Below are 144,179 nucleotides of genomic sequence, written 5' to 3' on the forward strand. Positions count from 1 at the left end.
GGTTGTTGCACTTCACAGAATCACAGAATCACAGAATTGACTGGGTTGGAAAAGACCTCAGAGATCATCGAGTCCAACCCTTGGTCCAACTCTAGTCTGTTTACTAGATCATGGCACTAAGTGCAATGTCCAACCTCACTTTAAAAACCTCCAGGGACGGCGAGTCCACCACCTCCCTGGACAGGCCGTTCCAGTGCCTGACCACTCTCTCTGTAAAGAATTTCTTTCTAATATCCAGCCTAAATTTCCCCTGGCAGAGTTTAAGCCCATGCTCCCTTGTCCTATTGCTGACTGCCTGGGAGAAGAGACCAATCCCCACCTGGCTATAACTTCCCTTCAGATAGTTATAGAGAGTGATCAGGTCACCTCTGAGACTCCTCTTCTCCTGACTAAACAACCCCAGCTCCCTCAGCCTCCTTGTGTTCAAGTCCCTTCACCAGTCGTGTTGCTCTTCTCTGGACCCGCTCCAGCACTTCAATGTCTTTCCTGAACTGAGGGGCCCAGAACTGAACACAGTACTCCAGGTGTGGACTCACCAATGCAGAGTACAGGGGAAGGATCACTTCCCTTGTCCTGCTGACCATGCTATTTTTGATACAGGACAGGATACCATTGGCCTTCTTGGCCACCTGGGCACACTGATGGCTCATGTTGAGCTTCCTGTCAATTAGTACCCCCAGGTCCCTTTCTGCCTGACTGCTCTCCAGCCACTCTGCGCCCAGCCTGTAGTGCTGCAGGGGGTTGTTGTGGCCAAAGTGCAGGACCCGGCACTTGGCCTTGTTGAACTTCATCCCATTAGTTGAACTTCATCCCACTGTTCCAAGTTGCACACACGCGGCAACACTGCTCCGCTTCATAGATCTGGGCTCTTGCTCTAGTTCATTACAGCTGAGATCCAGCTTGTTCCAACATCATCGCTCAGCTCGGGTCATTTTTCTGGGCAGGCGGCCAGACCAGGTGGGATACCTCGTTTGTGTCTCAGGAACAGGATCCGCAGACCCGAACAAGGCACTCTGCTTCCTCACCAGCACAACTCCCAAGCCGAGGTCCCCACACAACGCACCACCTATAGAAGGCTCCCGAATACGGGGCGAGCAGGCAGCCGGCTGCCTCAGGGATGGCCGGACCCTCACCCCCTTGGCGACACCTAGGGGCTCCGGCTGGAGGCTGCGCCTCACACAACTCAACAGCAGACCCGCGGTCCCTCCGGGGACAGCAGCCGCCCCCTCACCGCTCCCTGGTACCGGCTGACACACAACGCAGCCACGGACGAGCCCGCCACCGAGCCCGCCCCCGCTGCGCGCAGGCAGTGCGCATGCGCGCCACCGCCTGAGCCAGCCCCTCTCTGCGCCGGCGCAGTCAGCCTCCACCTGCATCCCGGAAGGGCTCCTAGCTCCCACAGTCCCTTGCGCCGCCCTTTCCGGCCTGTGCCCGGGCAGGGTGAGTGGCGGCCCCGGGACCCGGTTTGCCGAATCCGCTTCCATCCGCCCCGCAGACCCCGCGGCGGGGGTTGTCCTTGGCCTGGCTCGGTGCGGGGGGCGGCCCGGCGTGGGGGGCACCGGGTGGTTTCTCCCGGCGGGCCCGCATTCGGCGGGGCTGGGGCCTGTCTCTGCCCCCTTGGGCCTGCCTTGGGCCGGGCAGGGCGCAGGTCTGAGGAGGCCTGCGAGGCAGTTGTGGGGGGGTTATGGCCCGTACTGGGGTTTGGCGAGGGAGGAGGAAGCCGTAGGCTGCAGTCAGGCCCTGGAAGGAGCCTCTCTGGCACCGTGGTCTCCAGTCCAGGATGGGCTGAGCTGCCCTCCTGAGTCGCCTTGGAGAAGGCAGGGGTTTGGACATATAGAAGCAGGATGGTGTGACTTTAGGGGTGCTTGGGGCTGGCCAGGAGCCCACTCATCTCGGGAAGTGTCCGAAGAGTCTCAGATGCGTTTCACGTTCCCATCAGGGAGATGGGAGTAAAGCATTCGTGATGCTGAAAAGTTGCTGCTTAAAATCTGTAACTGGTGCGGCCCCAGGGGATCAAGTTAACTTAAACAAGCTGCTGAATGTGGCAGTTGTGTGGCCTGTAAGGAGCTGGGGACAGGGGAGGGAAGGTGTGAGGGAAGTTGGGTCTGCGTTTGATGCATGCACGGATGCTTTTCAGCGTTGCTCAGATGGCTCCTGCAAAGAAAGGTGGCGAGAAGAAGAAGGGGCGCTCCGCCATCAATGAGGTGGTAACGAGGGAATATACCATCAACATTCACAAGCGGATCCATGGCGTGTAAGTTCTAAAAAGAATTTGCCTCGTGTAAAGCAGCATTTGGGAGTGGGTTTGGTCAGTTTCAAGCTGCAGAGACAACAGTCCTTACCAACATTAGCAACAAGCTTAGTTTCTTTAATCGGTGAATGTTCCTGGCCATAATTTGAAATTAGGTCTGTTTACCTCTGTGCACAGATAACCATTCTTTCCCAAGCAAAATTTAAAGTTTAGCTCACTTCAGTAAATTTTAGAAAATAAGTGTCGTCGTAATAAAATGATTGGCTCAAGCTTATCACTAAATCGTGTGAGGTGTAGATTGGGGTATGGCCTGAGTTTAACAATAGTGTTTGTGTGTGCATCAGAGTAACTTTTTACCTGACAAAATGTTGAACCTCATACAACTGTGTAGTAGTAAAGTGCTTGAGAGGACTTGTTGAGAAACTGTTTCTCTCTTGGTTTCCTTCTGTATGTGTATGATGGCAGTCATGTGACCGAGAACTGTATCCAAATCAAAACGATTGGTGACATTGCTAAGTTAACTTAGGAGAGAAATGAGACAGTGGACTATTATGGGTGAGGATGGGAGGCAGTGGTACTTTTAAAAGAAAATGAGGTGTTCTGACCTCACCTGTTGAGTGTTTATGGCAGTTCAGTCTACTCTTGATGACAGTCATGATATCTTTTTTTTCTCTTGGGGTTATCTTCTCTTCTCTTTAGGCCATAAGTGCTACATATGAAATAGTATTTGTTTAGTGCTTGTTACTCACCCACTCCCAGTTTCTAGTACTAAATATGAACAGTAAGGTGCAAATAATACTAAATACAACCCACTGTGGGATGTTTGACCCTGCTGATACTATAGTCACATGTCATACCATGGGTATAATATCTGCATCAAAGCACTCATGGTGCAGCTCTAACTTACAGTGTAAAAGCCCAGTCATGGAGATTCTGTCCATAATAGGCATGAGAAATGCTTTACTTGCAAAAAAACAGTTATGGTGGTCCAGTCATGATGACATTAAAAAAGTAACCATCAAATACCGTTTAGCAGGAGCTATTATTCAGAATAGCATCAGTTCTGTTCTGCTGTTTATTTCAATACATTGTTGCAGTGCTTTTCGCATAGGCCTTTCATTTAGAGCGTCTGTGAAGGCTCTGATCTCTGCAGTAGTACTAGAAGTCTTCATGTTGACATGCTAGAAATAAGACTTAAGATCCAGGACTTCTTGCAGTTGCAAAATTTTTCTGAACTTTTTTTACATAGCTGTATGTGGTTTCTATTAGGCATAGACATTAAGAATAGCAGCTGCCTACCGGGGTAGAGGTCTGGTCATAACTGTGATGCAGCTGCTGAACTGCTGTTGAACACAGTCCTTTTGATTGTGTGTTTAGAGAATGTCAGTGGTTGAGTGCTGCAACAAGTGTCCAATGCTGACAGTTTCCTGAAGCTAAAGAGATTGCTCTTGTGTTTGTCTTAGGGGCTTCAAGAAACGAGCACCACGTGCTCTCAAGGAAATCCGCAAGTTTGCGATGAAAGAAATGGGTACTCCTGACGTTCGCATTGACACCAGATTGAACAAAGCAGTCTGGGCTAAAGGAATAAGGTAGGTTTCTGCAACTTCTCTTACTGGGTGAGGAAGAACCTTTTAACTGTTGTATGTGGAGGTGCAGGACTTGGAGGGGTAGAAGAAATTTGTATCCTTCCTGCAGTATTGGCATGTTCTTTGCAAATGCTTCCTTTCTTACAATATGCACACCGAGTTGATTTTTCTGTCACCTCTGTGTTCTGGTCAGCTCTCTCAGTGTACTTGTAGCAAAGCTTCAGTAAACTCTGGAATTGAAAGAACTTAGTTCTACCTCTACTAAGAATAAAGTAAAGGAAAGAAGGAATGCAGGTTTAGCAAGGTGGATTGGGGTATTGTAATACTATAATACCCTAGTCCATATTGTAGCAGACCGGTTTTAGGAACATGGCTTTTTTGGTACTGCTTACAGTCCCAGGCTAAGTACTTGGGTTTTGTGTAATGTATCTAAACAGGATGATGTTTTGAAGCATGCTGAATTGATAAATGCTACACAAAGAAATAATGAGGTGTGTTTTAAATAGGGGCATTAATCTTGTCTTGAAAGTACAAGTAGTTTGGAGGCCAAAAAGTGACAACTTCTGTTAAAATGCTGGTACAGAGGCAGCTGATTTGACTTTTGGCAGGTGTGACTGTGGTACAAAAACACTTCTGTGAGAAGTGGGACCTCTTAGAACCATGAAATCATAGAATAGTTTGGTTTGGAAGGGACCTTCAAAGCTCATCTAGTCCAACCCCCTGCAGTGATCAGGGACATCTTAAACTAGATCAGGTTGCTCAGAGCCCTGTCCAGCTTGGCCTGGAATGTCTCCAGGGATAGGGCATCTACCACCTCTCTGGGCAACGTGGGCTAGTGTTTCACCGCCCTCATTGTAAAAAAATTCTTCTTCATGTCTGGCCTGAATCTCCCCTCCTTTAGTTTAGAACCATCACCCCTTGTCCTATTAAAACAGGCCCTTCTGAAAAGTCTGACCGCATCTTTCTTATAGACCCCTTTTAAGTACTGAAAGGCCACTTGAAGGTCTCCCCAGAGCCTCCTCTTCCCCAGGCTGAACAACCGCAGCTCTCTCAGCCTGTCCTCACAGCAGAGCTGTTCCAACCCTCTGAACATCTTAGTGGCCTCCGCTGGCCCCTCTCCAACAGGTCCATGTCTTTCCTGTGCTGAGGGCTCCAGAGCTGGACACAGGACTCCAGGTGGGGTCTCACCAGAGCAGAGTAGAGGGGCAGAATCACTTCCCTCGACCTCCTGGACACGCTCCTTTTGATGCAGCCCAGGATACAATTTGGCCTTCTGGTCAGGAAGCACAAATTACCGGGTCATGTCCAGATTTTCATCCCCCAGTAGCCCCAAGTCCTTCTTCACAGGGCTCCTCTCAGTCCCTTCATCCCCCAGCCTCTATTGATAACAGGGATTGCCCCAGCCTAAGTGCAGGACCTTGCACTTGGCCTGTTGAACCTCATGAGGTTCACATGGGCCCACTTCTCAGGCTTGTCCAGGTCCCTCTGCATGGCACCCTGTCCCTCTGGTGTGTCAACTGCACCACTCAGCTTGGTGTCATCTGCACACATGCTGAGGTTGCACTTGATGCCAGCCCACTCTTAAACCATAATAAAAGGTTAACTCTTATGAGATATATACTGTGAGTAGTAACACTAGATATACATGAACCCTTGTTTTAAACCATGTCTGCTAGGAATTTGATCCCTGACTGGCCTATGATGCATTTACAGTCCTTTACTTGGAGTTGTGTGCCAACCTTTCCTTCAAAAACAGAGTGGGAAGATGGGACTAATTTACTGCATCTTCTAGGCAGGGGTTCTCTGTCCTTCTTGTTGAGCTGTTCTAGTTCATAGACAATGAAGAAGTAGCAATTGAGCCAGGTGACAGCATAACTTCAGAGCTTAGCAGTGCGGCTGCTAATCAAGACTTCCTTACATTAGCTGGTAGAAGCACGTTCTGTGGAGCAGGGAGTCATCACATCTTTCCAGCATGAGGTTAACTGCAGTTTTCACTAGTTAAATAGAGTAGATAATGGATGCAGAGTGAAACGTTTTCCTTTGGAAAGATCAGGAGAGGCTAAAATCACTGTGTTGACTAGCGTGATAGTGATATAAGTAGTGAAAAATGCTTCTGACTTGTTTTAAGAAGTGAGTAAATTGAAGCAAGTTCCTGTGTCTTAATAACTGCATCCATGTGATTTAGTAAGGATGCTCTGAGAATGTACAGCAAGGAGGATGTTCCTTCTTATATCCTCTGAAACAAAGTCCTCTGAACAGGAATTTCCCAAAATATGGAGTTCATTTCATGTGAGAGGTTACTTAAAAAAGGTGTGGAAAGATAATTTTTTGCCTTCCCTCAGCAGCATATTTTGGGCAGCATTAGGAGAGGATGCTACGTTGTGACTTGCATCTAAATATCTAAGCATCTAAGCAATTTTGTTGTGGTTCCATGGGTTTTATGAGGAAGAAATGTTCATTAATTGTATATCCATAAACAAGATCTTTGATCAGGTCTAATGCTCACTAGAATTTCCATGTGACTTCTGGCATACAGATGGGCTGGTACTCTGACTCTTGACAGGGGCTTCAGGCTTCCAGAACAGATTGTTGGTTGGTTTTTTATTCACTATTTTCTATTCAAGTAAGAAATGCTTGTTAGTAACAGCTGCTTGCGATCATATTTGCATTGTGCTTCATTATCATCTTCATAGTATATTTCATGAATCAGTCGTGGACTGATGATGCACTTCTGATTTCACGCTCCCACTGGATTATGGATTCACCTTGTTCAAGGCTCAGTTAAATCTTGCCTCCTCTCTTTTAACAAAACAAAAGTCTTCCCTAAGGCAAACAATACAACCTCTAAGGTACAGGATTTTGCTTTTTATGATGGTGAGATAGAAACAGAATTGACTCACCCTGTCTTTGCACAAATAGGCAAAGCTTAAGAATTGGGCTGGGGGCGGGGGGGGAGAGAAGTAACCATATAGCAGACAACTTTTATTTTGTATGAATTAACAGGTTTCAGTACATATTTTATAGAAAATTAATCTGTCTTCTTCCTTTCAGGAACGTTCCTTACCGTATCCGTGTGCGTTTGTCCAGAAAACGCAATGAGGATGAAGATTCACCAAACAAGCTATACACACTGGTTACCTATGTACCAGTCACAACCTTCAAAGGTAAAGTTGCATGCTGTCTCTCTTCCTCCATGCCATGTTTTTCTGAACAAATAGTGTAAGTGGGATGGCTCCTCCTGCAATGCAAAATTCAGATTAAAAACTTGCTGCCAGTGTCGAACTACTGACTTAAACTAGCTCTGCTGTAGAAAGCAGGCTGTTAGCTTCCCTGATCAGCATTATGAAGCAAATACATAGTTCAGTGAAATAGTCCTGTAATTTTTGAGAAAATGAAAAACACTGGCTCTAGTTGTTACGGCACTCTAAGGTTTATGTTTTCATATATAAAGTATGTTCTCTGATGTAAGAAGCTTAAGCAGGTTGAGCCTTTTTTGCTTGTCATCTGATAAGTATCTCATTTGCAGAATTGATTTAACATGAAGTTTTTAACATTTGGTGAAATACTTGCCTATATAGTTTGCTTTTCCAGAAGTAGATCAGCAAACTAGCTTTGAAACTGTAGGTGTATTTTTTTGTGAATGTACATGTACTGCATATACATAAAGGGAATTGTCTTAGTAATTGGTGGTGATACAATTTCTTGTTTTGCAGGTCTACAGACAGTCAATGTGGATGAAAATTAAACTGATTTTCATCACAATAAAAAGATAAAAAGAAATTTTACTCCTAAATTTTTTTTATTGTCCAGTCTCTGAAAGCTCTCATACGTGAAGTGTTGAGTTGAACAGGTGACAAACTCCTGAAGTACCTTGCTTTCTTTGGGTTTGTACATAATGGTGTAGTTTTCTTAATGAAAGATACTGTGGATTTCTGTTTGATGCTAATGGAATAAGAGGCAATGCAAATGTTCCTACGTGGGTGGTAAAGTCCTAGTGTTCTTGTTTTGTTCCTATTGGAATAAAGAGCCACTACAAAGGTGTTTTAAGTTAAGGCCAAGTTTGTTTTAGAAAAAACAAAACAAGCCACCCCAACCCCCCCAGAAAAACACCACCAAAAGCCACGTACTCCCCTGTTAGATCAACACTTCCTGTATGTAATCTCTTGTAGATCAACTCCTTGTATTTGGTCCCCTGCTGATGTCTCCGGCAGGATGAGTAGGCTCCTCTGAAACAAGTCTGTGCACTACACTGGAACATGGCTTTCTGACCAGTGAATTCATTTTGAGCTTACTAGCTCAGGGAATTTGTTTAATGAAGTAGGGACTAAAGGCACTTACCTTCCATAAATCAATAAATACTGCCAATGCAAGTCTAGTACAAAAGGGGTTTATTGAAAAGTGCATGATTTCACAGACCAACATCAGAAGCACAGTCCATGTACACTTAACATTTCAGCAAGACATACAAATAGGAATACAATCAAATATATTAAAATAAGTTTCAATTGCCAGCATTGAAACAGTTTTCAGTATTAGTGCAAAAAAGGCAACCCAAACAAACTGCGGACAGTAGCTGAGAAGTGTTTTTCCCCTGTTTAAAAAAAAGGACAACTGGAGCCAGCTTCTGCTCTCCCACTGCGGAAGAGGACTTCAGTGTCTTCATGTCATAGACAGATGTTTCCTTTTGCATTCAAAACAATAACATAACTAATAAATCAGTGGCACAAAAGAAACCTACACACCCTTTAGCTTTTAAAGCTCTTCAACTGAAAAACCACAGACCAATGATTTTTTTTTATCAGAAGTCCACTGCTAACTGAAAGCCTTTTACAGTATGTGCTTTGGCATAATTTCAGTGCATTTCATTTTTGACAGGTTTGCTACCACTGTGTGTTCAGTTTTGTCTGTTCACCCCGGGACTGGCAGCTTATTCCATTTGTTTTGAGGCTGTATTGATTTAGTTTTGCATTCTCAAGTTTTGGCTTCAGTTCTAAGGGTTTTTCAAAGAAGTTAACTAACGACTGCTCAGTCAAGAGGGATGCTAAAATATGTTCAAAAGAGACAGTCCAGTCCCCTTCAGTCACAGGTGAAGGTTGAGAGTCTTTGTGAGGGGTCTTCACAGTGTCAGTAAAAACAGCGTCCTGGTCTGGAGCAGAGGCCTCGGGCTGCAAGTCCTCAGTGAACTCGTCCGATCCGCTCCCCAGGCTGATGCTTCTTTGTCCTACTTCTCCAATCTGAAGTAACAGCGTGGTCACAGTGGCAATAGCTTGATACAAATCGTTCTCCTCCGGATCTTCATGAAACATGCTGTACAAGGTTTTGCAGAACTGGATGAACTCCCTCTGTAAAGGATGAAAACCCAAAAGTTACTGAATAGCCACACTGTGGGTAACTGTGGGAGTCAGGCAAGGGCACAGTACTGCAAAGGAAGGCAGAATGCACTGTACAGACTTGCTCTTTTGTAACTTCTGCCTGCTTTAAAAAATAAAAGAAAAAAGCTAGTGAAAGGATTTAAACCTCCAGTGATGCGAGGAGACCTTGGTGCTGAAAATCGGAAAGGGAACAGAGCACAAAAACATTTTGCTGTCTTGAAGGTGATCAGGGCCTCCCACATGACCAAAGTGCGATACAAAGCAAGGGAAACAATCTGTTACTGGGGGGAAACTGGTGGCTGTTTTACAGAACAAATTGCAACCTAAGTAGCCATCCACAGACCTACACGCAACTCCCCTTCTGCCATTTCTCCCCATCTTTCTCCAGCTCTTCTAATAATAAAATGTGGACATCATCCATGCCCAGCCCCTTCCTCTCCTTCCTTCCTTCCTTCACTCACCCATCACAGATGATTATCAGGCTACAGAGGATGTCTTCATATCCAGTTATGAAATTTGTGAGCCCTCAAGTTTCATACAGTCCTAGGATGGCTAACTCAGGAAATTCAATTAAGTGATGCCATTGTGAGAGATTAAGTGGTCCTGCTGAACTAAAAGGTTGGTACGTGGCACCCGTTTAAAACTTCACTTAGCAACATCAGCACAGAAGGAATTCTGGGTGTAGTCCCCATCTTTCTATGCATGTCTGTACATTCGTTTTACTAATATGGGACCTTTTTCCCTCCAGTAGATTTCCTTATGCCAACAATATGCACAAGGCTCTACTGGCATTAGGGAGGAGATGGGAAGATTACAGGAGCCTTCAACTGTCTTACTCCATGCAGTTCTGCTCAGCATTTAGCTACGATGGTGCAAGTCCCCATTGGTGAAATTATCGGTTGGGTGGAGGGGAGGTCAGGGAAGAGCAGACAGCAAAATGCATTAGCTGGAATTCTTTGGGCTTAGCAGGAAGGCTTTTTCCAGCCTGCTAGAGCCTGTTTTCCAGCCTGCTATGCTGCAGGTGAAGGTAGGTCTGACATTCTTGCTATTCACCAGGCAGCCTGAAGTGAGCAAGAAGGGTGGCTGAGAGTTTTTAAACATGATGCTTGCTCCCTGGGTCAGAGCAGCCCAATACTGCACATCTAAAGGCCCAAATCTAAGCTCAGGCTGAAATTACACATTCTCAGAAAGAGCTAAACTGTTGTATTCAGTCCTTTTATTTTTTTAGTAGTCTCCACTTCTTTAAAAACAGACTACAGCCCCTACTATACATACCTGGCTCATTTTTGGCAATTCTTTTTCAGGTTTAGTATCCTTTTCTTTGGCTAGATCCTTCAGCATCTGCTTCAACTGCTTCTGGTAATCTACTGCATCACCTTTTGTGGAGCAGACACAGAAAGGAGAATTCGTTTTCAAGTCGCTAGAGAAAATTAACATTTCGAAATAAACCCCGGAGAGTGGAGATAATGGAGTTATCTCATATGCACATGCATTAGAGAACCATTTTGGACATACCATTTGCTTTTCCAATGACTAGTGGTCTTGAAGTTGACAGCAAAGGATTCTTTAATGGTGACTGGCTATCTCGTTCATTTTCTGTGAGAGCTAGCCAAAAAAGGCAAAAAATGTGATGATTAATCCTTCCAACGCTGCATAATTACTTATGTATGCTTTTAAAATGTACATATTTGAAGAAAGCAAAATAATTGGGCAAAGATGTTTTTAAGCAGTACTTCATTAAATTGTACTGTAAAATTATGTTAATGTAAGTAAGCCTGGTACTGCAGCAAGAGAATCAGAAGTTTGCCAAGAATGGCACATTTAATTAAAAACTTTGCACAGGGAAACTACCACAGAATTTTGTCACCTAATCAAAACTGGATCCAGATGTGATAAGGAGATTTCTAATGTACACGGAGTGAAAACCAGCCAAAATTGTTATTTCAGTTCATGTTTTGCCTAGAAGTGACAGTATAATTGGCTGCAAAAGCCCCCTGAATGCAGCAGATGTGAGCCTTGACCTTGTATATCTACGAATTTCACCCAAAAAGGTTTTGACTGGACTAATTTTTAAACTGAGTTGAGCTTAATTACAAATGCAAATCCTATATGCTCCAAGCTGAAAGAAGCAAGACAGGATTCTTCATTAAGCAGCCTTTTCCCAAAAGCTTTAAGCAAGACATTTTTGGAAAAAAATGAGTTATTCATTCCCTTTCAGATTTCTTACCCGGTGGGATATGAAGCTTATATAGTAACTTTATCTTTTCATTCATTTCTCCATTATACATAACATCTGCAAGGAAAAAAAAAAAAATTAAGGAGGAAGTGGATCAGAGCATTTACTTCCACAGTTTAAAATAAATCAGGCATCTCTGTGCACAAAAGATAATTGTTTGCATAGACAATACATGAAAACATATGGCTGGTATATTACATAAAAATATTTTAAGTTGTGCCTGTCAATAAGGAACAGCAGGTGAGAGCCATCTGGTTTGGTCTTTGTTCTGGTAAAACAGAGTGGGAGTGGGACCCTATGGAGCATCAGCATTGTTTAAAAATACCAAGGAGAATGGCAGAGAAGCTGGCAAAGGCTGTTCGCTGCCACAGGTTAACAGGAATGTGGGAAGGGAGAGAGAGAAAACCATCATATTCTTAATCTTTCTCCCCTTCTGCCTTTACTGCTGTTCTGTAGAATAAGCCCAAAAGCAATAACTACTTCACATGTAATAGAATTCATATTTTCAACAGAAATTCTAAACTTCCAAATACACTGAAATACCTTTTTTCTATCCCTCTAATAATCAAAATCATGTAACAACATAATACAGGCTGGCTTGCTTCACAGCAAAAAATTCTGACAGCTTAAGTGGCAAAAAATACGTATTTAGTGATTTTTACTGAAGCTCTGAATGTTGAATAGGATTTTTTAACTTGGGGTCAGGCTACAGTTGAGATGTGACACTTCCTTCATCAGCCAGATTTTGGGATGGGCAGCCTCATCTCATAAGAACAGCTGGTGGCCTCAAGACCGAGCCTAGCACAGCTCTCAGTTCCTGCTGGCCATATGTGTTTTTTGTTCTGCGTGTTGTCAACACAGACGGCAAGCAGCGGTAGGTTGTGTGAGATTAAGTCTTCAAGAAGGAGGTACAAGAAAGTACACTGAGATTTCAGAGTATACTGAGAGCAACAATCCTGTAGAACAGATTTCCTAGCCTTTCATGTGAACCCAAGTATCATTTTGACTCATAAGATATTTTCAGCAAAATTACTATTGTCCGAGAAATCAAATACTTTAATACAATATTGAATCATATCCTTAGGCTGCCTTTTAAATCTAATCGACTTCAAGTGATTTGAACACAAAAAATTAGTAAAAGGTCACCAGTTAGGCTAATTCCAAGCCCAAGAAAACCATCTGCCCGCATCCTCCCCTGCCAGCTGTATGGCATTTCAACATCCGTGTCTCACCCACGTGCTACCCCCCACCTCTGCCGATACCTAAGCAGCTGGCGAGCCCCTTGAATTCAATCAGCCGGTCCATGTTCTCATCCAGGAGCCGGAAGGTCCTTTGGGCGAGGACGTCAGTGTGGTCCCCGCAGGTCCAGGGCGAGACCAGCCTGTACAGGTTGGCGAACTGCTGGGCGTCGATGCGGTACTGCTCGGCGTACGGCCTGCTGGGGTCATGCCGCTCGACAACCGGACTCGGCATTTCCCAGTAACACCTTATTAAATGTTCCCTCTACAAGAAATCAGAGAGGGGAGACAGGGGTTTGTGGTGTCCAGTATCAGAGAATCATAGAATAGTGTGGGTAGGAAAGGACCTTCAAAGGCCATCTCGTCCAAAATCCTGCAATGAGCAGGGACATCTTCAACTAGATGAGGTTGCTCAGAGCCCCATCCAGCCTGGCCTGGAATGTCTCCAGGGATGGGGCATCTCCCACCTCTCTGGGCAACCTGGGCCAGTGTTTCACCACCCTCAGTGTAAAAAATTTCTTCCTCATGTCTGGCCTGAATCTCCCCTCCTTTAGTTTAAAACCATCACCCCTTGTCTTGTCATAACAGGGAGACTGGGCAGATTCCTGGAAGAAATTCACTGCAGGCTACCGAAACTCTTGTAGCCACATCTGGCCCAGGATGTCTCTAACCAGCCAAAGGTACAGAGGGTAGGAGAAAATCCAGGGTAAGCATTATACAGGCTTGACCTGCTCATTTATTCTCTCTCAGACCTCTCCATTTGGATACCATAACTACTAGTCTTCCCTAAGGGACAGGCTGATGCAAAACAAAAAGTCTTAACAAAACAAGCTGTCCCTGGGGAGCAAGGGAGCTAACAAAAAATGAACCACCATCACCAAGAAATTAAATGAGGAAAGGGGAGGAGTGCAAGCCAGTCACAGCTCAAAAACAGAGCAGCAAGGAGCAGGAGGGATGCACTGCAGAGCAAGCACCAGCAGCATCGTCTTACAACCACTAATGGAGGGAGGATACAGCTGCTCTTGGCCACAAATGTACATAACAGTAAGAACATACCACAGTCATATTCTCAGTAGCTACTATTTACAGCTATGAACAATACGCAAAAGAAATGGTCCATTAAGGGCGATAATTACATGCTTGGACCTCTAAATCAAGCATAGTTATCTAAGCTTAGATGTCCCTGTCTCCAAATAACTTTCATACTAGCTCTTCCAAATATCAGCTTGACAGAAAGGAACTGAGGTAGAAACTGCTTTTAGTTGGAAAACAAACAAAAACTATTAGAAAATTAGGAACAAATAGCAAGGGCACAAGTTTGTGGGGATTTTTTTCCCCCATGGAAAAGAGAGTCTGCCTTTAAAGAGCAGTAAGAGAGCAGAACTTTTAAGTCCTGCAGAGCTCCCAGTGAGCAGAGCTACATGTTATTAAATTTATTGTGCATGTGAAAATTACCAGAACCTGATTTCTCATGGACCATTTCCAAGCAGCAAGAAAGGAAACTCTTAAGCAATTCTCCTTTGATGGATCAGTATGCTACTGTTCCTCTTTAACAACCGGGCAGACACAGAAAGGACACCATGACAAGACCCCAACTGAACAGTACTGCCCAGGCACAAAACATGAGGTCCGAGGCGGCTCTGCAAAGCAACAGCTGGAATTTACACCCACGCTCCTCAAACAGGTGCATCCCCTACTTTTCAGAGAGACCAACCTTGAACAAGTCATACAGTTCCTCTAAATCTTCAGGAAGAATCGAAACATCTGGGATGACAACTCGGAGCTTGAAAAGAAAGAAAATCACGTTAGCGACAAACTTTTCTCCTGCCATCACTGCCACGGGCAGGTCCATGAGCCCCACAGGGACTGTGTTTATATGGCAGTATCACAAAATCTTTGTAGTTTTTCCCCTTCTTTAGGCTCACTGGTTGTACAGATTTGTGAAAAGAGAATTCCCTCAAGGGTTATTAGAAACAAAGACGGGAAGTCCCTAAGCTACAGGTCACAGGAGGCCAGGGAAGCATCGCGTCGTGCTCAGTCTCTTCTTACACTCTTCCCCGGGCATCTGCCCAGGGCCATGGTCCAAGACAAGGTGCTGGGCTGGACGGTCCTGCAGTTGTTCTTAACGTTAAAGCAACTCCAGAAAATGATGCACGTGGCCACAGAAGAAAAACCAAACCCATCACAAAGAGCTTTTTCCAGAGTCAGTAATGATTCTTCCTTTTTTGAAGATCTGGTGATGCCTTTTAAAAAAACAAAAGCCAGCTGCTGCCTGACAATGCTGGGGGAGAGAGGAGATGTTAAACTGCTTCAGTCGAAATAATATTCTACTCATGGTGAAACAGCGCCCTACTCACCACATTTTGCTTGGTTGTGTCTTCGTGGCTCTGCAGGACACGGATTCGGTGTTTGTAGCGCATGTGCTCTATCTGCGCCACAGAGTGGTCTCCAAACTTCTGCAAGGGAGGAACAGAAGTTTATTATTTTTATAGTATTTGGTGATATTTGTATTTCTCGTTTACTGGAAATACAACCTTTAAAGTGGTGTGAGTCCCTGAAGAAAAAGCATACCCAGTCTCTAATTGATCTGTTGGTGCAGGTTTATACTACACCTAGTATTGTGCATTTGAGCAGTTATTCAAAGAATCTGTGAAGATGTGTATTAGCTTTCAAAACATCCATGTTGAATTTAATCTTTTTCAAAATTCCAACTTAACTGATCATCAGGCACTGAGCAATATTTTACCTCATAGGAGTCATGAATCAGGTTAGCTATTTCAGTCACTGGAGAGGCGTCCTGGTCGTCACTGAAGAACGCATGGTGATTACCAATAGGTGGCAGAGGGCTTTCCTCATTTTTGACATGCTCCAAAAACCTGAAGGGAAGAAACAAAAGCAACACAGGTTACACTGCACTGTGCTCTTCTCAATATAAATAAGCAAACAAGTCTTATGGCTCAGACTTAGAAATAAATTGTTTTTCAGGCTGCTAGGTTCTTCAAAAATGCCTTCATGATTACTCATCCAAGGAACAGCAAGCCAGCCAAATGACTAAACGCTGCCCAAGGAAGAAAACTTCTGTCTCCTTGAAGTCTGGAGCAGGAAGCCCGTCACTCTAGGGAAGGCACAAAGAGCAGCAGTAAATATTGCACGTTGACGCAGTGCATGCATGTCTCGGCACGGCCAGGAAATTTCACAGGACGTCTACTCGTCCCATGTACGAAGCCCATTGTTTAAGGCAGACACCGCAAAAGCAGCAAAGGTAACACGGAGGGTCCCGCTGGTGCCTGCAGCGTCCCATCGATGTCACAGCGGCACCCAAATTTCTTTTGTTTTAGGGCAGAACGGTCTGTGACGGCAGCAGCGCTCCTGGGTGGCCGTACCTGCTCAGGATCATCAGGGCCTGCCCATCATCTTTGCTGTTGCACAGATCCACAGCGTTGGCTTCCAGGATGGCCAAGCCCAGCTGGAAAATGGCTTTGATCCCATCATAGAAGAAGCAGTCCACAACATTGACAGCGCTTTCCAGGGGCATGATGCTAAGGAAAAGGGTAAGGAACCATGAAAGGGAGATGGAAGCTAAGGTTGTCAGATCCTTCATATGTTCAGCCAGCTCTGGAAGTTGCTCTTTTATTAGCTCTTCGAACACCGACTGGTCTACCTGAGCACCTGAAAGGCATAAAGAAACAGTATTAGCCAGGACTGACACAGGCAAATATATTCTTTAAAGCTAATGAATGCTATCAATCAACTATTAACCACAGGATTGTTTTAAAATTTCAATTGGCAAGATATGCACACACCTACAATGAAAAATTCCATTATCTTCCTGCTCTGATTTCAGCCCCAAACCTTATGTCCATAATCCTCACAACTTTCTGCAAAAAGACCGTGTTGATTCTCCTAAGTGCCTTCAGGGTGCAATGAAACAGTAATAGCAGCAGCTGTTGTTTTCATCTAAAAGAACACATAATAATTAATGCTAGCAAAAGCAATCTTAAAGCCTTTTACTGTTTGACTTGGGATCTATGCAATGAAAATAAGACAGTACTATTTCCCTCCTGTGTATGCACTCAAGCAAGTGGGCAGTAGAGCTTTCGTTCTAAGAAAATAGAAGATAAAAATCCAGATGTGGCTGCACACACTAAGCAGGAAGAAAAATATTTACACAAAAATCTCTGTGCATATATAAATATATACTTACACGCACATGTATACGTATTTTAAGAACAAAAGATTTCTGCAATGCCCAGATATAAGCTTTCCTAACTGTCCCAACCAGTCTTTCCAAAAAGAGCAGATTTGGGCTCTGTTTCAGCTACCAGCTCCGTCCTGCTTTGTCAGCAGCTATTGTAGAATCAAGTTTCATATCACTGAAGTGGTCTATGTCTACAAACCAGACCTGCCACATCAGGGGCTCTAACAAAAGTCACCAGAAGTTAAAAATGTTCCTGAATACAAAATGCAGTTAGCTTTTCAATTATTTTCTCTTTCCTTTCAAGTTATTTCATTTCGTTGTCATAGTATCGTATTCTGCTAATATTAGGAGACAAGTTTAATTGCTGTGAAGTTCCTGAGACATATTCCTTAGCACTCAAAACTTCTGTTGTCCAAAAGCAGAAAAAAAACTGGACAACTTGTGGCAGAGAGCCAGCATCTTTTGGCTTTGCATCCAAATCGTTAAAAAACACCCAGCCCTGACATTTCTCTGTCTTAGAACTTTTCACATCAAGCCACAAAGAGTATCTGCTGGTGGCTGAACAAACATTACAGCGCCACAAATCAAAAATAAATGCTCGGGGACATATAAAGAACTTCAGAGAAACACATCAAGCGTGGTGCTTTGCTTTGAAGAAACAGCCTTCTCACGTCAGATGGTCATAAATAAAAACGGTAAAGAAAGCAGAGGAGAAAACAGACTGGGGTTACTCAACAGAGGGCAGGTTCTTGTTTGTTTGTTTAACAAGCTTAATACAAACAATTTACTAGCCATAGTTAACATAGACTAAAAAAACAGAGCCGGGTTTAGGGGTATTTGAAGGAAGCCGGAGACAGACAGGCAGACACATATGAAAAGATCGTTCCAGGCTCTGAGGCGGCACGGGAGAGACTACCAAAAGCAGAGGTTTAAAAGAAATGGGTGATGCCACCCAGATCTTTTGCAGCAGATCATATTATAATTAACTGTTGACACTGTAGTCAAGTCAAAAAGTCAAGCAGTCAAGCGTGTGTATTCAAAGTGACTATTATGCCCACCTTATCCATAGGCTCCTAGAAACCATGATATCTGAGCCACTGAACCTCTAATGTATTATAGCATGAAACCACAAAGAGGTAGGAAAATACCAGAGTATCCATTTAAATAATGATGACCCAAGACAGAAAGTAAATTACACCTCCAAGACTGAAAATGCAAATCAGAAAAATGAAGAGAGGTTTTTGCTGTTTGAAGAATTATAATCATAGAATCATTTTGGTTGAAAAAGACCTTTAAGACCATCAAGTCCAACCGTTAACCTAACACTGCCAAATCCACTACTAAACCATGTCCCTAATAACGTCATCTATGTATCTTTTAAACACCTCCACGGATGGTGACTCAACCACTTCCCTGGGCAGCCGGTTCCAATGCCTGATAGCCCTTTCCGGGAAGAATTTTTTTCCTAATATCCAACCTAAACCTCCCCTGGTATAACTTGAGGCCATTTCCCCTTGTCCTGTCACTTGTTAATTGGGAGAGGAGACCAACACCCTCCAAATGATGACAGTCTATCAGATAAAGTGGGGTGAGATGGCCTGTCTGTTTATGGAGAGGATGGAAAAGTCACAGTAATGTGAGAATAGGATACACAAGACCCTTGTCAACACTCTTGACCCAAGTATGGCTTGTTTCTATCTCGCAGCTATCTGCTTATAATTTCCTCAATGCATTGCAGAAGGGAGAAGGATGCAGAGGAGAAGGAGGAGAGACCGAGTGCCAGCGCTGCCTGCAGGCTTTTCCCATTTGCGAGCAGTGAAATGATGTAAAAGCTTGTTAAAAGGCAGAGTGGTCACAGCTGGCAAGGCTGGTGGAGGGACGTGGTCATGTGGTAAAAGTAAAAAGGTCAAGTAGGACTTAATTGCCTAAGTTTTGAAAGCAAAAATTTTAAATAATTTTTTTAAATGTTCTGAATATCATAAAGGAAAGGCCCAAGAGAAGATGGAGCTAAGAAGGCCTGGAACACCCAAGGTCATTAATTCAGTAGCTGTTTTGACTGTAGAGCTTACTGGCTGACACCGAAGAGGAAAAGCACAGTGACGGGTACCAAGGTCAGAGATCATCAAAGTTACAGGGAGATCAAAACCTGGACAGCAGTGTTGGCAGTGTGGACAAAGAGGAAGAGTTGGGTGTTGGAAGCATTATGCAGGAAGAAACAATACAAAGTTTAGACAAGACAAGACCTGGTTGCGAATAAAAAAAGGAGGTCAGCTGGAACGTGAAGCCAAGAACACTAACTCAACCAACAGGAACCAGAGAAGGGGCAGGGTGGACAAGATCAGCAGCACCAATTTGGCCACAAAAAGGTCTGGGGTAAAAAACAAAGCCGCAGAAGTAACTGCTCAGTGAAGCATCCATGCTGCAAAACTACAGTGCTGCCATTTGACTATGGGGAGTAAGGGCACTTCTGAGCTGAAGCCCCTGGCTCTCTGCACAGCTGTGAGCCAGGGCAGTACCCCTCATGGTACTACTTGCCCGCGGTACTGCTCCCCTGGGTACAAAGGACAGGAAAACAGAGAGACAGGACAACCAAGACTACCAGCACTTAATATAGGCTGTAGCCATGGCGGGTGACAGGCAAGAAAGAAACCCAAATGTATAACTCAAGACAGTGACATGGCTGTCTATGTGGGACCATTTAAGTTTACTTGGGTGTGAAGAATGCTGCTTAAGGGCAATAATCCACTAAGCACCAAAGTTATCAGTCACTCAAAGCAGGCCCCTAGGCTGATGATATCTGGAAATGCACAAGGACACATAAAGCTGTGTTTCTTTTTTAATCAAGGAAGGAGACAGAAAAATGTGGAGTAAGTCATTGAGACGGTAGCTTAAAGTCACGTTTGGAGACAAGAACCAAAGTTCTGACAAGTGAGACAGTTACAGCGCCCAATCCATTACCTGAAAATACCAACAGCATTAAAAGTACCACAAAACATCCTAAGCATCCAGCTAACTTCAGAAGAAATCTGCTTTAATTTAGCCTACCTGCTAGTTCAGTGACAAGACAGTAACTGTGCAGCAGCACAGTGTCAGGAGGGAGGTGTGACAACCCCACCCTCCAAGCAAAAGACTGTGAATCTCCTCTGACATCTCCTCTGGCTCCCCAGGCAGCACAAGAAGAGCCCACACCATTTCTGCCTCCCAGAACCACTACCACCAGGGACCTCCTCCTGTCCCCACCTCCTCACAAGTGTCCCTGATCCCTCCTTTTGGTACAGTGATGGTGTAACAGCAGACACTATAGCTAAAGAGCAAGGTTAGCGTTAAAGAGGGAAAAGCTATCAAATATTTCTGTGAGAGGAACTAAAGTGACTGCAAAGAAAAAACACTCTTTCTTGTATGCATACCTGCAATTACTGCGCCAAGCAGCTCAGCCCCTTCCTTTCAGCACCTCAGCCCCTGTGCATTAGGCAGGTTTTTGCACAACAGACTTAAAAATAGTTGCATTGCAAAGAACAGGAGACATAGCACATTCAGTACAAGGGACTGGCTTATTTCTTAATGTTGCATCTCACATTCAGAGGGTTTTGTATCAGCCCTCATTACAAAGGGCCAGTTTAGACTCAAGCCCATATTGCTCCAGGCAATGCAGACATGTCATATCAGGAATAGCTACCATAGCAGATCTTTCCTAGGTCCATCTCAAATAGCTCAGGTCTCTAATAATGAACACTCCTAACCAAGACACACAAGCTCTTCTATTTTTACCTAACAGGCAAAAGTGTCACCGCCTTCTGACCAACAGGAAGAAAAAAATGTAAAAGCTGAGCATATATTTATAGTTCTTGCACTTTGAACCCTTCAAACCTGTTACAACGGGACAAGGAGTGATGGTTTTAAACTAAAGGAGGGGAGATTCAGGCCAGATATGAGGAAGAAATTTTTTACAATGGGGATGGTGAAACGCTGGCCCAGGTTGCCCAGAGAGGTGGGAGATGCCCCATCCCTGGAGAGATTCCAGGTCAGGCTGGACGAGGCTCTGAGCAACCTGATCTAGTTGGAGATGTCCCTGCTCATTGCAGGGGGTTGGACTAGATGACCTTTGAAGGTCCCTTCCAACCCAAACTATTCTATGATTCTATGAAAACAAAACCAACTCCAGCTGGAACATGAGCAGCCACCACTGCTATCCCTGCACATCGCCGAAATTGACGGACCACCTCGCCCGTGAGGAGCGACCTGAGAGCACCTTACTCACCCCAGTGTCATCTGGCTGCCCCTTCCCAGTTAGCAAGAAGAGGAGCACAAGCTCACCTATCACGCGGTGGTTGAAGTAATCCGGCAGCATTCGCTCACACACGGCGACCAGCAGCCAAAAGGCTTCTTCCTCTTTGGCATACAAGAGCAACACCGAGGTCAAAATATTCATAGACTTACAAGGGCAAAGAAGAAAATGGCATTTTTTAGTGACTGCAAATCCTACTGACAAAAGCTAAATTATGTCTCTTTTTAAAGAAAGTAGCCTAACATGATGTAAACAACTAAAAAAAAAAATAGCAAGAGTAACAGACGGTGAATGCGTAATTGCAACCCAAAGACATAACAAGATTTTCCAGCTTATGTATACTGCTTTTCCTAAGAGCAATAGGAAACAACAGAGAAAAGCATAGTACTGGATCTGCCCAGGTACAAAGTAGGTAACTGATAATGCAAGATGTTCTGGGGCTGCATTCCCCCTCTCCCTGTATTTGTATTTCAAAAGAAGACAAGGGATCTGGAACCAGTATGACGTTAATCAGAATTCAGGGAGCTGCACAGAAGGTAAAGTTTAGCTGGCCAGCTGGGTAAAGTACTTCATAATTTGTCATCAGTTTTGGCAGAAAGGAGAACTCTCGTTCATTAAAGCTCTGTCCCAGTGCTCTACGTGAACCTCATCTGTGCAGGCCAGTTTACTTCACATCATCTCCAAGTATTGGGTAAGAAACGTACTTTCACACAGAGCATCAGAAACATTTTTTCCCCTCTTTAGATGCAATCTGTAACATGCTGAGGGAAGACTTTTGTTAAGCCAGAGTACCAGCCTATGTACTTCTTTCCAGAGTAAGTTACATTTAATATCTAAAATTATGTATTTTTCTTAAGTAAAAAGACATTATTTATCGAAACCACCATTAAAAACACTCCTAAGAGAATGATAAAACTGAGAGAGCCAAAAGAGGTGAAAAAAACTGCTGGGAGTTTCCCACCTGGCAGTATCCTATTTTGGGGTTCCTGTGGGCATACGCCGTGAGCACCCTTCTCAGGGCAGCGATCCCCGTCTCGCTCTGGAAAGCGGGGTGTTCGGGCAGCGAGCGGTGGAGGTCACGCTCGATCTCCTCTGTCACCATACAGGACTTGCCCATTGACGCCTCCACCAAGTGCACGTAGTAACCGGGATGCGAGGTGAGATCCGTCACGGCGTCTAAACACAGCGGGAAGAGAGAAAGATGAATCACAGCATCATGGAATAGTTTGGCTTGGAAGGGACCTTCAAAGGTTATCTAGTCCAACCCCTGGCAATAAGCAGGGACATCATCAACTAGACCAGGTTGCTCAGTGGATTAGGATGATGCTAAACTTAAATGTTGTGGGTATTACTACTGGAAAGGATGTAAGCAAGATGGTTTTCCCCAAGGTCTCTGAATTTGGTGAAATCTCCAGACCTAGAAGAAATAAAGTCCTGGCAGAGTAAGTGTCTTGAAAACAAATACCAGCGAAGCGTATGTGATGCAGCACCATTCAAAACACCTTAATACTGACACTGAGCAGAAAACTTCCCTAGGAGAAAGTAGTACTGGAAGAAACGTACTCAGCATTGCTCATGCCCTCCAAGGAGGGTAAACTCCACGTGAAGGAACAGTTTTACAAATGTTTGAACATGTCATATACTGGATTAAGGACTAAACTTGAGATCGTATTGTAGGCACATTCTGGCTCTGCCAGATCTGTGGATGAAATGAGTTGTTTTTTCCATCTCCAGTTTCTATTACCCCTGCCAACATTCAACAAGAAGTAGCAGCAGGACTGCTGACTTTAAGATGTCATTATTTTGCAGTAATTTGATTTGTCTAGGGTTAAATCTAATTGCTGCTTGAAGACAAACATTATTTTATGAAAATATGACATTAATTTAAAATTACACAGATGAAGCAGATGTTATTTCGATTCTTTTGCATGTCATTGTCATATTAGCCAGAGACAAAATTTTTACAGATCTACCTAGGTAATTTTTTGCACTTATTAGTTCAGTAGCTGATCATCTCTCTTCTATAAGAACTATCGTAAGCTCCACATAAATGACATTTAATTGTCTTCTTGCCTAAATGTTTTGCCATGTTCACAATCAGATGATGCCTACAGTCAATGTTTCTAAGTGTGCCCACCTGAGAAGAGCAGCCAGAGTTTGCCTCTTAAGGATTCAGGGATTCCCATAGCAACAAGTTTTCTGATCTTCTCTGTGCGAAACATGCACACGGTTCTGCCATATTCTACAAAATGGTCATCCCATAGACTCTCTTTGATTTGCTCTCTAGACTGGGAACAAGAAGATATCTTTTAAAAGAATGAATCATGTACATCTGAGAAATGGTAAAGAGAAACACTTTACATATTAGAAATTCTGCAAGGTATATCCATTACCAATGGATATGGAAAGTCTGCTCTAAGGACTACGGATTTCCTCATTTTGCACATACAATTAACCACACAGGGAAGAGCAGAACTGATCAGACAGGGAGAAAAATTACAAATACTGATGAGAAAGAAATGGAGGGGAAGGGACAAGAAAAAATCCAAGCCAAGAGAAATTATACTACCCCATATATAACTCCTGTAGCCAATACAGAGTTCATTTTACTAAAAATGAGGATCTGTTTGAATGTCACCCCCGTTTTTTTTAAGAGAAAAAAAACCTTCTTACAACTTTTCCCAAATTTGACATACCTTTCCAAAATCAAGGCCTACTGTTGCTGACTGATGGAAATCTGACCTTAGTCCTTCTGCATTGAGCAAATAACTGTTTTCCTTTCTGCATTCACTTCTCTCCTTGCTTTGTGAAGCCTCTGTTCCCGGACACGCAGGCTCACCGTCCCTCAGCACACATGTGAGTCCAAAGGCAGGAGTGTTCTGTAACACAGAATCCAAGCAGTAATGACTGAGAAGAGGCCAAGAACTACATCCTCAGCTGTCTTAAAGAGACAGAGCTGGGTCAGCCTTTGTCTTTTCCATCAAAATGTTTCACACTTTTGAGGGGGAAAGGCTTTACACAAGACTTTATTCAAATTATCATTCGCTGGTATGTCAGAAAAAGGGTTGTTACTTTACAACATAAGTTGTTAGTAAATTCTTAGTGTCCCTGATGACAAACTACCAAACAATCTTCCACTTTGGTTAGGATTTGATAAACAAAATTATAGAGAATAATTTAGGTTGAAGGGGACCATCCTTTTCAATCCCCTGCTCAAAGCAGGCCCCCTCAGACCAGGTTGCTGGGGGCTGAGTCTAGCTGAGTAGCTCCAAGGAAGGGAAGTCCGCAGCCAATGGACCAATATATTGACACAGTGAATTCAAAATAAAGAAAAACCCTGAAGTTCGGTACCTGGTTCTTATTTTGCAAGTTGTTACAGTGCACTGGGTTGCTGGAGTTTACTTGTTTTAGCCTCTGGAGCAGGTTCTCCACCAAAGTATCTCGGTCCTTCAGCTCAATGAACTGAAAGGCTGTCTTGCTCCTTATGCTAACGATGATGGGATTGGGGAGAAGGCTTGTGTCCTCCATCTTCTCTATACTGATTACCTTTTCCAGAAACATCACAGAAAACATATTATGCACCACGTCCACAGAAACATCTTCAAATATTCTACATGTACCAAAATGTAAAAACATGACATTCATCTACACACATGCTTTAAACATGGTTATTCATATCGACTTTCCTTGATCAGACACATCCCGTTGCCCAAAGTTTATGGTCTCTTTAGAAGCTCAAACCAGGCACCAAAAAGTATCTCAGCTGCCTTGGTTTTTTTTTAATGACTTTGCCACCCACTTCAGGTGAGTAGACTGAGAGGAAAGATAAGAGATTAATGATAAAAACAAGATTTAGAAAAGGATTAATTTGATCAAATTCTGCAGAATGGAGGAGGAAATTTACTTTCACACTCCTGAGGAGAGGGGAAAACAGTTGTGTTGTTGTTTCTGATTTAGTATATAACACCGTTCCCTTATTGTTTTCTATTTCTGTAACAGTGGAAGGTAAGTTTCTACAGTTAGGATAGTTCAATGTTACTCTTAGTCAAGGATAAAAGGAAAGCTATAATTAAAAGATCATAATAGCCTTGTATCCACAGCAGATCAGGCAGGTGTTTGCTGACAGCTTCCTTCTCCTCATCTACTCCCACCACCTTCCCATGCATCCTGCATTCCATTTAAATAAGCCTCTGATTTCATGGAAATATGGCAGCTTGTCACTGCCTCCAGAATGTCCCTTTTTTCTCTCTGCCCAACAAGTTCGCAAAGTCTCCACAGGTTTGCTAGAGTTCATCTGTGGAGGGAGAGCTTCAACACTTCTAAGTGTTGACCCTGGCCAGGGATGCTTTTATAGTGCTAGAAGGGTCCAAGCTGAAGTCTCCATCAACATCAAGCTGGACGTCTGCGTTTGTGCAGCTGAGAGGGGGACACTGACCGAGTCTTGGACCGAGCAGACTCTGCCTTTGTAGTGCTCTGTCCCACTGAATTACCTGTCCATACTTCGCTCTGAGGATCAAGCTGAGTTACCCATAAGTATTTTTAGGAGCTTATGCCCTAATGAGTCCCAGAATGAGCTCCACGACAATTCTGTAGGCACGACATACACAAGCATCCTACTCGTTTTCATCAAACGATAGTCTGCAGATAAGTCAACAGTGGATGCTTACGGCACAGAAAGGCAGATAAGAGACCTGAAATGAAACAAACAACTCTACCTCTCTAAGTGGGATGATAACATTGCAGCAGCCATTCTCTTTGCTGGCAAAACAGATATAGCTGTCTGAAGTATACATCCTTCCCACCGTGTGACAGCGACTAAACGGCGTCCAGAGAGAACAGTCTACAACTTCATGCAGCTTCTCCTTCCTGGGCAATCTGAAGAAGGCCCGAAAGAATTCATTCTGCGCTCTGGCTTCAAGATCCCTTAAGAGAAAGCAGTGAGATCAAATCACAAGATCCCAAAAGGACATCGAGTGCAAGGTTCATTTTCTTGTTAGCCTCACCAAGAGTGAGGGATACAGAATAAAAGCACCGTGCACAGCAATCTTTGCTGCCTATGTGAACACATTGATTAAAGACTGGCTTTGAAATACAATAAAGAATCACTAGCAACACTTGCTTGTTTAATAATAAGGTCAAAAGCAACTACTGCAGGAACTAGGAAAGGAAAGGATATTAATTTAAATCAACCGGTTTGTTGTGGGTTTTTTTAATTATTATTTAGCCATGTGTTTTCTGTGGCTGCTATACAACTTTCCAGCCTGAAAGAGTTACAGTTTTCAATGCCCAGGAGATAACTAAATCTTTCATCTGATGAACATACACCGAGCAATGGGAGATTAGCTTTATGTTCCTTGTTTCCCTTCCCAGCAGCATTACCAACATCACCTCAGGGATTTGCACCTGCAACCAAAAGTAAGCATTTGCTCAGTGAGCACGTCTGAAGTGGTCAGTAATAGAAGAGTTAATGATGGTGGCATTTACATCATCACGTCCTTGACTTGCAGAGGTATTAGCCTCTGAGAGCCCTCAGAACAGTGGCAAAATGCGGAACAGTCTCAGGTCACCTACAGACTCGGTTGGGAATAACAGCACCAGATACATTCAGTTTAGACTTGGCTTCCTTCCAGTCACCCATCCACATTTATGTGGAGAGAAAAAGTTTACATAAATGAAGCTTTCACTACTGAGCTACTGTTATACAGACTTTGGGGATTTTTTTTATACTTAGCTTTGGGGATTTTTTTTTTCTCCTCCTTTTTAATGAAGAGGTCTGCAGCAATTTCAAGAGCTATGCAATTACATTATAAACAGGCCACGGCTATTAGCTCATCACCAGCAGTTCCAGAAACATTAGGGCTTAAATTCCATCATTTTCTTTACTATAAGTAAATTTTTCCAAACATGATTCACCTTAGGGAAAAAAAAATGGCTTGACTTTGTTCCATTGAAAGAATTTAATGCGTGGGCCGAAGCATAACAGGGAGTGGTACCTTGGTGCTCCAAGTCCCCTCTTCGCTTCTTCCCTCACCCTCCTCTTCCGCAGACACCCTCCCCCAGCCCTGCTGTTCATAAATAAGTTGAGACAGATGAAGCTGCTGCTTCAGTAAGTAAATCAATTGGGGGGAGGGGGGTTATTTCAGTTTCATTTGTAGAGAAAACTAAAGCCATGTGAAACAGGGAGGAAGACAATCGAGAACAAACCGAGACCTGAGAAGGGACGATCTGTAATTGCGACCAACAGAAAAGACAAAACGCACTCGACCAGCGTTGGGCTGCTGTTTCCTTCTCAAGCATTATCTTCCTTAATAAGATTATCCAGGGAAAACAGACAAATTGTCTCCTGTTTTGTTGCTTTTTGGTTTGGTTTTGTTTTGTTTTTCACAAAGAACAAAGAGAAACCCTCTTTGTGAAGGAAGGCAAAAAGGTTGCTCCCGAGTTAAAATTCCACAGAGAGAGCAACTCTGATAAGTGCCCGCAGAGATCTGCTATTGTGACAAAGCTGGATCAGGATATGCCTTCCTAGTTAACTCAGCACTAAAATATTTTCCATTTCTGCACAGCACAGATGAATGCTGCTGATAGCATCTGCAGTCGGGTCTCGGTAGAGCTGTGCTCTCCTGCTATTGTGCTGAGAAGGGAAGACCCTCGCCGGATCTACTCAGCTGTTACAATTTCTATACCTTTACACGAAAAGAGGCATCATATAGAACAGTGGGACCTCTGCTGAGGCACAGATTGTCTGTTATTTAAGAGCTGACTGTTTCTAATGCTCCAAAATCTGCGGTTTTTGGGATTTTGCGCCATCTCTTTGGCCTGCAGGCTCCAGGTGTGGGGCCTATTCAGACAAGAAGCCACACGTTTTTAAGCCGAAGAACGACATTTCCCGTATCTGAAAACTACGTAAATCCACCGAGCACTGCGTCCAGCCCCCTCACTCCATTCCAGAGAAAGGCTGACAACCCCAACATCCCTGTCTCCTGTGACTCATGAGTCACACAGGGCCACCATGGAGACCCCCCCACAGCCAGGGCTGCCCTGGGGACCCGTCCCAAAACAGGGGCCAGACTCCTGGTGGGAGAGATCCCGGAAAGAAATATGGTAGCACAGGGATGAAATGCTGTCAGCACCTACCACTGTGGGCTCAAACAAGAGGTTTTATTAGAAAGTGGCACACTGTGAAAATATTTCCTGTCAGGGAAGCAAATGCTAGGGCTTAAAGCAATTGCTTCCCTTCATAAATACAGCCAAACAAAATTAGAGCTCGTTAAAAAAACCCCAAACCCTGTAACTCAAAAAAAAAAACCAAACCACAAACAAAATTAGCTCCTAAAACAAGACAGACAACTGTTTAAACATGATACAACAAAGATGGAGTGACTGGCCCACACTGCCAGGACTCACAGCTTCCATTTTGAGTTTCACAAAACCTCCACTGCCAAACAGAAATGCAAACTTTCTACCTGCGGCCCAATGTGTTTGAAATTTTCTCGTCTAACTTAACAATTTCCACGGTGGTTTGGTTTTTAAGCAAATGCAGCGTACTGAGCTCTACCTAAGAAAAAGAAGGAATTGTATCGTTATGTAAAAACAATGTTTACTGAGTATTCACACGTGCATCGGAAAGAATAAAAGGCGAGAAGATGCAGTTGCCTTGTTCCTTACTTTTCAGAAAACTCAGCAATTCTTTCCAAGCGCAGTTCCCGACTTGCATGTTTCGGGATCCTGGACCGCCTCCAACTCCAGCACTTCAAAGTGAATGGCAAGTCTCAACTGCGATAACTCCTTGTGCGTGACCCCTACGTTACCTTCCAAGAATTTTAAATTAAAGGAAATAACACACAAAACTAACAGAATGCCTAAAAGAATCAGGACACTAAAATGTGTGTCCTCGCCGTCAAATGTTTTTCTCTGCTTTAAAACTAACAGAACTTGGCAAAATTTTAGCTCTGCTGAGTCACTTGCTGCCTAACACCTAAACAGTTGACCTGCTGCTTCTAGAGATGGATTAAAAGGCTCTTCTGGCTCTTCAGAGTCCACAGTTATAGATTTTGGAAATAACACATCCAACAATATATATCTTGCTTATTGGAAGAACTGCTGAATTTGCATGGCAAGAAAGGCTTCTCGTAAGCAAGCTAGAAGTTATCTGAGAAGAGCCAACAAAAACCTGTCCAGACACATGTAAACTGAACATCGTTCCCTTACGCAGCAGGAACACTGGACTTGTAGATGGAGAAGATGCAATGGATATTTTTAGACAGACTTCATGCAAGTCTTGATATTGCCTGGAACTAATAAAACCGGATCAAAGGGAAAAACTGTTGTACCGAGGCAGCTGAAAATGGGTACGCCAAAAAGCAGCTCTCAAAGGCTCCTCGGTAAAGTGGAAGGCTGTATTGAGAGGTCCTCCTTGGGGGTATGTCCTGGACTAGCTTCTGTTCAACCTCTTCATCAGCCACCTACATGATGGATCAGAGATTGTCGTTATTAAACCCTACAAGGGATCACAAGCCAAACATCAGCCAAGAGCTTCAGGCTCCCAGGAGAAAGAGGAGCACCACGCCGGGCTGCAGAAGCTGCACCAAGATGGAGCACAGCAGTGTTGGAGCTGCCGCAGAGATCGTCATATTGTTCCTGACGTGGTCAGCACCAGCAAAGAATCAAGCGTGATCCTGTAACTCACCACCCCAGGCCTACATGTCCAGAGAAGATCAGCCAGAAGGGTTAAAAACAGGGCTGATAAGAAAAACTTGGCTGAACTAGAGCAGTGGAGGAGAGGAGACGCATACAAGCCTCCAAATACACAAATAGTTGCTCTAGAGAAAGAACATCTGATCTCTTCAATAGGACTGGGCAGGACAAGAAGTAACAGACTTAAGAAACAGCACATAAGATTCAAATTAGACTTCAGAAAGACTTTTCAATGACAGGTCAGTGAAGTACCGGTATGGATCCTGATATTTCCATTACTGGAAACTCTTAAAACATGTTAGGCAATCATCTGTCATGAATGACTATAAATAGAGATAATCCCAAACCCTGCCTTTCACCAAGCAGATGAAATAAAAGAAGGTTCTTTCTAGTCACATCCTCCTTGTAGCTGCAGGTTTATGGCATTCTTGGATTCCCTCTCTGAAGGAATGAATGTGGGCTGAAACGGCATTTACGATTCAAGATACTTCAAACCGTTTCTTTTCAGCTTAGATCAGCATTTAAAACTTTCTTTATCTTCGTATGAAGCAAAACCACCCTCATTGGCAAGTCACAGTTAGAAACAAAGAAAATAAACCAAGGTGGTTAGAGCCTGCAGAAACACATCATACGTTTGAAACTTTACTGACACCGGCGCTAAAGCTTTTAAATTGTGGGTTCTGCTCTGGCCAATTTCCTCATTACGTTTGAGGAATGCAATGGATGTTCTTGCATCCTGAAAGAGATGGAAATAAGAAGCACAAGAGACCTATACCAGAGATTTTAGCTACCTTCTTCTTAAAAATGAAAAACAGCTGCCCTACATTCCAGCACAGTTGTATGGCACATGAAAATATCTGCAAGAAATGGCATTTGCAGTCAGCAAACACCTCAGCTTTCCTCTGCTCTTTATGGCAATTAACTTAATTGCCGTTAGTTCCTTCATAATCCACAGTTCCAAGCCTTATCCTCTCATTAAGCAGCACAGAAACTTGTACCTTAACTTGTTTGACTCTGGCCATAACACAATTTGTGTCACAGACTGAGGGACTAATCCTGCAGCCTCTCTGAGTCCCATCCCCCCATTGCTCAGCAGAATGACCCCCTAAGAGCCTCAGCAACAGCACCAAAGGTTTCTGGTTTTCAGAATGGAGAATATACAGATCATTATGACATTAAGAATGCTTTTTTTTTTTCTTTTTAATAAAGATACTGAGATGAGCTTCTTGCAAAAGAAAGCCTAACAAACAAAAACAATGTGCAGCAACTTAATTCATTTGATACAGCTGGAATAGTTTTAATGATGTATGGATTGTTGCTTTCATTTTGACGCACTACGTTTTGCCTCCAAATCATGCACAGGAATTAGCAAAGACAATTATTAACTAAAAAATGTTGAGAGAAAAATAGTTGTTCTTATAGTACTACAAAGGCTTCAGGAAAAAAAGCAGGAACAAAAACTTCACACACCAAAAAATCTCAGCCCCCAAAACATGTTAGCATTAAAAACCAGTTTATCCACTATTTAAACTACAGTCTTGCTTAATCATGTTACATCAAAGTGGTTGCTGAAGTGTGACAAAGGGCACCAGAAACAGCAACTTATCCAACCACTACTTAATTTGTGAAAAGGAAATTGGATTTGGGCATCTTCCATGTTTCCATGTTTTCCTTTCTGCCATCTCAAGTTCAAGCACATTAGTATCAGCACAAGGTAGAGAACATCTTGCCAAGGAACTATCCAGTAAATATATTTTTATCCTTACTTCTCCTCTGTCCAGCCCCTCTTTCTTTGTTCTGGTTTGGTTTTTTTAGGTTGGAGGGAAGGCAAGGAAAAAAACCTGTTTGAGTGCGTGGGATGGTTTCTGTTGCTTGTTTGCTAACAGACATACTACTTTTCAAAAATGCCCCAAGGTACGTACAGGTTGATACTCTGAGAACCTCTTTATTACAGCGTATTGCTAAGCTCACGCTTCTCTTTGCAACTGCAATTTTCGTTTCTCTGTAGTTTTCCACTCAGTTAGCGCCCCTGGTTCAAAGACTCTTTTGGGAAGTGACAATGATGAGTTTAAAAAAAAAATCAGTAGACACTGAAAATAACTCCCCCCAGTTTTTTGTTACATCTCCTCTGGATTTACTTTCCTTGTTTTGTGCACCTACCTTTTCAGTGCAAAAGCAGGAGTAGGGTGGAATGGTAAAGCAGAGAAGGGGCTTAGATACAACCTATATCTCAAAGCCATATCCTACATTAGTCAAAGTACATATCCTACATTTCTTGGGCTAAAGGTCTACAATGTTAAAAGTATCCAGTTGCACACATATTGTAAAAAGAACAGTAGCTCTTGTGTTTAATGGGATCCTGGCTATAGAAAAAAAACCAAAAAAGCCTGCAAAGATGTTTGTGACTGCTCACCGCTGGTCACCTCAAATGAAGTCCTTGATGGAATCCTGGTGTCAGTGATTTTCCTTACTGTGGGTACATATGAAATTGCAGAAGAAGTGCATTTTATTGTTTTAAACTTCATTATGAAGCTTTGCAGAAGCGTTTAGCCGAGATGCATACCCCACATCACTGCAAAAATGCCCCTCGGAAACAACGGAACGGCTACTGGACACCTCTCTGTTTTATTGGGAAATGATACCACATGTACCTCATGTCTTGGCCAGGAAGCAACACCTGGGTAATTCCCTTCATAGTTCTGGCCAAGGGAGAGGACGGAAGAGCAGGGAATGGGATGAGCACTCCACACACACCCCACTCAGAAAAGAAGTATTTTAAACCAGTACCTTAACCCTGATGTCTCAGCCAAATTCCACTTTGGCCTATTCCACCCTGCCCACCTAAAATTCCTCTGGGCAGTTTCCCTTCCCCTTTCCCACAGCAGCAAATAAAACACAAAAGTTGTGTGTTGTGCTACCAGCAGAGAAATAGTTATCGACCTTCTCCCTGAGAGCCCAATGCATTTCTGTAGTGGGAGAGGAATGCAGAGATGCATTTTGGGGACGCTTAGGGTAGAGCTGACAATAGCATATTAATCTGCTGCAACTGCCTGTGGGTTTTTTAAGTCCTATAACTACTTGCTAAGTCAGCTATAGCAACCATGCTAGTGGGAAACTCCACATTTCAGATACAATCAAAAGCAATAATTCTACAGAACTGACGGCACTGGGAAAGCCCACACATTGCCAAAATTACAAACAAAATAATGTTTTTCTTCAGAGAAGACTGAAAATATGCCTTGCTGCAATCTACTCTTCAACAGGGAATGGCAGTTTTAAACCAAGCAAACAAAAAATCACAGTCATGTTAAAGGGAAGAATATAAAATGGAAAAAAGTATCTTGCACACAAGTCAAAATGTACCTATTTGACACACCATACTACATTACAAAATCTCTTTCGCGCCCAGTCAAGTAAACCTTTGAAATCTTACCCAGCTGACAAAGTAAAGCATAAAGCCACCGCCGCACTTCTGCTCACACAAGGGAGAACAACTTAAGCTTTTTACCTCTTGGTAATCTGAGTAGGATCCTGTAGGCCTGGATCCAGCTCAAAGATCTCATTATCCAGTAGCCTTCGGAGAGTCACATCTGCCAGTTGCTCCATGATCCTGAAAGCCTCAGCAATGTTGAGGAACGTGGAGAAGTCGCGCTCTTTATTCGGGGTGGTGACGCGGACCGTGTCAGTCATGAAGACGTTGGAGGTTCTTTCCAGCTTCTGGACCTCAACCCAAGGAATGACAAGTTTCACTGAAATCAGAGAAAAAAAGCAAAAGCGGGTTGGAAACTCTGCTTACATTTTTCAGATTTGGGAAATAAGCAAATTCGGAATGAAACTCAAATAACCGAAGAGGAGAAAGACCCATTTTTAGAGATAAAGACCAAGCAAAAGCTGAAGTCCCTCTTATTACTCTATGTTCATTCTCCTCCCACCACAAAAGATTGTCTTTTTCAGACTCTTCCCCTCAAAATTTTACTTATTTTCTTATAAGAAGTGCTGAACTGTGGGGTTCTGCCATTACAGAACACCTGCCATAAGCTGTGCTCCCAGCTCCTTTACAAGCCATTCTGCAGCCGGCTTCATTACTACCTGAATAAATAGTTCAGTTTGAGAAGAGAAAGAAAATAGGAAAATGCTTTGTAATCTCCCAGAAATAAAACTATAGGCAGGTGGAAACCGAATTATATGCACAGTACTTCAACTTTTTAAATAAAGATAACTTCCATATAAAAGGAAGCTTTTGCATATGGACATTTTCTTCCCATCTTGGTTACTTTTTACTTAAAAGGCGCACAGGTAAATCTTGCCCTAAACATTAGCTGTAGTCAGAGTTGTCTATGGGAAAGAAAAAAATACAGGAAACTGTTCTCTACAGTTAAACACTGCTGAATCAGCTTATTTTAGATAACCACTGCAGGATGTTACTTGCCTCTCTCGCATGAATCTCTGGGTAGAAATTAGGCTGGAAAGGACTTTTAAAATAGATTAAATTTCTATTTAACAACTGCTGGAAGCTTCCCAAGATTCTCTGTGCCAATAACATCAAGGCTACACCCCACAACATCCCTAGCCGGTCTCCTGATGCCAATAAAGCTATAAAAAGGCAGTAATAACAAACATTGTCATATATATAAGACACTTATCCGCGATCACTAATTACCCACGGAGCTACCCTCAGCAAGTCCTCTGCAGTACATGAACCACAGCTGTCAAGATTATTTGCAGATAACATTTTTTTCTTACTTAAATAAAGCACAGCTGCGTCAACACGCACAAACGGCTGCGAATGGTTGTAAAATCATCTGTACAGGCACAGCCAAGGGACGAAAGATTAAACAGCAATAGCACTATTGTTCATGCAGGTTGGAACCACAGGGGCTCTACAGTGCTGGTTGCACAAACAGCCCAGCAGATTGTAAGGGACCCAAACTACCGATGAAAGGTCCGAAGTCTTCAAAGTTTTAGAAAAACAGAAGTTTAATTAAAAAATGTGAAGAAACCCTGGCACGCCCTTTCAAGAAATCCGACGTTCTAAGCCTCTGAAATTCTGCAAATGCTTCGAGGATTAAATAAAAGGGGACTTGTCCTGGAAAAAATGTTCCACAGAGTTTATGCTCCCATAAGCCGTAGCTTAATTTTACGAGAAGCTGAAAACAGGTTCCAATATTGCATTCCAAGTCATTTCAACATCAAATAAAACACGGGGAAGGGGACTGACTTGCCAGAAGCAGAACACTTAACGCTTTGCTTATAAAGAGATTTCAGTCTACAATTTGGGAGGATTTTTTTGCAGAGTTAAAAGACATTTAAGAACTATTTTTATTGCAACTCATATTTTGGGTTTTGTTTTGTTTTGCCTTTTTTTCCCTGTGCTGTATCAAAGAATGCAATATATGTGATTTCTTAGGAACACTTTCAAAACTAGATTTAACCAGATTTAATTTGTGATTGCTACCTGAAAATAAAGACAATTAATCACTTGTTCTACATATAATCAGCATCAGCTTCTCAAATAGTAACAACCAGAACTACATTAAATCTGGATTATTCAATGTAATACAAGTATTTCACAAATGTGTCAAAATACTAGCTTTGAAATAGAAGCGATCTGCCTTACCAGAATCGCATTTCAACATATTATGCTTCCCACTGAGCTACGGAAGTCTGTTTAACCAGAAGAAAATTCAGCTTTTTATTTCATGTTTCCACGCAAATGCATTGGAACACAAAGGCAATTTGACCAATTGTAACACTGAATGAATATGGTCAAAATTAAAAGTTGCAAACATGTAGTCATCTGAGGGCCTTTTGTATTTTCATAATGAATTATTATTAAAAGAGATTAGAAGTGATTTCTTCTTAAATAATACAGCATGATGTTGTACTTCCAATATCATTTAATGATGTGTTGTATTGCATAAACAAAATTTTTTGAACAATATAAAAGAGTTTTTCTTTCTCCCTCCTCCTTCCCCCTTTATCTATCATTAATAAGTAACTCTTTTGCTTTGTGTGCTTTGGCAGACTAGATATCTCAGATTTAATAAGAGAAAGCTTGTGATGATAGCAATAAGAAATGACTGACAAAGGATATTATTTGATAGCAAACAGAAAACAAAAAGACTAAACAAGAACTTGGATATCTAGTATGTATCAATAGACTCCATTATAGCCTTCTCAGCAAAACTCAACTTTTGTTTTTATAATGAACAACAAACTTACCAGCATTTTAAATCTAATTCTACCATCTTTTACAGATATGACAAAACAATTGGTCTGAAATAATATATGGGGAAAAAAAGGATCTCTTACTCTAAGCATGTCTTTGTATGTTTTAGGTCTAAGAAATTACCAATTACTATCTTTCTTATATTTACATTAACATATTTCATTTTTAAATCCACAGTTTCATTTGACTAGCCATCCTAATGTTAAATCCAGACAGTAAATGGTAAAGTTTTCCTAATTCTGGTAACTGACAATTCTTGCTGTATTTATAGCATTATAGGTTTACATTACTGCCCTTGCTGAAGTTCCAGCAGGATAAACAGGACTTAAAATGTTATCAGTTCATGCACAATATTATTAAACAGAGAAACACTACGGAGCTTAAATGGCTACATTTATTTTTACTGTCTAATGTCTATTACACTAATTTTTTACCTTCTAATATCTATTCTGACAGGCTTTTCATCATCACACAACCCTTTCTCTGCAGAGGAACGGCTCACTGAACCATCTGAAGGTCCAAAAACCTCGGGACACACTTCTTGCGACCTCCCTGCACCGCTATTCAGAAACACAAAGAAATCCCTAAATTGCTGTTGTTTCCCCTTTAAACCTCTGAATTTTCACCTGGTTCTCCAGGGCATAGCCCCCGTTATGTTTCCTGGGCTATTTTCAGGCAGGGAGATGGGCCCTGGCACCCCCAGCCCCACCAGCCCTTACCCTGCTGCCCAGCAGCCATCACCCTGCACCCTGTCTGTGGGGAGGGACCCGTTTTTTGGCACTAAAAGCCTCAATTTCAGAATCTGTACGAGGCCTCTTACATTTTAAGGCTGCTTCACCACAGCACGAATAAGAACCAGATAGCAGCTGTGTCTGCATGCTCTTATACTCTCATTTTTATTAGCGGGTTAATACTAAAATATAAAGGATGAAACTAATACTAAATTAAACAGCATGTTTCACCTGAGCAACAAAAAAACTCAAGAAACTAAACCTCAGAGGTGAATTAAGCTTTTCATAAAAACTCCAGCTATTCTTGCTTTTAAAGCCAGTTGTATTTATATCTCTTCCCGGCATTAGATTTCTTACACATTTACACTTACATTCTTTGCCCAGGAAGAAGGAATAAAAACAGAGATGATTGATGCTCAAATAAAGCCAGCCTTGCCGAGGAACCTTTCCTTTCCAACAGCAACAGGAATAATAGGTGATCAGCTTCTCAGCTTCAGGAAAATTAAATCTGGATTCAAATTTCACCAGGGCTTCTCGGAACTTCTCAGGTTCTTCCTCCTGCTCGGCGAGCTTGCTGCTTGTTTCCTCTGCAATCAGCGCCTGAGTCCGTAACGAAATCATACATCAGGATAAAGCTATGGCATTCGCACTTGAGCAAGTTGCTACAAGCTACCCATCCAAACTTTAATAACACAACCTTTTCTCACAAAGAAATTCAAGTTAATTTGCAATTTTCACAAATGGAGAAATTTCTGTGGCGTTTGCATCTCTCATACATTTTGAATGCTTCCAAACCAAAACTTCTGGGGGCTTTTTTAAAATTGTTTTTTCAATGAGTCGAGCAAAACCATATATTTACAGTTTCACTGCTGCTTATGATTGCTGTTATTTGGGGCATGCACAGCAAAGGCAGAGTAACAATTGTATATGCCGACCAGTACTATTTTCCTATGCAGAGGGACGCAGTGAGACATCTCATTAACTTGTAACATGCTTGGAACCATTACAAACATGCTTTCAAGAACATCTATGTAAATACAATTAAGTGTTGAGAATTTTAATAGCGGTGTTACGACAAAGGAGGTAAGTACATATTGTACCATTCAGACAAACAATCTGTACGTTACAGTACCTGGTATAATTCACAGTTACCAAGCAGTCCTAATATGCCAAAAATCTGCAGTAGAGGCGAGGGTCCAAAACATGGACTTAACATTAACTAATAAAACCTGAAGAATTTTAAATATGTGCTATGCTAGGTAACAGGCTGCCACAGCGTTATCAAGAGAGATTAAGTTTATTAGAGCATTTCAGTACACTTAAACAAAGTTGTTTTTTTGAGAAAGTAGGATTAAAAACTAAGATTAACAAGGTGATCTTTTGCCTCTCTGTTCCCTTCTTCCCTGACTTCAGGGCCCACAGAGATCACAGCAGCAGTGCTGAAATTCAGCAAAAACATTATGTTCCCACTAATTTTCCAGACCAAAGAGGGGAGTACAGGGGGAAGAGCACCTCACTAAAACTCTCAGCAAGGAAAAGCGTGCAGCAGGACCTGAGGTAAAGCCATCACCAGCAGACCTGCACCCACGCCAGCCACCACCAAGCTCCTCTTGGAGCGTGTATTTTATAGAAGGACGCCAAGCTTTCCAAGTTTTACCACAGGTGCCGCTATTATTTTAAATCTGGTCTTCTTCAGTCACCGAGTTCCCTAACTTTTAAAATTCTTCTGCCTTCCAAAAGGATGCTCGTTTCTGCAACCCCACGGCCAGCCAGCAGCTTCACTGCCGTCCCCGGCCACGACCCTCGCATCCTGTAAAGCCACTGGTAGTTTCCGTGCCGGATCCTCATGACACAGGTGACGTTGCACAAGGGCCCGTCCCCTGTCCCTGTGCTGCGGGGACTGTGTTGCTGCCTGCAGATTCAGGCACTGTGGCTGTCACCTGATGACACCTCTGAGCCCCATCAAGGAGTATGTAAATAGGCAAGAGTAACTGATGGGTTAAAGCTAGGAAAAACATGGGAGACAGAAGGAGAAACGTAGTAAGGAGGAAAAGCTGAGATACAGGAAGGGAAAGTATTTAACGTAGCGTTTTGGAAGGCGGAGGAACTGAAAGCAGATGCTACAGAAAGCTCAGCTGCACATCACAGCGAAGAGAAGAACAGCGAAGCTGGAAAGGGATGGGGGGCTAATGATTCAGTCTGATACTTTGGTTTTGAGATGCTTCCGAGGAAATGCGAGTGGAGATGCACAGATGGTGGCCACATCAGATGCAAGTGCCACACAGAAGATTGATACATCATCCTCTATCTCTAACCACCTATACCCATGGAACAGGTATTTTCACCCTACATCAGGTCAGGGTGAATCTGGCTTACAAGTCATGGCGTGGGTAGGACTATTTGTGAGGTACCTACCGAGCAGGGAGGTGCTGCTGCTCACCACAAAGCCACAGCCAGCACCACTACACCAATGGCAATACATGGGCAAAAGAAGATTTAAGAATCCTTGCTGTACAAGAAGCCTCTACCTGTGTAGTCCATGTATAAAAACGCAATAGCATAAATACTTCCCAGCTTCTTACAAGTCAGTGTGAAAACAGATCAGTGAGCCCACTGATACACAGAAGTGTAGAAATCACACATGAACATGAGAAGCGAGCAGATTTTGTGATATGCTGAAGCCACAATGAACACCGCAGATAGGTCAGCACACTTCACCAAAAAATAATGTTTAGGTGGACAAAACCAAATACGAATTACAACAACTTTCTGGCATTGTTTCTAATAAACCACAAGTAATTGGACAAGGAAGGGTCAAAGTAAGACATTTTCCTTACCTTCACTTTCCCTTTGACAAAACTAACAATATCTTCTTTATTGTCAAACACAGACAAAGTATGGAGCAAGTTTTGTTCCAGCCATTCCCAGTGCTGGTTTATCTCCTCTACAGTGGCACCTAGAAAAGTAAAAAAGCAGTGTATTGAAATTCATCCTATGAAACAAAATTGAAAGGAAGAAAAAAAGTTTAAAAATGCAGTATTTCATAAATTCATTATGAGAAACTGAACTCTCAACCTCAAAATTCTTAGTAGCAAAGAGGTCAAAAAGGTCTAATTCATAACAGTATAGTTAGAGAAAAACATAAGCCTCATTGTTTTAGAGATTTAGTTTTAGTATTTTTAGTTTTATCTTCTCAAACACTCTCAGCCAGCAAATACTGCATTAAAAGTCAAAGCAGAAAAACCAGCAAAACTTCATTCTGAGGTGCTAGACTGCAGCTTATTTTGACGTGATGTTCCTTAAGTGGCCACTGGAAACCTTTGATTTACGTCCTGTTCTCAAAGGTCCCCGATCCTCCTTTCTCCCTCCCTTCAGTACGCACATGCATATGCACACACCCCACACACACATGCACACACTTTGAGAGGAATTTACATGTTCATAACTGGCATCATGTTTGACAAGTTCTCTGTAATAATTAAAGTACCTAAAAATAAAGTACTTTGCTTGAACAACACCTAAAATGTCTACAAGAGCACTTTTCTGCAGTTTGGGAAGAAATAGAGTGAACAGAAAATCTTGGTCAAATAAAGACTTCCAAATCTTTAGAGTTTTCTTAAGGACTTATTTAAGGGTTTTGCTGTTGTTGTTTTAAATGTAATGTGTTTACATTAACTCTAGAAATAATACTTCAGTCACAACCTATTTGCTTTGGCTGTTTCTGCTTTAAACTGAAATGTCACTTTATCGCACAATGACAGAAAAATCAGAGCAAGACGAGCAACATACAGGGCACTTAGCAGGAAATCTGGACCCTAAAGCTCTTACTGATCAGTGATTAAATGTTATAGGTAAAAAAGTAAAGGCGCCAAAAGTTGCTTTTTCTAACGTTTTGCTAGTGGAAGAAAGGAGAGAAGTACCTGGATGTTAGAGACATAGGAATCACAGATTAATATAATTATGAAATGAATTTCAAATGGAAGACTCATCTCAAAATTTGTTTTGTGTGTACATAAGAGAGGCATCATGTTCCCTCACAACAAAAAAAGATAAATTTAGCTAAGGATTTTCCACCTTCCTCTGCTCTGTTTTCCACGCAGAATGCCAAATGGCAGGGAAACTTTCCAAGCTTTAACTTCCTTGACAGGAAGGTCTTGTGATGGAATTTCATAAATATAATTAATCAAGGTTAAATATTTTTTTTTTAAAAGGGAAGAAGAGACACTTATATACCCTTTAGGTAAAGAAAACAAATTATTAATATATAATTATAATGTATCAATAGTTAAGAACATGAGAAATAGTCATTTTATATTAAAATAGCTGTGCAAAGCAAATATTGAGTTGAATTGTTATTTCTGAGCTGCCTAAAAGATACCGACTGTATGGGAGAGCTGGTGAAAGAAGTGAAATAAGCCGTGAGCAAGACACCTTACACAGCAGCATCCACACTGCTCAGGCTGCTCTGAGCCCAGGCTCTGGCACTGGCCATCTCCCACAGGGGCCACTGCACTCTTTCCTGCTGCCCTTTAGGTATCTGCACGGATTCTGCTCAAATACTGAAAGACCTCTTTGCTCCTTTCATTTGGTCAGGCAAACTCCGCAGCTGCTTGGGTCCTTTCTTTATTTCTAATTTCTATTTCATGCCTTATCGTCATCCTGTGATTTGAACGAAGCATTGCCAATCTCTTTCTTATTCTTCCTCCTGTGCTGATGTTCTGCACAGCACTTTATTCCACCTTTTACCCACCTTCATGTACCTGTGCCAAATGGATATTTAGTCTAACCACAGCCCCACTCCTCACAATCTCTCCTTTAAACCCACTTCTCACCAATCCCTTTGCTCTTCCCCTCTCCCAAATCCTACTTCGCTTAACTGGGACTTGGGTTTTGCCCACAAGCCTTCTGAAAAGAAAGTAGTAAGTGGGTCTACACTAGGGCTGAGGTTAGGCTTTGTTCTTTCCTGTACTGGTATAACACAATTAACCATCTGGATTGAAACATCTCTGCCAGAACAGCCATGCTGGGCAAGGAACAGACCTCCTAGCAGCCCTCGGAGATCTGCAAAAGTGTGTAACACAGATTTCACCCTTAAACAGATATCATCATTTAAGCCTACAGCTCCTTGAACAGAGGACTGCCAACACACAATTAAAAATGTAATTTTAATTAATTGCCTAATGACATGATGGCTACCTCTAATGAAGTTACACCAGGAGACGGGAAGGAGGCTCCTGGAGCTACCCCTTGTCCTTGATATACAGCAGGAACCTTAATGTGACTCACTGTTCCTTCCAAATCCAGTAGCAAAGCTCTTAATGTGATGTTAGTGCAGAGCTGGGCGAGCAGCAACAGCCACTTCTGCACAGGGCAAGTCCTTTGTCCCATCCCTGGAGACATTCCAGGCCAGGCTCTGAGCAACCTGATCTAGTTGCAGATGTCCCTGCTCATTGCAGGGGGTTGGACTAGATGGCCTTTGAAGGTCCCTTCCAACCCAAACTATCCTGTGATTCTATGACACTATGCTCCTCTGAGTCCTATTGCCAGCGCCAGCTCTCTCCCCGGGACTCTCACATCAGGGTTTCACAGCAGAGACTATTCAGAAGCAACTATTCAGAAGCAACTTCTGCTACCATGGTTCTCCAGTTCTGTGCAGCTCTAGAGAGTGCGTATGTCCTACCCACACAGCATACAAAGCAGAGCCCTCTGCTTTCCACTCTGTTATAATAAATTTCATTTTCTCAGGGCTGAGCATCCATTCAGAAGAGCCAAGGAAAATTTTAGATCGGTTTATCTCAGGAAAATCCTTAATCACTGCAACCAGGTAAGTTTTTTTGTAGTGATTTTTCGTTCCTTTAATATTAAAAAAAAACCCACCTGCAAGTGTGGACAGGACAAGGATCAGCCCCAGAAAGGAATATTACATATATTCAAATGATCAAGAAGCCCATGACAGCAATACTGAGCTTACTTTTCCAGTGAACTTTTCCAGAGGACTGTAACAGCATGAAGCTTTTAAATTTCTCCATGAGATGGCATTATTTAAATGTAAAAAAGGAGGAGGGTAGGGATATAAAGCATAGAGCAATTGCAAAACAAAGAAAACCTAGCCACAACAAAAATAGCACAAATGGACTTTATGTAAGCTTCTTCACAGACATCTGGCACAGCGAAAGATTCGCAGTATTAACAGGGAAACATGCAGAGGGGTCTCTGCTGAACCAAGGGAGAAATGAATGAGCCTGTACAGAGGAAGGGGGTGAATATACAGATTGCCCCTGCTATTTAAATGACTACTGTGTCAAATACCAGCAACATGTAAAAACTTGCATGAGCTAACTATTTCATGGCTTGATCCATATAAGAATGGACTGGACTGGACTGGACTGGACTAGACTAGACTAGGAATAGAATAGAATAGAATAGAATAGAATAGAATAGAATAGAATAGAATAGAATAGAATAGAATAGAATAGAATAGGGATAGGGATAGGATAGGATAGGATAGGATAGGATAGGATAGGATAGGATAGGATAGGATAGGATGGGATGGGATAGGGATAGGATAGGATAGGATAGGATAGGATAGGGATAGGGATAGGGATAGGGATAGGGATAGGGATAGGATAGGATAGGATAGGGATAGGGATAGGGATAGGGATAGGGAAAGGATAGGATAGGATAGGATAGGATAGGATAGGATAGGAATAGGAATAGGAATAGGAATAGGAATAGGAATAGGATAGAATAGAATAGAATAGAATAGAATAGAATAGAATAGAATAGAATAGAATAGAATAGAAGTCCAGTTGGAAGGGACCTACAACGATCATTTAGTCCAACTCCCTCACCACTTCACGGCTGACTGAAAGTTAGAGCATTATTACTATTTCTATGCTAGGATTTTGTAGACTGAAGCAGAAGGGATAAGAACAGCCCTGCAGACTGGCCAAGCAAGAACAGGATTAATGGAACAAGCGCATTCAGATGGCCCTTAGTGTGCCATGGCCAGGCTGCAATTCACATCAATATCACTGTCCTGAGGATGACCTCAACCTTTCAAGGTTGCAGAGACACTGCAAAAGGGATTAGTGCACAACAGACCAGGCAACGAGACGTACCCCCTCAACAACTTTATCTATCTCCTAAATCACGTAGCATCTTCTGATTTTTCCAGTTATATTCCATTATAATCAAGTGTGGTAAGACATTTCATAGCAAGTAAGCGAAAGACTAGACCGCTGAAAGCCTAGACTAAGTAGCCTCTTGCCATAAGGAACTATTACTACTGTAAGAAAAGTTATACATATGAACAGAACCATACTACTTTGCAAGAGAGAGAAAATTAATGCAAAACACCCTCAGCCAAACAAGCTTTCTATAGGAACTTATTGTTCCTCGTTAACATCTTCTCATAATTTCTATCAGGGATTTCAACCAGGGGTTAATTTGGTTGTTAAACAAGCTATAGGCAACAGCTTTCCACGCACACACTACTAGCTGGGGTTACCTTGAGCTTCTTGGACATGCTGACACTGACCATGCTCAGAACCGGTTTGGGGTTTCCGTCTGTGACTCACCAATAGCTATGGCCCAGTAAACTTCAGATCCGTTCAATAACTCACCACATGCAATGGCAGAGTAAACCTGTGAGCCTGGGACTTGGAGTAAAATTCGAAACGGAGCGACACGTGCGTTAGAGTCTAACACAGCATCCAGGGCACCGACCAAGCGGCCTGCAAACAAAAGCGGGGGGAAAGAGAATTAGTGCCAACTTTTACTTCTGCAGCCTGCAAGTCTTTTCACATCTAAAGCTGCAAAATTACAATCCAGAATATAACAATAACAATAGCAATTCTTTCCCTGTTTTACGCTGCGATGTACAAATGCTCAAAATGTGAAAGGCAAACTAGATTAGAAGATCAACAACATATCGAGTTCTTTGCATTTCCAGTTTTGCCTCATATATACATATATAAACACAGAATTGAAGTGGAAAGACCTGAGGGCACCCTAAGAAGTTACCGTTCCAGCCCTGCTCTGAAGCTGGATAAATACACCTATGCTATAAGTGGTATTTGTCTAACCTGTTCTTCAAAACCTCTCACAACCAAGATGCAACAACCTCCCTGATTAGCCTGTTCCACTATTTTCACTAAGTATTCTTTCAGAGGAAAAACAAACAAACAAACCCCAGCAACCAAAACAAGCCAACCACCACAATCTTAAACTCTCTAGCTGGAAATTAATTCTGCTCCCCAACACAGAGATAGTAATTTACCACAAGCACTTTTTATGTTAATGCTTGACATACTGAAAAAGTATCACCATACTTGCCCACCCTTGAATGAATTATCTTTTTCTAAAGAAAGCCCAATTGCCTCATCTCATCCTTATGGGTCATATTTTTCAAACAGCTCATTATTCTTGAGCTTAAATTGGAATCTCTCCAGCTTATTTTTAAGCGTGACACTCCAAACTGGACATGATGCTCACTACTGGTAAGGTACCAGCTGTAAGAAGAGTAGAAAATCACCTCCTGTATCTTGCATACACACCAAAGTATCCAAAAAAGTTTGCAGCAGTAAATTAAGCACTCGACATAAACACAGGCAAACTCAGTTTTTCAGAGCTGGGGCAACTGCTGTCCTCCAAAAAGTCTTTCCAGTCTGGAGGTCAGCTGGAGTTGCTGGCCTTTCCTGCAGAAACAAACTATGCATCAAAAAGTTATTCAAATGCCATGATTTGCAAGCTGGCTTATTCAAGTAACTCAGAACTGGCTTATGGCACCTACAAAGAGCAATACAGGAGCAGCTCTATGTGCAGTTCCCCTATACTGTATATCCTGCAGAGACACAACCTCTATGGAGAGGGATGACAGACAGCAAGGAGTGGCTTTACCACCTGTGCTTAAGCCACTGGATTCTCTAGGAAGTTTTCCACAATACTACATCTTCTCTTTGCATTTTAACTTTTTCCAGCCTAAATGCCATATGTACAGCTGTATCTTTGTTCCTTCATCATTAATCCAACATAAAAGGAACTATTCTCAGCCTCCAAAGGCTTTGCCAGCCCTTGCAACTATGTGCAGTTCTTATAATTGTGTTCTCTAGCCCATCACCTAAGTGATGAACGGAAACAATGACATGACACCTATAAAGTCCTCATCTGAAATGTCTTCTCACCTGGACAATGAACCACAGCTAATTAATTTGAGTATGGCACAACAAAGCAGCAGTGTAACCACCTTCTGGTCTAGGAGGTATAAGAAGCTCACATGGAACAGCATCAAAAGCCTTCCAAGGGCAAAGAAAATTGCATCAACTACTTCCTCCTTGCAGTCACACACACCTTCGATGACGCTTTCAAAGCCAAGCAGAATCTGAAAACAGTATGTTTTAAAACGACAGGGTGAGAGATTATTCTGCACCAGTTTGCTTATGTCAAGATATCACAGCCATCTACTTAAAAAAGGGAACTGAATTTGGAGACCGGTAATACACATAATATCAGAAAATGCTAAATGCACTCCTGTAACTGCAAGAAAAAGACAAAAAACCTCATCCAAGTATAAAAGATAGCAAACCATCCATGTTCACAGAAAGTAGAGTGCCAACCTCAGTGAGCTGGGTTAAAGCCAGTAAGACAGCACCATCAAATGATGCGGAGAGTAAAAATAGGGTTTAACTTTCAAATTTCAAAAGACTTGGGACACTACAAGAAAGAAACAGAACAAAGTTATGAAGTGCCCCAATACTTTCCCCAGATGATAGATCTAGGAGAAAAATTTCTTTTTCATTTCACTAAAGCCATAGAAAAAAAGTCAACTAACAGTAAGTGCAACCAAAATCCCAAGAGAACATTTAGTGAACATCTCATTTGTGCAATGCTTCTTTTTCAGAAATCAGGAAAAGCTGCAGGAAAGCACAGAAGTAGCTGCAAAATTTTGTTTTACTTCTTAGCCTGTGCAAAATTAAGTCCTTTTTCTGTTCCTGAATAACTGACCAGAAAACACAATTCCTCTTCTCACTGTTTACTTCTGCTTACAATTTCCATTTTGCTTACAAAGTATTAAAACAACAAAAAAAAGATTCCTCCTTCAACTTTCCAAATTAATTACCTCCTTTTTCTAAACTACCCACAGCTAAAATATTAACTAAGGACAACTAAGAGGAGCCAGAACTAAGACTGAAAGAAAAGGAAAAAAGTGTACACTTCTCACTGCAACAACCTAAAAATCCCTGAACAAACAAACAAGAAACTACACTGTACACTTGTACACTGATTTTGAAACATGCTTTGAAAAACACCCAGATGCGAGCAAGCACCTTTCTAACAAAATGTCCTGACAGCTTGTTCCATGGAAGGGTCTCTTACAAGACAGGATCTGCTCATAAAATAAAGGGATCTCTGGCTCACAGGTACATATAAATTATATAGAGGGTCTCTGGCTCACATGTTGATGCATTAACATGCCTTCAGGTAGGATGCAGCAGACCTCTTCTGTATCACGAGTAACTGTGAAACCATTTATACCCACAGAACAGTCAAACATTAAAAGGAAACAGAAAAAGAAGAATTGCTACACTGGTTTCATTCCCAAAATACCCATCATTTTTTTCTTTTTAGTCTATATGGGACCAGATTTTTGGGAGGAACTTAAAATCCAGAGTACCGCTTTCCCTTTAACAAGCTACTCCACCAACTTCTCGTCCGCTTTTTGACCTCCCAAGATGCAGAACTATTTCAGGGAAGCAGTAAACTGCACACTAACTACACTAAGGAGAGATGGAAATGTAGGTTTGCAAAGCCTTTGCAGGTTCCTCAAAAGGTAGAGGGTTTGTTTCATGCAGAAAGAATGTTCCCAAGATAAAATCCTTACGCAAGTTTCAGGTGTAATGTATACAAAGACAAATACCAAAGAGGTGGAAAATGACACACTTCTACTGAAATTATATGCTTCTCCTCAATAAATCTGATTACTTCAGCTGTAAGGTGAATTTCAGGTAGAGGGAACACTTATACATATTATTTCAGAATTGAGTCCAGAAAACAAAACTGGAAAACTCACTACAAATCCCACACCTTACTTGGTATCTATTTCAATGCTATTTTTGAAACATATCTATTTCTGTGCCTATTTTATTGCTTCAAGACTGGAAACTGGTATACCTCCAAGTAAAACAAGAGTGTTGTACTTCTAATTGCAAACCCGTTTTTATCAAATGTCCATGCATATGATGGATATAATACCACAAATAATCTGAACTATAAAAATTAGCAAGGAAACACTTGAAATTCTGCAAGAGGTGGGAGTGTCTCCCTTTCACAGAGGTCAGTCTGTAACCAAAAGAGATGCAAACAGGACATCATGCACAATGAAATTGTTGAGCATTTCTTCACGGAAAAAAAAATTAGCCAAGGATATTTTACAACAATCAGGGTCTCAAATGAACTATCACGAGCGCAGTGCTCTTCATCTTTAAACACATAGTTCCTTACATGCTTCCAGAAAGATCAAAGATCCCATTACACGTTATCCTGTGTCATGCTCACAACTAACCTAGAAAAAGGAACATGTTTACAGAAAGTTAATATAACACCAACTTTTACTAAACATACCGTATCTTTCATACTAAAGAATGCAAGCTCCCTTCCCAGATCAGTGTTAATTATCCACATGGTATTTCAAAAATTCTTTTAAACTACTGAGATGCTGGGCAGAGGGTGATTAAACTTGAACCCAGACTAGAAACTGGAACTGAAAAACTATGTATTAGTTCCATCTTTTAGGACAATACTCAAGAGACAGTCCAAGGCACTAATAATTATGCCTGGCCCAACAGCACATGAATTAAGGAAGCCTCGACATAGAGCAAGACGATTTCTGCTCACCTCTGTCATATTTTAAATTTCAGAACTACTCAAATGCCTTCCCATGAATTGGGGGGGGTCACTTCAGCAGTTAAGCCATGCTGCAAGGCAGAGGGACTTGGACTTATCACTTAGGAGGCTTGGACCAATAAATTAATATAAATATTCAAAAAAATAAAACAAAATATCTGAAGGCCAAAGCTGCAATGGCTTTTTTTTTTTTTTGGGGGGGGGGGGAAGGGGAAATGAAGAAAAAGAAAAGAGAAGGAGTTAAATCTGAGGCTAAGTGACAAGGAAGCCTGCAGTACCACAATACTGAGCAATATTACCCTTACAGTTTTACTTTGTTTTTTAAATAAGACATCTGGTCCTCACAGCTGGGATCCTTTGTTTAACGCACACTCATAAATTTAACACAAAGCGGGAAGTAAAGGTCAGTCTAGTTCAAATAAGCAATAACATGTGGTATCTGCAATTAGTTGGTCAGAAATTCTGACGGCACTTTTAAAAGCTGGGGAACGGCGGGCCAGATGCGAGGAACAAGGAGGCACCTCTTCCCACCCACGTGCCACAGCCCTGAACCTCCCAAATCAAGCGCTTATACCCCCTCTCCCAAAACCAAAGGGGTCACACAGAAGGCAAGAGTCCAGCCTGCGCCTCCAGCATCCTGGGGAACAGCTTTAGCCACTGCACAAACAAACCAACCACCGCGGAAGTTTGAAGGAGAGAGAAAACTGCTTTTCTATTTCTCCTTGGTCTACTTGGAAGAAAAAGCCTTGAGGTTCCCAATGCACCCGAGACCAGTGCATCTGGAGAACAAGGTGTGCTTCAAGAACATCTGCCAAATCGAGCCTTTCGGAGAAAACAGATAGAGGACCACCACCACAGTACCTGGACCCAAACCAATTTGCCAAGACGCTCATCAACTCCAAAGCTGAAACTGCTCTCGGCCGCAGGCAACCTACATTTAGCTGGATTGCGCCAAAGCCCTGCTTTAAATACTCAGACCCTTATTTTTTTATTTTATTTTTTCAATCAGGCTAGGTTATTTCTGTAAGACAAAGCCACCAAACGGAGGGATTTGAGACTACAGCCACAGCCCAGCATCCTGGCAGGCTCCCACTGCAATATGAAGCCACGAAGTATAAAGCATGCCTCTAGATTAATTCTCAGAAGCTCAGTGCTCCTGCTCAATCAGAATGCTGGGCGCTGAAAGAAAAACAAGCCCAGGAAGCAAAAGCAGGAGTCTGCCAAGAGAACACTTTACCTGAAATCGGGAGAAAGCTCTTCCCGAGAAGTGGAAGGAGCTAACAGTACAGGGTCTTTCCCAGAGGATGCAGTTAATAGCTGCAAGAGGCACTCTAAGCTGTTCAGGCATGTGAATTGGGAGAAAAGAGCAAATCAAACAATTCAGATGACCATAAAAATAAAGCGTTTTTTTTTTTAGGACAGTGAAATTGAACTAACTGCTTAAATAAAGCATCATCTCAGCTCTTTGAGGCAGAGAAGCACTCCAAACCCTGAACCCTTATTACGCTTCTTCATGCAGTTTCCTCTATCTTGCAATGATTCACAATTAGAGTCTCACAATAGACATGGTGGCAGTAATTAGCCCTGCTAGAGGAGGCGAGCATCTGGCTGAACCACCAGGCAGCAGGACACAGGGAGGGACTTGTGGATGTCCCCGCTTCCCAGCCCCTCACCCTCCCTCTGCTCCAGCTGCAGGAGAAAGGTGGTTTTCACACCAACCCAGACAACCTCAGCCTGCCAAAAGGGCACTCTAGATAGCACAGGCTGCTCGCCTGGCTCTGTGCAGCATCTCCGAAGCCTTCCATAGGACCAATATACCTGCTAAGGGAGAGATGAGGCAGTTACGAAGTTGGATCCCACGTGGCCTCAACCATCTCACCACCTAGGAGCACATAGTTGGTGACCGTAACCCAAGGTGAGATCCAGAGCTCAGATGTGCCGAGGACCACCTTAGTTCCATTTTCATCCTCACCCCTCAGAGCCCAGCAGGAGAAGACCGCAAGCACTGGGTGTTATAAGCTCAAGTGGAGGCTTCTGAGCTGCACCAAGGTAGGACACAGCCCAGGATGGCGAGCATGAAGGTGCTGCTAGCCAGTGGTAACCCCTAGCATAAATGTTTGGGGACATCTCTAGGTCTTTCATACCATCTTGATTTGATTTCTCTAAAAGTTCAAAACTTGGATGGTTAACAGGTTGTTACTTTCACCAAGGCCTCCCTAAAATCCAGGCTTTTGCTGGATAAGAGCCCCATTGGTTATGCAAGGCCACTAACAACAGTGGCTCAATGTCTTGGCTTTATACCAGCCACACTGTCTTTGCTGAATTCTGCAAAATTCTACAAACAGGTTTTGATACAATACAGCACCTATGAGAAAGTATTTCTTATTAGGCTTTCCCCATCAAGAAATAAGTTGCAGATCTTATCTGGAAAAGTACGTAAGAAAAAGGATGAAGGAGGACTCCTCTAAGGGCTGTAGGAAGGCTGTGTTTCCTTTCTAACGATAAGGGCTCACCACACTTTAAGACAAGCACAGACAACATTATATTTCAGCATAAAGACCTAATGCTCTAAGCATTTATTCACCCGTGGAAATACCAACATTCAAGCCTCTACACTAGTGCCAACATGGGCTCTGCCAGATCAAACGCTGCCACTGGGTAAACTGGGATTTGTTGGGGTTTTGTTTTGTTCGGGGTTTTTGTTGTTGTGGTGGCATTTTTTATCGGGGGGGGGGGGGGGGGGGGGGTGTTTTGGGGTTTTTGTTTGTTTGTAGTTTTGTTGGTTGGTTGTTTGTTTTCCAATCTGGCATGTAGAAACTAATTGAAACAAGATCACTCCTGAGTCCCAGCACTCTGGGGAGGCTGCACAAGAGAAACGAGGGTAGTCCGGGCATTCTACTGGAGAGGCTGGTGTCCCATGGTCCCTGTGACTCCCATTTCCCTGGGCGCGATGCTGAGATCCTGCTCCAGCACCAGCCCACAGCACAGGGAGGGAAAGGCCACACTGCGGAAACAGAAGCAAGTTGAGCCGTGCACCCGCTCTCCCAGAATGGTGGGAACGTCCCGGCAGCCCCGGGGCACTGGTTACTTTGGTTACTTCTCCTCAGCCCCACTTCCCCGCGGGCCGCTTCCCCAGGCGGGCGCGCAGCCGTGACAGGACTCTCACAGCTGCTTATCTCAAGCCCTCTGCCACCGGCCCGGGTCATGCCAAGCCTATTTTTATAGCTGCAGAGCCAAATGCTTCGATTCTCACGTTACAAGTGAAAATACCTGAAGCTGTTTTCCACCTGAAGACGGGCGAGAAGGTGGGACACATAAGCTGCTGCTGCAGCAGCAAATTACCCAGACATGGGATACTACCTGAGAGAGTAAAAAACAAGAAAGTCTGTCTCTGTTTTGGTGGGTGCTGTACATAACACTGAAGACACCATTCTAGCATTACTTACACTCTGCCACCACCAACACATGCCATTATTTTCTAAGGAAGATGTTTTATACGACGCAAGTGGTCAGACACTGAACCAGGTTGCCCAAACATGAATGCCCCGTCCCTGAAAGCGTTCAAGGTCAGGTTGGATGGGGCTTTGAGCAACCTGGTCTAGTGAAAATGTCCATGCCCATGGTAAGGGGGTGGAACTAGATGATCTTTGAAGGTCCCTTTCATCCCAAAACATTCTCTGATTTTCCCGCCTTTTTCTGTGGCATTTGGCCTCCACAACATGAAACTAAAAACCCATTGTAGCTATTCACTGGATTTGTGTGGGCTGGTGGTCAGTCTCTGAGCAGACACAACCCAGACCCCCTTCTGCATGCACAGGTACATCATCACCTTTAATATCAGTATTTAACACAACATTAGCATTTCAACACCAGCACCCATGTTTCACCTTACCCATCTCAGCATTGCTGTGCCTTAGGAGGAGGAAACCCACCCCAGCCAGAGGGAGCCAGAGCAGCACCCACAGCTCCGTCAGAGGCTCGGGGGTCAGGAATTGGGGGTGCCCAGCCTTGCTGGTAGGAGCCCTTCCGCTCCTATCCCTCCTTCCAGCTCCTGCCTCCTGGCCAAACGCTCTAACGGAGAAGCCACCCTCTTGGGAAAGAGCTCAGAAGCATGCACTCTCCTTAAAAAATGTTACAGTAAAATAAGGAGGAAAAAAATAATAGAGCATAAAACCTGCCGATCTGAATTCCAGCTGTGGGCAAGGCTAGATAACATTTTGACCAGAGTCCAAGCTTTCAGTAGAGTATTTAGATTTCCACCTCCCCTTCTGCAAAGCTTCAGAGAGAGCTCTGCCTTAAAAAACACAACAAACAAACCAACCAACCAACCATGAATACAGACGGTGAGCACCACCAATATCCTTTATTAACTTCATTATTGTGGCGTCTTCCTCTTCTGATCTGCTCCCTTTAAAATAAAAGCAGTGGTGGTTGGTTTTGTCGTTTGCTGGGTTTTTTTGACATTGTTTGGTTTTTTTGTTTGTTTTCATTTGTTTTTGGGAGGAGGGGTGTTTTGGAGGGTGTTTGTTTGTTTGGGGGGGGGGAGGGGGTGTTTGTTTCACTTTGTTTTTTAATTACAGTTCAGATTGAGCCTCTATCTATCAGTAACTTGTTCTGGTATCTTTGACATATTTTAAGACTAAAAGGCAAACTGTTTTGAAGACTATATTGGGACAGATCTTTTAATATGCTACTCATTTGGCCTTTCACTCATCCAAAAGGTAAAAAACTTTACAAGAATACCCACTTGCATTTTCTACTAAAAATACAAGTCTTCACCATATTTTTGACCCTCTCCTGCTAAAATGTAATCAACAGGGGCAATCTAGATGGATTCCTCACCCGAGTCCCAGGAACCCTCAACCTCTCTGGTCCACTCACTGTCTCTCTCTGAAATAGTCTCTATCATGAAATTATTCACCCAGACCTTGGGAGATGCACAGGGCTACTAAAAGGTGATGTATTTACAATGATTAGAGGTGTTTGGACTGGAAAGCATGAAAAGAACAGCAAAAGATATTTTGGTTTTTAATTACCAGAAAAGAGACACAGAGTTTATTAACAGCCATTTTTCTGTATGTGTTAAAAAAATAAGATCCAGGCAAGGGGAAAATAATTAAGAGAGCTCTTATCATGTAACTAGTCAGATCTCCATTCACAACCAAGAGGTGCTCTATAGATCGCTTCGAAAGCTATCACCCTGCAACAATTTTATTTAAAAGAAAAAATAAAATCCTAAGATGGAAGTTTACTTCAGTTGCTGGCATATAGCTCTAGGAAGTGTATTTATCTTGCCTACCACATTTACTTTTATTATAGGAATAATAAGGTTCAGATTCATGTACAGAAGACGCTTCTTTTTGCCACTATAATATCTTATAAAATTGTGAACTGTAAAGGTCTATATGAGCTGAAGGAGAAATTAATTTCTTTCCAAAATGTTCATGTTCTGCAAGTTGCAAATGATGTAAGACCACATCCAGCTTGGAAAGTGCCCTGAGCTGAAAATGGAGGCTGGAAGAATAGTATGGAGAAATATCATAACTAAATTAAAAGTCACAGGTAAAACAGGAACAAAACAGAACCTTTTATTGACCTACTTCAAGGAAGAAATTAAAGAATCACTGTATCTCAGTAATTCAAAAAGCTGCTTGAAACAAAGTGTTCATTTTAAAGTTTTATTTAACCTTATTTATAAAAGGAAAAAGTCACAAGTATTTAAAGGAATCTTAAGTGGATTTTAATACACTAAGAGTGTGCAATGTGAAGTACTGTGTAAACAGCAACTGCAAAGCTAGCTGCCTGGGAAGAGGGAAAAGCTCCTCTCAGTCCAAGCACCCATGATGAAATCATTCCCAACACCTCCCAAAATAAGCAGTTTTGCTGTCAAAATACATAAAACTAATCTAATCAAACAGGAAGGTGAACGAAGCTTTCAACATCCCCTAATAAAAATGAAAGTAGTGATTCACTCACAGGCTAAACTATCTTGCACTATTCCACCATAAGGGATTTGATAGTATTTTTGACTACTGATGGCATCTCAAGCTTATCATTAATATGTAACCTCAGAAACAAAGATATCAGCAAGTACTAAATCCAGCCAACTTTGGCCTGTTAATCATGGCTACATCAGAAGACATTTTTGTAGGGATAGCTAAGGCAATGCCCAATTAGGAGAAAAAAAACAACCAACCAAACAAAAACAAATGCAGAACCAACAGAAATGGATGAGCTAAATATTTTTTAAAAATCTACAACTTCAAATTAGTTTAAAAATGAATTATTAGTTAAAAAATTATAACTATTTCTGTAAATTATTTCTAAAACATTACCAATTTACTTCTTAAGCCTCTGATAGAACAGAACTCTAAAGCAGAGATGCAGGTAAAGTGGCAAGTTAAACATTTACGTGAAAAGCATATCCTGAGGAAGACAGAAACCAGAATGGCACTGGTCAGGTAATGAAGAGTTAAACACAGCCTCCATCATTTTTTGCTGCTTGCAAGCCCAGTGTGCATTCAGTAACTGCCCCAGGATCCAAATTAAATAACAGTAGTAAATATAGTCTCTCTCTTACAAACATCTGCATAGAGTGCGACTGAAACACAGTACTCAAAGAAAGAAACGTAGATACAGAAGAAAAGCGCTTTTGTGTGAGATATATTATCCAGTCCAGCCTTCAGGAATTAAATCCACATGAAATTTACCCTCCAGCTGTACTAACTTACATAATGGACAAAATGCCCTGGTCAGGAGAGAGAAGTGTTCTGTAAGGAAAAAGCCCATGCAAATAGGAGAACAAGGCCATAAAACAAACGCCCTCACAGAGGTTCAGTGCAAATACCATGTTGTATTAAGAGGCAGAAGGGCAGCATCCACCCACCCTGTTTAAAGCAAATTATGTCCCGAGTGGTCCACTGCCCCACCTGCACTCTTTGCTTATGAAATCTAGTCTGGAGGTTTTGCCCCCCTGATCCCACATGGGTCTAACACAGCCTGAGGACAGGCAGCCTCCTCCTCCTCACCAGAGGAGCTCTGAGATTCCCTTTTACCATGGCACTTGCTTTCATGTACAGGATCTTCACATCTTTGAAATTTATACGTTTCCATCAAACTTAACTGCTGTTGGCCAGGGCTCAAGTTTCTAAAGGGAAAAGAAAACAGATATGGATATTGTTCTCTCTTAAGCTTTGCTTCCCCAGTTAAAACAAATAACATCTTCTTGCTTACAGCTCTATAGCTTGGGAGACCATACTCTGAAATACGGTAGTACTTAATTGCCCTTTGTATCTGTCAGTTTGGAAAAGGCAGGTACTAACAGAGTGTCTCCACCATCATGAAAAGCAGGAACTGGGAGGTAAGCTTTGCACCGAAACCACAGCTACCAGCAAAGCCCAACTGTTTCTCCATAGAGGTCTCCATTTCACTCATCCCAATTAAAAACTATGAAAAAAAAAAAATGTAATATATCTAACTCCAGCTATGCTTAATGCTCCCCCACAGTTGCTTTCTGGTTATAGGACTCTAATTTCTAAGCCCTTTTAAACATAAACATTTCCAAATGGTTTAAAAGACTGTCAGAATTTATCGTTCCCTTGGAAAACTTCGTCTGAGACGGGAGCACTTTTCCTTTGCCAGCCAAAACCAGATTTATGCAAGCCCATGCACTGTAGATTCGGCAAAATGATTCACCTGAAACTTAACCAGAGAGAAAAGCAGTTTGTTCAGCTTAAGCTTGCGGCAGAAAGCTCAGCCACGAGGAGTTAACATTTGTGGATCTGAACCTCATGATTGTCCTGGACCTAAATCAAGCAGCTGTAAACGGCTATTTTTAACTCTGAAAATTAATCCACGTCGTTCTTACGATGACAAAAGAGTGGCCTGTGACTTCCATGCAGGGGGCAGGGGAAAACATGCGGGCAGACGGTTGTTTAACTCGATGGCAAAACTTCCATTAACCTTATCACAGCTAGCATTTCATTAGTAATACATTGATAACACGGGATCTACCAAGCCACAACTGAGCGTTGTGCTTCTTTATGACTCCACAGCTAGGACACGCTCTTATTTAAAAAAAAAAAAAAAGCAGAAAGCAGTATTATCAACTGGCAAAGGTCAATGGTTCAGGAACAAAAGGCTTTAATAAAATAAATATCAAACCTGGTAACACAGCTTCTTAAAGTGCCTGGAAAATACTGATTTTGAAAATACCTGTCTATTCTTTCAAAAATACAAACCACCTCTAAAAACTCCAATTTGTTTAAAAGGTACAAACCAGACTCATCTGCTTTTAAGTACGAATTACACATAAAACTGTATTTTTTTTCTCCAAAGCACTGCTTGTTTGAATTCTGTTGCTGATGACTTTGAAACGAAAGTTTGGCCCAAATTCCTTACTCGGTTACTCTACAATGTCAGTGTAGCCTAACACAATATTCTCACTGGAATTATTCACAGATCTATACTGTTGCGAGGGAAAAGCATGATCCTTGTTCTTCATATTTATCCTTCACTATGCGTACCTAGAGTGCCAGATGGATGTAACATGCCCTATCGACAGCCACTTAAGGCGTAGTATAATTAATACAAAAATAAGTCAGAACTCACTTTTGCACAACGCTGAACTAACAACCCAAAAGTCACAAGTCGTATACGTATTTATCTAACTCCCATCGTATTAATGGGGGGGCGAGCCCCAGCGCAGATCGCGGCCAGTCTTGGGGGGTGGGGACGGGGACACAACCCAGCAACCCCCCGGCACCCCCGAGCCCAGGGGCCTCCGCTCGCTCCCCGCTCCGGCTTCCGCGGGCTGCAGCGGGGCCGCCCCCGACCCCCAGCGGTCCGGCTCCCCCACCCAACTCCGCCGGCGCCGGCGCGGCTCCTCCGCACCGCGGCACACGGGCTCCGAGCTCGCCCTTAGTCACGCTTAAGCAAGCCACTGGGAGGGGAGACGGGAAAATATAAAGTGGCTTTAGCGGTGCTCCAGGCTACAGAAGCACGAAGCTGCTCCCGAGGCAACTCGGGGGGAGCCTCCGCACCGCCCGTAGCGCGGAAGACGCGATGCCCCGGGCCGCTGGCGCCCCTCGCCCGCTCTGCGTCCCCGCCCCTCTCTCCGTTCCGCGTTATTCCCCGAGCCGTGCCAAGCCGAGCTGGCCCGGCGAGGGGCCCCGCCGCCGGCCGAACAAAGAGGCCGCTCCCGCCTCCGGCCGCCCGCCCCACCGCCGGCTCCCCCGGTACGGCCAAGTTCCTGTGGAGCAGAGCAGAGCAGAGCAAAGGCATGGGGAACAGAGCAGATGCAGGGGGGACCCGCCACCCGGCCTGGCGCCTCGCTGCCCCCCGCATCACCAGGTACCCGTGAAGCGGCCGCCGCCGTCTCCGTGGCCCCGACGCCGCTGCAGGATGAAGTAGCCGCTGCTCTTCTGCGTGACCCACAGCTTGAGTGCGTTTTTCAGCAGCACCTCCTCGGGCTTCAGCCACATCTTTCCCCGGCTCGGAGTCTCTCTCCTCCCCTCCCGTCTCCCCAGCCCGTCCACCTGCCCCACACCGCACCGCCCCGCACCCCGGCTGCCCGGGTCACATCGCCCCCCGCGGGCTGCACGGCGCGGCGCCGGCTCCGGCTTCCTCCGTGCGGGCCCGGCAGCCGGGGAGGGGCCGAAGGCGGAGCCCGGGGGACGGGCCGCCCTTCCCGCGGTGCCGGGGGCTTTGTGAGCCGGTATCGTCGCCATCCGCGCAGTCCCTGGTGCCGGGCAGTGGCGGCGGAGTGGGGGCGACTCCAGCCGGAGGAAGGAGGACTAGGAAGGGGGTCCCCGGCTTTCTCTCTCGGGGGTCCCGTGACGCCCCGAGCCCCCCACATTGGGGTGGCCGCGGCACCCCGGGGTCCTGGCGCATCCCAGCGCACCGGCACCGCAGCCTGGGGCGCGGCAGCCCGGTGCCGGGGTCACCCGCTTTTTGACAGCGGTGGCGTCGGGATCCTGCCCTCAGTTCTCCCCAGCCCGTGCTGGCACACTCGGGATGCGCCCCAGAGGTGGACACCCCTACCCGTGTTCCACGGTCCCCGACACGGGGGGCAGTCAGGGATGGCGGGAAGGAAAGGGTGCCGTGGTTTCGGGGAGGGATGGGGGGAACTCTGCTTTCCTGTTTTTTTCTGGATCACAGCCTAAAGCCCGAGCTCGCAGCTATACTTACTTTAATGTTTGAATGCCAGTGCTTGAAACTTCATACCTCGACTGAAAAGTCAGAATCTTAATTTTATAGGTGGGGTTTTTTTTCTCATTTAAGAAATAATCAAGCACTGCTTGTGGTTGAGCCGTCGGTAGGATCGTTTGTGAACCTGCACAAATGGTTACTGCAGCAGCACCTTACACTGGTAATCCTCTGACACTGTATTTTACCTTTCGGTTAACCCGGATTGCCATTAAAACATGACCAGTATACTTTTTCTCAGTCATGTTCCATTTCCAATTAACAGCAAATATTAAATAATTTCTTTGTAACCACTGCAGTAGCAGGCTGCTAAACCTCACACACTCTTAATTTGGATTAAAGACCCCAGTCACTGTGGGTTAAATCATGAAGTCATCAGTTGGGCAAAGATCCTTCTTAGTAGGGAACGCTGATTAGGGAAAAAAATCCCCGAGCTTCACTTTACCAAGCTCAACCTATTATGTGACTTGTGAATTTCCCAACTCTTTGAGAGAGACTGATGCTGCAGTGTGATACCTAGAACCAGCAGCAGTAATTATTAACTGGGATTTGGAAGGTGCCAACGTGGACTGGTTTCCAGCTGCCAGTGGGAACATTTAGCAGGCAAAATTCTGTACTCAGCTGCAATCTAGTAAACACTCTGTGGTCTGTGTTCTTTACAAATCCTGTGTAAAGGAACGATTTCGTTTCCATACATAGAACAGCAAGCAAGCATTGTGAGCGTACTGCTTGTCTGATACAAAAATAAAAGCTGTTAAAAGGAGATGATGGACAACCACACAACAATGTATTTAAAAATTAATGAGAGTGTAAGATGAGGTTATTTAAAATGCTCTTTCAGGATAAGAATAGCTCAGAGGTTTCCCCTGCCCCCAAAACAATCCTGAAGACACCTAAGACATGAAAGTTTAAATGCTCAGTGAAGTGAGATGCTAACTATTTGTTCCCTTTTCAGATATTTGAATATTAATTTCTGCTGTTGTTTTTGGAGTGTTTTTTACACTTAACTTTGCTTTTTGGGCATGCTGATTTGAGTCGGAATTGAGAAGAGGATGAAGCAGACTGCTGACCTTTGAGGTGCTTTTGAGCTTGAGAGTTAGCGAAGGAGTAAAGCAGTTGGTTTCAGGCTTAGTGTCATGTACACTTGTCTCTGTAATTACAGAATCACAGAATCGACTGAGTTGGAAAAGACCCCAGAGATCATCAAGTCCAACCCTTGGTCCAACTCCAGTACATTTACTAGATCATGGCACTAAGCGCCACGTCCAATCTCAGTTTACAAACATCCAGGTACCGTGAGTCCACCACCTCCCTGGGCAGGCCGTTCCAATGCCTGACCACTCTCTCTGTAAAGAATTTCTTTCTAATATCCAGCCTAAATTTCCCCCAGCAGAGTTTAAGCCCATGCCCCCTTGTCCTATTGCTGACTGCCTGGGAGAAGAGACCAATCCCCACCTGGCTATAACTTCCCTTCGGGTAGTTAGAGAGAGTGATGAGGTCACCTCTAAGCCTCCTCTTCTCCTGACTAAACAACCCCAGCTCCCTCAGCCTCCTTGTGTTCAAGTCCCTTCACCAGTCGTGTTGCTCTTCTCTGGACCCGCTCCAGCACTTCAATGTCTTTCCTGAACTGAGGGGCCCAGAACTGAACACAGTACTCCAGGTGTGGACTCACCAATGCAGAGTACAGGGGAAGGATCACTTCCCTTGTCCTGCTGACCACGCTATTTTTGATACAGGACAGGATACCGTTGGCCTTCTTGGCCACCTGGGCACACTGTTGGCTCATATTGAGCTTCCTGTCAATTAGTACCCCCAGGTCCCTTTCTGCCTGACTGCTCTCCAGCCACTCTGTGCCCAGCCTGTAGCGCTGCAGGGGGTTGTTGTGGCCAAAGTGCAGGACCCGGCACTTGGCCTTGTTGAACTTCATCCCATTGGAATCAGCCCATTTTTCCAGTCTATCCAGATCCCTCTGCAGAGCCCTCCTGCCTTCCAGCAGGTCGACACTCCCTCCCAACTTGGTGTCATCAGCAAATTTGCTGATGATCATCTCTTACATCTTAAGACAAGCTTCTTCTTGAAGCCCACCACTGGTACTCCTTCAAAGTCATGGGCTTTGTAACCACCTCTGAGTTGGCCTGAGAGACATTCAATCAAAATGGTATCATTTGTGCTTTTTAAATAAAGCAGCTTTTCCAACACATGGAACTGGTGGGAGGTAATTAACAAAGAGCCTCTGGGAAGTGGCTTCAGAGAGGAAAAAAAGAGGATGGATGAGATGAGGGAAAACTGATCCAGGACAACAGTGTAAAACAAAGCACTTCATAATATATATTGTAATAAGCACTTCATAGCTACTGAAGGTAAGAGCATACTTCTTTCTTGATGTGGTTGTGAATGGCATTCCCTGACATCCCAAGGAGGTTGCAGAAAGGCTCTCACTGCCAAAACACCCATGAGTTTTAGGACACCACCACCCTCACCTCCAAGCCCTGAGCATCTCCTTTCCCACAGAAGTCACCAGGATGCATGAACCCACCAGAACCACTTTGAGCATGAAGCCATTCGTCATGCACCATGTTCTGTAGGCTGCCAGGGCAGGTATTTCAGATGGTCGCTGGCCTTGGCTGCGGCACAGCCAAGGACCATCCGCATATGCCCTCCCCCTTGGCTCTTCTGTGCCACTTCTGACCTCAAGCAGATGGGCAGCTGCAGGCGTGAGGAAGCAGTAACACAGCTGCTTAGGCACCAAACAGGTGGCGATAGCCTCCAGGTCAAAAAGGCTTGCAGAAAAAAAGCTGAACCTGCTTATTATATTATTTAACCAAAAAGCAGCAAGGAAAAACACCCCACACATACATGTCTCATCATCAAATGGTGCAGCTTCTACCTGCTACCTGCTAACTGTCTTTGGCAACAGCTAAGGAAAGGTTTATGTTCATGGAGAAAGTCCTGCAGCAATGTACTGGCTATTTCCTTAGCCAGTATTTGAATCACCTGAGGATCTTCTGAAATCTCACATGAGGTAATAGTTTTATGAAGCTGGTTTCTAGAGGAGTAAATAAAACCAGGCAGGACAGGAATCTAGTAGATTATTAGACAAAAAACAAGGTGCTGTGAGAAGTTGTAGACCTTTTTATATGTTCTCTGATATAGTCTAGAAAAGATAGGGCTATCTTACTCAATTGCCTGAAGGTACTTAAGGTGAATAGGTAGTAGAAAAATAGCTTTAGAAAAAATGAAGATGTATTTGAAAGGAAAGCACTGAAAGAAAATGGGGTTTCTGGCCTCGTGCCACCCTTAACATGCACTCTGAAATGACTGCGTTTGGGTTATTTATGATGCTATGTATCTTTCCTAGATTTCAGTACCAAACAGCACAAGGCAAGGAGTCTGCCATTCAGACTACATTAGAGCACAGCATCTGTCATATCTGGAATAAACTGCACAGCTCCCAAGCATCCGTGAGATAGAGTACAGATTGCATAGGGTGCAAGGAACAGGCATGTGGAAAACTTTGCTTTCCCGGCTGCCTTCCCGGCCCTCAGCATGCCTCTTAACGTCCCACAGCTTCATCTTTTTCATCCATCAAGCACATAATATGTAATTTTTATTCTGCATGCCACCGAGATGCTTGGGGTAGGCAGATTCCTCCTGTGCATAAAATGAATGATGCCTCTATGGGTAGGAAACAGGCAGCTGCAGGGGTATGGGCCTCCTGCAGAAGGTACTAAACCCTCAGAGCCTCCATTGAAGTGGAGCTGGTAATGCTTGAACATAGTTAGGAGGGTGTGCAATGCTCTCTAGGGTAGGCTCTGAGGCTTGCAGTTGCATAGTTGAAGGTGATGCACATATGGGCTGCCACCAAAACGGGTTGTCCACGCTGCCCTTACCAGACAGACCTCCTGTGGTGAAGTGCAGTAACAAAACTAGTCAAAAACTTGTATTTCTTTGTTTGGGGTAGGTTAGTTATTTAGTAATGTTGTGACTGTAGGAAAACCAGGGTGAAAATTCATGTCCTGGGCTGGGGGAAAGAAACAGGCTGATCTTCCAGGCAGGAGACCATAGGCAGATTCATTTGCATTTATCATGAAATGAGAGCCTAAAGATGGACCTTGATTTATGTATACTTATAATAGACATTAGCAAATATAACATTTGAAATTCAAACTTCTGGCTAATACACCTAGAGAAAAATAACGAAAATGTACTTATTCCAGGGGACAAAAAAAAAAGTCTCACAGAGATTAACCAACAGCTGCTGTTTTTAGCCTTTTATTTTCTGCAACCTCCAAAGTTTTCCACTACGGCTTCAGCCTCCTGTAGACCTGTTGTCAGCAGGCATCAATGCATTTGCTTCTCTTAGTGGCATGTCCCCTTGAAACCACTTGCCAATGCAGAGGTCCGCAGCCCTCTGACTGAAATCCATTGATCACTCTGACAGCAGGGAAGGGATTTTTCTGGACAACTGAAGCCACAAGTCTTCAGATTCTCCATATTGATATGTGGTTCGATTTTGAAAAGACCTTATCTCCCACCTACACAGCACTAAGGACCAGATGTGGTGACACACTTGGTCAGCACCCAGCAGCAGCCTCAAGCCCTCAGCTCATTGCTCTGGGCACAGAATCACCTTTGAAAAGACTCTCAAAATCCAAAATTCACACCCTGTTGTGATTGCCAGGCTTCCCATGTAACAGAGGATTGTATTTCCTGCATATGGAGACAAATCCCTGTAGATAGGAGTCCTCCTCTACAGAAGTCCAGAGGGACTATCCTTGGTATATCCGTTTCAGAGTACTTCAGTGCTTGAATGATGTAGATCTGGCAGAAACTGTCTAAGAAAAGAAAAACAGGAATTACTAAGGGTGTAAAGCTGACTTGTGAGCTCGGATTGGATGTGTCTGATTTATGTGCACCTCAGCTGGAAGTGACACCTGAAGTGGCGCACAAAATAGCTGCCTACAAGTATTGGTGTGTTAGACACAAAGATAGTGATGTATTTATTGCATTTAAAAAGCAATTCACTAAAAGCAGTAGGAGGTTTTTTTGTTTGGTTAGTTTTGTTTTGTTTTGTTTTCTAAAAGGAAAGGCTAGATTAAATACTAAGCAAATCCTGCAGACCAGGAAATTTTTTACTGTGCTGAATGGTGTATTGAAGGACTACAAGCATTTTAGAAATAGTGTAAGATGAATCGTTTTATATAAGATAGAGTTACTTTCTAATGTAACTCTGTGATCAGAAAGATTAGGCAACCAAGTAAGGTACCCTTTGCCTCCTATGCCCAGCTAATGACTTCCTTCACTACAAGAAATCCCCTACAAGAAGGGATATTTTAAGATGCTTTGAAAGGCTCCTCTGCAAGGTTTTTTCACGTCCTGTTGGAAAGGGTCCATGTTTGCTTCTCACTTGCAGAAGTCCCCGTCAAATTTGGCAGAAACAAGAGGGCCCAAAGGGAAATCATGGTAATTCACACGCAGCTCCCAACTCCTGGCAGCGTGCCTCCATTGAAACCATGCCGCAAAGACCCCTCCTGCCAGACGCATCTGTAAGAGTCGATCTGAAGATTTACCTGACCATCGCCATCAGGAACTGAGAGAACTGAGGCCCTGACAGAAAGAACGCATGGACAATGACTTGGAGAGAGGCCTGAGGAGAAGCATTGTGTTGCACTGGTTTCTTCAATACGGGGGGGCTGCTGCTTACAATGGCTGCTATATGGACTTCACCTGCTGCTTCAGACAAACCAGCCCCCACCTCCTGAAAGTGATTGTTATGAGGGTCTCTTCGACCCAGGGACAATAGCTGCCATCCAGAAGTTGTGTTCTCACCTGCAGCCTCAGTCACAGCTGTCCCCCACCTGCTCCCTCAAACAATGGCCAATGATAAAGAGCATGCCCAGAAGCTCACCAAGGGTCCTGAGGTCACCCAATGGACCAGAGAGAGACCCCTTAATGCTGGCTACGTAAGCACTGGCAAAAGAAAGCATGGATCTTTCGAGCCTGCGTAGCTTAAGCCTGGGTTGCGAAATCGAGGCAGAGACTGGCCTCAAACAATGGGAGCGGGGTGGGGTGAAGAAGCATAAGAGATGACTCCCAAATGGACACTGTTGAGATCCTCCCACCAGAGGATCCTGAAGCACGACGGAGGACTGGTAGGACTCTATGGGATGGGAGACCAGAGGGACGCCTCTGAAGCTCGACTGGTGGTAAACACATCCTCATTTCCCATCTTTACTTTTTCTTTCCCTGTTTCTATTCCCTTTTCCTTCTTCTTACTCTCTCTCGCTACCGCGTGCCGCTTTATGAGCAAAATAATAAAGTAACACTGATTGATTGAATTCTAACCCCTTGGCATTTTGGTTGCTTTAATTTTGCGCTTCAAGATCAAGGTAAAAGAATCATCACGAGTCCATCACTGAATGTACTGTGACAGCATCAGATCCCGGGAATCTGCAAAAGCAATTCATAAGCTTAGATCTTTTGAAAAGATTCACACCCAAGATGCATTTTGGATTTGAAAGGATCCAGAAGATGGCAAAGGTAGTTGAGGTCTTCCAAGATCAAGACCTGCTGTGGAAATGCATGAGCATTCTTAGCTACATTTCCAAGTAATTTCATCATCTTCAACCTGTAATAACTGGATTGCAAAAGCCAGTTAATGTTTATAGGTCCACATATTTTTGTCTTCCCACCTGCTCTAGTAAAGTAACAAAAATGTTATGACCTGTAATTGATTTCAGAAGTTTCATTTATTATCTCTGATTAAACCAATGCCTGTGTAGTAATGAAGATATAATACACTGTCAGGACTAAGTGCAATTAAGCTACAGGTGACACTGTAAAAACAGATTAGAGGTCCTGACTCATAGTTTTATGCAACCATATCTTGTGGCTTTTTCCCTGTCAACAACATTATAATGTGCATGGCCAAGCTCACTCAAGTGTTAGGTGTTTTGATGAACTGTTTAGGACAGAAATGTCCAAAATGTTTGTGCTGCTGATTCCACTTCTTGTTTTACTTTCAGCATCGCTCCCTGACATCTAGTTGCAAAACCCACTTCTGCAATTTAGGACTGCCAAATCTCTTCTGGAACCACACAATTACTGTGATGCTAGAAGGGCTATCACATTTCAAGGTGTCTGACAAACATTTCCTAAGACGACAGCCCCTCTCAGGACATGTAATTGAAATAACACATACATGTTGTTTAAGGAAGTAATTCTCCATCTTTTTTCTTGTCTCCTTCAACTTCCAGTTCTCCAAAATACTGAAGGTAAAAAAAGTCCCCTAGCCCTTCACTCATGTGCAGCAAATCCCTGCAGAGCATGCAGGTGATAGAGGGGAAACTGAGGCAGGGGCTTCATGGCAACTGTTTCTGTAAATGACAGGACTGTGATTGTGATTTGCCCTGCCCATCACTTGATACCCCCTCCACAGTGCTTAATAATGTTTCTGCACTCTGCCAGAGTTGAGTCACGTCTGCTTTCCACTCTACCTTCAGTAGGTGCAGAAGACCTCTCTCGCCAGAGCTCGCTCAACCCCATTGCTAACGATTCTGGGAAGCTGAGAGGAGATGCTGTTGATGACTTCTGGTATCATGGAAAGAAGAAAGTACTTCTCTGATTACCCTCCCTGCTCATACTCTGCAGGCCCAGCCCCTCGTCTCAGAGGCTTTTTCATTCTCAAAGACATAGCTGTGGATAGACCCCATCCTTTTAGGACTTTTGTATATTACCCAGTTTGACACTGGACAAAGACACTAAAGTTTTTCTGGTACAAAAGGAGAGGAATGGCCAGGCCTATATAAGAAACTACATTCCAAAAATACCATTTATTTTTGGCATGCCATAGTCACTGTAGTGCACTGGGTATGGAGGAATTAGCCTCCTAAAATGCATTGGCACTCCCTAAGGAGAATGAAGAAAGCAACCAATGGTTTTCATACCGTTTGGAATGTAACGTTAAATTTGGGGATATGGGATTTTGAACAACCATAGAAATCAGCGGTGCCAAGAACAAAAATGGCAGAATCAGATGTAAAGGTATAAAGGTTCTGTAATCTGTGACAAAGTGAAAAGCCCAGAGCAGAGAGGATAAAACTTTCTAAACAGAGGTTCTGCTCATTTCCTAATTCAAATTTTCTCTGGATCAGCGGTATCTCAGCAGCTAAAACAAAGGACCTTGATAAAAAAAAAAGGTATTGCTGCACTGACACGCTACTGAAAGCATAGCTGCTGGCATTCACTCGTGCTAGGCAGTCTCAAAGGAAGCCTGGAGTGGAGCGGACAGTGTTAGCAGCAACTTCCTCCAAGGCCATTTCCTGATCCCAAATCCCCATTCTAATCCATCTTCCAAGATCAAAAAGTCCTCAGGAGTTCAGCAATAGTTAGGTGATTTTGGAGAAAACAAAACAAAAAAAAACAGAGCAAAAAGAACCTCCCACACAAACACATACAAGCCATGTCCAAAAGTATGCCAGCTTTGTTTGCGGTGGTCCATCTTGTTTCCATATGAAGATGGGCAGTGGTATTTCTACCATAGTTACCTTTTGCTTGTTTGGGGTACAATCTGCATGGACTAAAAGTATGGCCTAGAAAGCTGGCTGAAATTCCAGTTTGCTCTGCTGCACTTGAAGCCACGGGCTCTTGTTTTTTTAAATATTTCCTTCAGGTGCCTGCCCTGGTTTTCCTTTGATCATTCATCCCCTGGAACACGGTTTGTGCAGACAGTAAATCCTTTTTGAATTGTGAAATAACCATGCCTTTTTCTCAGTCAGGGGTGACTCAAAGCACACAGGAGCTGCAGAACAGAAACACATGGAAGTATATAATCTCTCTGAATTTGTTATGCTCTCCATCCTGCCTACATGCAGAAGGGTCTGATGCCGTACTCCTGTTCCACGGGATTTCTCATAACCCTTCGCACACCGGGACCCTACGACCAGCTTGACGCCTCATAAAACTCCACTGCTTTCCATTTTTGTGAATCCTGCCCACCTGCTTGGCAGCTGTGGAGAGCTGGCGTGTCCCACCACAGAGCTCAACACTGTTACCACCTGGGCAGTGTTGGGGTGAGCATGCTGGGGCTGCTGGGGTTGCTGGTGCTGCCAGGGCTGGGCACAGCGTTGCAGAAGGTGTAGGAAGGAACCACCATTTCTGCTCACCTCCTGAGTATTTTCAGCCACCCATGGGGAGCAGCGGAGGCCAGAATGGCAAAACTGTGCTACACCACAAACCTGATTGCCATAGAACTGTCAGTGCTTTGAGATGAGTTTTAAAATGTCTATGTGAGTGCCTTTGAGGTACCCTTTAAGATAATTTTTTTTTCTGGAAATTTTTCACTCATTTTTGTGTACTGGGAGCATTTTTGTTGTGATTCTTACATCTTTTCATGGATCTGCTATGACACTCAAGGTTGTGCTGAGACTGTACTTGGCACATTGCTGATACCACTGGGCAGGAACCTCCCTGCACATACCTAGGACTGGGTTTGAACCTTCTCTCTTTGATCAGCACTGCATTTATGCTTTTACCTGACTGCTATATTCTGTGTGAAAGCTCTGTGATTTCCTCCTGTTTTGGCTGCTGGCTAATTTGAATGTGACACCTGCCATTTCACCACCCATGTTTTTGCAGGTAGGCAAACAAGAGGTTAGTCTTTGAAACAAACAAAGCCACAGAACAATTAAAACTGGGAATGCATCATTGCAAAGAAAATAACTATAACTCTCTCTTCCTTTTTTTTATTATATTGCTATAAACAATATATCTCTTTTTCTTCTCTAGACTATCAATTCATATGTTTTCTAATGAAGTCCTGCGTGGTTTCTTCCTGACTTCAGTGAAACTTGTGACTAATACACATCCATGTTTTCTGTTCCTTCCAGGAATAAAGTATTCATCACACACAGTTACAGAAACACACCCAAAGCATCTGTCTAGTCTTTATGGGAGATGTAGAAAGATTTGAAAACATAGTCTGCCTTCCCATTTGCACAGATGAACGGGTTTACTTGGAAGTCTTTTCTTTTAATCTTTGTTTTACTTTGCCCTTTTTTTAACTATCTTAAGCCTGCAAAGTCTTGGTTTCCATTCTTGTCATGGTGCAATAGTAACAAATTAAAATGTTTTTACGTATCTATTTATCTCACAAACCATTCTCTCCTTATATACTTTGGGAAAACCCAACAAGCCAATAGAAACTGAATTTTCAGAAGCTATTGCTGCTGTTGAGTGTGCAGGTTTAGACCTAGCTTTGCAGAAGTAATCAGCATATAGTTGGCATTGATGGCAACAGTGAAATCGATCCCTTCAGAGTTCCAGTGCTGACTGTCAAGGAGAGCTTTTAAAAGTAGTTTCTGCTTTTGAAAACTTTGGACTTAAGCCAGAGCTTTCATCTCCTTATCTATGAAAATGGAATATGGCTTAAATACCTCTCCAACAGCTCATGAAGGTTCATTAATGTTTATAAAACACTTGGAACTGAAAAGCACTGAGTATTACTGATTATTTGTTAATTCCTGTTGTCTTGCACCTTCATGTTCCTTTCACGTCAAAGAAGGGGATTTTGCAGGTGGCAGAACCAGCAAAACCTGTAACAGCCGTTGCTCTCCCCTCTGCCTTCCCCCCCTGTACCAGTCTCCCTGCACCTCCCTCCCCAGATCTCCATGTCACCCTTACATCTTCAATCCTCCCATCTCTCCTCCTTCCAGTGTGGTCCAGAACTCCCTCCCAAGGCCTCCATGCTGAGGCCAGCTAGTCTGACACATCTGCAGAGTGGCCAAGAAGTGAGAGCGTGAATGCAAGCTGGGGCTGTTCAGCCTGAAGAAGGCTCCAAGGAGACCTTATTGAGGCCTTTCAGTACTTAGAAGGGTCCTGTAAGAAAGATGGGGACAGAGTTTTTAGCAGAGCCTGTTGCAATAGGACAAGGTGTGATGGTTTTAAACTAAAGGAGAGGAGATTCGGGACAGACATGAGAAAGAAATTTTTTACAGTGAGGGTGGTGAAACCCTGGCCCAGGTTTCCCAGAGAGGTGGGAGATGCTCCATCCCTGGAGACGTTCCAGGCCAGGTTGGACAGGGCTCTGAGCAACCTGATCTAGTTGCAGATGTCCCTGCTCATTGCAGGGGGTTGGACTAGATGAGCTTTGAAGTTCCCTTCCAACCCAAACTCTGGTTCTGTGATTGACTCAAGGCACTAAAATACAAAAATGGCGTCAGACTCCACTGTACGGCCCTTCTCCCCTGCCAAGCTTTCAGCTGACAGAGCCTGTAAAGCTCCATCTCCTCCAAGCCTCTGCCCCTCTTTGTCCTTTGGTTGAAATTAACCACAGGTTTCAGTGTTACTGAAAACAGGGAGGTTCTTACAAGACTGTGTAAACACAGAGCCGATTTCTTCCTTTGTTGATTAGGTAGACATTTTAAATGCTCTGAATGTTCAGCTTTTTAATAAACCACATTGAGCAAACTCACTTTTTCCTGTTGAAACCAGTTATCTAAGTATAGTATTGACATTTCTCTGCTACTTTTTACAACGCTTCATTCACAGTGGTGGGTGTATATGAGCTGATCCATTCATGGTACAGATTCCGTTTTCTGAAGGATACAGTGGCTTGTCAAGGATGTGCTTATATTCTCCAGCAACAAGATTCAGAACATTAACAAAAAAACGCATTTTCAGAAATATTTTCAGGCTATCAAATTATTCTTTAGTGGTTCTCAGTCCATCTACCTTGTGGCAGTGTGACATGAAGTTTACTCTGCCCTGGCATGGCTTGTGGAAGCTGCAGTAACTCCTGGCCAGAGGAAGGACATTGAAAACCCAGGAGCTTGCAAGGACAGGCCATCTTCTAAAGACAAAGAACATAGCTATGAAAATACAGGAACACATAGATACATACAGGCACTTTCAGTACCTACATGGGAAAAGCAATGAGCTAACGGGGGAACTGAAATTTGGCTAGTTGTGTTAACACTTTGTCATTGTTTTGGCTGAGAAGCAGCCCTAGGACTCTGGAGGCTTTCAGTTCTGCCATACATTCACGGCTGGCAAGCTGTACCTCTGCCCGCTTCTCGCCATAGTCTTTACCCTGGCTTACGCATCTTGGTGTGGATACCCAGACAAACCAAACTCTCCTGGGAGCACACATATGGTGCACAGGTCTATACACAAGTCCACACAAGGAGTTTTGGGAGGGTGGGTAGGACTTCAAAGCATCACCAGTGTGAAGTACTTAAGGAACTGTTTCACGGCACGCTGCAGAAAGACGTGTTTGTCTTTGCTCAACTCCTGCTCACAGACGTTCCTAGTGCATTATTAAACCACCAAAAATAAAATACCTCTCATTCAGCATTTTCTCCCTTATGTCCTCTCCAGCTGCTGCTCAGACATGGATCCTCCACCAGTGAATGAGCTGTTCCTGTTTTGGACTGTGATGTTATTTCAGAAGGATGCACACAGAAGGCTCTGGCCACAAAGGGCATTTCAACAGTGCTTTTTTTTTAACCCTTACTTGATGGCAACGTTTCCTGGCAAAGAAATGGTGCTGCTGATGTAGCAGAATGCAGACAGCTGCTGTTTGCCTCAGCCCTCGCCAGCTGAGGTCTCTGGTGCCACAGTGTTGTGAAACTGCATCATGATCTAGAGTAGGGGTGACAAGCAGCAGCTACAGAGTTGTTGTGTAGGGAAAGCCACCTTCAGGGAGCCCTGTGAAGTGTTTTCTCTGACCCACAGCTGCTAGAATAAAGCAGAGAAGGGGGCCAGTGCACAGATGGGTCATCACTGCTAACCAGGGGATGGCTGCACCAGGCTTAGGTAACCATTTTCATGTTGATTAGACAACTTCTAGTGCTGCGATAGTAAGATGTTTGTGCTGTGGTTGCTGATGCCAAACCACAGGCTCCGGTGGCCAATACACATGAAATAGTAGCTGGCCGAGGGAGAGTGCACTTTTTCAGCTACGCTGACTGCATGTGTCTGTCCTTGGTGTGATCTCTTCAAGAAACGCAGGAATGACTGTCAGTCAGGGACATAGATCTGCACATGGTGGCTGATGAGAGGGAAACATTTATGGCTACAAGCATGAGGTGCATAGTGCATGAAACAAGGATCCTGAGGAAAGCTAGGGTTTCCCCTTTGGACAAGGGACTCAGTTTATTTATTAATATTTCCAACAATATACTTACAAGAAGAATATTTCTTCCCATTATTACTTTATTTGACCCACATTACCCACCACCTTCTGTCCTGGCATGCAGTTATATGCTGAGGTCAGAACACCCGAAGGGAAAAGAAGTTTTAATTATATATTAAATACTTGCAGAATGGTTTCAGTTGCTGAAGGCAATATGGCCCAGCCTTTAACCTTGTTTGGATGCCAGTGTGCTCCATGCTATTTGTGTTGTCACAGCACACTGTACCTTCACAGCTTCTGTGAGGGTGTCAGTTGAGGACGCCAGTCTTCTGTGACAGGCAGGGACAGCAACAGAAATCAGGGATGCCACAGGATCGCATGTCTCTGTACTGCAAGTGGCATGTTTGTGCACTTGTGTGCATCACAATGTGTGTATGTGAGAGAAAGTTTCATGCTGTAGGTACTTCTTGACTCTTCTTCCTTTCCCATGCACTCCAAGGTCAACTACATTCAAAATAATTTGGATCTGTGTCTGAGATCACTAAGGATTTTCAGAAGACCAGCGAACCCCAGCAGATTCCTGCCTTGTCATCTTATCTAAGAAGAAAACTGTTTTCTGTTCCCCCTACTAAGAAAGTTTCTTTTTTGTTAAGGAGGGGTTGGAGGGAAGAAATTTTCTTTCTTAATTTGTTCCTCACAACAGGGTCACTGCTTTTGTGGTATCTCTTTATCTCATTTCTGCCCATTAGCCTGTTCTGAATCCCTTGTAAGACAGTAGTTTCCAGGCACTCAGAGATATTAATACTTCAGATTTAGGCTTGAAAGAATTTAGGAAGCAAGTAGGTTGAGTTTGGTGAGAAAGGATAGGGAAATTGGAGAAAAGGCATGTCACCCACACTGTTTTAAATAGATTTTTAGGGTACTGACTTACTGGAATTCCCTAACAGAAGAAGCTACTTCCTAGAGCTGTGACAAGAGACCTTATATCTTTGCTAAAAACACATGTAAACGTTATCTACTGACAAGCATATTGTTGAACAAGGAGGAACTAAAGGAAGCTTAGTCTCCTAAATGATCTTACCATTCTCTCTGTAACAAAAATAATTCTCAGTCTTCACAATAAGGATGTTAGAAAGGCAATAGCAGATGTCTAAGTTGAAGAAGCTTTATAAAAGCTAAAATTGCTTTTCCTTTTAGCTAAGTGCCCTTTTCTCATAATGTGGCATCATGCTACACATTTCCAAGGTGTTTACACACTTCCATTGCCACTGAGACTTGAAATACAGGTCACTGGGGACAATGCTGTGACGCTGAAATATAAGAGAATATTTATGTCATAGAGGAAATATGAACTCATGTCTTAGCTTTATCTAACACTATTTTCCAGGCATCTGGAGTACTTTCCAGACAACACTGCAAACACGAGTAAATAAACACTCATGTATATACTTCCCTCCAACACAGAAACACACACACTGCTCAGGACCATACCTTACAGTGGAACAGGCAGCCAAAGGATAGGCTGGGCATCTGCCTTGGTCTGATTACACTCGGTACATTCGGCAGGTAAAAGTATCCTAACATTGACACTGGAGAACCTCAGAGACTGCCCACAACTTAAAGTGTGGGCTGATCTGCACCCTCCATCTGATGTAGCACATGCACTTGCAAAGGTTTTATCAAAATAACTGGTTGGATCTGAACCTGTCCCTTTTTTTTCAGTGTGTATTATTTTCCATGACAGGAATTACCCGAGAAACACTTGTCAAGTAACGCCAAAGTCAATGACAACCACTTCTCTAGCACTGCTTTTGCATTTCTTTTCCACTCAGTCTTTTAGCCACCACTGAAGCCACTCAGAAGCTCCCCAGAACATGACCTTAACATTCAGTCCTTTTGGAATATAGAATCATAGAATCATAGAAAAGATTGGGTTGGAAGGGAACTTCAAAGGTCATCTAGTCCAACCCCCCTGCAATGAGCAGGGACATCTGCAACTAGATCAGGTTGCTCAGAGCCCCATCCAGCCTGGCCTGGAATGTCTCCAGGGATGGGGCATCTCCCACCTCTCTGGGCAACCTGGGCCAGTGTTTCACCACTTCATTGTGACCAAAAATTTCTTCTTCATGTCTGGCCTGAATCTCTCTTCCTTTAGTTTAAAACCATCACCCCTTGTCCTATTGCAATAGGGCCTACTAAAAAGTCTGTCCCCATCTTTCTTATAGGCCCCTTTTAAGTACTGAAAGGCCACAATAAGGTCTCCCTGGGGCCTTCTCCAGGCTGAACAACTCCAAGTCTCTTAGGCTGTCCTCACAGGAGAGGACATATAAAGAAAAACCCCAAGCATGCTCTGGCCCCTGTCTCCCTGCTCCTTCCCCTGTGCTACCTCTCTCTCCCCACTCGTGCAATTCTGCCAAGTACCCAGGAGAGCCTCTCCAGAAGTATCTCTGAAATGCCACCCCAGCCCCTCTTGTTCTTCCACCTTTGGGGGACAACATGCACCACATCAGTGTTACAGCTATGCAGAAGGTGACTTGCGGGTGTGTTCTTGCCTATTTGCTGAGTAATGGAACTGGTAAGGTCTCTCCTCTGGCCCAGTCACTGATTTTCATAAAACTCATGTGCATTTAACACTTTGTAAAGAATTTTGCCTCTCTGTCAGATCTGGCTAGAAAGATTAATGGTCAGAAGTTGATGGGGAGAGGAAAGGGGGGAAGGGGGCTGATTTGATAGACAGAAAAATAGACAATGTGATTGCATCAGTCTCATTTCCTTAGGAAACCAGACTAAAAATAAAAGGCTTTATTTGCCCCTGGGAATAAAGCAGAATGTCTCTCACATCTTTACAAAACATTTGTTTCTATGTACACTTATAAATAGTCAGGATGGGAGAGGAAGTTTGCACTGGATTTTGAGCAGAGCTTTAAAAGGGAGAGCAGGAGGTTCGTGAATTTCAAAATCTGGGATCCTTTTAGACATAAGACAGCACAGCAACCAATTCAGGGTCTTGTACACCAACGCCACATTACCCATGTGTGTACACTGTTGGCTTGCAAACCAACTGCCCATTGGGCAATTTTTCACACCACCGCAGAACAAACGCACTTCTTCTGCACCGATGGTGGATGATGCACTTTACATCAAATCTTTCATGCAATTTGAAAGTCAGCAGACTCTCATAGGTATAAGGGAGCAACAAAGAAATTGCTATATTTGGTCGGATTTATGGTCTAGAGATTCCTGTCTGATGGTGACCAAGACTAGCTATTTCAGAGGAAATACTCCCCAAAAAGGTCTCATCCATCATTACCAGATTGTGCAAGCTGAAGAAGCACTTATACACCTTCTAAATTACTCCTTTCCTGTGTTAACTCTAGATATTTTTGTTATCTTTGAAAACGTTGTATGCCTCGTTACAACCTTGGCCTTGGTGATAGTCTGTGGCAGTAAGTTCTTTTTATGCATGCCATATATAGAATGCTTTTGGTTTACAAGATTTGAATGTACTACCTTTTGGTTTCTTTGAACTGGCAGCATTGTGGACTTGGGCTTTTATAGCCACACTTAACAGACAGGGAACAAAGTAGTTCCACATCCTCTAGGAACTTTTGATTGTTGCGAGACATGAGAGCCGACAAATCAAAAAAAAAGAGAACGGTTTGGCAGGAGGCGAGGGGGACTTCCCTCATAGCGGGTTGGCATAACAGAAGCGGCTGTATCATCCATCTCCTTTGCTTTTGCACTATCTTTTAGTTTTTGCTTCAATGGCCTATGCATGGAAGTCCTTTCTTCTTGAGACAAGCTAGAATTTCCATTAGGGGTATACTATGCAGTGCCAGCAAATAATACACTGGGGGCTGTCACTAGAGGCAGTACTTGTCCCGAAGAAGTTAAGATAAGAAAGACCAGCACAGTCTAGAAAAAAAGGGATGCAATACACTGTTGGAAGATAAGAAAGGAACATATATTTCACCTGCAGATATAACTAGGGCTCTTACCAGGAGTTCACCTCAGCTCCGCTTCAGACTTGGTCTTGCTTCCCCAGGGGATTCAGCACAACTTTACGGATGGGATTGATCTGTCCTAAATTAGAAGTCAAAAAATAAACATCTGAGCTGAACATTCTACAGTCCCTGTGTGGTCAGCCAAGAGAATAAGGTACTTCCAGGAGACAGTTCATGTGTCCTACATCATATAAAATGGTAACAGCCATTTCTTCTGTCTACAGCATCTGAGATTTCTTCTCAGAGTAGTTTAAAACCCACGTTCTACTGCTTTCAGCAGAATGACTCCTTACTACCACCATCTATTCAAGATAGGTTATATTTCCTATTTCCAATTCGTAAATGAAATGAAGATGGTCTTCTTAATCACCTCTGTCACTAGTTAGTGACACCGGTATGGGAAGAAATAGAACTTTACTTCCATTTTAGTCATAAAACATGTGCCTATGTCTGTCTTATGTACCTTATTTGTTAAATAGTTTTGAATTTCTTAGATAAGAATTGTATATCATAATTTCAGCCTAGCTTGCACACTGGGAACTACTACTAATTCAAAAAGCATCTTAGATTTCAAAATCACATATTATCAGAAATATTCTCATGATCTTGAAAGCAAAGCACAGAGACTGGAAAAGACATGAACAAAAGGGTAATCAAAGGAGCTGATTTTTTTTTTAAGCTCAAAAGCTAAAAACTCAGTCTAATTATACTCAACTGCAATAAAGTCTGAGTCACAACTTGTCAGATGATCCTCTTGGTTGATGTGGTTACAAACCAACAGCTGCAGATTGGGAAAGCAGGCAAACTGAAGACATTACAAAAGTATAAGCCTTCCTTGTTTCTCTGGGCCTTTGCTTTTCTCTCTTTCTATCACCTTATATTCAATAAACTCATAGGGCAGAAACTGCATTTCCTAATACCTTGACAGTGTCATGTGCATTTATGTTGCCATACAGATAACATGTATAAAAACATCAATGATGCTGTGAAAAGCTAGAAGGGTGAGGTTAATACTTCATGTAAATTTGACTTGTATTCTTTTGTTATAAACACTCCCTGAAAAAAACATGCCACTACACTGGAAAAAAAGGTCTTTACTAATAACACAAAGAAGATATATGGCTGGCGCAGCCTGGCAACGCTGCTGTTAGTTTTATGTCCGAGTAGCCACCCAGGCAGGCTAGTCAGGGCCCTGTATGGCTGCTTCACATCCTGCCCATTGACTTCTCAGAAACCCCTCCTGTAAACCAAACTTTTCATACAATGTAAGTACTGAGTTATTAATCAAAAGGGAACTGTTATCTTACGTTGATGTACATTTGCTGATTTCATTTTTCTTTTTGTGTTTCTTAATCCACCCACTTGGTTTGAGTTAAGGTGTCCTGTAACTCAGCTACCTCCTCTCTAGAGGGCATCCTCGGGCAGTTTACTTCACTATGGAGTGAACGCATTGCATTCTCTGACAGCACTGACTGGATATGGATCATTAATAACTTCATTGTGACCAAAGCAGACAAGCAAAGCTCTGTCTGGATACAGTGATTTTGTGTTTTTCCCTTTTGTTTCCTCATACCAAGGATTATAGCTTGCTTGTTTTAAGACACTGAAAATTATATACACCTAATGCAGCTGACTGCAACAAACAGATTGCAGGCAAGGCAGGGGAGACACTTAGTAGATAAAGACTGTGGAGTTTTTTTAGTAGAGAGATATTGCATTTGCCTTGTCTTTGAATCACATTAAATATACACAATGCTGAAAGGCTATTGAAATGTTCAAATGTCACTGTTTCAAATGAAAATCAATAGCATGCTATTAGGCTCATTATATTGCGGTTACACATCATTAAAATGTATTTAAAAGCTTTCAGCATAAAACAGGAGATGGGACGAATAACAAGACACTTTGAGGGCGTGCAGCATACTTAGGAGGCAATAAAAGAGTCAGGCACAGGATAAACTTTGTAGGTACTTGGAAAGAAAGCCCTGTAAAGAGCTCACTGGGTGTTTGAAACATATGGGAATGTGAGAAAACGAATGATGCAGAACTCAGGATACAGACAAATAAGCGGAGCTTCGCCACTGCTGGAGGAAAACAAAATTGGCAAATATTTTTAAAGACACTTTTATAAATGGGTCTTCGCAGTTTGAGGTTCTCTCTTTGCCTGATCTATATATAGCACTGTACCACAATGCTCAGTGATGTCCCTAAAAATACTATTGACGTTTTGCCTCCTTGCACAAAAGGATTGTATTTAGTCCTAAAAGCACATTTATAAATTAGCTTTTCTGAGCATCCTTCTGGTCAAATGTCATGTGGAAAAGTGTTACACCATGAGAAACTGACTTTTTCCCTACCTGAAATAGATTTCTAATGAAAAACTTTTGGTTTCCTATTTAAATATGAGTGTCTATGTTTATACATGAATAAGTACATGCATATACAGTTAAATACATATTAGAGAAAGAGAGCTTCCTTTACTAAATTTCTTAAATTTTCTTTCTAAAGGAAAAGAATGGGAAGAAGCGACTCTTACAATGGCTGGGAGTTTAAATGGGCAAGAGGGACAACAGATTTCCAGTCCCTTCTTTTTTATGCTTTTGTACCTGATTGTCACTGAGCATATGCTTTCCTTTTCTGGAGCAGATCACCACCCTGCATCTCACCAATCACATTCTCACTAAAATCATCAGACTCTGCTTTTTGCTCCCTTTCCCTTGCAGCAAATCTTTCTACCCTCTAAACAAAGCAAAGTCACTTCAGTCAGAGGAGATGAATGCTCGCCTCTGCTCCTAATAGCAACAGCCTGGGATGGAGTTTAAAAGCCTGTGGGTAGAAGAAAAAACAGAACCTGAATCTCCCACTTCCTGGACAAGAGCTTTCTAAATTATTGAATACTATTTCAGAAGGTGAATTTCAAATTTGTAGTTTAAGCATAAAGTCCTTCCTCCTGCAATTTTATCTGCATAGGTAAAGATTCAACTGGAATTGATTTTGGATGAAAACAGAAACATAAAGCATAAGTCATCTAGCCAGGGAACGGAAATAGTGCCATTTGAGTCAGATGGGCAATTGCATAGCTCACATTATAAATGCTGAATGCTCAAATTAAAGTTCAGAGTGAAGAGTTCCTGATTAATGCATATACTGAATGTTTTCGCACAAAACAGCTATTTTAGAATTACAGATGGATTTTTAAAATCCTTGTCTGATTAAATAGTAAGAAAAAGGACAAATGAAAATATTATTTTGCTTCAACTATTTTTTTAAATGAGAAAATGTTTCTGAATTATCAGAGAAGTCAGAAGAAGGATCTACACCAAGATATATATGCAAATAGTCATACTGTATGCTGCTTTTATGTGGTAGTATGACTCTGCTAGAGTTTCACCATTGATTTTAATTGGGGCCAAAACCCCATCTCTTCTGGAAGTATCTAACATACTCAAGAAAACAAGTGAGTGGACTAACATGAATGTACATGTGTGAGCATCTGCCATTTGAAAATTGGCTTCAAATGCAGAGATATCACTAAAATTCACAGTAGTTAAAGAATTCAGCAACAAACATGTTTATTTCTAAGCCACTCAGTGCTCAGGACTTATGAAGCCGTTCACGTTTTGATATTTTTGGTGTTTAAGTGCTCCTCAAGCAGTATCCAAGAATTCCTTGGCACCTTTGAGGTCTGACTAACAAGTGAAGATGTGTTCTCATACAGGAAGGCTTTTAGGCATTGTTAGTGTGCCAGTATTGTTGATTACTCCAGGAATAACAAAATCTGTTTCTGCGCTGGTGGTCTCATCTTGCGTTTTCAATTGAAGAGACAAATTTAGAAGAAAAACATTCAATGGTCACTAAAAAGACACACATTAAGAGATGCCTACAAAATACACCTTCTGCTTCCCCTTTCTGATATGCTGCTATTTAAAATACACTGAAGATGGGACAGGTCACTTAAATCATTACAGAAAGGAATTTGTGTGCAAGAGAGAAGTCTCATGAGAATAAACAGAACAATCTGGAAGTGCTTTAGTTTTCCCTTTGATTTTAAGGTGTGATTTAATTCCTTCCCACCGTGTCCTTCCCAAATGAAATGTGGGATAAAAGATATGCTGGTGGGAGTTGTTTCCTAAATATTCAGCCTCTTTGCTAGAAGAAACTCAAATACCTGCTGCAGAGCAAGTCAGTTTAATACATCTTCTTTGTCAGTTTTTCTTTCTCCTTCCTAATGCTGTCTTTTTCTATTGCACCTTCATTAGCAGTTATTTTTCCTAATGCCCCCAATGCAGTCTTGTTCCTTGGCAGTCATCTAAAATACAATAGCAAAAAAAAAAAAAAAAAAAAAAAAAAAGATCAATTTTAATAAGAGAAGCAGGAAAAAATCTTCTACAGTTATAATAAATTACATGGCTTTTCTCTCAGCTCAGGAAATCAAATCAAAACTGAATGTGCTCCTTTTGTCATGGATCTAATTTTCCAGTAAATTACAATTTATCTAAGGCTGGTGTTCATTTAAATACTAACACAATTGCACACTAACAGCTAAATAATTTGTAAAGGTTTATTTGCATTTGCAAAGGGTTACCTGCCAAGCTGGATTGTCTGTGCCTGTGCCTGTGCCTGTGCCTGTGCCTGTGCTAGTGCCTGTGCTAGTTTGGAATCTGTGCATCTGTATTAGCATTTATGAGCCAAGAGGACTGAGTTAGACAAGGAGACCGAGAGTCAGTAATTTAAGTACAGCCCAAATCCCTTTATCCCTCTTTAGGAACTCAAAGCATGATTTTTACTGAGGTTCTTACTCAAAACCAAACATGAAGAGTGACGGGTATATTTTATGCTTTTATTGAACACTTAATAGCTATTCTATAAAGCCATCTAAAAGAAATGGAATATGCTCAGCCTGCTCTCAGAGGAGCTGTTCTGTAAAGGCAGAAAACTGAACCCTTCCCTTTACACCGTGCGACTGTGCTGCAGTGACATATCTCCTGCAGAATCCGACTTCCCCCTACACCCACAGAGGTGACTGGGGCCCCAACCTTCCTCCTCGAGTGTAACGTGATCTGTTTCAGAAATCAAATCTGGCTGAGAACTCATCTATTTGAGTCTGCACTAGTATCATACACTCTTGCTTCTTCTTTACACAAGTTTTCAGTCCAACAATATTCAACACATACACCCACAAAATATAGTGCCCTGTGCAGTTACAGAAACACTCTTTTGCAGCACATTTACTATACTTCATGCCCCAGGAGTACATTACCCCCATCTTTTTCTTAGATTAAGATTTTTGCTACCCTGAAATGGCAATCTGTTTTGAAATCATTGTGACTTCAAAATTCCCTTTGTCAACTGATGCTTGTGCCCATCCCACTTCCTATGAAGTATTCCATCTTCTAAAATGTTACCTTTCCTGCTCTGACCAGAAACCTTTTAATTTGGACAGAATAATTTCAGAAGGCTGCATTAGCCACATATGAGTCACACGATTTTTTTGCTATCTCAGTCACTGGGGAAAATTTTTATTGCTCTGAAGTCCATTTCTGCAATTCTACATCCATTATTCCAGTAAGAACATTATCCAAGAGTGGCTTACACTTCTGAAATTTAGATGAAAAGATAGCTTTCTCTTTCTAAATATGATTATTCTTTTTCCTCTAATGTCTTCTAATGTTTGTTATTAGGAGCAGGCTGTACTAGAAAGAACACCTGGACAGAAGCATCACAGGTCTATTTGACTGTGGATTATGACCCAGCAAACTATCCTGCAATTTAAGGCACGAGTTTAGGCACGATCATTTCTAACCACAAACTTCATTCAAAAACCAAACAAATACAACTTTTGTCAGCACATCAGAAACAGAAAAGCTGCTGGCCAGCCTTAGGCCAACAGATGAGCACAACACACAAAATCCTCATGGAAGGATTAGGAGAAAAGCTAAATTCTTTGCATCTCTACATGGGATCTTGGAGACATCCCCAGACAAGAACCTTTGCTGATGGGGTACAAATGAAAAGAACTGTCTCACAGTGAAGTGCTAGTAAGAGATGTGAAATGAAATGCATAAAATGAGTCACTAGTCATCACCAGGATCATCAGCTGAAGGATGAAAATGCTAAAGTATGAACTGCAACGTGCAACCTGCTCATTGAAATGGTCTCAGTATCAAAGAAATAAGGGTGGCAATTCTGATACCGATCTTTAAAAAGGCCACGGAGATAACCTAACAAACTACAAACCACAAGTCCAATTTCTGTACTAAGTAAATTGCATGAACCTACAGCAATGACCAGATTCTGTGTACATACAGGGGAGCCAGAGGAGTAACCCGCCGTGACTGCATAAAGTGAGGGAGGATGCAGCCTCCCAGGTACATACTAAGTTTCCTGGTGTGACAAAATCCTTCTGGACTGTAAAAACTAACACTGTCAGTAAGGTGCTGCAGGAGGTTTTTGTCATATTGCATGACTGAATTAAATCATAGAATGGTTTGTGTTGTATGGGACCTTACAGATCATCTAGTTCGAACCCCCCTGCCACGGGCAGAGACCCCTTACTTCCATGAGACCAGGTTGCTCAAAGCCCCACCCAACCTGACCTTGAACACTTCCAGGGGTGGGCCATCCACAGGTTCTCTGGGCAGCCTGTCCCAGTGCCTCACCACCCTTATGCTGAATAATTTATTCCCGATATCTCATCTGAATCTATCTTTTTTGAGTTTAAAGCCAATGGCACAACAAAGATGCCACAGAAAGGAATGTGACCTTAGAAAGGAACAACTGAGGTAAGACACGATAAGAGATGCAGAGAATTATGAGCAATGAACAGAGTGGAGAGGAAGTGTAGCCTCATCTAAGTGTTCCTGCTCTGGCAGGGGGATTGGACTAGATGATCTTTTGAGGTCCCTTTCAATCCCTGACATTCTGTGATTCTGTGAAGTCCTGGCGTGCACAGCGTGGTTCTTAAACTGCAGAACTCATTGCCACGGGGCTTTAGGCAGGCCAAAATTAGAAACGGTTTCATAGAGTGCTTAAGACGAGTTCAAGGAAGAACATTTCCTTGGGGCTGAGAATCACAGGGATGAGCATCCCACCTCCCACTCAGCAAGCACCCAAACAGCAGATCACCAGAAGCCAAGTGGACACAGGAGAAAGCATCATTCTGTGCTTTCTCCACTAAACCCTTGTGCTAGCAGTCATGGACAAGACACTAAAGCTAGATAACATCATCCTATGTTTTTGTGTAGAGTTATGGATATGTATAGCCACAGCTACCTGACATGAGTGCCTTTTGTTTAGACCAGCAACTCCTATTCAGGAAAAACCAGGTTTGCTGTAATAAGCTATCACTCTCCCAAGTCTTTTATATCCTTGTATCAAACTGTTATCTCCAGTCTCTGAGAGACCTAGAAACAGCCACTTGGGCCTTTTCCACTCAGCAGACCACTGACATGATTTCATCTTCACAGTTTATTGCAATGGTTCAATCCCACAGAGCCAAAACTCTCTCTTACAGGGAGAACTACAGTTTCTCTACAGGTCAGTAAGACAGAGGGGAAGACAGTTAGCCTGTTCTATATATCCTCAGCTCTTCTGCAAACTGAAATGTCTTCTCATTGACTGAGCACTGAAGTCAGCTGCTAAAGTTCATCTTTCCAACTGTTCATACAGAAATTCATTGAGTTATGAGGAACTTCTTCTGGCCCGGAGTCTTCCTCTTTAAAATGCTGATCTTCTGCATGATTTGACTGAAGATAGATACTCAACTTATTCTCTCTCTGTGTCACAAGTAAGGGAGGAAAGCTCTTGGTCATGTCCATGCATTCCAAAGTTATCCAGCTAGCCCTGCTGCACACTTACACAGCTAACTTCCTCAGCAATTTGCAATCCTTTAATCTTCTTCCAAATTCTTGGTTAAAGGCCTCACTGCAGCTATTAGTAAAGTCCAAACTTCCAAGGACCCAGACTTCCAAGGACTCCACTGTTTGGCTGCAGCAGGAAGCTCACTGGCATCCTCTTCCATCTGCTTTACTATTCCAGGTGTGTATCTTGAAAACAGACCTCTCACTGTCACCTACTCAGCTGAGGAGTTGCTGCTTTATCAATAAGTCTTTCAGATCACACCTCACACGGCTGTGGACTTTTTTTTTTCCCCAAAGTCATTGTTTTTTAATGACTGTATATGTACACGAAGCCTTTACACCACTCAGATCTGGGTTTCTTTCCCATTGATCATGTAAATTAAGGAACACTCCTATTACTCAGTCTATATTCAGAACATTAGCTTTCAATCTATATTATTTTAGAAACCTAATCTCATCATGTATAGCAGCATGACTAACTAGAAAGCCAAGGTCTTCTGGGCTGGGTGACTTGGGAGTACTGATACTAGAAGAATCAGCAGAAGCAATGTCTGCTCTCAGGACTTTCCAAGCTCTTCTCTCAGCATATACTACAAAGCGCTTTTCTCCGGGTCATGCCCTCAGCACTCCTTCAGGCTCGGCCTGATGCATCTCTGAGTCGCTGTCCCTCAAGATGCGCATCCACAAAGGTAGCTTGCGTGAAACAGATCACCCCCCTCAACAGAGGTGTTCTTCCATCCCCGACTTCCATCACACACTATTGCAGCTCACCACCCTCCAGCTCTGCTGAGAACCTTGTCAGCAAAGCGGATAGTTCTCAGCTGAATTGGATCATGAAGCAGGGGATGAACGCTACCCTCCAGGATGCCCTTTGGGCAGGGCTGTAGGTAGTTAGGGTCTGGCGGCCGGAAGATCTCACGCTGTACAGAAAGATAGTAGCCCCTCCCTAGGTAGGTAGGCGTATGTGAGGCAAGCAGACGGACGTGACGTTGTAAACCTAAGGTATATAACGCTGTGTTACTTGTTAATAAACGCCATTTGCCGTCCACCACATTGGTGTCTGCGTGCTTATGGACCGAGCGACCTGGGGTGTGGTCGCCGTGCTGTTCCTGAACCAGGTCGCCACTGCCTACTAAGAGACAACACAGGGCAGCGGTGGGCAGCGGGAGGAGGTGACCACCACCTTTTCCGTTTATTGCCAGTGGCAAGGCCAGGCTGCCATGGCTGCAGATGGAAGCACGGCCTTGGCGTCTCTCTCTCTCCAGTCACTCTCAGGGACACACAACCCCTCACAGCAGGTCCGCATACATCTGGAACGTGCCTTCCCTCCCATTTGGGGTGATGTCGGGGAAGGTGTCTGGGGTGGAGGCTCCCCTTCTTTCAGAAAGCCGTGGGATGATTTCACAGCGGGATGTGATCAAACGTGCCACCATCCTGTTGTCAAACACAACGGCGCTGAGCTGTTCCTCAACCAGAAGCGGACCCACACCGGGGCAGGGAGCGGCAGCCATAGCGGGACGTGCACACGGGGCTCAGCTTCGGCCCCTTCGCCTCCTCGCTGAAGGAATCTCATCTTCCAGCTCCCCACGCCGGGCCGACCCCCGCCCCGCTCCCTCCGGGCCGCCAGCCACAGCTGCCTCGCTGGAGGCCACGGGGCCCCGCCGGTCGGTCGGCGCGGGCAGCCCGCACCGCCGGGCCCTGTCGGAGCGGGGCTCTCACCGCACCCGCGCCGCTGCCGCCGCTGCCGCCATCCCGGGCGGCGGGAGGAGAAACACACCCGCCCTGGGCCGCGCGCCGCCGGGCTCCCCCTGCAGGTCCCAACGGCTCCCCGCGGCAGCGCGCGGCACCCCGCGGCGGCAGCCAATCCCCCGCGCTCGCCCCGCCCCCGGCGGGCAGCTGGGGCCAATCCCGTTCCGCGGGGCGGGGGCGGGGGCGCGAGCGCCGGTCTGCCGCTCCCCCCGCTCCCCGCCGCGCGGCCAATGGCGTGCGCGCCTCCCCGCCGCCCCGGCGCCGAGCCGCAACGCCCCGTCAGCCCTGCCGCTTTTACGGCCGTGCCGTAAAGCAGGGCCGGCGCAACACCGCGGGCGGCGTTACGGCAGCGGGAGGCGGCGGGGCCGGGCCGGAGCGGGCGGCGGCGGGTGCGGGCGGATGCCCGGGGGCGGGGGCAGCGGCAGCCCGGCGCCCGGCACTCAGGTGGGAGCGGAGGCGGGCGAGTCGGGCGGCGCGGCAGGCGGCGGGCCGGCGGGCGGCAGGATGAGCCTGTCACCGAAGGAGCTGTCGAGCCTGCTGAGCATCGTGTCGGAGGAGGCGGGCGGCAGCACCTTCGAGGGCCTCTCCAGCGCCTTCCACCACTACTTCGGCAAGGCCGAGCACTTCCGCCTGGGCTCTGTCCTCGTCCTCCTGCTGCAGCAGCCCGACCTGCTGCCCAGCCCCGCGCAGCGCCTCACCGCGCTCTACCTCCTCTGGGAGATGTACCGCACCGAGCCCCTGGCCGCCAACCCCTTCGCTGCCGTCTTCGCGCACCTGCTCAACCCCGCGCCCGAGCGCGGCGGCGACGAGGCCGAGCGGACGCCGCTCTCAGGTGCGTCCCGCCGCCGGGTGGGGGTGTGAGGCGGGGACGGCCGGAGGAGCCCTCCCTGCGGCTTCCCCGCTACGCAGCGTCTGGAATATTGTGTCCAGTTCCGGGCCCCTCAGTTCAAGAAGGACAGGGAACTGCTGGAGAGGGTCCAGCGCAGGGCAACAAAGATGATTAAGGGAGTGGAGCATCTCCCTTATGAGGAAAGGCTGAGGGAGCTGGGTCTCTTTAGTTTGGAGGACACTGAGGGGTGACCTCATTAATGTTTATAAATATGTAAAAGGTGAGTGTCACGAGGATGGAGCCAGGCTCTTCTCGGTGACAACCAATGATAGGACAAGGGGCAGTGGGTACAAACTGGGACACAGGAGGTTCCACTTAAATATGAGAAGAAACTTCTTCTCAGTGAGGGTGACAGACACTGGAACAGGCTGCCCAGGGAGGTTGTGGAGTCTCCTTCTCTGAAAACGTTTAAAACCCACCTGGACACATTCCTGCGTAGCCTCATCTAGATGTTCCTGTTCCAGCAGGGGTTGGACTAGATGATCTTTCGAGGTCCCTTCCAATCCTTAACATTCTGTGATTCTATGATTCTGTATCGCTGCTCAGGCTCAGCTTCCCGCCGGGGTCTTTACGTTTCCCGTGTTTGGAAAAAAAGTGGTGGGAGCTTGTCAAGGCAAGGCTTGGTGTCTGACAGAGCGCTTGGTTGGACCGTAACATGGGGTTTTGGCAAGGAACCCGTTACAAAGCCCTGGAGGTAACGGGAGGATTTTGGTGGCTTTAAAGCTGTGAAACAAATCTCTTAAGTTCATGAAACACTGTTTTCCACTTCAATAAATGCAAGCACAGCAGCAATGGGTGAATCAGTTTCTAAAAAAGTTACTTTTATAACTGACAGTATGAATTGCAATGTCTGGTCGTATTTAATAGCTCTCTACCTGTCTAAAGTGGAAAGCATGTAAAGAAACCACTGCAACTGACTTAGCATCAGATATTGCATGTTGAGATACCTCCCAGATGTTCCCATGCTGCTGGCAAGCCTCATATTTCAGGCTAGACACGAGGAAGAATTTTTTTACAATGAGGGTGGTGAAACACTGACCGAGGTTACCCAGAGAGGTAGTAGATGCCCCATCCCTGGAGACATTCCAGGCCAGGCTGGACGGGGCTCTGAGCAACCTGATCTAGTTGCAGATGTCCCTGCTCATTGCAGGGGCTTGGACTGGATGACCTTTGAAGGTCCCTTCCAACACAAACTATTCTATGATCTTACATCACTTTAGGAGCCGAATAGGTAGCAGTTTTATATGTACTCAACAAAGACTCTTCAGTTGCACGAATCTTGCCATAAATAACACATCAGTTTCTGTTTTATTTTTGCTGTTCTCTGTGAAGTATATGGAAACCATTGATGCTGCTGCCTTGAAAGTCAGAGATTGTTTTTCATTTTGTTTCCACAGGCTTCCTACCTCCCATAACTCCTCCAGAAAAATTCTTTCTTTCTCAGCTGATGCTGGCCCCACCTAGAGAACTGTTTAAGAAGACTCCTCGACAGATTGCTTCAATGGATGTGGGGAACATGGCCCAGTCAGTGGATATAAGTGGTCTTCAGCTGGCATTAGCAGGTAAGGAGGAGATGAAGCTGTAGTTCAATTATGAGTGGAAATGCTGGTTGTAACATGGTTATGAGTTACTTGAGAAACACTCTTGTTTATCATAAATATGAAAAAGGTTGTACTATGCTTTACAGTCTTCAAACCCATGTTCAAGCACATAAAGAAATCTCAAGCAGAAATTACATCTTAACAGTTTTTTCATACTTCAGCATCAGCCACTGCCTTAAACATGAGAATGTCTTGTGAATACAGGAAGGTTTACATCTAAAGCTTTGGTTCTTTTTGTGTGTGTGTATTTTTGTCCCTTTTCACTCTCTGCAGTACTTCTAGCATGAGAGAACACAAAATAACTGTCACGCTGTCATGTACCAGTACTTCAAATGCATCTGGAAAATTGGCTATTACAATTAAATCTTCAGTTTTACAAAAGAAAGTCAGATCTTACAGTGTTAGCTCAAGAATGGGAAGGTGGACTACTTTTACTAGATTAAAAAGAAAAGCAATGTAATGCTTGTCCTTTGACAGGAGAAAAGGAGCAGGAACATGATTGTTCTGATCACGTTGACTGATGAGTCACATCTGGAGCTATATCTGAAATATGAAAATATTGTTGGGAAGGAGAAGCCAGTTTGGACAGCCAAAAAATAGTGTGGTGTTATTTTTTTTTTTTTTTTCCCTAGGTATGTGCAAATGGACCTTTTTGCTTAAAAACCTACCATCCTGCTTTTATATCTGTAAAGCGTGGTTTACTGCGTTGAGGTCAGGCAGTAACTAGGCTTTTTCCATCCTGCAGTTGTATCTTTATATTTTCATCTTTTCTGTTTTGTTTTGTTGAGTGATTTTTTGTTGTTGTTTTTGTTTTGTTTGGTTGGTTTTTGTTTTGGGATTTTTTTGTTTGTTTTGGTTTGGTTTTTTTTCCCCTGTAGAATCTGTCCCTGGCTTGTTATGCTGTCATATACTGTCCCTTGTTCGCAGTGTAGAAATGCCCTCTGGTGTCCTCTTTAGCTACCGTTTCCAGACTGTGGGATCTTTTGAAAATGCAAATTGATGCCCTAAAATACTTTCAGGGGTGAAACAAACCCGTCTGGTTCTTGTTCTATTCATTCTGCCAGTGTTTTTTAGAATACTTGTGTGAATTCAGATTTTGTGAAACTTGAAGTTGTGATTTTTTGCATAAGGCACATGTGATGCCTTAAAGAAGCCTGGAGTTATTTAATTTGTTTTTATTTGTTTTCCCCTTGGTACAGTGTTTGCCTTCTGAACAGTTTGTTCTCACTAAAAATAAAACGAGTAGAGAACTTCAAAACTGTAGTTGTATGGATGGGTACTCTAGTCCATGAATTTTAATTTGTCCTTTTTTAAAAAATAATAGAAGACACTGATGGCTTAAAGTACAGTATAAAGTCATTAATGGGGCTTTGCAAAATTAAGCCCTGTAAGATGTGCTTGTATCATTATTTACATAATACAGTAAATGTGCATAATTAATTGCTTATGAGCAGCTCTAGGAGTTATGTAACAAAATAACTTCAAAAAAGTTTCATTTTGTATTTCTCAGGCTTCTTGCTGTAGCTCCCTAGAATAAACATCGGCTTTCTATTCACTTTCTTAGAAGATAAATCTTTTGCTCATTTTAATATCGCGATGCTTCTTGACTGTCTATTTGTCATGTTTCAGAAGGTCTGTGAAGTTTTCAGCATATTTCTCGTAATGATTCAATATGCAGGATGAAGCTGTGCTGCTGACAGTGCATAAATACTTGTATTACAGTGCCTAGATACAATGTTTATTTACAGCCTTTCCCCCCACATTTCATACAATGTAACAGCTGAAAGACTTTGTGGCCCTTCAAAATTGTGGCCCTTGAGATGAATTCAGAGCTATTTACAGCAGGAGTATTTTGACTTGGTTTAGCATATACTCGCAAAATCAATTTAAATAATTTAGAGAGCATTAATTTTTTTTTTTTTAGGTCAGTGTATCTATACCAATAATTTTTTTTTTTTTTTTTTTGCAAAAGGAGTTAAAAAATGCTTTGCTTGTCTTCTGAACTTGAACTCATTGTGATAATTCACATGCAAATGTATGGTGGAGTTTCTGGCTGTGGTGGGGTTTTGTTTGCTTTGTGTGTGGGTTTTGTTCATTTTCTGGGGTTTTTTTTGTTTTGTGAGGGGTTTTTTGTGTTTTTCTGTGTGGTGGTGTTTTTGTTGGTTGATTTGGTCTTTTCCCCCCAAAAATAGTGTATTGAAATAAAGCATCTTGGGATTAAGTATTAAAACTTGCTTTGTTATCTTCTCCCATTGGTCTACAGAATGTTTCTTCAAGCCTTGGTCTCTGCCTATAAATTGGTTTTGTTCATCTAGTGTGTTACTGTATATATATATATATATATATATATATATATATATATATATATATATATATATATATATATATATAAAATACCACTTTCTCCTAGTTTCAGGGATGGGTCTTTTGGCAAAGTGCTAGTAACTGCTAACTCTTATTTGAGTGTAATTGACCTGTACTGAACTTAAGTTTGTCACACATTGGAGGGCTTTCCTTTAAAAATCAAAGAAGGCTTCAATTTACCTGTAAAAAAGAACAACAACAAAAAAAGCATCGTAAGGTAACCTAAGTGATTGTTTTAAGGTGGTTTTGGTTGGTTTGTTGTTTTTTCTAATTTAGGTGTCTTGGTTCAAGATGCTATGGACTTTTCTGTTAAATTAGCATGTTCTAATTCTCACTTTTGGTTACCTGAAACTGTTGATCCAGCCCTAATAGCTGAAGCAGTGAAGGTGAGCTTTTGGTCATCAATGGATATAACAAAGGGCTCATGCAGGCTTCTAAAATCAATGAATTGAAGGACTTTATCTTAAACTTTTATATTTCTAATTAAGCATCATTAATCATTTAGGTTATCTTTTTTCTTTCTCCATAGAACTTAATTTGTTAAATCAATCCTGTTCATTGGCTAAATGAAAGTACTCACGAGCTGGAGTTTGAAGCAGTTTATAAAAGCTGAAGATGTTTTATAAACCAGCTCATTTGGACTTTGACTTTTAAAATGGTGTTGTGTTGATTTTTTGTTTTGTTTTGGTTTTTTTTGAAAACAACTGAAAAGTATGCTAGTCATTGCCTTTAACAGCAAAACATACCGTACTGTGCTGCTTCAGTGAGGATATATGCAAATGTTTGCGTGATCTGAAATAATTGGATAAAGTAAGACAGAAAGCCAAAAAAGAAATCAGCAATGTATGGTGCTGTTTTGATGAGCCTTTTGTCACTCACAGTTTCAGCATCTCTCATGGATTTGTTTGGGGTCGTGGGAAATAGTTGACATGCATTGGAAGCCAGAAAGAGTTAATGTGATTGTGCGAAAAGTAGCAAGCACACTTGGCTTAGGAGTGGTAGGGACAGTACGCTGGATCTGACAGCGCTACACTTATTACTCAGAAAAAGCGGTGTTTAGATTCACGTGGCACTTTATCAAGGGATTCCTCGTGTGGTACCAACAATTTTGGACTTCACATTGCTTAAGGCCCTCTATGGAGGGAAGGAGGGGTGTTAGGTGATGGTCTGTAGTGGGTTTTTTTTCCTATGTGTGTTTTTTTTTTTTTTGGTATGTGTTTGGGTTTTGTTTTTTTGTGTGTGTTTCATGTTTGGTTTTGGTTTTCCATGTTTTTTTTTAATTTTATTTTGGGGGGAGTTGGGTTTGGTTTTGTTTTTGTTTTTCTGCTGGCATTTGTTTTGGGGTGTTTTGCCGAAGCAATGGAGAATGTGATCTCTCAAAAAATATAGAGAACATAGAAGATCAGCTATTAAGTCTTTAGGCACAGAAGACTGATAGATTTTGACAAAAGAACAACTAAGAATCTGACTGCAAGTATTGAGCTACATATCCTTCAAGTCTCCAGTTGTATATACTAAATTTAATCTTATTTTTATGTTATTTGTTTATGTTCTGTAATTTGGCCTTTAAAGGGATACTTTCAGCTCCTTTCTGGTTTGCTTTAATGGTGATGTATGTAGAATCACTTAACAAACTCCATCTTTTTCCACTCAAGCACTTGCTGTAGCTTGACAGGGAAGGCAAAAGCAGTTTCCGCAGTGCCACTGGAATGTGTTGGATAAATCTGAATAGCTGACTCCCGGTCGGGTCTAGTATGACCATCATTGTTGTGGAGCCTGTAAATGTATCTCTGTAGATTTTTCCCTGCTCCAAGAAGAACTGATTGTAAAACTAGATATAGCATGTGAACTCTTTCAAGAGTACCATGTGAACCTAGTAATGTGTTTTTAGATTCAGATTACATCGGGTACTTACCTTTTCTAAAGCCAAGACTGTGTTCCAGAATAATTTCTATTCTTTATCCTTGCTGCATACCCCTGTCCCCTGCCTGTCAGCTGGCACTCTGAGTACTAGATGCCTCATACAGTGCTAAATTTCATGTTGATGTTATCTGGTTTTGCTTGTTTGGTGTTTCTTTTTAAGCTAGTTCTTCTCTACTAAAGTTGCTTGTTTCTTACTGCTTTTAGTATTCCAGGCATCTCTGTTTCAATTTTATGCTTTAATATCATGGACTGGCCTTCTTTCAGAACGTCAGTCCGAGTTGCCAACGCAGAGCAAGGCCAGCTTCCCCAGCATTCTCAGCGATCCTGACCCAGATTCTTCCAACTCCGGTTTTGACAGCTCCGTTGCCTCCCAGATCACGGAAGCCTTAGTGAGTGGACCAAAACCTCCTATAGAAAGTATGTGCATTTTCACATCTTTGTTTCTGTAACTCATGACATGCCATGTTGTTATACTTCTCCAGATGAAATGCAATTCAGAAGTATTTTCAAGGTATGAAATGGGAATAAAGATGAATCAAACAGTGCAGAACTGTGTCAGGCTGTCTCCAGATCAGACTCAACAGTGTTCACATTTCTAGATTTTTAAAAATCTGGAGCCTGTCCTCAAGCTGTTACCTAGGTCATCTGTTGGCTAAAACACTTGGTCTGATGCCCCTCAGATCTTAGTTCCCTATGGTAAGATCTGCATTGAGTGTTAACACCTTCCAAGGAAGCAATTGCTGCGGAAGGAGAAAAGGCCATAGAATCAGTAACCTGGTGATCTGAATCAAGAGGAAAAACAGACTGATGGAACAGTGTCATTAAAAATCAGAATTAAATGTTTTTCTGAGGGGCAAATAAGATAATGATGCTGTTCTCATTGTTACAATAGCTTAAAGAAATTTGGGCCCTGGGGGGTTTCTTTTTGTACTGTTGTAAAACTGAATACTTGAAGCTTAACGTTTCATGTTGCTGGTTTAGGTCACTTTCGACCAGAGTTTATTCGACCGCCGCCTCCACTCCATATATGTGAGGATGAATTGGCATGGTTAAATCCAATAGAGCCAGATCACACAATTCAGTGGGATAAGTCAATGTGTGTTAAAAACAGCACTGGAGTGGAGATAAAAAGAATCATGGCAAAAGCTTTTAAAAGTCCCTTGACTTCTCCACAGCAGACACAGGTAAGTATCATGCACTTATCTGTCTAAAATGATTTTTGAACAAGCTGTTTATTAACACATGTATTTTTAGAAATTTGGATCACTTTAATTGATGGAAGCTCCAAGTACTTGAAATTGTAAAAGCTGAAGAGTTTTGAATTGGGTATATATGAATAAGGAAGAAATCTTTAATTTTCATAGCATTGAGTGAACATAGTTACAGTTGATAAGTAAGTGGCACCAATATTTTTCTGCCTGGAAAAATACTCTTATAACAAAGTTGTTTGTGCTTCTGTGGAAGGTTTTGCTAAGTAATTATTTCAGAAATGCCAACACTGAATTTTATTTTTCCTCAATTTTATATTATTAGCCCTGATTTCAGTGTTTTGTTTTTTTTTTTTTATAATAATGATGATGGCACTACAAAGTGTCCTTTATTTCCAGAACTTTTTCTGACAACAGTGAACTTGAAATTGAAGCTTCTTTCCGCTGGGCAGGAAACTAAAGAAGGCTGAAACTTTTCATGTTTTTTTTTCCTTCCCTTCCTTGCCATCCACTGATGAAAGACTAATAAATGCCCTATTAAAAGTCTTTATGGGCACAGTTGCCTTTACATAGAAATGTTAAGGTATACCTCCAGTGTCTTTCAATAGAGATGCCTAAATCTAAAGGGTTGTCGTTGTCCTGTAGCTTAGATGTGTTACAGCAGTTTCTTCAGGCAGTAATGTGAATAGTTTTGAAAAAAAATAAACACCTAAGTCTTTTTTCTTTACAGCTCCTTGGAGAACTGGAAAAGGACCCCAAGCTCGTATACCATATTGGTCTCACTCCTGCCAAATTGCCAGACCTGGTTGAAAACAATCCTTTAGTAGCTATAGAAATGTTGCTGAAACTGATGCAGTCCAGTCAGATAACAGAGTATTTTTCTGTCTTGGTCAACATGGACATGTCCTTACATTCAATGGAAGTTGTAAATCGGTGAGTACTGTCTCAAATCTAGGAAGGTTTTCTTAAGTATATAAAATAAATAACTGAACAGTTATTAAATGATTGTGAGGCTGGCCATGGAGCTGTGTTTGGATGCATTACAAAGACTACGAAAAGTAACAAGAATGGAAAAAATGACTAGTCAGATTATAGTGAAAGAGAAGAGTATCAAACTGTCATTTCCTTTTCAGTTTTCCTATGCTGTTTATGTTGTTTTGGTTAATATTTATTATTAAGACTTAAAAGTGTGCTCTGATTAATCCTGCAAAGGAAGAGTGTGCTGTGGATTTTTAGCTTTCTGTGACTACCAGACTAAATCTGTTTCTTTCATAAAGGCTCTACTTGCTTTTCACATAGTTCCTGTTGGTGGTGCCCTGTAGTTAAAAGACAAAAATCCCAAACCCTCTTATTTTAGTCCAGATTAAATTTGTGAAGTTAGCTGAGGGTTGGTAGTAAAGAATTGAACCTCTCAAACATCTCCAGTGCCAAGTTCAGAGAAAGCTGCCAATTTTCAGGTTCCTTTTTACAGCAGTGCTATTTTAAAATATTACTGTAATGTTAACAGCTTCCTATTAGCAGCAGCAAAACTGCTTAACAGGAAAAAAACCCCACAATTTTCCAGCAGAAAGATGTGATACTGAAGGCATTGACTTTACTTTTTACATTAATAATTTATAATTTTAATTTGTATATTTTATAAATATATATGCTTTTCTATTTTTATTTAAATTGATATAATATAAATTATTTATAACATGCCATTTACCTTTTTAGGTATGGTATAAAGCACATTTATGGCACAAGTGTGATGCTAGTTTCCCTGTTCTACAAATGGAGTGGCTTATTCACTTATGTCACTCTTTCATGTTAGCAAAGTGTTTCTACTTTGAAAGGAATGGGGAAATACATATTGTGTTGTGGATAACTTCAAGCCTTGTTGATAAGTAGTAGAAAATAATGTTATCAAACTGTTTGATACATCCAGCTCAAAAAGATTTAAAATAGGTATCACTTAAGGCAGTCTGTCACTGCAATCTATAGCATGTCTAAAGTTTTAGTCAAACATCAGGTTCCTGGTTAATATATGAATTTCACTAGCAAGTCCATGTCCTGTGTCCCAGGAAGTTGGAAATTTAGTTGCTGACTTGCAAAATAACCAGTTACTCTATGAGTGTGGTTGTGTCACTGTAGTGACTGTCACTCCCTCTAATGGGTCACAATCCAGTTGTTCCTGATGAAGAACTCATGTTCTCTTCTCATATCTTAAAAATAAGCCTCATCTCTAGCTTCTGTCTTCTCTTCCATCTGAGGTAGCCATTGTGTTTTATTAGGGCATCTGGAAATGTCAGTTTTGCTGCTTCTTGAGGGATGCTTGTGTGGAAGATAAGACTACAGTGGGACAAAGGGCAGTCACTGTGAGAAGTTAACGCCACGCAGTTAATCTGCTTAAACGCAACTTGCATTCTCGATGCGGCTTAAGTGAACAAAAGGTGGCATTGTTAAATCACCATCCTGCTTTATGTTCGTGCCCTGTCTTCATTGGGAATAATTTCTGCACGTAGGTACAACCCATTTTCTTAATAGAATGCTGGCCCCTTCAATGGGAAAACTTGTCAGACAGCTAATCCCCACAAACTACAAAAGTACATCTCTCCCACTTAACTTTCTTCACTTCTTGCCAGTTCCTGAGTGTGAGCTACCAGATCAGCCTTGTTGAGCAGTCTCTTTGCAGCAGAGTTGAATTGCACCTTAAGTATCACTTGAGGAAAGAAATATTTCTGAAATAAATCCCTCTCTACTGGTGCAGACTGACAGCAGTTACTGCTCTGAAGTTGGGCTAATGATCACACCATGGAGAAACAATGAGAAGAAAAGAGCTTTTACTCAGGATAGCTGCACCACCAGTCAGGCATGCCAGTTGTCCCATGACTGCCATAGGAACAACTTTAACTGCAAAATGACTGTCAGTGCCAACAGGGAGACACTGATTAAGTGAAATAAGGCAAAGCCATGAAACTAAAATGTCTAAAACACTGTTTTCCCCACCTTTCACTACTTGAGATAGGACTGTGAGTAGATGTTACTTTGATCAAATTATGTTGTAACTTCATGGCAGTTCTACATTTAGTACATGTTGTCATGTTTAGAGAACTCTATTGCTTTTTCAATTTAAGAAACAGTGGCAGCTCAAATACTTCAGTAGTCACTATTGTTAAACCACAAATAGGTGTGCTTTGCTGTTAACCCTTAAAAATACAGTAATACTATTCTTTATTGCAATAGTTCTCCAATTCTTTTGCAGTAAGAAGCTTCTGAGATGATCATGCATCATTAATCTCTAGCTGACATTTTCATCTAGTCAGGGTCTCTTTTGTTTGAGTTGTAGATGCATTGTTTCAGTTCCTAGGACTAAAATATGGATCTGAGGGAACTAAGGAGACTGATCTTTTGATGTAACAAAGGAGTTATTCCAGTTGTGTACTTAAGGAGGGAGTTCAGCATCTAAATTCAGTACCTGAAATTCAAATATGAATAAGCAAAATTGTATTCAGTGCTTACTGCAGAAGCATCTTGGTACTCTGACAGCTTGGGGGCTTCATTGTAAATAGGAAACTAGTATCGTTGACTCATTTGTGTAATATATAGCAAATGTTTGTAGGTGTGTCCAATATACTAGAAACCAATCAAACTTGTCTTCTGTACTGTGTCAGAGTTAAAAAAAGCTTTTGACTCTTAATGAATAAATTTAAATGATTAGAAATATGTGGAAATACGTCTGTGGAAGCTGTCAGAAATCAGCTCTGTATGACGTGACTGGAAAGAAACTAGTACCATAGGTGTAACTCATCTGTTTTAAAGTGGAATCACAAGATTTATGGCTTCATAAACCACTGAATATTTTTAATTTGAACAGGCTTACTACTGCAGTTGATCTCCCACCTGAATTTATTCATCTTTATATCTCCAATTGTATCTCCACCTGTGAACAGATTAAAGACAAATATATGCAGGTGAGTACTTCAGTAAATTGGTGGGGGAAAAAGGGTCCCATATATTTCACTGTGTAATATGTGCTGAGATTTCATAAGGCTCATAACATTAAATTATTCTGTCTTACTGCTTCTTTATTTCAAAGGCACTTCTTTTTTTCCTAACACACTATGCAGTTTTTATAGTGTTAACCTTTTCACTAGACTTCACAGGTAACTACTATTCTCTGTTTTTTGTAGATGTAATACATGTCTCCCTGGCAAAACTGCAGTTTTGTGTGACTTGGGTTATCTGTTACCCAGTGTGCCTTTTCTTCACTCGCACTATTAGTTGTTTGCCTTCTGCTTAGTTTTAAGTTTCAAGTCTCTTGTCTGTACAAGCGTGCCCACCACTTCCAGACCTTTGAGGTGATGTTACAAAACTCATGTGGAAGTCTTGCCCTTCAGTCATGACTATTACAGACCTACAACAGCACACAGATCTCCTCAAAGACCTAGAAACCACCTCTTTTCTATCTTCCTAACACCATACTCTCCACTTCCCAAGCCTGTCCTGCCTCCTCAGTACCAGCATGCAGGTGTAGCCACCTCAAGGATCTTTACCCCTGGGAAGTTTCCACACTTCTGGAACACAAGGTTGTCTACATGCTGTGCACGGTGCTTCCTTTTATCGTAAACCAATCTGTTGGTTTCACCAAGTTCCCAGTAGAACTTGTTTTCTTGGATACGTCATTGGTGAAAACCAGTTCCATGTTCAGTTTACTCAAGGCTTTGTGAATCTTGACCAAGCCTTGCCTTGGCTTTTTCCTCTCAGTACTGAAGGGCTGCAACCTCTTTAGTCTTTTGCAACAAGGCAGTTGTTCCTTAAGCTTTCTTTGGTGTCCTTCTCTAGCTCTACTGTATACTTAAGCTGTAGAGACAAAAGTTGCGTGCTGCACACAGGATACGTGTGCAGTGTGGGTTTAGATAGCAGCAATCCCCCTTCTGTCTTGTTCCCAGTACCCTTCGAGATGATGACTAACCATTTGTTATCTTTTGGCGCCTGCTGATGCATCTCTGCTTTGGAAACCTTCCAGATACACATGGGCAGCTTGATCTGTGACCTGCTCAGTAGCTGTGCCTGTTACATTTGGTAGCAGAACAGGAAAATAGCAGCAGAGCTGGGCTGCAGCTGAGAATATGCCCACAGGGTGGGACACTGTGCTCAAAGGGGCTGCTGAGAGCATATAGCAGCTGTGCATCAGGCATGCAGGGGACAAAAAGAACAGGGTCAAGGAAGACGCACTGATCACCGAGTCGCACGCAAAGCTCGTGAGATCTTAACACTTGTTGATGCTGTGTATGAGGCCTCACAGCAACTGAGACACAAGATGTTTTGTTTGAAAAGCGCAGAACAAACCCACTTGTATTGGAAGAGGCATGACCCTCAGGGACTGGGAGTCAGCCAGTGTCTTGGGTTTGTACTTTTGGTCAGAGTTTCGTGTTCTTCAATTACTGAAGTTACTCTTGTAACTCACCGGTGTTGCAGAAAAAAAAAAAAAGTGATGCCTTCTGATTGCAGTAAAGAAAATAACTTGTTCCATTTCTGAATTTTCTTGGTATAGGTAACAAAATTTGCAAGAGTAAACTCAGTTCCTGTAAAAATAGTTTATAGCTTATTTTTGGTGTCAAATAACCTAAAATACTTTGGACACAATCTATCAAATCCCCTGAGTTCTGCCTGATGAACATCGTTCATGTGTATAGTTGCTTTTAGAGACAGGTTTGGGTTCAACTCCTCCTCACAATGTCAAGTATGAGACTACTTTAATGGTAGAGTAAGATCTGATTTTGTCCTTGAGGAAAATGTACTCTGTAGAAAGCAGATGGTTAGTGACTGGATCTGTGTATGGCGAGTTGTAGGTGCCAGTTCTTAGGTTTCCACTTCCCAAGTCTGAGCTTGCTCTGCAAGGTGTTATCTAAGCAGCACTTAGGAAGGAGGAACACTTCTGAGATCCCATCTTTTCACTGGATCAGGTGGGAAATGAGCTGTGAGCTCTGAGGTGTGTTCTTGGATTAGGTGTTCTATCTTTCCTTCTAAAAGACAGCAAGAGGGTCATGTGCTAATTCAGCGACAGAGCCCTTCCCACAAAGCAAGGTTGGGATTGGTCCTGTTACTGTCACTGCCCATATGGAATGTCTTAATCATGTGGTGACTGGGGAATTTTGAAATGTGAAGCTTGTTCATTTTTCTTTGTGGTGTCACTGTAGAAAATGAGGCTGAGACCCTAGTGATGACATCATCTTAAGCTATGATCCCTTCTCTCTGACTTCATTCAGAGAATATCTAATAAAGAAATCAAGTACAGTGCACAGGTAGATCTTGTGCTTAATTTGTGCATGGGATTAATCTTGAGAAAGCAGATATATATCTATATCCAGAAATACAGTACTACAAAGCAGAGGAGTAAATATTTAAATACAGTAGCAGTATGGGAGGTAAAAAAAAAATATATAGGGGCTGCATGTGCAAAGCTTATGAACAAGTTTATGGCTGAAACTAAATTGTTCCTGAAATGCCTCAGCTGAGGCGTTGATGAGGGCCAACAGTCCTTTAACTGACGTGGTTGCAAACATTTCTCTTGATAATTAAACCCTTTCTCTTCTGTTTCAGAACCGCTTGGTACGTCTTGTTTGTGTCTTTCTTCAGTCTTTAATCAGAAACAAAATTATTAATGTCCAGGACTTGTTTATAGAAGTGCAAGCATTCTGCATTGAGTTCAGTCGGATACGAGAAGCAGCTGGCCTCTTCAGATTGCTGAAGACATTAGACACTGGGGAAAATCCATCAGAAACAAAAACATCAAAATAAAAACACTGTGTCACTGGAAAAAAAAACACCCACACCAAAAAGCCCCACTACAATCCTGCCAGCATTCTATACCAATTAATTGTATATTTTAAACTTAAATCACTGGATTAATTATTATTATAAATAACATTTTATGCATTTAAACAATAAATGCTTTTTCTGATACACAGGCTTGTCTTTGTGAAATGTGTTAGGTCTTACACTTATGCTATTTTTGACTGTGTCAAGCTCTGTATGTCATATGCTTATCCTGAACTACAGGCTCTACTTCCAGAGAGAATGCAAATGATACTTGCAGTTTCACAGCAAATTGAAGTATAAATCTGGTACTCCCTGTCTCTCTGTTCAAAACTGCTTTTGAATAACTAAACTTGTACCAAGGTAAGTAACTTCAGTTCCTGTTTTCCCTTTACTGTGTTAAGGACTTCTAGGAGCTGGATACAACTTCTAACAATGCATGCTGGCTTCAGTGAGGAAGGGCAAGGCTGGCTTGATGTCTACACAAAACTAAAGGTTTATCTCTATGTTGCAGAAATGAAATGTTGGGTGCTGTGCGCTCAGAGCAGTACTCTCTATTTTCAAGATGACAGAATTTTTCCAGAACATGGGCCTGATACCATCAGTAGTTGAAGTATGGCAACTATTTCATGTTTCACTGAGGAAAGATGGTCCATTTCTTCCATAAAAATCCAAGTTGTGAGATTCCAGACTTGTGCAGGCAGTTGCTCTGTGGCTAGCAAAATTAAAATAGCCTTTTCCTTCTAAAGCATATGGTCAGAGAGCCATTCAGGTGTTAGGTGCCAGGTGGAAGGGGGAAAGAGTCTGCTAAAGTATTATTTTAAGCAGTAAGTAAAATAGCTGCTGTTAATTCAGCCCTGGGACTGAAAAAGAAAACAACTAGAAAAGATAGCTAGTTTTGATTTAATGCTGGTCAATAAATGAAAGCTCTTTTAAGCCTGCTTCTCAAATCTTTATGAAGTACAAGATCAATAATGCAAGGTCAAGACTGTTTTTTATCTTTCTCTTTCCAAGTAATCTAAATGGCTAAATTGCTTGGATTGAAAAAAATCCCATTTTTCTCTCATACAGCATAAACTTCTGGTAAGAAGTCCTGTGAGAAGTGTTCTCTGGCCATTAGCAGTTGGACTTGTATAGCTTCCCAGAGTTAAGGTGTATTGGGCCAAATAAAGTAGCATTTACTCAAGATCTGTTCCAATTCTACACATTCCTTCTAAAGCCCAAGGCACTTAAAAGTCATTGATTGCAGCAACAGTTAACTGAGCTTGTGCTCTGAACTTTACCTTAATGCTTTAACATCTACTGAAGTTGAAGTACAATTCAGCTTTTATCTACAGCTACCCCTCTTCAAAAGTATGGTTGGAAAAACCTTTACATAGATTTTAGATTTTTGTTTAGAACTTAGTACTACAGCTTATGAGTAAGTACTACACTCCATCAGAAAACTTATTACTACTGGTTGAAGGCATTGCAATCTACTTTATGATTTACAGACTTACTATGAAAGAATTTAAGCCTTACTGAAAAAAGGTTGCTACTATGATGCTATAGCAAAAGCTGGCTGGTTCTGCCCCTTCACAGTGTTTGCTTGAGATATACAGACAGACATAAATCCCCAATCACTGGATTTGTCCTATAACTATAAACATTATCAATTAGCAAGAATTTTATTATAGGTACTTCCGTAATATATTAATTTCAGAGCCCTGAGCATTGATGAAAACATTCAAACTTTATTACTGAATTTGCTGTGAGCTGACACATTGTTTGCTTGTTAGGGAGGAAGCTGAGCCCTGCTTTCCCAAACTTGTATTAGGGTTACAGGGCAAAGCTGTGGTGGCAGAGAGGAGCCACACTGGAGCAGTTCTGGAAGAACTGCAGCCCCTGAGAGGGAGCATGTGGTGGGGCAGAGACCAAATGTTGAGGACTGACCACAACCTCCCTTCCCCATGCCCCCTCACCCCTCCCAGGGAAGGGAGAGGTTAGAAGAGTCAGGAGTCAAGTTAGGCCTGGGAAAAAGGGTACTTTGAGTTTTGTCCTTGTTTTACACTATCCAACTCTATTTTAAAATGACAATAAATTAAGTTTAAAATTTGTCAAGTCTGTTTCACCTGTGAGGGTAACTGCTGTTTCTTACCTTGACTCATGTTTTTTTCCATCTTATTTTGTTCCCCTATGCTGTTGAGGGGGGAAGTGGAAGCAGCTGGGTGGGCATCTAGCAGCCAACCAGGGTTACCCCACCACACTCAGGTGTTAGTTACACAGACAAAACTACACAACATGCAGAAAGCATGTCCCACTTAGCTACCCAGCTTGAAGTTAAGCTTGTTTTGTGCTGTGCTAGATCAATTTGTGTAAGTGCAGCCAAGAAAACAAAACCCTGAAGCTTTTCAGACATTGCTTTTTAAAAGGTCTGTATAATTTATTATGGAATTTGAGCTTTTAGCCATTAAATTACAACAACACAACTTGACATTCTTACAATTATACATACACAATGGAAAAGACATAGCCCAGTGCTTAATCCAAACAATGCAACCAAGTTAGTACAAGGTTACCATAAAAGACAAGTCAATTGGGACTAGTTGTTGACAGCCTAGTAAGTTCAAATATTTCTCTGGAGTTATATCTGTAGTAGAAGTAACAGGCTTTAGAGTTTCGGACTTAAGCTTCAGACTGACAAAACAATGGAAACTCAAATGATTTTGCTCTTCTGAATTGAGGAGGATACACTCATTTAAAAATGAAGTATCATTACCATGTTTCCAATGGTGAAAAGTAGTTTCAGATCCAATAGAAGTGTGATGGACAATTTCCAGGCAAATGCATTCTTCACACAAACACATGCAATTACAGAGACATTCTACTTTTAAAAACTTTTTCAAATCAAGTTTTGCAATACAGCAGGATATCTGAGGAGAAATCCAGACCCATACTGAACAAAAAAGCCTTCAGCTTTGATTTGTGCATGTTTAATCTACAATTCCAATTCCCAAATCTTCACATATCACCTACGAGAGAAAAGAACACATCCAGTAAAGATCAGGCTCAAGGACAGGAGACATTACAATTTTTACAGCTGTTTTGGTTAAAGAAAAGAAATGCCCCACATTGTCACCACCTTCCATTTCAGGAATTATAATTCACCATGGCCCTATGTAAAGCTGCAATCTCTTCAATTTAGCCAAGAGGAGAGTCTTGCTCTTTTCTCCTCCCCCCCCATCAATTGCACAGTCAGGATATTCAGTTCCAGGGCTTATCAAAACACAGCTTTGATAGATTTAATTTCTGCCACTTAAGATGAATTGGTTTATCACATACTTTTAATCTGAACATGAGACAGAGCAAAGTGAACAAAGCAGAAAAGGAAACCAGAAAGGACCACTCTCTTCTCCTAACAGCAAGCTAGTAAATCCATCCAAGCCCCTGTGGGAAGTCTCACCCAGCCAGGTGGCTGAAGGGAGACAGAGGAGAACAGACTCTTGACAAGTTGCCAACATGATCTGATTCACCTGGCAGCCAACACCAAGAACTCCATTCCCTCCAGGTTAACCCACAGAGATATTGCCCACTGCCTCTACTAGATTTCAGTTGCACCTCTCTTCATAGAGCTGGAGAGTCAGTACGTTCTTATTAATCTCTGTATCTTCATCCAGCACAGAAACACTGCATTTCAATGCCAAGTGCTGAAAATCAAACCAATGAAAACTACACAAGCAACTTCTCAAAAAGAAAAAAAAAAAAAAGGAAAAAAACCCAAACCCCACACCACAACAACCCCCCATGACACATACACAAAAAAGGGCAAAAAAAAAAGATCAACCAAAACCCCCAAACACCCACCTAACCACTGCTGCAACATCATCATTATTGGCTTGATTGGGGGTGCTGAAGGCTCTGTTGAGCACAAGCTTCCAGTTTTACTTAACACTTGGGATGTTGATGTGTAACAAAAACATATCTATTACACAGTGTGGCAGTAACTGGAGAAGTATAGCACAAAATTCAGAATGCCATTCTTAACCTACTGGTGCATACTTCAAAGTACAGCTGGTATTGCTAACAGTAGTTTTATGTCCAGACTTGCCTAGACAGGAAAAGCCTGCTTTTATGGGACAGCTAAATTATGAGCCCAACCTGTTGTGCCTTATCTGTTGCCATAATAATGTAAAACCAACACCTTTTGCCCCTGATCAAGCTCATCACAACCGACAAATGCAGATGCTGCCTCTGCCTCACAGACATCCCCTGCACCACAGGGCAGAAGAGACAGGGTAACCATCGCTACATGCTCCATGGGCTCCTCTCTGCACATCTGCTACTGGCTAGTCTTAGAGAAAGCTTAGCAAGCCAGGCAGAAAAAGAGGACAGCCACTCCTGAATCGAGAAGTGACAGGAAAAAAAGGAAAGTCTTTTCATGTTCAACAGAGATGCTACAATGTTGTTTCTCTGTGCAAGTTACACCTTCGTACAGGTCAGGAATTCCCAAAGTCTAACAGGCCAGCTTTGGCAGGAATTTATGCCAAATCTATTAAATCAGCATGGATTAAAAGCATTCTCATTGGAGTTAAATTATCCTAAAAACTCCTCCAGCATACCTCCAGAATCCAATCCTAATTACTGGCAACGGGTTACCTGACTACATTCCCTTACTTGGGCAGGGGTGGCAAGGGGAAGGAGGTACTGCTTTCTAATCAAACTGCCATAGTACATGCAAAGAATCTCATCCAAGCATTGCTTAGAGCCAACAAAGCAGGGGTAGTTAGTAAAAAAAAAAAAGCCAAATTTTCTAGTTAAACTGGTACTGCAGGTAATTGAACTATTAACGTGCATTTAGATCTGAAATGTCTACAGTTCATTTTTTGCTTGCTATCAAGTCTGCAAGCTGAACCGAGTTTAAACAGTTATTCACCATCACATTTCTTTTCCAATTTGGCATGTGTAGACTTATCTATGAACTAAAATTTCTGAACAATGGGTGGCCTCTAGTTTTAGCTTTAAACACCAGTCTATTTTGACATGTTCATAACTCCTTTTTTTAAAAATCACTTGAACTTCACAAATTTTCTCCCTAACAGTAACACCAGAACAAAGGCATACTGATGAACACAATACTAACAAGACTACTACAACAATAACATCCCCTAGTCGTCCTAGAGATTTCCCTCAACTGATTTATTCAGCATCGCCATTGGGGGGCTGTCCACCCTGCTTTAGCTTTGTATAACCATACCACATCAATGCCTCTAGTAAGAAACCCTCTGCCTGATTTCAGCAAAATCTGACAAAGGGACAGAGGTCTCCGATACAAATTCCTGCATGTTTTATTAAAAATGTGCAGCTAGGAAGAGAGGGAGATGATGGGGAGGGCAGAAGAAGCCCACAGCGCATATATCATCAAATTCCACATTGGTCAGCACACAACCTAAGCACAAGAGGCAGGCTAAATAGGCTCCAAATGGTAGGGAAGGGAGTCACAAGGCACCTATCCTGCAAAAACATTCATAAACGGGAAAAAAAGACGAGTTCTGACCTTCATATAAGCTTTGGGTAAATACCAGTTTGATCCAGCATTGTAGGTCCATTGTAGCAAATCTGGGAACCTGTATTTACCTATAGCTACCTACAGCTGTTTACTCAAAATGATGTATTAAATAAGCTGTAACAGTAGGTCATATATGCTTCACATTTCTAACCTTCTTTTGCTACTCTTCTAAGCTCCATAGATTGTCTCTTTCCTGTACTTTTTATTGTACCACTCTTTTTGCTAATGCATGTCAGCTTTTTGACTGAGGTCAGACGAACGATTCGCTTCGGAGCATTTTTGTCATCGTGCTCCCAAGGAGAGCAAACTGCTTGCTGGAGGCACTGCAATTCGGCCTTTTATTGTCATCATTCCTCAGCAGCACAGCCAGCCTTACGAGACCCAACTATATTGAAGATGAACTATGCGCAAACCAATTCAACTGCAACAATGGCAACTACTTTTGTAAAAGGCTCAAACCAAAGAGGTTTAGTGCCAGCATTAGAAACATACTCCAGGAACCTTCATACTCAGATACTTCTCTAAAGCAGCAGTATCACTTACATGTCAGATTTTACTAGCTCACTTTTCAGTTTGCAGGTTCTTTAGCTTTTCTTCCAGCTTTCTGCCAGACCTCAGCTTTGATGCTTAAGAACAGCTTTTGGTTTTACAGATATTACATAAAAGCTGAAATACTTACCACATTTCTCCTCTCCAACATGAATATTGCGCTGCAGGAATCAGCAAGACATAATCCACAGACTGACAAGACTTCTCTTGGTAACGCCTTTTGGTTCCTCCTTGAGCTAGAATTTAAACCCTCTCGACATTTACGACATCAATGTTCAGTTTTGTGTTAGGGAAGAGGGAGAAGACTGAAGATTTTAATATCGAAGAGACAGTTTAAAAGGCAGTTCTGGAAACGTTGCTAAGCTTCTTTTGGAGACATAATGTCCCTCTACATTGTTTGGTTTAGTTGTGGGTTGGTTTTTTATTTGTTCAGTTTTGGAGATGGTTGCTCAGTCATGTTCCATTTTCATGTGCTTCTTGTAAGATAAAGGCATCACAAAAACTTGCACCTGCTGGTGACATCAGAACTACAACCTGACAATTTTCCAGTAAACCTAAAAGTTACACTTCTACAGGGAAGAGGCAGATTTTGTTTTTGAAGTAGGCATTAAAATGAGTACTTTGAAGGAAATTTAGAGTGAAACATCTGCTCTGCAAAGTAGAAGTTCAGATTATATTTCCCCAGCTGAAACCTCTAATTTCTGGAACATTCATTCTAAAATTAAAAAAAGTTATTGCTTCTATTGAAGCTCAATATAAGTTAGAAAAAGAATTGCATATTTTCTTAAGAACATTCCAAATATACATTTTAAAAACAAAATGCATTCTAAAACAAATGTCTAGTCAAAGACATTGTTTTAAGCAACCTGTAGTAACAGCTTTACAAAAGAAAACTGAGGAATGTAGCATATTATTTATAGCATGACAATGCTAAAATCCTAAACAATCCACTTAACACTCTTAAGAAGTAGTGTTTTAAATATACATATTTCTTTACAAAACAGTTTAGCAATTCCTTATACCACTTACAGTATATAAATATTTGAATAAGAGGTCATAATGGGAGATGCCAGGGTTTACATTTACTCTCAGATGCTTCAGATTTCTTATGTGTTCTACTATAAGGCACAATACTGCTAATCTAACAAAAAGGAATAAAAGCTAATGGCAAACCCAGTCAGAACTCCTAATGTGGAACATTCAAGAGAAGAATTCCAACATCTCTACGCAAAGGAAAAAACAAAACCAAACTTTGTAGGTCCTAAGGAACAGTTTCAATTTGTACATAACAAGTCAGACAGAATGGGAGCAGTAGCAAGAAGGAATTCAGTAAATTCTTATAAATAGACTAATGAATATGTTTTAGCCTTAATTAGCCCTTTACCTCTGTTCTACTGAGTTTAAGACTGAAAGAGGTAACCATTGTGCATATACCTAAATAAGTCTACATGCTCAGCACGTGAAGACCACCCAGCACAACTTTTTACTGCCACATTCAGTATAAAAAGCTAGCAAGGTGGAGAAACCCTCCTTTTCTCTCAGCATCCACTCTGAGTAGAACACCTTACAAGATCAAGTTAGTATCTGTTACATGTAAGGAAAGTTGCAAGTAGTAGCTTTTTCATCAGAAAAAAAAAGGATATGCAACATACTCCTGAATTATTTGATTCTTCAAGGTTAGACTATGTCTTTCCTAAGAATATCCATCTCCAATTACAACAGATCAGAACTTTCAGAACATTTTAATAGTTGTAGTCTTGTAAGTGTTCTCCATGCATACATACTGAACGTAAATAGTGCATCCAAAATATTTACCTGTTAGACATTCTACACTGTTCTCACTGCCTAGTCTTCATCTTTGTTACAGCCCTCTGGAACACAACGACATTGTAACAATGCTTACAGGAAAAGGGTTATTGCATCTTTTTTTAGGATGAGACATCCAGAGGAGATTTTATAAAATCCTCCTGTGCACAAAATTCTTAGTTATTAGCCCTTTTGGAACACCAGCTAGAAAAGTTTGAAAGGTAAAATAATTTACATTGTTATTTTTTCCATTAACTAGACAAAAGTCCATACTAATTAAATAAAAAATAATAGTTCTTCAACAGTCTATTAAAATTCTCTTCCATGAAGTAGTTCAGTGGGAACTTCCATTAGATAAATGTTCTCCATGCCGGTTACTACTGACATCCACATCTAGAAGCCAGGAATTAGAAGAAATATTGAAATGGTAAATCAACAAACTATTATTTATTTATTATTTATTTTATTATTTCATCTGTTACATTAATTTAAAATTTCGTTTTCATATATACCCAAAGCTCTCAAGACTCTCTGTGTAGGCAACCTTCCTAAGACACTCTTTACGTCTATCTTTTTCCCCTCCTCTCTCAAGACCAGTTTTCTCCAGCTCAATAGCATTATCTCAAAATCTACTGATGGTCAAAAAACACAAGCAGGTAGGAAATGACACACTGCAATTCCAACACTACTAACTTCGCTCAGAATGGCTTCTTCTGACACGACGAATGGCATTAAGGACTTCCAAGTGATAAACTAAATTACTACTTACCAAGTAATGCTGTGGTTTCACCTGCGTCCTCTTTTAAGCTCGTACATTGCAATACAGATTCATTAGTGGAGGAAGCCGACAATTCGCTTACTTCATTCCTGTCATCATCTTGTAAAGCAATACTCAGGCTTCCGACTGAAACGCTGCCACTTATTGATTCAGGTATTGGAACTTCAAGTACATCTTCAGGGTCCCCCTTCAAAATTAAATATATTTAACTGACATTTCTGTCTTCTATTAGGCATCAACATTCCACCATGCTACCACTTTGTGTCCTCACCTTATTGGAAAAAACACCTTTTTTTTGCCCATTATCTATGCATTCATGGGTACCCTGTTGAGCAGCATCTACTTTGAATGTTATTGTCTGACTGCAAAGAAACAAAGCCAAGCAAGAGAAAAGCCACTTTACTTTTTCAAAGCCACTCCAAAGCCAAGAGCAGCAACAGCAGGAGCCAAGCCAGCCAAAGTCTTTGCTGAGCAAACCTATCAATCCTTTAAGGAGTTTGCAGAAACTGCTGGTTTTCATCATAGAGTTGGGCAAGCTTAGACTTTTTTTTACTGAGGTGAGCAAACATTTGACATTGGGACAAAACTTCCCTCCTCCTCTAACTCCAGCCTGACATTTAAGTCTGTTCCAAAAATGCAACTATGCTAGCTTGTCACTTTACAGGAACATCTGCAGCACAAAGGAATTTATTTCACCTACTGTATAGCATGAGCTATTTCTGATCCATTCTGAAAGTTAATTAGAAGTCCTACATGCACAATTCTCTTCCTGAAATTAAACAGACTACCTTCATTAAGCCATTGATATACTGACCTTATTTATACATAAGCAAGTATATTGCAGTCCAAGTAGCTATTCCATGGGCTTCATAATGAGTATTTTTCCTCTCAAACAATTAGCTAAGGCCCATCTTAAGATCTGAGAAATTCTAAGCTGATTCTTTCTTTAGCATCAGAGCATTAGCACATATTTTAAAATGTACTGAATTTTAACAAGCTGTAGAACTTCTATAATTGAACACAGGTTAAGAAGCAAGTGATGCTATGTGTGTGGGCAGGGGGCATTAATGATTTTGGTTTCCAAACCTTAGGCAGTCAAACAAGCACTGAAACCACAAGATTCAACAATACTAAATCAGTCAGACATGCTGAACTGCAGGGTTTTTTGGTAAGACATACCGTAATGGAGAACTGGATCACTGAAGTCTGCTCTTAACAAAACAAAAGCCAGGTACTAGGACTTAGTACCACCTTTCTACTTTGAGCCGTTAAAATTGTGAAGCATCTGAAGCATTTGTCCTCCATAAAACTGAAGTGAGCCTTCAGCCTCATTGCAGAAGGTTAAGTAGATTGCTGTAACAAGGCTGCACATTCCTGTCTGCAGTTAAGGCACTCAGTGAGCACACTGCTAAAGGAAGTTGCCTCGCTCTTCGCACTTTTTTTCCCCTCACGTCAGTAAAAAATTCACACAATCGCTGTACAAACAAGACTTGACGACCTGGATCAGGCTGAAAACTAAGCTAGAAAAAAATACTGAATGACTTCCCACATTACCAACTTCAGTAGGACCCAAATGATTGATAAGCAAGACACATTTTCCCTGTTCCATTAGAAAAAAGAACTGGGCTTCTGTATTTAATATAATCCCATTCAACCTGCTTTCCAACATTCATTTTGTCTAACAAGCACAGGAGGTATTACTCCTCCTGGTTAGGCTTGGTCTATCAGTATCCTCTGCAAAAGCACAAATGCAGGGAATAAAAGTGTTCTGAAGGTTCCAGTATTTCAGCTTTCAGATTGTATACAAAAGGATATATCCTTCTGCATATAACACAAGTTACATCAACTTCAAGAATTGAAAGTGAGCAAAAAATAAGGTGCAAACGTAACGATATTAAAGTAATAGCTATTTAACATAACAAAAAGATTGCAGCTCTTGGGTAAAGTTCAACTTAAAACACAGAAGCACCACAATTTGGTATATATATGTATTACATAACAAGAGTACTGTCACCTTTGTCAAAAGAAAAAAAGTAATTCATTAAAGTCTTCCATTGATCTGCTAAGTCTCTGCAAAAAAAATAAGAGAAAAGCTAGTCAAACCGAAGACCTAGGCTATGAAAGGAAGGTCCCTGAAACTAGGGAACACCCTTCTTTGCTGAAGATCTCTGTAGATCAGTAGGAGAAAAGAGAGGTACATTCACACCTATGGCATTTTAGTGGAACTCAAGACTATTTATCAATAGTGACTGAGTAACCTGCTGCACATGTCTTCATCTCTCTTTTCTGGTGCTGCCAGAAAGTAATGAAAGCATATAATTTTCACTACTTAACCCATTTCTGATGAATGTCTTTAGGAGGGTTCTAAGTACTGGCTCATTTACAAGGCTAAAACTGGGGCATATGTGAAAGTTCACAAAGCTTCCAGATAGAAAAACTGTCATTTCTTCTTTGGAATCAGAGTTCTCAACAAGATCAAATATATGCCCTGAATCTACTGAATTATGGTTTTGCAGCTTGGGCAAATTGCCTCACCTCTGCTTCAACTTACTTACTATCATCAGGTGGAGACAGAAAAAATTGTTTATCATAAAAGAGTACACAAAGAATTCATAAGCTACTCAAACTGTTTGAGCTCTTAACCATAAAATTCCCTTGTATTTCTGATTCTGAATTACTCCTGCGTCTTTGCCCAGCTTCTTCAGTCTCATGAAGTACAAGAGCAACAGTTCTCATTTTGAACAATTACATGAAGTCTTGCCTCCTGCACTATAATTCTGCCTTGAAGATTAAAGTAAGTGTGCAACATACCCAGTATCCCAAAGCTTTGATAACATCTAGTTTACACATTGGACAAGTTCGGTGGTCCAAAAGCCAAGGGTCAATGCATGTTCTATGGAAGACGTGCCTAAAAAAAGAAATGCTCTTTAGAATATATCATGAAAGCCACACACTATTCCTTCAAATGATGTGCAAGTTACTACATTAAAAAATAAACCCATTCCTTTACAACTTTGCATTTAAGTACTGCTTAGTTTACCAGGACAAACATAGTTCTAGAAGCATCTTCTTTTATGCTAGTTTTCTGAAATAAGATATGTTATTAACACAAGAACACCACAGAGCTACCAGTTCAACCTTCATACTAAGAAAGCTCTGCTCCTATGCTTCTCCCAATTGCTCCTTTTTCCTGCATAGATATCACAGAATAGTTTGGTTTGGAAGGGACCCTCAAAGGTCATCTAGCCCAAGCCCCTGCAATGAGCAGGGACATCTGCAGCTAGATCAAGTTGCTCAGAGCCCCATCCAGCCTGGCCTGGAATGTCTCCAGGGATGGGGAATTGACCATCTCCCTGGGAACCTGAGTCAGTGTTTCATCACCCTCATCGTAAAAAATTCTTTCCTCATGTCCAGCCTGAATCTCCCCCTCTTCTAGTTTAAAACCATCATCCCTTGTCCTATCGCAACAGGCCCTGCTAAAAAGTCTGTCTCCATCTTTTTTTATAGGCCATTTTTAAGCACTGAAAGGCCACAATAAGGTCTCCCTGAAGCCTTCTCTTTTCCAGGCTGAACAACCCCAAGTCTCTCAGCCTGTCCTCATAGCAGAGCTGTTCCAGCCCTCTGATCATTTTGTGGCCTCCTCTGGACCCTCTCCAACAGGTCCATGTCTTTCCATGGTCTCCCAGTATCACAGTATGTTTGGGATTGGAAGTGACCTCAAAAGATCATCTAGTCCAATCCTTCTGCTGGAGCAGTGCCCTTCAACATGTGACAGGCCATGCAGAAGAGCTTTCAGAAAGCTCATCATGTACTTTTTAGGGACAACATGCTAAAGAAGAAGGAACAATTATGGCAACTTACTTGCATGGCAGAATTCGGACAGTGTCTTTCAGTTTATAGTTCTCAATGCACACAGCACAGTTTTCCACATCAACATCTAAACCCTAAAGATGACATGTTTAAAGGCATTACATCCATATGTCATTACAGAACAGGCTTTTGTGTAACAGCTTCACAGAATGCAAAATGTATAAAATGGTTTAATAAATAAAAACATCTCCCTCATTTGAAGATTCCACCAAGAGGTGATTTGATCACGTGATACCAAATATTAAAAGCAGGCAAACCTGGATTATTTAATTAAAATAGTTATACATGGTACCTTAAGTAATTTGTTAAGTCTCAGACATTGGCACTGCTCATGGGAGCACAGTAAAATTTCTATTTAAACTAACTATAAACCAAATAAATTTTAAAAGAGGTCATCTCAGATGAGAGTGCACAATCTAATTCTTAACTGATGGTCCCATAGACTTCAAGTGCTTACATACAATTAGATTCTTTGGGCTGCATATTGCAAACCTCTTCTTCCCCACTGTTTTTTTTCAGTTTTCCTACCCCATGCTAGCAGATAGACCTTGATAGCCACAAAAGAACTGCAGTATGCAATTTAGGATGGTTTTTAAAATTTCTCTCCAAGCTCATACCAGGGAAGCAGTCAAACACAGTATTCCCCCACCTCAACTTGTTTCTTTCTAAGGGTTAAATAACAGGTCTTACTGCCTTCTTGAAGCCACGCTTACTTATAGTTGCAGTGCAAATATGACGGGTATCTCCAGATACAAAAGAAATAATTCAGTGTTAATTGGGTTGCATAAAACAAATATTAGAAGGAGGACAGTGGGCCAACGTCTTCTCTTTCATCCCCCACAAAGTAAATATTTTGTGTTTACTGCTTACTGAAGCACTTCAATTTCATTACTACAAATGCTCAAATGAATTAGTACTGCAAGCAAACTTTCAAGTTCAAGGCAAGTTTTCCCCTCCTTTGCATGCTATCAATTTACATAATTAATGCCTTAAATTCTCAAATCAAATTAAGACTTTTAATATAAGCGAAGTTAAAACAAGTATTTATTCTATAACAAATATTTTTTTATTCTGCACAAGAGGCAAAGTCCAAGCATACCATATGCAGCACGTACTCAAATGAGTGTCCATTTTACAATAATCCCATAAGCTTCTCAGGAAAGATCTACATGACAGCAAATACACTTTTAAAATATTGACCTATTTTTAGTTAAATACTTCAACCCCAAATGAAGCGATAATGAAAGACTGTACTGTGTCACAATAAAATAAATACGCTCTTTTAATCATAATGCTGAAAGGAAACATTTAAACAGAAACTGCACATTTCCGGAGTAGACGGGACCATATTTCCAGATAAATTTACATTAGTTCATGACAATACTTCTGCATCATCAAGTTTGCTGATAGTAAGCTGATTCAAATCAAATTAGAAGACATTTTACCAAACAGAAAACCACTATTTTTAGATAGAGATTTTAACCTAGTCTCATTCTACTTTGCTTAACTAATATAGTACTCACAGTTAGAATCAGCATGACTAAAATTAATAAATAAAATGGGGGAATTTAAGTTAAGGGTATACTGACAGGAAGGAACTACCTGCTACCAAAGGTTTGATGAACACAAACTTAAAAGCAGTTAACAGCTTCCTTGTGGTTCACACCACAGGTTTCATCACAACCTTTTTACATCTATTTCTTCCTGTGCTGATGTTAGGCTTTGATACTGCATTACATAAGTTTTGGTTCAATTCCATCTTTCTTGATCTCTGATCTCACCATTCTATGAATAACCCTATGTTCACAGCTTGATATAGATTACTTTTTGATGGAATTTAGGACATAATTAAAAGTAAAAAATATTATTATAAAATGCTACTTAAACATGCTGAATGTGTAAGAGAAAGAGAGGCAAGTTCAAAGCCAGGGTTTTTCTTCATTTCAAAACCAATTTACTAAATGAAGGACGTATTCTCTGTAGCATGTGACTGAAGTTGAGCAGCTTTCTGTTGAACCACAGCTTTTAAAGTTCTTACTCATAAGAGTCCCTTCCCTTTTTTTTTTTTTTTATTCGTGAATTAAAAAAACCTAATCCTTGTTTTTCATGTCTGAGCAAATTGGTCCTTACATAAAAATAACCGAAAAGACAAATAAGGGTGGGGAAAAATATTTGCATAGTAGCAAAAGTCTAGTCAAACTAATTTAGCATCTAGGATCAGAACTGCCTGAAACTGACAAAAATAATGTTTTCTTTTAGAACCTTGGCTTTTTCTTCTTCATTTATTCTAGTACAGCTATGAGTTTAGGCCATATTGTGACAAAGCTAACTTTCTGAAAACTGTTTTAATTTTTGAGAATATTTTAACACATAGAAACATACTTCTAAAAAATTCATGCTTCAAGTAAGTCTATATAGCCCCTTAATGTATTGTATGTAAAAAGATGGAACAAGTGTTTCCTTTTTCAAAGCTTTTTAGATTTCTAAGGCCTTCTAATCAATAAAAAGATGGATGTTCCTTTAAGAAAAAAGACATTACATCAGCTGAAAGAACTGTGCAATCAATAGGCCTTAGGAAGTATTTTACAATCCACTTGTTGATGTTTTCAAGTGCTGATAAGATATTAGTGTTCCCTCATCTTTACAGTACCAGCTCTGTAGTCCCCTGCAACATTCTGTATAGCTAGATATTATTTGCAACAAAATGGCCTTACATAAGTAGTTCAAATTTGACTCTTCAATTTTAAACTTGGCCTTCTATAAAATGGGCTTAAGACTGTAAGAGTCACACAGCAATTACACTGTGAGAATTTCAGTTTAAATTCTCTAAAGACATGACAACAGTTTGAAAATCATACAGCAACAACCAGAGCCACTGAATTACCTTTTCTCCATGTTTCACAGTATGCAGCTGAAGCTGGCTGATGGCTTTCTCCGTTTCTTTCCTATGTCCCTTGAGTAAAGATGTTAAAAATTAGTACACAAGTCAGTTTTAAGAGTTACATTTCAAAGCTTTTAAATACTTTCCATAGGGATTACTAAATCTTCTGAACTCATTTAAGATTTTTCTCTAATTTGTTTACAAAATACTTCCAGCCAGCAGATGTTGAAGAACAGCAAGTTTTGCATTCTCGGGGCACAGCAGCCAACATTCTCTAGAAGTGCACAGCTCTTACAATGGACATCCGCAGCCTTGTATCGTGACTGCCTGCACTAAGGGCCTTCCCCCAGCGGAAAATTGAAACTGCTGCAGGCTGGAGAGGCAATCAGAGCTGAAACAACAGCTGTAGAACCAGACCTTCTAGTCAGGCAAGCCCATGAGCAAGCACAGGGTAAGGTCTGCACAAGCTTGAGCAAAGGTGGAATCCTGCCGGGCAGTCCACAGCTGGGCCAAAAGGCTGCTCGGAGCTATTAGTGCTCCCCTCGGTTCAGCACTGCCTCCCACATTACACAAAGCTTGCACTGAAAGGACACATTATGCAAAGGAGACAACAAAAAAAGGCTTAACAGACATGAGATACCATACTGGACTTCTATACAGTAATGGTCCTAACTATGCTTAGAGGGGAAGCAAGAAGAGAAAAGCAGGACTGTATTCCAAAACAACATACTAGCTATTCCTAGAAACTGAGAAACTAAACCCTCCCAATTAACAGATGAACATCTGTCTAGCAGCAGCCCTCACTGATGAAAAACCATAAACGAATTAAAAAAAAGTAATGGCAGCTTTTCTCTCTAATTATGATTACTATTGCTTACATCATTTTACAGATGTACTGTACTGAAAATTGGGATTTATTTTTTTTTGTGTGCTGTTAAAAAGAATTAGCCTGAAAGGTCCCTCAGAAACAGACAAACAACCAACAACAGCAGTCTCTTCCACCTTCTGTATCAGCTCAGGGTTTTCTGCACAATCCTGTTTCATCTTCAGTAGCAAAGAGGTCTTCCAAAGATTTATTGCTAAACTGATGTTTAGAATAAAACTTAAGAAAACCATCTTCACCTTCACTTAGCAGCTACACAGCAAGTTGTTTTAAAGCATGGCATCCTTAACTCCCTAGTTTTAATTATACTGGAGTCAGTACAGCAAGCAAGATAATACTGGGTTAGAAAAGTGGTTTGTTTCCAAAATTATTTTGAAAACTTCTAATAGCATATCTTGACCAAGATATTCACATTTTAAAATTTTGCATGGTTTTTATAAGTTTGTTTTCAGTGGCTGTTTTAAAAACAGGAGGATTGAAGAAAGTGGTATAACCTTTAATGCTACACAACTTCATTTAAGAAGCATTTAAATGACAAGCCCAATGAGAAAATACAGTAAGAGTTTGTGGTGCATATTTCTGAGAGACGTCACATTCAACCTAAAAAAAACACCCCAAAACACGCTTTTAAACTACTTATAAAGTATCTGAACTTCCCTTAGCGTAAACTACCCTAAAACCAACGTAACTGGAAGAAGGAACTTTCTTCACATAACTGTTTCAACATAAAACCACACCCCTTTTTCTACAAATATTTCTCAAAACTTTTGTTTTCTTGAAAGTATTCTCAGAATGTAAGTGCTAAGGCTTAAAACTTAGTAAAAAAAGTCCCTACGCAACCACCATTTCAAACAGACCACAAGTTTAACCAATACAGAAGTCTCATGTCTTATCTTCAGTTACTGAAAAGAAAAATTAAGTATTTTTCCAAAAGAGTCCCATAAGTCCCTCTCAGAACCCAGATTCCTGACGGCAAAAAAAAAATTCCCTTCCCTCCTCCTCCTCCAAAACTAGAATCTACATGTTCAAACAGAATCCAGGGGAAGTCCACGTGATAAGCAGTCATTTGAAACACTTTGTGGTGGTGTTCTGAACAGAGGACAAACAAACAACAACAAAAAACCCAACAAAACACCTGCTTGCAAAGAAAAACAAGTGCAACTTTATTTTTCACTGTTAGTGGAAAACAGTGGTAGAGCTGTTGATGACCATGGAAGGAACTTAACCTATTTGCAAGAGCTGAAAAGCACAGGGAAATGCCATCCCAAGATATTTTAGAAACTCAGATGGTCTACGTCTGCAACAACTTCATCTAAGTTGCTCTCTCAAGTACAGGGGTTTGAACCAGATGGCCTCTAGAAGTCACTTCCAACCTAAATTATTCTATGATGAAGTACTTCCCCTCAGGGGGAAGTACTGCAATTCGGCACTCTACAGTGGATTGCCCAGGATTACAAGAGTAGTTTTCATAAAGCTTTAGAACCAAAAATTCTAGCCTTAACTACTTATGGGTCTTATTAAGGAAAAAAAAAAAAAGTCTAGTTAGGGAAGTTAGTACTTTCAGGATTAAAATTACAGAAGAATGACAATCATTTTTAACGTCAAAAGGAAGTTAGGTGACAAATCACACAAGAAGCTCCCTTTACTCGTTTGTTGACAAGTGGCTAAATATATTTCCCACAACCTAATACAAGTATCTAATAATTATAACTAGCCAAACTTGCAATGCCAATTAGCACACTGCTTATTAGCCTCACTAACCATTGCTGAGTAGCATTCACAGATAGTAAAGTAGCAAGAAAGCACAAATCTTCAAGAATAAACAAGAAAAGTCAGGCCACTAAGGAGACAGTAAACACTCTGAAGCATCATCTTCTCCAATTACCTGGTTTCCAAACTGTGACCCCGTGTACAGGAAACGTTGTATATAGTAAAATATGAGCCAAGCGAGTGATATAATCATCACGGTGATGAAGGCGATGGCTACAAACACAACCGACTGACCGCTAATATATTCCTGCACGTGTCGCGTGCCAACAACAATAGTCATTTTTACGGGAATCCCTCTTCGTACTGGCTCCAATATCTCTATTCCTTTTGGATAGCCAACCATTATCACCACTGTATTTCCTGTTCCTGTTGGAGAGGGAAAAAAAAAAGTCATCACAGTAAGAATTTAGACCTTCTGGCATGATGGTAATTTGGGCCTCTTCTGTTAACATCAATGAGCAAAGTTGTAGGAAAACCTCTGAGGTTTTTTCAGGCATAGCAGACTTGATATAAAGTTTACCAGTAAATAACCATTTATTTACTTTATGAAACCCTCAAACACAAGATAAGCCTCAACAGATGCATCTCTACTGTTCAAGGTCCTATACTCCTCATTCCACAGTGAGGTGGGATGTGGATGCCATGCAAAAAAACCAGGCAAGTTACACACATCTCATCATGAAGTTGCTGAAGTTCTAACATGCTACTCAGGAACAGCTGGTCTTTTACGTGTCAGTGTTGGAACTTCAGCTGCAGATGGTGACAGTATGTGAACATCATGAAGAGAGACACATTCAGTCAGGTTCAGTCTGAATCCATAGCACAATTACACTGGATACATTAACAAAAAGAGGAAAAAAGATTCAAATATTTATGTTTAGTTACACTAAACATTGAAATACTGAAAAATTCTTCAACACTAAATATTCAAAATGGAATGAGACTTTATGACAAGGACTTATCAAGAAATACTTTGGGATTCTTTTGGAAGCACAGAACCAAAGGATTTTCCTATTATATTTGAACTCAAAAGCACTCAATCCTTATGAAAAAGCACCTAATTCCAAAAAAAGCCCAAATCTTTAAGCACCATACTGCCACCAAAATGGTAAGATACTGTCAAGACCAACTAGCAAAAACCAAAGATACTGTTACTGCAGTTTTACTCGATTGTCTGGAAGCATCTCCATTATTTTCTCAGAAACATCTAACCTAAGTATTAAAAAATAAATTGTAAACAAATGCACTTGTTAAAAACATCACCTTTTCACTGGTCTATGCTATTTTTATTTTAATAGCTCTCACTTCATGTGTACCAACACTGCTATATACCCTTGGTAAGTCATGGTTTATAGCTTACCTTGCACTCCTACCTCTGAGAAAAAGTGAAGCTAACCTTGATGCAAAAAGAAAGCAGAGGAAGAAGAAAGAAGAGTGGGGTTTTCCTAGCTGGAAAGCTGAAGCTGTAATGTCACAGCTACCTTTTTAGATTGACAAGATGACCTACATAGAACAAAACCTCCCAATGAAGACTTAAAGCCTTTCCTCCCCCTGGCTATGTTAGATTCACTACTGAGGAGCTATGTCAAAAGAAACAGTTGCCTAATTTATAACATTACATCAAGGGGGGTTTTCAAAACTCAGAGCAGCATTTCAGACTCACCCACCTTCTCTGCCTACTTAAGACAAAGCCTTATTTGCCTGAAATATTTAAAACAAACTCCTTTAGTTGAGATTGTTCTGGCTGTGACACCTCATCAACCTGGCCACTCTGCTACCATGCCAAGGGGAATGTGCAGAAGTTTCACTTCTGTACATAGCAGCTTCTCCCTCTGTAAGATGCAGATGGTCAGCCGTGGATGAAACACTAAATGTTCCAGTTATTTGTGGAATAACTATCCTATTTCGATGCCAGTTATCCTTTTTCAGCTTCACCTTCTGCAAGTATCCCACTTCTGGTCACCTACCATAAGAACCATTATACCCGTCTGCCAGATCCAGCCCCAAAAAGAGAGATTTTCCAAATGGGGCTACACTTCTGGAGGTGCTGAGGATGGTGCAGAGAGACAAAGATGCTGCTACTAGGGAAAGGCCCAACTTGCTCCTCCCCTCAGGCACCCCACCAGCACCCACCCAGCTCTCAGCACGTGGGTCCATTAGAAGACAGAAAGCAGCAAAGCTGAAGACAAACTGGAAAAATCCACAAGCAACTAAGCTCCACTAATTAGTTCTACTCACCAACAATGTGCTGATCCACGTGATACCACAAGTCCAAGCATACTAAGAATTGTTTAATTAATATTATTCTCCTCTCTTAACCAGCATGAAAGCATTACTGGAGAGACTCATGAATCTTGTAGAGAAGAGTGTGTGAAACACTCCTTGCTTTCTGACCCCATACAACCTCACAGGGAGTTAACAAGAACAGAACATATTAAGGCAAAAATTTATCTTGCATTGCTGAGAGCTGTTATCCACATACCTAAATCAGGAGGTTAGGCCCTATGTCCTTAATCAACTTGAAGAGTTACAAATAACAGGAGGGGAACCTAAGGATGGCTAATGAATGCTACAAGACTACTAGAAAGATGTGGTTTCATTAAGGCTTAGAGAAGAAAAGTTTTCAAGATTAGAGGCAGTATGGACCTTTCAATCAATAAAGGTTTCCTCCTCGGTCCCAAAATCTTGAGTCGGTTTAATCCTGCTATGTAGTTCTCTGCAAGATTTCTAACAAAGAAGTATTTAAAAAGCCTACAACAACCACGAATGCCTTTCTCTGTTTCGTCACTAAAATGTCCAACTATCAGCCAGTTACTTCCTTGAAATGGAAGTCAGGATCCTTTTGTGCAATGGCTGCTAGACACTGGGACACCACATTTTAGAACTAACACAAGTATGCCATACATTTTAAATATGTGCCCATTAAAAGCATTTTAACAGTTTTAAAGGCTTGGTGATGAACCTGCCATTAAAAGTCCACGTAACTAATGTCCATGTAACTAATGGACACAATGGCCTTGAAGGTCACGAGATAGAAGGAAGGGAAGAAAAAAAAAAAACAATTGCAATCCACTATTACAAAAGGAACAAGAGCAGTCTCAGAGAAGCAGTTGCCCTGAGCAGCCTACAAGACTAAGGGCTTTAACTCATTCCTCACTAATTTTAGACTTCTGTTCTGAAACACATTATTCAAAGACTGAAATGCTGTTGTGTCATTCCATCAGCTTCTTCACAACTCAGAGACCTCAAATCACATTTATAAATTCCCCTGTGTGTTAAGCACAATCGCACTTTACTCCACAGTCTTTGAGGTATCAAACTTACATTCTGATCAGGATCACCAAATCCTGGCTTGAGAGAGGATTCAGAGATGGCTGGATGCCCAGTATGAAGCATAAGAGGAAAAACATAGAACCAGAAGACCCTTTTTTCTTTTCCCTGCAATATACCTCTCCCTCCCCCTAATTTCTTGACCAGCACTGACCCTCTAACTCTCCTTAGTCTTCTCTCCACAATACTCAACACCTTGCCACTCCAGACTCCTCTCCAACCCACTCCCAGCTGATATTTACCTACAATATTTATTTTGGTTTTGAAAAGCAATTTGAAGCCTCTGTATCATATTAAGTTCCAAACCACCACCAAAAATTAACAGAGTAAAGATTGTCTGCAAAGTCTATATTCCTGTTCATACTATTCAGATTCAATTACTGAAGTACAACTCCTTGAGTTGTTGGGGTAAAATCAGTATCTTCCACTGGAAAAAACCTCCTCAGCTGCATGTGAAGTTGTTTCACTATTATGTCCCTTGAGGAGGGAAGTCATCCGGCGTACTGAACAACCTAATTCAGGCAGAGAGTAAATGCCTGAAAAACATGACACACATCAGTAAAGTCACATTTGAAGAACCTTCTTTTTGTTTGCTACTCACTGCACTCATGAAGCCCACAAGGTACCCATGAAAAAATTACTGAACTGCAGAGTATTTGGAATATTCAACCTTTATCAAATGTTTTGACACCAGCTACAGCAAATCCCTTCTCTGCCTAATCAAGCATTTCTTTTTATATTCAAGTTGTATTACATCTAAAACCTCTAAAAAAAACCATGTCCACCAATAGCACACACATATCACACACACCAGAAAGTTCAAAGGCCAGGTTTTTCGGAAGAAAGCAAAGATGAAACTTCGAGATCATAAGAGTTACCCATTTAGCACTCTCATGTAATTCAGGCTGCACCTCTCTCAGCGGTAACCATTGTTCCATCTCATCATTTACAGTACCACTAACTGCAACTCCATTAAGTGGACATTCCTCATGCATATAACTCCACTCCTTAGCTGCAGCACTGCAGATTTCCCTGAGTATTTACAGCACTAACAGTAATTCTTCCCTATATTCACAAAGGGCACTGAAAAATACGAACATTTACATGTTTGAAAGTTTCAACCATGAAACAAAGATTTGTTTCTCCAGGAGACCTAGTGATTCTATTGTGATACATTCTTATATTCCTGCCCCATCCAAAGCATCCTGAAATCCAACTCGCATTTGTGAAGTCAGTATAAATAAGGAAATATGTATTCCTCTATATACACTATACTAAGTCACACTCTCTACATCAGTAGAGCTTTTATCAGCAACATTCTGCCAGTTTAAGAAGAAAAAAATAATTACAACCAGCAGTCAGGAAGCACTTTCTTCATACCACTGATAAATGTAACTATACCAGCAAGTCCAAACCTGAGCATAAGCCCAAAATGGTCTTCCACAGCACAGATATGATAGCAGAAAAGCAAAAAAAGTTTGATAAAATAAGCAAGAAGAGAAAAGGAGGAAGAGATTCCACAAAAGAGCAAATAAGAGCATATGAGAGGCTATGACAGAGCACAGAGCAGAACATGGGAAAATCCCCACAGGGAAGAAAAAAGAATTTAGTACTGATTGGACAATACACAGTGCCAGACCCCAAAAGAAACTGAGAGCTGTCAAAGAGGAAAGAATTACTACCCAACAAAGTACCTTAATTGCCACATGGGATCAAAATCAAAGGTGCATCTTACCTAGCGTCCCACCTCCACTTTCACATTAGATTAAGAACACAAGACATAGGTCAGACTGATCTACCCGAGCAAGAAGCAGGCTAAGAGAACTGTGGTCATGCTTCCAACACCCAAGTTGGTGCCACTTGGTATTCCAAGATGAGATCTGTTTTCCACCCAATATATCAAATAAGCTATGAAGCAACAGGCTCCCTGAGATTTTAAGATCACTATATTAAAGAAAGTAAGTTTGTTAGAAATGCATTATGGTTCTGCTTTAACCAAGTCCTCAGTCTTCCCCTTCCTCACAACGAAGAATAACAGCCTGGGCATTAACAAACTCATTGCACCAGGATCATGTGAAACACACATTTACAGCACTTTTTATGTAGGTTGCTTTGTCTTTGTATCCTCCTCCAAAGACCTTCCAGTTCCATAGAAGTCTACAAATGCCAGCAGATTTTACAGCAGAGTTCTGAGGTTCCCCCCGACACTTTGATTTAAGCATTTAAAGTTGCCATTCTCATAAAAATCCAGCAAGACTCTGCTGTCATAGCCCAAGTACTGACTGCAGCATGAGAACACCTGCATCCTTAACTCGGCAACAATCACAGACCCCATCCATAGGTTACAGCTCACCAGCATGCTCAGACAAGCCAAGCCAACATCCTTCTCTAGGCATCAGCTTTCCTACCACATTAGCGAGCATTTAAGAATTAGCTTATGCCTATACCTCTCTCCCATCCCTTACAGACCTGAGCAGGAGAGGATGATGAAGTGATTACAATAAAGCCTTCACCAAAAGCTACATTCAAATACCTACGGCTATGCCTTCAAAGGCACCAGAAGGCATTTTCAAGATACCTGGCATGTTCCCTCAACGCCTGCGGGAAGCAGCCTACCTGTCACCGCTGTAGTCATCCTGCCAGGGGGTGCCATACAAAAAGGTGGCTCTAAACCAAACCATGTCCCCCCCCGGCGCCTCCAGCCGCAGCCTGTGACACAGTTGCCCGCCCCGATGGCTTCGTAGACTCTTCTCCCGGACACCTGGGCTGCAACTTGGAAGCCAAAGGCTGGTCCCGGGGTTTCTCCAGGGCGGTTTTAACGGAAGCGCGGAAGGGGTAGGGGAGAAACCCCGGCTCTTTGTACCATTTTCAGAGGTATTTCAGCCCACTTCCCCTCGCACCACGCAGAGCCGCGCTCCTGCGCCCCCGGCGCGGACCAGCGTTAGACAAAGCCGCCTCCCCAAAACAGGCCCCGTCCCCGCTCACCCAGGTGGAACATGGAGACGGTGCTGTTGCCGAAGCGGGCCTCGTTGTAGATGACCACGGCGGCCGCCCGCTTCCGCGCCGCGTTGGTGACCTTGTCCTTGAAGGTGCAGCCTCCGCGGGCCACCAAGGCGATCCATGGCGGGGGATCACCCTCGGGGAGCCCGCGGCCGCCGGGCGGCAGCGGCACGTCGTAGTCGGTGTCGGCGGCGCAGCCCTCCATGTGGCGAGGCGACGCGCCGCGGGGGATGCCCACCAGGCCCTGGGCGCTCTCCTTGGGCGAGTTGTCCCCGTAGCGGCCGCTCTCCGTGCTGCCCTGCACCGTGCGGTTGCTGAGCGGCTCCACGTAGACCGTGCTCACCCACGCCGTGTACCACTCCAGGGCCCGTGCGCCCTGACACACCGGCGCCCCCAGCGCCACCAGCGCCGCCGCCACCAGCGCCAGCCGGGCGCGACGCACCATGGCCCGGCCGCCGCCGCGACGCGGCCCGCCGGCAGCAGGAGGAGCGGGGACGACGCCGCTCCGCCGCCTACCGCGCCTCGCTCTGCACCGCGGCCGCCCTGCGCCGCGCAGGTAACCCCCCAAACCCGCCGCTACCCGCCCCGGGCGGAGCCCGCCCGGCGCCGCGGCTAATGGCGAGGCAGAGCCGGGCCGCCCCGCCCCGGCGCAACGGCTGCGCACGCGCGGCCACACCCCCGCGGAGGGATGCTCCTCCCCTGGGGAATGCCGGGAGGGGACGGGGCGGGGCGAGCGGCGGTTGCCGCACCACGAGGGACGCCCCGCCCTCTTTCGCCGCCGGCCCCGCCCCTGGGTCTGCCGGCGTGGGTGGGGGTCAGTGGTCCGGGGTGTTTGTGGGGGGCACAAGGTCAGGGAAGGGGAGCAAGGCGGCCCCCTGCGCGGAACCGGTCCCCAAGCGGGGAACACCTGTGCTACGAGGACACGCTGAGAGAGCTGGGGTTGTTCAGCCTGGAGAAGAGAAGGCTCCGGGGAGACCTTAATGTGGCCTTTCAGTACTTAAAAGGAACCTGTAAGAAAGATGGGGACAGACTTTTTAGCAGAGCCTGTTGCGATGGGATGAAGGTTGATGGTTTTAAACTAAAGGCTAGACATGAGGAAGAAATTTTTTACACTGAGGGTGGTGAAACACTGGCCCAGGTTGCCCAGAGAGGTGGTAGATGCCCCATCCCTGGAGACATTCCAGGCCAGGCTGGACGGGGCTCTGAGCAACCTGATCTAGTTGCAGATGTTCCCTGGTGAGACTGCATCTGGAATATTGTGTCCAGTTCTGGGCCCCTCAGTTCAAGAAGGGCACAGAACCATTTGAGAGAGTCCAGCGCAGAGCCACGAAGATGATTATGGGAGTGGAGCATCTCACATGTGAGGAAAGGCTGAGGGAGCTGGCTCTCTTTAGCTTGGAGAAGATTGAGGGGTGACCACATTAATGTTTATAAATATGTAAAGGGTGAGTGTCACGAGGATGGAGCCAGGCTCTTCTTGGCGACAACCAATTATAGGACGAGGGGCAATGGGTACAAACTGGAACACAGGAGTTTCCACTTAAATACGAGAAGAAGCTTCTTCTCAATGAGGGTGCCAGCCAGAGCACTGGAACAGGCTGCCCAGGGAGGTTGTGGAGTCTCCTTCTCTGGAGACATTGAAAACCCGCCTGGACACCTTCCTGTGTAACCTCATCTAGGTGTTCCTGCTCTGGCAGGGGAATTGGACTAGATGATCTTTTGAGGTCCCTTCCAATCCCTAACATTCTGTGATTCTGTGATGTCCCTGCTGATTGCAGGGGGTTGGACTAGATGACCTTTGAAGGTCCCTTCCAATCCAAACTATTCTGTGATTAACACAAAGCGCTTCCTGTGCGGGGAGTGTTGGCTTAGCGTTCCCGCACCAACCTCCACACAGGAACCAGCCCTTGGCCTTTACCCTGGCGCTGGGCGGCAGTTTCAAGTGCAGTCCATCAACTTGGCCAGTGACACACTGGGAATTTAAATGAGTCCCTACCGCACCCTCCAGGGTACACCTCGTCCTTACTGGGGGGTAAAGTGTGACCTGCTGGAGGTGGGAGCGGTGGAGAAGAAGCAGGGGGTCAGCAGCAGCCAGGAACAGAGGGAGGTGCAAGAGGAATGAAGCCACTCAGATTCTGAGCAAAGGGCAGCTGTGCTGCTGTACAGAGGGGAGCTCACTTCAAGGGGATGAAAAGTAGTAAAAGGGTCGGTACCATGTAAAAAAAAAAAGGGAGAAAAATGCATTGAAATAAGAGATAAAGGTACTGAATAAACATGATCTTTTAATGGATTTGTTTTCCATTAAATAGAAATATTTTATATTTCCCTCTTCTTAAATAAACACATTTAAATTCTTACCTGTTTTTTCATACGAGGCATCTGTACCTTTCTCCACCTTCTGAAATCATCTCATAAGCTGGTTTTGATTCAGAAGTCAACAGTTGTGTGCTCGTACATTGTCACCTATGTCATCAAACGATGTTGTCTAACTTGGGTAATATCCTTTTCTTCCTAATCACAATTATACGTTGTGGCTGCTGACGCACACGGGGGTCTAGTGGAGCCTGGAATAGTTTGCGCAGAAGGTGAACTGCCCTACTCTGTGCCAGCTCCAAGGCCGATATGTTCCCATTTCTGTTCCAGAGTCAGTGTTTAAATAAATAAATAAATGCACAGACACACAAGTATATAAATAAATGATCTTACTTCAAACTCGACGTATTCTTTCAAGTAGCTTTTTAGCATTCTCCCAAAATACTCCACAGTGTAAAGACTTGAGCATTGTGAGAACAAGATTAAAGTTGCAAAATCAAGAAGACAGCCAAGACTGAGCAGACAAAGGCATGTGGAAGGGGCTGTGGGGAAGGAATTTGAATACAAGGGAAGAACACAGAAAAACTAGAGTTAAAGAAGAAAAAATTAGGGAAAAGAGGGTAAGGGAACAGAAGAGCAGGAGAATGTTAGATGGGAGGTGGCACAGGGAGGCGATGGGAGAGGCAGATAAAGAATGAGCCGTGCTGAAGGATGGTGACAGACAATTCAGAAGGAGCACGAATTCAGTGTTTGGCAAAAAGCAGATCAAAAAAAGTGACAGTACCTTAGCGAGTCCAAAACTTTTGTTCAAATGAGATTTTTTTTGGTTAAAAAAGTGAAACACGCTTAGTGTAATCAGAATAGACATCAATCCGGAAATGGGATAAAAGTAAAAAGAGCTGGTACAAAGGAAAAGAACAGCTGCAGGAAATGTTCTTTTAAGAATATGGAGTCACTGGAAATAGGAAACTGATGTTGACTGTGATTTGCACAGGTTAGAAAACTGTTGTCACGGTCCTCACAGAGACTGCAGTCCAACCAGTGGCAAGACAAAGACAGTACAGCGTAAATAGGAAACACAGGCTGTTTCCTATAACCTTTATCGGATATGAAATGGGAATTTTAGTGGGAGAGCTTGAATTTTGTTGAAAGGAAATGGTGCGGGAAAGCAAGATGAGGAGGTAAATTGTCAGCCTTGGCTTAGGAAAACGTGCCAGAGGAAAGCAGACGGCAGAGAACAAGCTGTAACAAGAACTTGTAAGAGCAAGGCTAGAAAGGGAAGAAATAGCACTGAGGAAACTTCCAAAATACCATTAATGTGCACGTGAGAGGTGAGTGCTCAGTCCCCATGTGTAGAAAAGCAGAGCAAACGTTAAGAGTGACATTTAATGGCCATGGTGAAAGCGAAGCTGATGGTAATGAGAAGACAAAGGGAAGATAGAAGTTGCTTGGCTAGACTTTCCTCCCTAGAGAAAAGCACAGCTGTATCAAGGCAGATCTGAGTCTAAATTCCCAGAAGCAGTTTGAGATAAATTAGCTTGGTTCAGGAAACCCGAAGAAAAAAACAAGGTGTTGGGTTCAGATAGAAATTATAATGGATATCAGCAAAAGGTCAGTTACTCTGGCTGATGCTGTACTGCAGACTCAAGAATATTCTAACTGCACTTTGAACTAACTTTGAAATTAGTTTTATTTGCATTTCTTCTTGATAGGCATTTTATTAACAACATTCAGTATCTTTAGAAATCAAAATACATTGCAAATTGAAATACAGATACAGAAACAAGAGAGGTTGCATTCCATCCAGTGGAGTGATGAAGATTTCATCAGAAACAGAGCATTCTTTGGTTAAATAAGAACAGCAGTTCAAACTCGCTGTGCTTAAATCCTGTACATGCATTACATCGCACAAATTAGAAAAAAGTGAGAACCAAGTTTAGAACATGGCCTTCCCTTTTTCGACAAGTATACAGACATGACTAAATGCATCACTGAAATATTGCTAAACCACAGTTAAAGTTTGAAATAATACATGTTGCACAACAAGCTTTTTTGGGGAAGCTACAGAAATAACTAAAATACAGAACACATGGAAATAAATTACACATCAGCTTGAAAGGCTTAATAAATTCATAAGGACTTACCAAGATCTTTTATAAAAATGCTTATTTGATCTGATAATTAAAGCACAACAAATAAATAGGATTTTGGCTATTGATTTAGACTGATGTAAGATAACACCCTTTACAGTCTAAAGAGACTATGATTTTATTATGATATGTTAATAACACTCTTTGGGTTAAAAGCTTTAACAAACATAATGACGTGATGACAAATATCACTTGAGACATTTGTCAGTTTAAAGAAAAATTTGAACTAATATATCATTAGTAACATAAAGCCCAATTAAGCAAACTACCATCTCCTCCCCTTTTTTTTTGCTTCCATTCAAAACCTGCTGGTCATATTTTTGATGAATTTCTACAGACATTCAAGGACTTCTATGGTAGCTATTCCTTGGGAGAAGGAAGCATGAAATGAGAACAGGTGATTTAAGACAGCATTTCTTCACGAAGCCCCTTTTGTAACTTTACTGCCATAGCCGTTTCATGTTTTGACGTTCTGTCAAGAGCCTCGAGGCAGGTGCATATAGAAGAGCTTTGTGATGAATGTGTCAATTTACCATACAGAAGCTACTCCAATTAATCTGGGTGTGCAGGGAGACAGCTGATAGCAAGTAGGGTACTGTACATTCACAACCTTCTGTAGTGCACGCTGACTTCTTAAACAGTTAAAGCTCTACTAAACATCGATACAATCCCTTACTGCTTTAAGGCAAGAGTGTTCATAAGTTTATGGATAGGACATAGGACAGCGTCACTGTTACCAGGCTATCTAAGGATGGAAGTGAAATTGAGAGTATAGTAACAGCAGCATTTCTAAAATTCTTCCTTTCTTCTTCAGCTCCTTTAAACATTAATCTTGTACACTGGATTTACTTAATCTGTGTGTATGTTTAGGGGCAGGGGAGAGAATACACAGTTCGTGTTTCTTTAGGAACAGTAGTGAACTGGGATAATGAAACATATAATTAAAGTTGCACAGAAATGTTAGACTTGTGGAGATGCCCTTACAGGCTCTAGGCCTGTTGAACTCAGTTTTAAGTGTCTCATTTATCCTAATGGGCAAAGTATCAAACCTGTAGTGGACGAAATGGCAAAATGATACAAATTGAGGAGGATTTCAGCTGATGGTATCCTATAAATTTGTACAGGGTGGGCCATTTTGCTTCAGTACTACACAGCGCAAGATTCAGGGGCAAACTCAAATGGGAAAATGCTGCTCATCTGCCAAAAAAACAAAACAAAACAAAACAAAAGGAAATGGACTCAGACAGGACGCTTCCTCCTTTCGCTTAATTACCTTGGCAAAAGATTTGCACTGCTTGTGTCTCTGACTTGAGTCTCTGGCAATGAGACAAGACAAGAAAATAAAATGATTGTAAGTGTCTAAAGAAAGTTTTGTACCTGCATTTGTCTTCAATTCTTACAGAGTATCAGGAATGGTAGCGATGCCTGGAGCCTTGAACTCACCCAAGGGCTACCACAGTGCCCAGCTCTGCTTTGGGAATGACTCCCTCTCTCCACACCTGAACCAAAATAAGCTCAGCTATACTTAATTGGCTTCCAGCAGGTCAGAGCCCACGCAGCTGCCTCTGAGCTCTGCCCGGGGATTAACCTGTACAAGCTCCGGTTGCTCGCCCAGCGACCCGGGCTCCTCCTCAGCCTGGCCGTGGCATGGGCTGGTGTCCAGAGCTCGAGTGCCCTCCCAGAGGTGCTGGAAGACCTTCCCCATGGACACCCCATTCAGTGTGTCCGCTTCTTAACCTTATGGGGAGAGCCGCTGTGTAATTTGCAAACTGTGTAATGAATTGGCCAGTTAGCCATTGAACCTTTCTTACTGCAATACCCTTAGGACCTGCAGGATAGGTTACCAGGACACCTAGAGCAAGGGCTGAAGATGAAAAAAATACCTTCGAACAAGACGTGTTTGCAACAAAGTTTGCACTTTCCACACTAGGAAAATTAGTTTTTCATGGCTTGAAATATCTACCTATCTTTAGGCTTCTTTAAAAAAATAAATGCTCCACCCCTAGATGAACTAGTGATGGCTTGCAAAAATCATTTGCACAAATCAGTTAAAACAGTGGCTGGAGAAGCAATGCAAAAAAAAATGGGACTACAGACTACTAAAATACTTTTCCTGTCTCATAACAGGAACAATCTAGCTGAGGACATTTACTTAAATTTTTCTTATGAGAATGTTTATACTTGTATTGGTATAATCTTTGTGGGGCTGATTTGTTTTGGGCCCTTAATGTGTTTAACCAGTTTTGTGTCAGTAAGAGTTAAGTTATACTGAAGCCATGTTGTTTGAGCTGCTTGCAATTTTCTACTAAAAGAGATAATTTCTACTCAATTTCCAAGTGAAATATCAAATTAGATAATTAGGGGAAAACACACGTACAAAATATAATTTAGCAAATGAGGAGAGCTTAGCAAAATATTTTTCTTGAAACTAAAATATTTAAAGTTGCAGCTATGAGGTTTATCTTAGAGTACTTACAAACCAAGGGAGACCAAGCAGTAGTAATACCTCCACAATACATAGAGGGTTCTGAATAGGCAATTTGCTTTTTCTGTAAATCAGAACATTATATTTAGCACATACTGTAGTTTCCTTGTGGGTGCACAGCAATAAAAGTCAAAACAAACAGACACAAAGCATTTTAAAGCAGCATTCAAGATGATGCATTGCCTGTTTGAAATGACACGTTAGTACATTGCAGGGTAGGGCTAGTATACGCCTCTCCTTTATAATTTTAAAGTCTGTGTTGGTTTATTTTCACTCTTCTCCATGTAAGACAGAGCTATTTTGAAGCATTTTTTGGGAAAAAAAAATCACTGTAAGGTAACCATCCAGCATGAAATTTTGAAAGTGTTTGGATAGGAAACAAAGATCTCTTATCTTGAAGTCCATTCAATCATCCTTTACTTGGAACTGCTTTTAAATACTCTTCTACTGCAATGGCAGACACTTCTCCATACCAGCTTTGAAGCCAGATGTGCTCAATGTTCATTTTCATGAAGAACCACTCATAGCTACGAGGCCACTTTCTTACCACTGGATGCCTGGAAGGACAAAGAAAAGGAGGAAAAAAAAAAGTGCCAAAGCATATGCATAGTCTGTTTTTTTCTTCAGCTGGAGTGAAACCTGAGATCTGAGAACCACCACCATCCATCTTTTTTGCCCTCCTTTACAGAAAGTTTTATGATCTTCCACACCCCAGTCTGGCGAGAACTGCAACCAAGGCTGCCAGCAAACACCACCTTCTCCTGCTGCAGAGCCCCAGCCCTAAAGGCAGATGTTGTTTGGTCTCTAAGCAAGGGAAAACCAGAGGAGATTGTCTGAATGTGGGTCAGGGTTGTGCTCATATCTGTTCCAAGGAAACAGCATTCTGAACATGCTGCATTTTTGGTAGCAGTTGTTGTGGGGGAAGCGGTGCATGTTGAAGCAGCATTGGCCCAGTGCTCCTCTGCCCCATGTTTTTCGTGGCTACCTCTGGGTTGAGCTGAGGTTTCCCACCATTTTGTGAGTTGTCCCTCTGAGCACCCATGACTGTGGCACTGGGAAGTGGCTCCAGCCACTGCTGGTTTTGGATGGGTGAGCCCTGGCAGCCCTCACCGTGTCAGTGTGGCTTTTGGGCCCTGACAGTGAACCATCTGCTGCTAATGTGCTGGTGGACCCTGGCTCGCATAGGAATCTGATTTTGGCAAAGTCCGTAAAAAAGGCTTGTGTGCCAATGTAGGCCCCATCCATTCCTGGTCCCATTTTTCGGTATCCATGGGATACCTGCTGACAGGCTCCCACCTTAACCCCTTCCAGCAGGACAGAGAGAATCTCACCTCTGGGCTGGTTTGGAACCCAGATCATCCCAGTTTCCCAGCAGAATGTGACTGACCAGGCAGTCTCACCCCTGGCAGCCTATGTGGGAGATGTGTGCCCCAGCCAAGGTTTGGGCATGTAGTGCCTGTTTTGCTGAAGACCCACAGGAGGACATGGGGGCACGCCCTGGGGGTGTGTTTGTGTCAAGGTTGTGCTTACAGCTGTTCAAAGGAGACTCTTCTGCAAGTGTTATGGCTTTAATAGCAGTTGTGGTACGTCAGGAGAGGTAATAAAACCAGCAAACTCCACCCTGCAAACAAGCACAAGCCCAAAGGCAGCAGAGCTCTGCACCGTCTCTGAGCAGGGGGCTGTGGCTGAAGAGCTCCACCTGTCCTGAGGTGGGGAAGAATCATTAAAGGTAACAAATACACCCTGGATTTATGGAATCTCTCCTCGAAGCCAAATGAAATATTTTCATAATCCCCAGATTATAAACCACATGCTGTACCAGAGATGAATATTGACTAATTGCATTTCTATAGTTCATTACCTCGAGAGTTAAAAGGAGGTCACACAACTCTGCCTGTAGTTCCCAGCCACATAGGAGCCAACACACTTTGTGGCCCCAAAGTAAAGCTCAAGCTTGTTATTCCTCAGATTTTCCATAACAAACAGCCATATCCTTGTATTTGTTTCGAATCTGCAGGGTGCACTCTACTACATGCCTGTTACATACAGACCTGGAAAACATGGCTTGCTTGGCAAATTCCACTTCCTCCGGAGGCACCGTGACCATCTGTCCCGTTAGAGTCAACCTGGCACACTTTGCATCCTCCGGATCAATTACATTTTTTCTGTGCACAGAGAAAAATGTTCATGTGTAATAGCTTGGTTTCCTTGTTTTGGAGGAATATGAACTCCTGCTCGCATATAAAAAGCTGCAAGATTTTGTCAAGCCTTGCAGGTCTTTTCTATGCCCAGCTATAATGTGCAGGGGGGCTGCTGAAAGAATACTCACCTCAAAGAGATCTCTGAGAGTTGCTTAATCTTAATTTATTATCTTAATAAATGAATTAATATGTTAGATTGTAAAAAACGTGAAAATGGCAGTTTTCCCAGGTATACGTACAGACCTGAATTCAGGATTCTGAAGAGAATTAGTGAGATGATTAGTCAGCACCTGGGCCTACAAAATAAGCATGCATATGTGTATTGTCTGTAAAACACAAGGTCTTTTCCTTACGCCTATCCTAGAAACTCAGTTCTTGTTCATTTTTACCCATTTTTCAATTGCTTTGCACCAAAGAGACAAGATCTATTGAAAAAAGAAATTCTCCAACTGCCTTCATCCTTCAGACCAAGATAGGGAAGGCACTTGTTGCTTTTTGGCTCTTTCTATACAGGAACAATATATAACTCCCATTAGGAGCTGAGGAGCACTTGCTGACTCTGACATATACAATACAAGGATATAAATCATAAGTAAATTGACCAGTCACCAAAAAAAAAAGAAAGTTATATGAAATAAATACAAAGGCCTGATCCTGGCAAGTGTTGAGCAGCCCCAAGCCCCATTGCCAGCAGTCTGAGACTGCAAAGCATCTCACAGGGCTGTCTGCCTACATAAGAACATAAGACCAAAAAACTGCACTAGCAAATGAAGACTGCATTTCTTTCTGAGTTTTAATCTGAAGCAGCAAATCACAGTAAATTACATCTCATCTGTGTGTGATTTTACTTAAAGATCTTGGTTTGAGCCCTTTAGCCTTAACTGTGTGCAATGGCTTTTTTTTTAAATTTTATTATCATTCTCAATATGTGTCTACTGCATGCAGGAAACATATGGGCATCCTCCTGCAGCTAATTTAACACCTGCAGATTCCCCACAGATGGTTCTGAAAGACTGTGTAAGTCACTCGATAAAGTCTCTGCTTTTATAGACAGGGTCCCGAACAGAGGTACGAGAGGAAGTATAGGCGGTTGATTGATAGTCAGTTGCGCCCAGTAAGCACTTGGCACCGCCTGTAGTCTAAGCTCCAAAGAGCAATTTGCAGTCACATAATCTCTGGGATGTTTTTTCAGCATCCTGTTCAGGCTGGAGCAGCAGTTGTCTGAAGGGGGTGTTCAGCTTAATGACCTCTGGACAAGCTCCACTCATACTCTTTTTCCTCTGGTGTGCTTTCTGAATGGGAGGAAGGGCAGCTGCCGAAGATCAAGCTCAAACTTGCTGTTCACATCTATAAATAATGGTCTAATTTTCTATAGTACATTTTTTTTTAAATTATGAAGTAATAAATGAATGGTGTTCTGAGTACCTGAAAATCTGTGTTCCCTATCTGGTCACTGGCTTTATTTTTGTCAGTGTTTATTCAGAGTACAAACTTGTCACCGTGGACACATGGCACGCTGCAGATCCTCAACACTAACTCCTACCACATGCTGAAGATGCAGTTTCACAGCTGGCCTGAGAGCATCCTGTCCCTAAGCCGCGCAGCTCCGTGCCCCAGGGATACCTGCAGCTCCCAGCATTTCTTTTGCACAGGTTTTGGGTGTTGTGTGACCATTCAGTGTTCATCATCCGACAGGAAAACTCACCCACCAGAACAAAAATAAATACAAGGCGAATGCACTGTATGCAGCTGCAGAGAGAGCAGCTGAATGCCACAGACACAGGGGGTCACCTGGGGGCCTGCGTGTCCAGCAGCCAGGCCAGTGCAGATTCACACTCTTGCAGCAGTTTTACCCTGGATGGCAGAGTCCTCAAGTCCTTTTGAAGCGGTCTCCTGATCTATCGTTGTCTTCTGTGCTTAATACTGTATCAACACCCTCTACGTATGTTTATATATTTAACTTGATGATTCTTAAAAGTGCAGAAAGGAAGGGACTTCTCACTAGCAAAATTTCAGTTCAGAAGATTGCTTTAAACTAATAGCTGTATATCTGTGTGTAGGAAACCATTTCCTCTGCAGCCCAAGAGTATTGTAAAACAACTGAAGAGAAGGTAAAAGCAAGAGTATTTCCAAGTGCCTTTCTTGGGTATAGCTCCTAGGTAAGACATTGTTAATTACTTTCAGAGAGGAATTAGAAAGGGGTTGTCATTAAATGATGAGTGCACTTCACAGGAGTGGATAAAGGCCATAGATTTAGGCATGATAAGGAGCAGCAAGAGGTTTTGCTCTGACACCTTCTCAATTACAATTATTTGATCTTTTCGTGCAAGTACATGTTTATTCTAAAAGCGTACTTGCTGATTTTGACCTGGAGTAGCTGTGGTTAAGCAGTGAATCCTGCCTGCTCTTGCTGAGACAGTTTTGCCTGATATGAGTGTCAGATGTGACTCTTCCCCCATTTACAGGAAAAACTGCTCTCCGCATATTTGGGTGACAAAACCCCCCCCACACTATACATACATATCTGGAATGGTTTTATTTCTGGTGTGTGGTGGGTTTTTTGGTTGTTTCTTGGGTTTTGTTGTTGTTGTTGTTTGGTTGGTTGGTTTGGTTTTTGGTGTTTTGTTTTTTTTTTTTTCTGGGGGAGGGTGTTATTTTTTATTTTGTTTGGAATTTTGTTTTGTTTGTGTTGGTTTTGCTTTGTTTCTCCCAGCTCCTTCTTCTGTTTGCAGTTTTCTCTATGTTCTCTCATGAATTTGGGTGTTACACTAATTGACACACGCAACAGTATCATTCCCGGTAAAATTTACTCAGCCTGAACTTCGCACATTTCAATAATATTCTGGAGGGTCAGTTTGCTTCTCTGGGAAATGAGGAAAACAAATAATTTTTTAAGATTATGTTAGATGAAGAGTTGGAGGAGTTGAACAGGATAATGATACATTTGAGTTCAGTTTGCTGTGCTATTTGTTGGATTTGTTTTTAGCGCTGCCTCTTATCATAGGTTTTCTGTTTCAGAACAGGAACCTTGTATTCTAATCTTACATTAGCATTAGAGTTTTTTCTTTATCAAAGGACCCTTTCATATTTTGAAATAAATCTGTTTCTGAAGAATTTTGGCATAGTATTTCCTTAATAATGTGTGATTGGTTTTATACTTTTTAAACCATCAAAAATACTAAACTTACGTCTACCACTTCTAACTCTATTGTGAACAGGTCTTGAATTTTCAGTGGTGTTACTAGTGCAACTAATGTAAATGCAGGCTTTGCTTCCTAGAAGTTTTGGCAGGGATATACCTCATATTTTTACTAAATATAATAAAGGGATACCAGGCTAAGTAGGTATGTTTACTAAAATATTCCTCCCTCACATCTGTAGAGGTCTAGTAATGCATTCACTAGTTATTTCTTGCCTTCTATATAAATAAACACACATTCAGCTCTTAGTCCTTGGGTTCCTTTTATCTTTTTTGGCACAGGAACAAGTAGGTGCGGAGGAGCAGCTTTATCCAACATTTGTGCGCTGCTGACTGGGGGCGAGAAGAGGGGGCAGAGCCATGGGGAGAGACAGCATGTGGTGATAACTGGGTTTAGGAAACCCCAGGTGGCTTCTCAGGCCCTGTCTTTAGCAGAATCAGGTCCTACATCTACCCCAAGAGGATTTCATGAAGACTATGATGAAATATGAAAGGAAGGGAAGAGAAAGCACGGAACTGTGGAAGGAGGCCAAACAATAGGGAGCACATTTATTGCTTGCGCTTATGTAAAATACGTATAACTTGTTGCAGAACCCGAGGGAAGCCAGATTAAAATGGAAGAAGATTCAGTTCAGGCATTTTATAATAACGCAGTGCATTAAGAGAGGTTATCTTAATTATTCATCTGATTTGTGAAGAGCAAAGAATTGATTGTCTCTGCTTACGGTGAGCAAACCAGGCCTACAGAGTTTGGCCCAGCCCAGGCAGCTGTCTCTCCCAAACCTGTGAGATGAGAGCATGAGCTGCACTCACTCACAAAGGTGCCAGCTTCACTGAGCTTAAAGAGAAGCCTGTGTCCAAGTGAAATATGTTTCCCAGCAGTGATGCGATGCCTCGAGGTGACACGTCCCACTTATAATATTTTACTGCGAACCACTTCCGCACGTTCTGGGTCACGGTTCAAGAGTGGTTCAGGGTAAAGAGTGCCACCTACTCATTACATTGTTTACTACACTTAGCCGTCTCTTGGGTTTTAATTAGAAGGTTCCTGTACAACAAGTAGCCAAGTCCAGATCTGATGAACCTGTAGCTCAGGCTGATGTGGTTATATTTGCACATGAGGTGATGATGTTTGGACTTCTGGGATTTCCTTTCACATCTGAGATCTCTGCTTTGACTGACAATGCTCTGTCTCCTGGTTTCTGATCAAAACTATCACCAGGGTATTACCATAATTCTCAGCCTCTGAAGTCCATTAGTGAGGTGAAACAGGTCTGGCACAGATCAGCAGTAAAGGCAAAACAGGAGTTTGGGGGGCACTCGGGAGGGAGAGCCAGGTGTCCTGAAAAGGAATCAGCAAGAGGAAGGTGGGAGGATTCAGCAATGCTCCATGGACTGGGGGAGGAAGCAAGGGTCTATGGAGGAGAATCTCTCTTTTTCTTCTTCCCCAGCCTCTTTTTCCCACAGAGGAGCTGCCATTCTTCTCCTCCACTCCCCTGAGGAGACAGGACCTTCCATCCTCCCTCTCAGGATCCATAAAACCTCTTCATCTCCCCTGAAGGCAGTTCTCCCCACCCTGTGAGAAAGCACTTCTTTTACCCCTCTATTTTTTGAGCAGAATGGAAGAGAAAAGAAGTTGAGACACAGCCTTCTCCTGTTGCAGAAAAGGAGAGCCAGAGAGCCAAGAAGAAAGCCCCAGAGAACAGTTTTCCTGCATTTTTTCCTACTTCAGAGCATGCAGCTTGTGTGGCATAAGGGTGATGTGGCAATGACCGTCTCCACACATTCCAGCCTCTCCTACAGCAGCAGCCTTACAAAGCCGTGAATTGGGGCTGGCTGCTGGAACAAGCTCATCCCTGCCACCTCCCACAGACGCAAGGCGGGCACCCTGTCACCCTGCGCAGGGCTCCTGTTCGCCCAACCCCAGCCTGGGCACAAGGCGAAGACTCAGAGTTATTTTCTAGTATATATACAATACATCATAGGATTTTTTTGTCCCCTAAAATTTACAGAAAGGAAAGGTGGAAATGCTATGTCCTCAGAGAATTACTGGAAAGTGCTTATAATTTTGATTCATAAATATGATTAAATTTGAAAAGCAAGTTATCCTCTTCATACATTTCATCTGCTCACCACTAACTACCATGGTCACTGAAGCAGAAAGAATGTATTGGTGCTGCTAATCTCTGTGGCATGAACGTCAAACAAAATCTCTGCTGAAAGCAATTTCATAATCTGAAAAGCTGTTGCTGGCCTTCAGCTGGATACAGCTGGGCAGTTTTGCCCTGCCCTGCTCTGATTTTGACAAGAATTTCTTTATCAGCCGTGTCTGAGAGCCAGCAAAGATAGTTAAAAGACATCTTTGCTTTTGCATTTGGAAGAGCACTCTTCTGTGCTGAATCTGAGATCAGGCTTGGCAGCTGAAGAGTATTGGTAAAATGGCTCTTCTGCATTTAAGTGAGCCTGTATTTATAGCATACCTGGTTTTGTGTTTTAAATAATTTCTCTCTTCCTAGAAGATAATCCTCCTTAGAATGTTTTAATCAGAATTTGTTAAGTGAAGTCAGTCTGTTTGTCTGTCTTCACGGACAATAACAATTCATTTGTTTAGCTGAACTCTGTGTTTCATACAGGAAACTTTTATATAGTTTAACCATAGACAACTCACAGGGAAAGAAAAAAGAATCAGCATCAACTATATCTGTAAACAGAGTCAGAGAAACACATACTACGTCACTAGACGGGGATTTTGGGAAGTTGGTTATTTAAGAATACAGGAAAAAAAATAGTAATTTAGAACTATATTGTGTGCATTGGGTCATGATGATAGTAGGTTTCATATTTTACTTTCTAATTTGGTATCTTCGTAATTTTTTAAATACAGATTTTTCAGGAACAACTACTGCCATAATTATTTGCATATGACTAAAATGGGTCAATATAAACACCAGAACTAGAAATGTGTCTGTGCCACAGAACCAGGAGGTGGATCTCAAAAACTGAGGGATGTCTGGATTCAGCTCTTGTCTTCTGCATGGGTCATTTCTCTTTGTGTGAAGGTGCAGTGCCAAATTTCTTTGTTTTAGTCATCCTTCTATTAACAGACAGCAACTCTACAAACCCAGAGGTTGTGTCTGCCATCCATGCCAGGCTTATTTTCTCTCAGGATTGCCCAGGAATGAAGTTAGCAGTAAATGCATGCTGCCAATGAGCAGGGACCCTAACTCACCGCATTACTCTCCTCTTCCCATGGCCTTGTGGTATCCAGAAGCACTGGAGATGCTCACCGCTTCCCATCAGCCTTTTTGATGCAGAGTTTAGGAAACCTATAAAGCCAGCTTATAAGACTGAACACATCTGCCTGGTAGTGCCAATCTGCTACCTCAAGCAGTAGATGATGCAGAGTGGGTAAAATGGCTCTGACAGAGACATCAAGATGCAGGTCATCAACTAAGAGAAGAACCTGGGTCCCTCAAAATCACTCACAGTCTGCAGTGTGGATTTTGAAACACCATCCTCCAAACTAATAGCAAAAAAACAAACAAAAAACAAATGCATGGTTTGACCCCAAAGCTCATTGCTTTTCTTTTTCCCTTGTGTGAAAACCAGTTTGTGGCAGCTCCTTCTCTAAGAAGGCTGCAGTTTGCCCCTACAAATGTGCTGAACCTCATGTCAAGGAGGCGACACATGTTTAAAATTAATTGCCTGTTTTCCAGACTGCAGCTATAATGAGGCGGGTCCAGGAGCTTACTTGGAAAGAGGGATCCTCTGAGCAGCCTGTGTGTTGGGAAATGTATTTAGAACAATAGCTGCTCTATTCTTTAATGTCGGGCTCGGTCTTGCTTCCTCTGAAAGCTGTAAGAATGGGACTGAGTCTTTTCAGCTTGTCTGTGGCACAGACATGCCAGTTTAGTCTATTTATAGGTCCGGACTGTTTAATTTTTCTTGCCTCTACTATCCATTTATCTGCCTTAAGCTCGGATGCAGTTGCTAACGATTGCTTTCTGCAGCCCGGCCATCAGAGCCTCCTCAGAGACACACGGCCCATCTCCCTCTGGGAAATGTCAACCTCTAGGTCAGGGATGAGGAATCCAGACCGGAGCTGCAACATTACAATGTCTTTCAATTGCTGCCTTTTCAGATGCATCACAGCTCTCTTTCTTTCATTAGTAAATGTTATTTCTCTTATTAGTTTATGCATGTCAAATTTTCTCTCCAGCTGATTAAATATTAAGGCTGGAGCACCAAAAAGGCCACTGTGTATTCCTCACATCCCTGAAAGTGAAAATATTTATTGTCATGGTTTGAAACTTGAGTCTGTTCTGAAACAAAGCAAATGAAATCGCAGTTAAATAAACTTAATATCAAACTGATGTACACACACACAAGTCACTTGATACTCATTAGATACAAGAAGACTATTGAAATGTCAGCTGTATTTTCTTTCTAAAGGCCAGATTTTTTTTTTTGCATGCAATAGGTCAGAAGCATTTTTCAGGAAAGTGCCAGATACTCCCAGGAGCATTGACTACAGACATCGACCAGCTTTCACATTTAATTCTTACAACTCCGAGTAGGTTAATAATGAAATTCTAATAAAATTCCACATGAAAAAAAGCTGCAAATACATCGCTGGAGTACAAGGACATGAACTTTCTCACGTATAGCATTACTCATTTAGCTATTTTGTACAATTATTTTGAAGCCAAAACAATTAGTAATACCCTTGACCAAATAAATTTATGGTATTAAAACCATCTATAAATGAAACTTGCCTTTGCAACGTAAACCTCACAGATGCCACTTTAATACTAGCAGGACCTGAGGTCCCTCAGAGTAAGAGATCTTGCCTCTCATATAAAGTGAGTAGAGAAAAGAAAGAAACCTGCTATATAAAAGCTGAGCTGTCACATCAAGCTCTGCACTGAGAATGCTATGTGCTGTCTGCATAGAATCATGGAACTGTTTAGGTTGGAAAACACCTTCAAGACCATCAAGTCAAACCATTAACCTAACACTGTCAAGTCCACCTCTGAACCATGTCTCTAAGAACCTCATCTAAACACCTTTTAAACACTTCCAGGGATGGTGACTCAGCCTGTTCCAATGCCTGACAACCCTTTCTGGGAAGAAATTTTTCCAAATATCCAATGTAAACCGCCCCTGGTGCAACTTGAGGCCATTTCCTCTCATCCTGTCACTTGTTACTTGGGAAAAGAGACCAACCCTCTCCATGCTACAACCTCCTTTCAGGTGGTTGCAGAGAGAGATAAGGTCTCCCCTCAGCCTCCTTTTCTCCAGGCTACACAGCCCCAGTTCCCTCAGCTGCTCCTCATCAGACTTGTGCTCCAGACCCCTCATCGGCTTCGTTGCCCTTCTCTGCACTCTCTCCAGCACCTCAGTGTCTTTCTTGTAGTGAGGGGCCCAAAACTGAACACAGGATTCAAGGTGGGGTCTCAGCAGCACCAAGTACAGGGGGATGATCATGCTCAAGTCCTGCTGGCCACACTATTTCTGGTACAAGCCAGGGTGCTGTTGGCTCTCTCATCCAAAAGGATGCTGGGAATGCCAGCAGCAGAGGTAGCCAGCTGCCTGTGTCACCAGCAGCACATCCAGTGCTGCAGGCAGTGCTAGGGACAGGCAACCCCAAGCGCTGGTAGTGGGACCCAGACACACTCATTATTTTCTTCACTTTCACACTGCCCGCAGAAGCTCTAAGGTAACGGTAGGATGATAGGATGATGTATAGGGTCACATTGTAAACTTTTACTAGTTTAAAATGTAAAACTCGCTTACAGGTCACTAGTTTAAAAAGTAAATTCACTTCTGACCCTGATTACAGAGGGATGGGAAAGAAGAAAGTTAGTTCCAGTGCCCACATGCTTCCTGGCTGTGAGACAGCAGCAGAGCTTGCTCACATTTTCCTAGCTATCATCAAAAACACAAACTGCAGCTCCACAAATGCCTCAGCTTTTCATTCTCTGTCTTGCTTGTTCTTTGCACTAATGCCAGCCAATATCTGTTCCAGATGAGAACTTCAGAAAGAATGTAAAACAAATTGAATGTAAGGACAACATACATAATGCAAGGAGCACTCATTAGCCTCTGAATCTTTGTACTCAATTCAGTAGTAAGCTGAGTATTTAGAGTATGGTTACGTGGTAAAATGGGGATGTCCCATCTTCCTCCTCTTTCTCCCTTCCCCTCTCCTTTGCCCTCCTCTGGCTTCTGTGGAGCTGATTCAAGTTACTAACCCAGTGGGAATCTAATAAAAGGGAATCTAATAAAAGGGAAGAGGTTTCTGCTGGGTTACTGAACTAAAATAGGCCCGCCATATGGTCAGCTGAAGGGAGGGGGTGGGATTGCCCAGCCAGAAGCAGCAGCCACCATGGGAAGAAAGGAAGAAGGGCCAGCAGAAAACCTTATTCTCATTGTCAGGTTAATTTTCTTCAGATGGGTGTTTCAACTCAGCGTCAGGCCAATCCCAGAGCTGATGGGGATCGTGGGAGACTGTTGGTAGGGAGGGAGAGATGTGGCCAATGGTAATTAGTTTGGCCTAAGCTGGTTTGGAAGTCCAGGTTTAGCTCCCTGGCAGTGCCCAGAGAGCTGAACCTGGCCCGAAAACGTGGTCTCGGGCTGTGGAAGGAACTAGAAAGTCGAGTGGCAGAATCTAGGTTGCCCTGGCTGCATGACAAACAGCAGCACATTCTGCCACATGGAGCAAAAGGGTAGTGGTTTGGTTTGGAAATTAATAGTTACTGAATAGAAAGACAGTGGATAAATATTCTCCAAGAGTTGAGATGCATATGAATTTCTTATTTCTATAAATCATGCAGCATTTCTCTTTTGTTGGTGAATTGGCACTTCCCAAACATGTAAATTGGATGGTGATGTTGCTAAAACATAAAAGGCAAAGTCTTTCAAGAGTGGTTGTTTAAAGTCAGGGATGAAAGGCCACA

General features: G+C 42.4%; 5 protein-coding genes across 8 annotated transcripts in view; 2 read left to right on the forward strand and 3 right to left on the reverse strand.

Moving 5' to 3' along the window:
- Nucleotides 1–1,403: 1,403 nt before the first annotated feature.
- RPL31 (ribosomal protein L31) lies at nucleotides 1,404–7,630 on the forward strand (the record flags this gene model as incomplete). 3 transcript variants are annotated; one of them, XM_080355237.1, is made up of 5 exons in its annotated part: nucleotides 1,404–1,440; nucleotides 2,138–2,254; nucleotides 3,715–3,840; nucleotides 6,889–7,001; nucleotides 7,551–7,630. In XM_080355237.1, the coding sequence occupies 4 exons, from the start codon at nucleotides 2,148–2,150 to the stop codon at nucleotides 7,580–7,582; spliced, it is 378 nt and encodes a 125-aa protein (XP_080211363.1). In that variant the 3' UTR covers nucleotides 7,583–7,630. The 3 variants fall into 3 exon arrangements, with proteins under 3 accessions (XP_080211363.1, XP_080211364.1, XP_080211362.1); XM_080355238.1 differs by having other exon boundaries at nucleotides 1,424–1,529; XM_080355236.1 differs by lacking the exon at nucleotides 1,404–1,440 and having other exon boundaries at nucleotides 2,127–2,254.
- Nucleotides 7,631–8,717: 1,087 nt separating this feature from the next.
- On the reverse strand, nucleotides 8,718–58,206 carry TBC1D8 (TBC1 domain family member 8; the record flags this gene model as incomplete). The annotated part of the gene is made up of 20 exons (XM_080363346.1): nucleotides 8,718–9,179; nucleotides 10,485–10,585; nucleotides 10,725–10,814; nucleotides 11,437–11,502; nucleotides 12,708–12,948; nucleotides 14,398–14,466; nucleotides 15,041–15,139; nucleotides 15,430–15,559; nucleotides 16,067–16,352; nucleotides 21,196–21,313; nucleotides 22,128–22,342; nucleotides 23,304–23,454; nucleotides 23,863–24,045; nucleotides 24,518–24,712; nucleotides 25,882–26,089; nucleotides 33,369–33,609; nucleotides 37,192–37,420; nucleotides 39,658–39,776; nucleotides 44,401–44,556; nucleotides 58,080–58,206. The coding sequence occupies 20 exons, from the start codon at nucleotides 58,204–58,206 to the stop codon at nucleotides 8,718–8,720; spliced, it is 3,486 nt and encodes a 1,161-aa protein (XP_080219472.1).
- Nucleotides 58,207–86,023: 27,817 nt separating this feature from the next.
- CNOT11 (CCR4-NOT transcription complex subunit 11) lies at nucleotides 86,024–100,609 on the forward strand. The gene is made up of 7 exons (XM_080363442.1): nucleotides 86,024–86,506; nucleotides 87,961–88,125; nucleotides 92,716–92,868; nucleotides 93,433–93,635; nucleotides 94,390–94,592; nucleotides 97,516–97,612; nucleotides 100,245–100,609. Exons 1-7 carry the CDS (start codon nucleotides 86,074–86,076, stop codon nucleotides 100,440–100,442), a joined length of 1,452 nt encoding a protein of 483 aa, XP_080219568.1. The 5' UTR covers nucleotides 86,024–86,073; the 3' UTR covers nucleotides 100,443–100,609.
- Nucleotides 100,610–102,877: 2,268 nt separating this feature from the next.
- On the reverse strand, nucleotides 102,878–125,530 carry RNF149 (ring finger protein 149). 2 transcript variants are annotated; one of them, XM_080363880.1, is made up of 8 exons: nucleotides 124,858–125,530; nucleotides 118,658–118,908; nucleotides 115,893–115,961; nucleotides 113,000–113,082; nucleotides 111,950–112,046; nucleotides 109,130–109,325; nucleotides 106,685–108,753; nucleotides 102,878–103,471 (listed from the first exon to the last, which is right to left on the reverse strand). In XM_080363880.1, exons 1-7 carry the CDS (start codon nucleotides 125,315–125,317, stop codon nucleotides 108,695–108,697), a joined length of 1,215 nt encoding a protein of 404 aa, XP_080220006.1. In that variant the 5' UTR covers nucleotides 125,318–125,530; the 3' UTR covers nucleotides 102,878–103,471; nucleotides 106,685–108,694. The 2 variants fall into 2 exon arrangements, with proteins under 2 accessions (XP_080220006.1, XP_080220005.1); XM_080363879.1 differs by lacking the exons at nucleotides 102,878–103,471; nucleotides 106,685–108,753 and adding an exon at nucleotides 111,153–111,208 and having other exon boundaries at nucleotides 109,279–109,325; nucleotides 124,858–125,437.
- Nucleotides 125,531–132,229: 6,699 nt separating this feature from the next.
- The window catches only part of CREG2 (cellular repressor of E1A stimulated genes 2), a gene marked incomplete at both ends in the record, with an annotated part of 16,703 nt that continues 4,753 nt past the window's right edge, over nucleotides 132,230–144,179 (reverse strand). Inside the window, 2 exons of the mRNA XM_080363473.1 lie at nucleotides 132,230–132,377; nucleotides 133,872–133,985. Coding sequence (XP_080219599.1) covers nucleotides 132,230–132,377; nucleotides 133,872–133,985 — 262 coding nt within the window. The remainder of the gene's footprint in view (nucleotides 132,378–133,871; nucleotides 133,986–144,179) is intronic.

This window comes from Nesoenas mayeri (genome assembly GCF_963082525.1).
Source record: "Nesoenas mayeri genome assembly, chromosome: 1".
Classification (NCBI taxonomy): Eukaryota; Metazoa; Chordata; class Aves; order Columbiformes; family Columbidae; genus Nesoenas; species Nesoenas mayeri.

Excerpts from the sequence above, each read along its gene's own strand:
- CNOT11 (XM_080363442.1), top strand. The coding sequence starts at position 86,074 with ATGCCCGGGGGCGGGGGCAGCGGCAGCCCGGCGCCCGGCACTCAGGTG. Across the intron at positions 94,593-97,515 it reads TCAATGGAAGTTGTAAATCG|GCTTACTACTGCAGTTGATC; the intron begins GTGAGTACTGTC and ends TAATTTGAACAG. Across the intron at positions 97,613-100,244 it reads TTAAAGACAAATATATGCAG|AACCGCTTGGTACGTCTTGT; the intron begins GTGAGTACTTCA and ends CTTCTGTTTCAG.
- RNF149 (XM_080363880.1), bottom strand. The coding sequence starts at position 125,317 with ATGGTGCGTCGCGCCCGGCTGGCGCTGGTGGCGGCGGCGCTGGTGGCG. Across the intron at positions 109,326-111,949 it reads TCAAAGCTTTGGGATACTGG|GGGGACCCTGAAGATGTACT; the intron begins GTATGTTGCACA and ends TTAATTTTGAAG. Across the intron at positions 108,754-109,129 it reads TGAAACCACAGCATTACTTG|ATGTGGATGTCAGTAGTAAC; the intron begins GTAAGTAGTAAT and ends CCTGGCTTCTAG.